General features: G+C 44.4%; 1 protein-coding gene across 1 annotated transcript; it reads left to right on the top strand.

Moving 5' to 3' along the window:
• The first annotated feature begins 19,821 nt into the window (after positions 1-19,821).
• Positions 19,822-82,302, top strand: LOC143961285 (mucin-17-like). Its single transcript, XM_077470536.1, has 12 exons — positions 19,822-20,052; positions 26,309-26,896; positions 32,347-32,451; positions 47,168-47,289; positions 50,127-50,185; positions 52,983-53,191; positions 58,181-58,240; positions 58,328-58,496; positions 62,525-62,689; positions 70,176-70,276; positions 71,370-71,434; positions 81,803-82,302. The coding sequence occupies exons 1-12, from the start codon at positions 19,998-20,000 to the stop codon at positions 81,836-81,838; spliced, it is 1,734 nt and encodes a 577-aa protein (XP_077326662.1). The 5' UTR covers positions 19,822-19,997; the 3' UTR covers positions 81,839-82,302.
• The last annotated feature ends 61,877 nt before the right edge of the window (positions 82,303-144,179 follow it).

Genomic DNA, 144,179 nt, shown 5'->3' on the forward strand with positions numbered 1-144,179 from the left:
TGTTCCTCTCTCTTTACCTTTCGCGCGTGGTTCAGTATAAAGTATTTTCACCCACCTAATAAATGAAGAGCCAAAGCCAAAACTCTCAAGTACTCTCCATAAATAATCCCATTCTAGGGTGTCGAAGGCCTTGGCTGTGTCCAAGGCTAACACAGCCCGTGAAGCCTCCTCATCTGTTGGAATCTGCATATTTAAGAAAACTCACCTAATATTAACGCTGGTCGACCTATTGGGGATAAACCCTGACTGATCCGAATGTATCAGATTTTGTATGTGTCTGTTTAGACGCGTTGCTAGAATTCTAGCTAAAATTTTCACGTCCGTACAGAGAAGAGAGATAGGGCGATAAGATGAAGGTTCTAACGGATCTTTCCACTCCTTATGAATTACAATGATGTTAGCTTCTGACATTGATGTGGGCAGACCCCCACTGGATAGTGCCCACTCGAAAGTTTTTAGTGATTCCGGGAGCAGAACCTCCCCATATTTTTTATAAATTTCTATGGGGAGCCCATCTGGACCTGAGGATTTCCGATTGGACATCCCAGCTACAGCACAATGGATTTCCTGCAGCAAGATTGGGGCTTCTAGCTCTCTTTTAGCCTCTGTTGATAAGGTCGGGGTTGATATTTCCTGAACAAAATCATCAATTTTCTCCCTCCCTTGCTCTCTATTGGATGTATAGAGAGATTTATAATAATTACCAAATACTTGGATTATCTCTCCTACATCCGTCGTAATCCCTCCTCCTGGGGCTCTGACCGCAGAAACAACTGGGGAGGAGGTGTTAGCTCTAATCAAAAAGGACAGCATACGACCGTCTTTCTCTCCTTCTCCAAATTGACATTGTTGCTGAAATATTCGTTTATTCTCTGCCTTCCTCATGATGGTCATTTTGTAAGCCCGTTGTCTTTCTAGCCACTCTTTCTGGGTATCAAAGGTTGGGTTCATCACATAGGACCTTTCTGCAAGCAGTATCTCTTTTCCAACATCAATCTCCCGCCTTTTAGAAATCCCCTTCACTCTTGCTACCTGTTGAATTAAAAGGCCCCTGAGGTAGGCTTTCAGGGAGTCCCAGACCACCCCCCACGATGCTGTACCAGTATTAATTTGGACAAATTCTTGCAGTTTTTCTACTATTTCTCCAGAGCTGCCCATCAGTTCTAGCCAAGTTGGATTTATTCCCCACTCGATGCGTTGGGCTTTACCCCCAGCGTTTACAACCAACGACAGTGGGGAGTGATCAGAGACCCCTCTTGGGCCATATTCTACACTCCCTATCAACGGAAATGCTTCACTATTAGCTAAGGCCATATCAATTCTAGATAACGTAAGGTGAGTACCTGAAAAACAATAATATTGGCGCTCTTGCGAATATCGGGTTCGCCATATATCAAATAGTCCCGTTTCAGATAAAAAGCAGGATAAGCGGCCCTCAGCTGCTCTGTTAGGACTATTCCCAGGTGAGAACCTATCTAAACCTCTGTCTAAAACTTCATTGAAGTCCCCCACCACAATAATGGGGATACCCACTTTGTTTAATGTAAATGCCACCAGTTCTTTTAATACCTCAAAATTAAATGGGGGGGGGTATATAGATATTTGCTAAAACATATAATTTATTCTCAATTGAGCAGAACAGAAAAACAAACCGGCCCTGTACATCAATGTGACTTTCTCTACAGGAGAAGATTAATGCTTTCCCAATCATTACGCTCACTCCCCTCGAGTAGGAGGTGTGAACCGAATGATATTGGGAAGGAAATTTATGACTACGCAATAGCGGAATAGTATCCTTGGTCAAATGCGTCTCCTGGAGAAAAAGGAGTCCGGGCCCTGACCCCTCTAACACGGACAGAACTATCTTTCTTTTGATTGGGTCCCTCAGGCCTCGGACATTCCAAGAAACTATACTAAAGGTTTTATCCTGCATAAGCATAAAAAACGATATTTCAAAAATAACAAAAAAAGAAAAAAATAAGTATCAGGGTCAGGCAAGTTAGTGAGAGTTCTATGGACCCTCCAAAAACCAGTCTGACCCTCCACCCATTTGTGTTCCTTCTTCTTCTTTAATGTGCAATCCAACCATTTCTCTAAGTATATTTCAAAACATATCCATATCAGTGTTAATCTTTGTAGTGCCTGAAATACTTGAGGTGCACATACCGTATATACTCGAGTATAAGCCGAGATTTTCAGCCTCTTTTTTGAGGCTGAAAGTGCCCCCCTCGGCTTATACTCGAGTCATCGCTGTCTGCCCGCTCGATCAGCGTGTCGAGCAGACAGACAGCGGCCATTCTATCATTCAAAAGCCGCGCCTCCGGCTCCGCCTTCGCCTGTGATAGGCGGAACACTGAATTTCCCAGCAGCCTGTGTTCCGCCTATCACGGACATCGTATCATCCTCGTACTACGGACGAGGATGATACGATGTCCGTGATAGGCGGAACACAGGCTGCTGGGAAATTCAGTGTTCCGCCTATCACAGGCGAAGGCGGAGGCTTTTGAATTTTACAATGGCCGCCGAGGCGCCGACGAAGAGGGCACGGGACGGAGGCAAGGCAAGGCACGGCACGGGACGGGACGGGACGGAGGCAAGGCAAGGCACGACACGGGGCGGAGGCAAGGCACGGCGGCAAGGAGGCACGGCACGGGACGGAGGCAAGGAGGCAAGGCACGGGACGGAGGCTCGGGACAAAGGCTCGGGACACAGGTAGGCTGGACACACACACACACACACACACACACACACACACACACACACACACACACACACACACACACACACACATGGATGGAGACACACACACACAGGGATGGATGGATGGAGACACACACACACAGGGATGGATGGATGGATGGATGGAGACACACACACACAGGGATGGATGGATGGAGACACACACACACAGGGATGGATGGATGGATGGATGGAGACACACACACACAGGGATGGATGGATGGATGGACACACACACACACAGGGATGGATGGACGGACACACAGGGATGGACGGACACACAGGGATGGACGGACACACAGGGATGGACGGACACACACACAGGGATGGACAGGCATGTCTCACCCTCGGCTTATACACGAGTCAATAAGTTTGCCAGTTTTTTTGGGGGTAAATTGGGGGCCTCGGCTTATATTCGGGTCGGCCTATACTCGAGTATATACGGTAATAAATATGGTGCATCCACCCTGTGCCCACCCCCCCACCCTCCCTTACCCTCCCACCTCTGCCCACTTGGGCTACCCATCAAGGGTTTTCTCGTGACCCTACCATACCTATCCCCTCTTACATCCCATCCTTGTAGTCTCAAGTTTATAAGTGCAAAGTGTATCCAAAATGGGAGCCTCATTTGCTCCTTAACAAACATTCCTCTAAATAACAAAACATACAAATCGAGGTGCACTCACCCTCCTCCACACTGGATTTCCTTTTATTCCTATCATTATTATAACATTATACCGTTATACCATTTTTTACCATTTTAAAGTGTTATTGAAAGAAAAAAGAAAAAAAGAGAAAGAGAAAAAAAAAGAAAAAAAAAATTCTCTATTTTCTTTCCCCATTTCTCCTATTACTTTACACAAAAAACAAAAACAAAATAACAATAGAACAATATAATCGCATATAATCGCAAGTCGCAAGTCACAAGACCATCTTGTTTTCCTCAAACCAATGGTCTGACTCAGCTGGAGTATTAAAAAAATACGTTTGACCCAGGGCTGATACTCGTAAACGTGCTGGATGCAATAATGCATATGTTACCTTGTACTTAATGAAAATACGTTTGATCGGTATAAATTCAGTCCTACGTTTTTGAAGCTCTGGGGAAAAATCAGGGTAAAAAGAGATCTTAGCCCCCATATAAATAATATCTCCCATCTCCCTGGCTTTCCGTAAACAAAGGCCACCTTGTCATTGTGATTCAGAAATTTCAAAAGAAGGGGTCTGGGATGGCCTCCTATTTGGCGCATAGTCAAAGGAACACGATGTGTCCTCTCAAGACAAAAAAAGGGAGAAAGAATTGCAGAGCCTAGTATATCCCTGAGCCACCTCTCCAAAAACACTATAGGGTTTGAACCCTCACTTTGCTCTGGGACGCCTAACACTCTAACATTATTTCTGTGATTTCTGTTTTCGATCGTGTTTTTCTGCCTGCATGTCCACTTTCCCCTTCAACCCCTTTATTTCACGTGACAGTGGAAACACATCATCCTCTAACGTGCTTACTCTTTCCTCTAAAGCTGAAGTCCTTTTCCGCAATCATAGACAGTTCTTGTCCTGTGGAATGCAGTTCCTCCTTTATACTCTTCAGCTGGATATCAAGACTATCAATTGAAACCTTACAAGTTTTTACCACATCAAAAATGTCTTTCAGTGAGGGCTCATCACTCACAAATATAGAGTCCACCATCGGGGGAACCGTTGGCACCTCTAAAGCTTGAGTGGACTTTGAAGGCACAGCTCCAATTTTTGCCCCCCTACCCCTTTAGAACTCACAGTTTTGTTGATTATGGGGGTAGATGGGTTAGAAGTGGTCTGTTCTTGGCTCCTTCTATCTGAAGAAATGCCTGTAGTCATCTTAGCTTGCGGCGGCCCCTGCTGGACCCCCCCTTTAACCGGCGACACTACAGTTGCATGGGCATATTTCTCCAGTTTCGCAGCCGCTGCTGCTGCAGTCTGGCTCTGGTTCCCCTTGTCTTTGTCTTTAACAGATCGTGCTGGTAGGGCCCCCTCCGGTGGTGGCAGATCCTCCGCCGCTCTCCTCCTAGACATCTTAACTTTAGATGGAGCTTACAATGCCTCACTCAAAACTAGTATATATTGTCCTGCGATTCTGTGCGATTTCATGCAGTTTTATGCAGTTTATATTACACTATATATCTTGAATTCTATATATGTGTTGTTAATTGTACCCTTGAGTACTGGCCATGATGCAGATCCAAAAATATTATTTCTTTTATGGAGAGAGATAAAAGGATAAAACGTACAGTCCAGGCAGGGGGGAAAAAGAGAGATCCCAGGAAGCTAAAAGAAAGTCACTCACCACCTTGTCTGAAATGCCTGCCCTTGCAGGACTAGGGCTGAAGTGATCCAAACACCGCACTCTGCCACCACAGACCCCAAGACTTAATGGATCCTTAGGAATAACATCAATAGCGGCGTCAGCAGCTGTAAGGGGGGAGAGCCGATATCACACCAAGATCACATAGAGATAATGCTGCGGGGGCGCTCGAGCAGCACAAATAACACCGCCGACCCCATGCTCTCTGCAGGCTATCAGATCCGCCCGTCCAAGCCTTCCCTCTCTCAACACAAACAGTTGAGCAGCCGAGCGGAGTAGATGCTATAACTTTAGCGCAAACCAATAAACATGCACTTATTGTGATTTTTATTACCGAAAATGTGAAGAGGAATACATATCGGCCTAAACTGAGAATAAAAATAGCTTTTTTTTAAAAGAAATGGGGATATTTATTATAGCAAAAAGTACAAAATATTGTGTTTTTTTCAAAATTGTCATTCTTTTTTTGTTTATAGTGCAAAAAATAAAAACTGCAGAGATGATCAAATACCACCAAAAGAAAGCTCTATTTATAGGAAAAAAAGGACTTCAATTTTGTTTGGGTACAATGTCGCACGACTGCGCAATTGTCAGTTAAAGGGACGTAGTGCCGAATCGCAAAAAATGGCCTGGTTATTCAGCAGCCAAATCTTCCGGGCCTGAATCGGTTAACAGTCTGAGGTCAGTTCAGTTGTAAGGCAAAGATGTAGTTGATAAACAATATAGGCGGCAGGCAAAAACATGGTCAATTAACAGGCCAGAGTCCATTCAGGTGTCAGGCAAAGGGCATGATCAGTTTAGGTGGCAGGCAAAAGCATCATCGATAAACAGGCCAGGATCTGTTCAGGTGGCAGGCAGAATCATGATCAGTTTGGGCAGCAAGCAGAGGCATGGTTAAATAACAGGCCAGGGTCAGTTCAGGAGAATGCAGAGGCATGAGAGTCCGCTCACTGCATCTAAACAAATGCTTTCTGGTGGGGGGCCTTCCTGGTACACAAGGGCAGTGGGGATTTCCTCCTGATATCTGAGAAAGGGTTTGGGTCTTTCAGTGGATTTACGATAGATAACATAAGAATCACCAATTGCCAAATTGAACTGATTAATGGAGACTTTCTTGTACTTGTGGCATGCTGCTATAATAGTTATCAACATATAGATGATAACACTTTTCAAAGAGTAAGAATACAAGGTACCAAATGTAATTTCCACTTGTTTCAATATAGTCTGAGCAGTCAAGTTGATGCAGCTGGGTGTCCTTTCTTTCGTACATGCGGAAAGCAAATGTGTACCCCGTGGCCCTGTCGCACAACAGTGTCATGCCATATCTGGCCCTTTTACTGGGGATGAACTGTTGGATGCCCAGTCTACCAGTGAAGTGGACAAGCGACTCATCCACACAGATGTTTTTGTCCAGGATTAACAACTGGGAAAATTTCTCAGAGAAAAAATTAGGTAGTGGCCACATTTTAGAAAGTTTGTCATATGTAGGGTCATTTCGGGGAGGGCACTGGGTGTTATCACTGAAAATGGAGGAACCGCATGATTATAAAATAATGTGTTCTTGGCATATAACGGATAACACATAAATGGGCATACGATGAATGGGATGGGTAGACCAGTAAGAGTGTAACTCATTTTCTTTGTAAGTCCCATAATAAATATGAGGCCCAAAAAGATTTTGAATTCCTCCACTGTTAACAGTTTCCATTCATAGGGATTGGCATAACTTGAATTTGGGTTGTTGGCTCTACATCGTCAAGCATAAAGGTTGCACTGGTCCACAATTACATGTAATTACATGTAATAAATCATTGTTGGAATATACATTAACCCCTTGGCGCCGGCCGTAAGCAAATATGCAGCCTCTAGGACCCTGGTGCTTAGCACTGAGGGGCAGCATATCTGCGTGAATTGCTGCCCAAACACCTGTGCCCAGAGAGTGCGTGGTGCACGCAGCCAGCACAGTTACCATTGCCTGACCAAAAGCTCCCAGTCGGTCCTTGCGATCAGGAGTTTTTAGGTCACGTTGACAGCTGATCACGGCAGCCACATGGTCTTAAGCCCTGCCCCAGCCTCCTGGCATCATAAACCTCTCAACCTCTCTCTTTGGCAAAGGATTGCTTCCATCCTGTAGCCACGTGAGCTTACAATCTAATGACTGATGCATCTTTCCAAAACTTGCTCCCTCTTCTGTTTGACGTCTGAAGGCGCTGAAGCTCCGCAGGCTGCAAGAAATGAAACTGGAACGAGTGACGGGAATATTATCACATTGTGAACCTGAACGAAAACGAAGTACCCCCAGCGGATGAGAAACGAACCCCCCAGAGATAAACATAGTGGCACAGGGGCTCACACTGTGGAGGCTATACCACTCCTGCAGGCGGAGGGTATTTGGTGAGGGCATTACCAATTTTTGTCACGTACACTGGGAAGATCTTTATTTAACCTCACATCTCCTGCACAAATCATCTGTATAATCTTTTGGGACTTTGTGGAAACTTTCAGTGTTTCCTTGCACCTGTATATCTGAGGACTTAATGATTGCCTATGGGATGTTTTCACAATCTGCACTTTTTCATATATTTGATTGTATTGTCACGAATTAATCTCTCGTAAGCACTTTTACGTAAGGATTCTATATTGGGTCTGTATACACACAGATACACACACATTTTTTTTTTTTATTCGTTCCTGGTCATTTTTCTTGTATTGGTATATAATTTTTCACGTACACAATTTTTACTAATATTTTACTACCTAACATGTCTCTATGAAAGATTTATTTATTTACACTTCACATATATTTATTTATTAATTTAATTAAATATTTCCACTAATAGAAGTATATTTTTCATATGATGTGACTATAGGTGAACCAACAGAAGTATATTTTTCTCTTTTCTCTACTCTGTATCAACTTTTTTCTATTTGGCATTTAATTCTTAAAGGTATAGCACCAGATCTGCTTTTTCTTTGTACAGAGTTTAGAGAATAGTCAATATACATTCTGAGGTCGTCAACAAGGTAATCCAATCTAATAGAGCAGGGCAGACAAACTAGTAGCTTGATCAGGTATTACACAAGCTATCGCAAGCATGAGACTGCAGGCTTGGCTGGCTTAAATCAGGTTTGGTGTCCACCCAGTGCTGTATTTTAGTAATTCTCAGCCCAACAACGGTCTGTGACCATCAGCTGTAACACGTAAAAACATTGGATACATTGGTGGCAGTTAGCTAGAAGATTCTCCAGTATTGGTTCACCAACTCCTGGAACTGTGTTGTTTATCCAGCCCACTTAGGACATCATGAATGCCATAAAACAGGAAAATACTTTCCCATGCTTCATCGCTTAATCATGAGTGGCGCTCCTGGCCACTAGAGGTGATCCAAACTGGATGCCAAATAATTTAAGGCAAATAGGCTGTTTTGTAAGGGGATTTTCCCCAGAGCTTGGTGACTGCCGTGAAACTCAGTTGACTTCCATCATTCAATCACGTGCAAGCAAAAATGTGTTTTGTTATTTTCCTTGTACGTGATTGGGTATTGTTTGTAAATTGAAAAATCACCAGATTCCCTGAAGGAGCAAATCCCCTCGCAAAGTATAACTTCTCTTGCAAAGTGAACAGCCTGATTGTCTTTAGTAATTAAACCCCCAAGTGTTCCTAGTAATGGTTTCCACTCATTGTTTGTCTTTCTCTAGACTTGGTGAATGATACGCAAAGGAAGGAGTAAACTTCTATATAGGGCAGGTGACTGTAGGAGTGTGAGCTCTTTACATGTAAAAGGAGCCTGCCAAAAAGCCGTGTGGGACAGAAAAGGGGTTTATTTCATAAATTAGCTTTCTAAAGAGGATGAAAGTATAGAAGGTCTTCTATAATTGTAATTTACTTAAATGTAGTCTGTGGACCTCAGAGCTTTGGGAAGCAATACTGATTTCTGTCATAGTACAGTCTGACACGCATTATATTCGTGCTGTAAACCAGGACCACGTCATGTTTTTAAGTATAGGTTTCCAAAGGTCTGAAGTCTGTGCGGGAACTGTGATAAAACTGTAAAGGAAAGGAAACAAACTCATGTTTTTTCTATTTCCTGACGTGAAAACAATAATAAAAGGTACTTTAAGGAAATGGAATAGATTAACTTATCTTATCTTTACCAACATAGTTTTATTCTTTGACGTAAGGACTTTTTTATATTTTTATATAATGCATTTTTATAGCACTGATCGCTGTATAAATGCCAGTGGTCCCAAAAATGTGTCAGAATCGTCCAATGTGTCCGCCATAATGTCGCAGTCCTGATAAAAAAAAATTGAGATCTCCACCATTACTAGTAAAGAAAATAATAATAAAAATGCTATAAATCTATCCCCTATATTGTAGATGCTATAACTTTAGCGCAAACCAATAAACATGCACTTATTGTGATTTTTATTACCGAAAATATGAAGAAGAATACATATCGGCCTAAACTGAGAAAAAAAATTGCTTTAAAAAAAAAAAGGGGGATATTTATTACAGCAAAAAGTACAAAATATTGTGTTTTTTTTCAAAATTGTCATTCTTTTTTTGTTTATAGTGCAAAAAATAAAAACTGCAGAGATGATCAAATACCAACAAAAGAAAGCTCTATTTATTTTTTCCATTAAATGTTTATTCATTTTTCAAATAATATGATAACAAGCTGAACTTAATGTATTAAGAAGGCACAGTACATATCGTTATCACAGACAATTACAGTGAGAACATTAATAAAAGTGAACAGTTGAACAGAGCCTTGAATCAAAGTTAGGACATGAGGTGAACTGGCGCCTACATCTCCGGCTCGAACTTAAAACAATTCACCCACTTCTACTTAAACACGCTGATGTGCAGAGGATACACAGAGCCCTGTCCATTTTTCTCTGGGCCAACAAGAAACCTCGCATTGCCCTTCAGAACCTATGCCTTCCGAAGCCTGACGGGGGTGCAGGCCTGCCCAATCTCCGCTTCTATAATCTCTCGTGCCTATTGAGACAGGGCCTTGACTGGATAGCGGGTAAATCAAGGTACTCCAATCATAACCTTGAGAAGGCGTTGGTACATCCATACACGCTTTCTGTGGTTCTCCATTCCAACATTCACGCTCTACCGACTCATCTTAAGTCCAACATCCTTATTCGGGACACGGTGGTGGCTTGGAGGGAGATTAGGAGGCTCTTAGGATTACCTGCTAACATTTCCATTCATCTACCCATCCAAGGCAACTCTATGTTTCCACCCTCTACCATTCATTCGGCCTTTGATCACTGGGGGAAACGGGGTCTACTCAAAGTGGCCTCCCTGTACGAGCCTGGGCGTGGAACACTCAAATCCTTCCAAACCCTGTCTCAGGAATTCTCACTCCCTTCTTACCATGTATTTCATCACTATCAACTATTGAGTTACCTGAAAACGATAGGAGGGTTACGCCCGGATTGCTTCCGCAAGTCGCAACTGGATGCTGTGCTTCAACAAGGTGATTACTCCATCTCTACACTCTACTCCCACCTAATCAGCTACCAGGCGGACAAGTACCACATTGCCCCTTTTAAGCAATGGGCCTCTATATTCAATGACATGAACCTACCGGAAAGAATCCTGCAAGGATACAGACTTGTTCACAAACTTGTTATCTCGGAGAAATGGCGGGAAACTCAATTTAAGATCACTCATAGAGCTTACTACCCCTTCCGCACCAACACTGAGGATCCCTCGCAAGCCAAATGTCCATGGTGCTCCATGGATCGCCCCACCCTACTGCACCGTTTCTGAGACTGCTCCTCCATATCGACATTTTGGGACTCAGTCCTGGACTATATCCTGCACATTAACAAAGCACCTGTACCTAAGGACCCGCTGACCTGCCTGTTTAGCTGTGACCCTCCACCCCTGTCGCTGGGGTCTCCTTGTCCGGCTACCCTTACCCATTGGTCTCACATATGCCTGTTGGCAGCTCGCAGGACTATTATGAATTGCTGGATTTCCACGACTCCACCGAGTCTCACGGGTGTTAAACAAACCCTCCTCTCGCTGTTCCACATAGAACGACTTGATGTTATCTCATCCCACTTCATCTCTACTCTCCGCTTCTTTGCCAGATGGAGAGATTTTATCGAGCAATCTTTTAGCTCGGAGGAGATCACATCCCTTGTTTACCCCTTTCGTTATACAAGCTGGTACCTACGCCACGATGTCGGCAACGCATTGGGGAAACTCAAGCTGATGTCCTCACTCACCTGCTCATCTCCTTCACAGGACTCTGCTCTCTTGTTGGACCAACTACCACCAGATATATTCGACCCTGTCTCGACTGCACCGGAGGACATACAACCCTCTACTCCTCCCTCTGCATCTCCATAACCCTCCTTGGACTCATGGTTATGCTTATACTAGGACTGCTCTTCTGTCCTACATGTGGGAGACTTGTGTTACTGTTTCTTTTTTGCTGTTGTTTCTACTCCTAGGTAGGGGTGCTGTGCCTGCCAAGAACCTTCTTTTTTGCTACCCTTCCTCAACATGATTATGAGAGGGTCCTCGCCTCCCTGGATACCGTTTCTCATCCCCCTTCCCCCCCCTCTACCCACCTTTCCCCCCCTCCCTTCTATCTCTTCTTTCTTTTCTTTTCTTTCTCCCCTTCTTCTCTTCTTCTTTTCTTTTTTTCCTCTTTATTAACGACTAAACCGCATGATGTCGTGACCTTTCGGGTCGTCAGGATGTAGTACTCCCCTTCTTTTATTTTCTTTTTTGTTCTCTCTAATATTTCTCTACCATGATACTGTCTTACTGTTCGACTGATATGTATTGTAAATCTTTTTCAATAAAAATATGTTTAAAAAAAAAACAATTAAATTCCCCCTATGTCCAAAAAAGATGGGTGTAGCTGTTCTTTTTTCAAGATTATCATTGCAGTAAGTATTAAGGGGTGCCTTCCCAGGGGCAAGCCTTGTGTCTCGGGAATACTCAGTCGCCTATAGATGTCAGTCTACCACCCAGAGACCCAATGTAAGGTCACGGGGGATGGGGGGTAATGCATCAGCTGGAAGTGGGATGTAGAGGGCAAGGAAGGGGCTCACTTTGCCAATAAGTATCCGTCAACCGTTCGTGGGGTTTGGGCATCTGCGTCAAAGGTAGCCCCCCTATGAGGGGGAATAGTGGGGTTGTGAGGAAAAGAGGAGGGGGGTGAAAGAGAGGACAGCGGAGAAGGGGAGAAGGGGGGTGGTAGGGGCAAAGATTCGGAAGGGGATCTTCTCTCCGGACTCCACGAACCGCCTATGTGCAAGTTAAAGAGGGGACGTGACAAACCGGTCTGGCTTATATAATCTGGAACTGAGCGGGCGGTTTAAGTCAAGGTAGGATCTCTCTCCAGATCAAACGGGGGTTTTCCCAGAAGGTAGAAGGCTAATCGAGTTGACCCCGGAGTTTAGGGAGCCGTAGTTTCGGAAAAGTGTCCATTTATCCCATATCTGTGCGAATTTGTGCGGGGAGTCTCTAGCAATATAAATCAGTTCCTCCATTTCTGCTATCTTCGCTACCCTATTTAGCCAGTCATTTGTGGAGGGGATGATGGGAGATCCCCAATGGATTGGAACACAGAGCTTGGCGGCATTGAGTAGGTGCATGCCCAGAGAGTTCATGTATGTGCGTGTTGGGACTGAAGTGTGGTGAAGGATCATGCGGGCTGGTGTGAAATCGATAGGGCTGTCTGTAATGATGCTGGATATTCTGTTTACCTGGATCCAGAAGGTCTGGATTCTGGGGCATGACCACCAAATGTGTAGGAGAGATCCATCATTGCCTAGGCATCTCCAGCACTTGTTAGGTATCTCTGGGTTAAACTTACTAACTAGGTCGGGTGATCGATACCATCTGGAAATAAGTTTGAAGTTATTCTCCTGGGTATTCACGTTCAAGGAGCCTTTATGCGTGATGAGAAATATTCTTTCCCACTCTTCCTCCGAGATTTCCATTTGCAGATCTCTCTCCCAAGCTAAGCACGCTTTCCAGTTTTTCGGGGATTTGGACTGGGAGAAGAGTGAGTGGGTCGTCGAGATTAGATGACGCTGAGGTGTGGCTTGTGAACAGAGAGTCTCGAAAGATGTCAACTGTCTAGAGAGTTCTGCATCCCTATGCTCCCCTTTGAGGAAATGGCGTATTTGAAAATATGACCATTTGGGAAAGGGGGGGGGGGGGGGGGGCTGAAAGCTCTATTTATAGGAAAAAAAGGACGTCAATTTTGTTTGGGTACAATGTCGCACGACTGAGCAATTGTCAGTTAAAGGGACGTAGTGCCGAATCGCAAAAAATGGCCCGGTTATTCAGCAGCCAAATCTTCCGGGGCTGAATCGGTTAACAGTGCGAGGTCAGTTCAGTTGTAAGGCAAAAATTCAGTTGATAAACAATATAGGCGGCAGGCAAAAACATGGTCAATTAACAGGCCAGGGTCAGTTCAGGAGAATGCAGAGGCGTGAGAGTCTGCGCACTGCATCTAAACGAATGCTTTCTGGTGGAGGGGCTTCCTGGTACACAGGGGCAGTGGGGATTTCCTCCTGATATCTGAGAAAGGGTTTGGATCTTTCAGTGGATTTATGATAGATAACATAAGAATCATCAATTGCCAAATTTAACTGATTAATGGAGACTTTCTTGTACTTGTGGCATGCTGCTATAATAGTTATCAACATATAGATGATAACACTTTTCAAAGAGTAGGAATACAAGGTACCAAATGTATTTTCCACCTGTTTCAATATAGTCTGAGCAGTCAAGTTGATGCAGCTGGGTGTCCTTTCTTTCGTACATGCGGAAAGCAAATGTGTACCCCGTGGCCCTGTCGCACAACAGTGTCATGCCATATCTGGCCCTTTTACTGGGGATGAACTGCTGGATGCCCAGCCTGCCAGTGAAGTTGACAAGTGACTCATCCACACAGATGTTTTTGTTCAGGATTACCAACTGGGAAAATTTCTCAGAGAAAAAATTAGGTAGTGGCCACATTTTAGAAAGTTTATCATATGTAGGGTCATTTCGGGGAGGGCACTGGGTGTTATCACTGAAAATGGAGGAACCGCATGATTATAAAATAATGTGTTCTTGGCATATAACGGATAACACATAAATAAGCATACGATGAATGGAATGAGTAGACCAGTAAGAGTGTAACTCATTTTCTTTGTAAGTCCCATAATAAATATGAGGCCCAAAAATATTTTTAATTCCTCCACTATTAACAGTTTCCATTCATAGGGATTGGCATAACTTGAATTTGGGTTGTTGGCTCTACATCGTCAAGCATAAAGGTTGCACTGGTCCACAATTACATGTACTGTAATTACATGTAATGAATCATTGTTGGAATATACATTAACCCCTTGGTGCCGGCCGTAAGCAAATATGCAGCCTCTAGGAACCTGGTGCTTAGCACTGAGGGGCAGCATATCTGCATGAATTGCAGCCCAAACACCTGTGCCGAGAGCGTGCGTGCTGCACGCAGCCAGCACAGTTACTGTTGCCTGACCAAAAGCTCCCAGTCGGTCCTTGCGATCAGGAGTTTTCAGGTCATGTTGACAGCTGATCACGGCAGCCACATGGTCTTAAGCCCTGCCCCAGCCTCCCGGCATCATAAACCTCTCAACCTCTCTCTTTGGCAAAGGATTGCTTCCATCCTGTAGACACATGAGCTTACAATCTAATGACTGATGCATGTATCCGAAACTTGCTCCCTCTTCTGATTGACGTCTGAAGGCGCTGAAGCTCCGCAGGCTGCAAGAAACGAAACTGGAATGAGTGACGGGAATATCATCACATTGTGAACCTGAACCAAAATGAAGTACCCCCAGCGGATGACAAACGAACCCCCCAGAGATCCACATAGTGGCACAGGGGCTCACACTGTGGAGGCTATACCACCCCTGCAGGGGAAGGGTATCTGGTGAGGGCATTACCAATTTTTGTCACGTACACTGGGAAGATCTTTATTTAACCTCACATCTCCTGCACAAATCATCTGTATAATCTTTTGGGACTTTGTGGAAACTTTCAGTGCTTCCTTGCACCTGTATATCTGAGGACTTAATGATTGCCTATGGGATGTTTTCACAATCTGCACTTTTTTATATATTTGATTGTATTGTCACAAATTAATCTCTCGTAAGCACTTTTGCGTAAGGATTCTATATTGGGTCTGTATACACACAGATACATTTTATTTTTTTATTCGTTCCTGGTCATTTTTCTTGTATTGGTATATAATTTTTCACGTACACAATTTTTACTAATATTTTACTAACTAACATGTCTCTATGAAAGATTTATTTATTTACACTTCACATATATTTATTTATTTAATTACATTTTTCACTAATAGAAGTATATTTTTGATATGATGTGACTATAGGTGAACCAACAGAAGTATATTTTTCTCTTTTCTCTACTCTGTATCAACTTTTTCTATTTGGCATTTAATTCTTAAAGGTATAGCGCCAGATCTGCTTTTTCTTTGTACAGAGTTCCGAGAATAGTCAATATACATTCTGAGGTTGTCAACAAGGTAATCCAATCTAATAGAGCAGGGCAGACAAACTAATAGCTTGATCAGGTATTACACAAGCTATCACAAGCATGAGACTGCAGGCTTGGCTGGCTTAAATCAGGTTTGGTGTCCACCCAGTGCTGTATTTTAGTAATTCTCAGCCCAACAACGGTCTGTGACCATCAGCTGTAACACGTAAAAACATTGGATACATTGGTGGCAGTTAGTTAGAAGATTCTCCAGTATTGGTTCACCAACCCCTGTCACTGTGTTGTTTATCCAGCCCACTTAGGACATCATGAATGCCATAAAACAGGAAAATACTTTCCCATGCTTCATCGCTTAATAGTGAGTGGCTCTCCTGGCCACTAGAGGTTATCCAAACTGGATGCCAAATAATTTAAAGCAAATAGGCTGTTTTGTAAGGGGATTTTCCCCAGAGCTTGGTGACTGCCGTGAAACTCAGTTGACTTCCATCATTCAATCACGTGCAAGAAAAAATGTGTTTTGTTATTTTCCTTGTACGTGATTGGGTATTGTTTGTAAATTGAAAAATCACCAGATTCCCTGAAGGAGCAAATCCCCTTGCAAAGTATAACTTCTCTTGCAAAGTGAACAGCCTGATTGTCTTTAGTAATTAAACCCCCAAGTGTTCCTAGTAATGGTTTCCACTCATTGTTTGTCTTTCTCTAGACTTGGTGAATGATACGCAAAGGAAGGAGTAAACTTCTATATAGGGCAGGTGACTGTAGGAGTGTGAGCTCTTTACATGTAAAAGGAGACGGCCAAAAATCTGTGTGGGACAGAAAAGGTGTTTATTTCATAAATTAGCTTTGTAAAGAGGATGAAAGTATAGAAGGTCTTCTATAATTATAATTTACTTAAATGTAGTCTGTGGACCTCAGAGCTTTGGGAAGCAATACTGATTTCTGTCATAGTACAGTCTGACACGCATTATATTCCTGCTGTAAACCAGGACCACGTCATGTTTTTAAGTATAGGTTTCCAAAGGTCTGAAGTCTGTGCAGGAACTGTGATAAAACTGTAAAGGGAAGGAAACAAACTCATGTTTTTTCTATTTCCTGACGTGAAAACAATAATAAAAGGTACTTTAAGGAAATGGAATTGATTAATTTATCTTATCTTTACCAACATAGTTTTATTCTTTGATGTAAAGACTTTTTTTATAGTAGATCTTAGCACTAATTTTGTGTAAGATAAAATATAGGAATTAGACAAAAAGAAAAATGAAAAAAAATAAAATTATATATATAAATATATATATATATATATATATATATATATATATATATATATATATATATATATATATATAACACTATATATATGTAGCACTTACCCAGCCACTGTAATGCATGCGCCCGGTGTCCTGAAAGGGGCCGGACGCAGGAATAGGGGGTGGCCGCGGCAGCTGTGGATAGATTCATGCTGTGCAGGAATCTATCCATTATGCATTTAGGGGGTGGTGTGGAGAGACCCCTAATGGACTGGCTGCCACTGTTTTCAATGACTCTCCTGTCCCCCATTGAAGCTAATGGAGCACACCAGGACTTGAAAGTGATGTTTTACAAGATGCTTCCAGGTAACTAGTAGAAATGAGAGATTATCAAATTAATGCTCACTTATCTCTCTTCCCTCTACCCAGTGACACCTGCCATGCCAGTCCTGAGTCTGTCAAAGGGTGCATGAAGCCTGGAAAACAATGGCAAGGGTATGCGCAGCTTGTCAGATTTACATGCACTCATGGTCAGAGCCTTCACACCAAACTCTTTAAAAAATGTATGGAGTTGGCTTTGTGCACAGTCACGCAGGAACAGCCACTGGCCACCACCGCTATCATAATATGTATAGTGGTAGCAGTAAAAATGTTAAAATAGTAACCAGTGATGCTGCCCTAATGGTCCTTGTTCAGATACATCCTGACATAGAATGACGACTATCTCTTTATTGTGTCCCTACGTTGTCATTTTGTCATATGCTTCCCTGGTGGAAACCACAAGTGGCTGCACCATTACATATTTTGCAGGCATGGTCCACCATTGGGATGCCATTCCAGAGATATGATGTGCAGCTGCTGCTGCAGCAAATGCATGTACACAGGAAGTTACATAGTTAGGTTGAAAAAAAACACAAGTCCATCTAGATCAACCAAGTGGTGACCCATCCAAACGGGGCGCAGGGGTGGTGCCCCCTAATCCATGTGCATGGCCCCTAATCTACATGCAGGGTGCTGGACTCATGGATTCCAATGTTTTTTTTTTTTTTTAGAAGCACTTGATTAGAGCCTGAAGCACTAATTGACTTTAAAAAAGGGTGAAACCAGGGCACATAGCACTGCACCCCAAGCCCACCCAGTAGTGTGACAATAGCATATTAATATTTGCTACTGTCTTCCTGATTCTCCTCCCAGACAATTAGAAAGAAATCCCGAGACCTGTCACCCAATTGTCCAAGAGGAGAAGCAATCCTATTGGCTGCTGAGGAGTAAGCCCTTGTACACACGGTCAGAGAATCTGTCGGAATGAGTCTTATCGGACCGTGTTGTCAGATAATCCGACTGTGTGTGGTATGCATCGGACTGATTCCGTCCGAATCTCCGTCCAACCCAATTTTCCAACATGTTGGAAATATTTCCCGGACGGACCTAATCCGATCATGTGTAGAGCATTTTGATCGGACCAAGTGCCACGCATGCTCAGATCAAATTCCTACATCAAAGCTATTGGCTACTAGCCTGAATGTAGTCCCATCGTAACGAAATTACGTCATCACGTTCTGAAAGATCGGATTTTTCGCCAACTTGGCCCAACCGTGTGTATGCAACAGTTTCGGACACAATCCGTCGGACTAAATCCGACGGGCAAAATCCGACGGATTTGGTTGGCAAAATCTCCGACCGTGTGTACGTGGGCTAAGAGGGTGGAGACACAGGGTGAAGCCACCGCCCAAGGGAAACGCTGCCTGCGACCAAGATGGGGTAAGTGTGGGGCTGGTGACCAACCAACCCACTGGGGGGATGCCTCTGACCCGACCAACCAATCCTGCGAGGGGGGGTTGGCGGTGGGTGGATTGTTTGCCCCCCCCAAAAATATACCACCAACCACCACTGTCAACCAATAGAAAAAAAATAAAAATAGAGAACCTCCATATACACAATCCCATACCTACATTTGATCCAGAGGAGAAAAAAAAACTGTGAAGGATAGTACAATATGCTCCAGTGGGGAAAAAATCCTTTCTGATTCCCCAGAATGCAACCAGACAGTGGTGGCTTGGTCGGTCGATCATCCAACCCGGCACTTACCCCATCAAAGTTGCGGGCGGACAGTGCTCCTATGGGCTAGGTGGGTGTCAGGCAGCAGGCAGTGGCCCATGTGTCCTCTCCTCCTCTTCTGCATCATGGCGGACTCTGCTATGCGTCTCCTCTCTCCTCCTCCTAGGTGTCCAATATGACTGCCTGTGCTTTCAGCCAATCGGATAATGAGTCTCAGACCTGATTCCTGATTGGCCGGGAGGAGGATCAGTGTGGCAATAGCAAATATTCATTCGCTATTGTCACACAACTGGGTGGGCTCGGAGTGCGGTGCTCTGTGCCCCAAGCCCACCCTTTTTTTAAGCCAATTAGAACCTCAGGCTCTAATCACGTGCTTAAACACCCAAATGCCCCATTGGAATATATGGTCCAGTGTCCTGTATGTAACCCATGCACCCCTGATGGACGGGCCGACACTGCAACCAGATCTTCCCTAAATCAACAATCTCCAGTTCTAGTATCTAAAAAATATTAATATCCAGTTTGTACTTTGCCTGAACAAGGCAGGGGCGATCAGGGGAGATGAGGGGAGATCAGAGGAGATCAGGGGAGATCAGCAGCACTGAGATACAAAAATGAAAAAAAAGCTAAAATGTATATATTATGAAGCCAAATAAAATGTAATACGTTAAAAAAAATCCAGAGAACAACTTTAATCCTGAGCATTTTCTTTCATGAGTGGATGAGGAGAGGCAAAATAACGACTTCTTCCTGGTAATAATTAACACTATGATTTCTTATATCAGCTTCTGATGCTGTCTAATGAACATTTCTGGATTCTACTCACCACGCCTATAGCCATAATAAGTTTTATTAGGATACATAGACGTAATCATTGACACAACAACTCTGTATAAAGCTCTAAACATACGCGTTATCCTACACAATGTCACAAGCTTAAGACAAAGATCACTGGGATATAGATCTGGATTACTATCTTAAATCTCTCATTTTGAGTTTGGGAGTTGCTGATGTTAGATAGGACCTTAAAGGATCAACTGATTGACAAGCAGCAAGCTAAAAGGAAGCATTGACGATGGAAGCCAAAACAATCATATCGATAATCCTTGGGGTAACACTACTGGTAGCCGGTACGTACGTCTCTACAATGTTGTCCCTGTATCATTTAGATATACTTTTACGCATAGACATTTTGGCTATTTTTTTTTTTTTTTTATATATTACTTACATTTGTTTTTCCATCCTGTATAGTCCTTTTTGAAAATAAAACATCAATTTAGTTTATCAGTAATGGAGCATTCACTATTTGTTTTTTTTAATCAGCCACTCCAGAACCTTCACTTTATTCTGCTGTAGCCAATGGCAGGTCAACTTGGTCTTGTGTTTTGGATCATTGTCATGTTGGAATGTTAAAGTACGTCCCATGAACAGCTTCCTGGCTGATGAATGCAAATGTTTCTCCAGTATTTTTTTGATAACATACTGCATTCATCTTGCTATCAATTTTGACCAAATTTCCTGTGCCTTTGTAGCTCACACATCCCCAAAACATCAGTGATCCACCTCTGTGTTTCACAGTAGGAATGGTGTACCTTTCTTCATAGACCTTGTTGACTCCTCTCCAAATGAAGCGTTTATGGTTGTGGCCAAAAATCTCAATTTTGGTCTCATTACTCCAAATTACTTTGTGCCAGAAGGTTTGAGGCTTGTCTTTGTGCTGTTTGGCATATTGTAAGCGGGATACTTCTTCAGGAAGGATGAACTGGAAATAGAGCAAGTACAAAGAAGGTCAACTAAGTTAATAAACTGTCGTTAGTTATGAGGAAAGGTTGCGAGCACTGAACTTATTCTCTCTGGAGAAGAGAAGCTTGAGAGGGGATATGATTTCAATTTATAAATACCGTACTGGTAATCCCACATTAGGGATACAACTTTTTCGCAGAAAGGAGTTTAAAAAGACACATGGCTACTCATTAAAATTAGAAGAAAAGAGGTTTAAACTTAAACTACCTAGAGGGTTCTTTACTGTATACATACATATATATATGTACAATATACATATATATATGTACAATATACACAGGGGGGAAAATAAGTATTGAACATGTAAAAAAATTTCTAGGTAAATATACTTCTAAAGGTGCTGTTGACATGAAATTTCCACCACACGTCGGTAACAACCAATGCATATATCATATAGAAATAAAACACATGAGGCAGACCATTTTGGACCAGTTGGTCTTTTTTCCTCCATCTAAAGTGTCCGCAGGGAAATGAATTCCAAGAACAACAATACTAACCACTTTGCTATATTTTACTTCTGTATTTACAGTGGTGCTTAAAAGTTTGCATACCCTGGCAGAAATTGTGAAATTTTGGCATTAATATAGAAAATATGACTGATCATGCTAAAAAAAACTGTATTTTGTTTATGGATAGCAATCCTGAAGCCATTTATTATCACATAGTTTTTTAGATCCTTTTTAAATCCTAATGGTAACAGAAATCACCCAAATAGCACTGTTAAAATGTTTACATACTCTTGGTACAGACACAGAAGGTGGCACACACAGGTTAAAATGGCAAGTAAAGGTTAATTTCATACATTTGTGGCTTTTTAAATCACAATTAGTGTCTGCGTATAGATAGTCAATGCGTTTGTTAGCTCTCAAATGAATGCACTAAGCAGACTAGACACAGAGCCATGAGAAGGAAGAAAAGAACAGTTAAAAGAACTGCATAACAAGGTAATGAAACTTTACAAAATGGAAAAGGATATAAAAAGATATTCAAAGCCTTGAATATGCCAGTCACTACTGTTCAATCACTTAATAAGAAGTGGAAAATTTGGGAATCTCTTGATACCAAGCCAAGGTCAGGTAGATCAAGAAAGATTTCAGCCACAACTGCCACAGGAACTTTTTGGGATACAAGAAAAACCCACAGGTAATCTCAGAAAAAATACAGGCTGCTCTGGAAAAAGAATGGTGTGGTTGCTTTTAACCACTAGAGGACTAGCCGTCACAGTTATACTGTGGCAGGTTGGCTCTTCTGGGTAAATTGTCGTGACTATACGTCAGCCACTTTAAGACCACTAGGGGACAGACACGTGTGTGCCCGTGGCACGATGACCGAGCTAATGCGCATGCCCAGTGGCCATGATGTCCACTGGGCACCCACGATCGCTTCTTAGAGAGACAAAGTGGAGATCTCTGGTCTGTCAGGGGTGAGGAGACTGATCTGTTGTTCGTACTAAGTATGAACAACGATCGGTCTACTACTTCAGGCAGTACCATCCCCCCGCAGTTAGAATCACTCCCTAGGACACACATTTAACCCCTATTTTGTAGACACTATAACTTTTATGCAAACAAATCAGTATACACTTATTGCTATTTTTTTTATAAAAATATGTAGAATATATATCAACCTAAACTGAGCAAGAAATTCGTTTTTTTAGGGGATATTTATTAAAGCAAAAATTAAAAGCTTTTTTGTTTATAGAGCAAAAAAATAAAAACCACAGAGGTGATCACCACCAAAAAAAAGCTCTATTTGTGCGAAAAAAATGATGTCAATTTTGTTTGGGTACAGCATCGCGGGACCGCGCAATTGTCAGTTAAAACGACGCAGTGTCATATTGCAATAAATGGCCTGGTCATTAAGGGGGCACATCCTTCTGGAAGTTAAGTGGTTCAGGAGCACAATATGATGATACTTGAACTTGATACTTGAACAAAAAAGAACTGCATGGTCAAGTTGCAAGAAAGAAGCCTTTACTGTACAAGTTCCACAAAAAAGCCTGGTTACAATATGCTCAACAACACCTTGACATGCCTCATTGGCTTTTTGTGGCATTGGAGCAGTAAAGACTTCCTTTTGGCAGCTCAACCATGCAGCTCTTTTTTGTTCAAGTATCGTTGAATTGTGCTCCTTAAAAACAACTACACCGCCCTTTTGGAGAGCAGCCTGTTTTTCTCCTACGGTTACCTGTGGGTTTTCCTTTGTATCCTGAGCAATTCTTCCACCAGTTGTGGCTGCAATCTTTCTTGGTCTACCTGACCTTGGCTTGGTATCAAAAGAGCCTCCAATTTTCCACTTCTTAATAAGTGATTAAAAAGTACTGACTGGCATATTCTAGGCTTCGGAATATCTTTTTATTTCCTTTTCCATCTTTGTAAAGTTTCATTACCTTGTTACACAGGTCTTTTGACTGTTCTTTTCTATCTCCTCATGGCTTAGCCTGGCTCAGCCTGCTTAGTGCATCCATGTGAGAGCTAATAAACGCATTGACTGTTTATATACAGACACTAATTGTGATTTAATTGCCATTTAAACCTGTGTGTGCCACCTTCTGTGTCTGTACCAAGGTCAAACATTCCAGGGTATGTAAACTTTTTATCAGGGTCATTTGGATGATTTATGTTACCATTATGATTTAAAAAGGATCCAAAAACGATGTGATAATAAATGGCTTCATAAGATTGCTATCCTTAAATAAAAGACAGTTTTTTGGCATGACCAGTCATATTTTCAATATAAATGCCAAAAATTCACCATTTCTGCCAGGGTATGCAAACTTTTTACTGTATGCATTTGAATGTGTTTTGATATCTATAATTTACATTATTATTATTGTAAATAGAGAATTGAGTGTAGCATGCAAGAACGAAAAAGGGTGCATTAAGCTGGCCATACACCAGTAGAATTGTGTTTGAAAATGTTAATTTCCTGAACACTTGTTCAATTTTCTAATGGTTAGTGGGGTCAGATCGACAAAGGTTTTCAACCGTTGTGAAAATAAAATAAAAAAAACAGGATGGGAATTTTATTTTCCTGAATGAATGAAACTGTAGATGTGAATGTGGTTTTCGTTCAGGAAAAATCTTACATATAATGAGACCTATTTAATACATCTGGGATGTCATTCGCAGCAGGTCTGGATAAAATTTAAAGGGCCTTTTGACTGGAATTAGTTGACATAGTGATGGCAAGAAAGAATGTTCAGACAAACAATGTCCCCCCTATTGAGTCAAAATATCTCTTAAAGTCCAACTCCAATCAAAAATAACATTTCAACAGCTTCAAATAGAGTTTGGAAGATCTACAATTTCTATGGGTTTTTTTCTGACTATGGCCCCTTTGGGGAGACATGTTGTCACTTCTGTTCCTTGTGAGACTCGTGCCAGAAATTAGGAATGCAGTTGTCACCAGGACATAAAAGTTTAAACTTTTCCTCGCTGCATTAAAAATTGTTTTCTTGTCTATGTCCCCTTTGGAGAGATTTATCCTAATTTCCTATCCAAACAGGTTTTGAGGGGAAAGCTCCCCAATAGGGACACAGATGGGATTGTTCTAATCAGGGCCGTTTTTAAGGCAGGGCAAAAGGGGCAGCTGCCCTGGGCCCTGTCATTGTTGTGGGACCCAAAGCAGCTGCCTCACACTTGCCAACTATCCTGGTTTAAATTCCCTCGTCCCTTGAAGTTTTAGTCATGTGCTGTGTCCCAATATCTCAGTGTGAAGTGCTGCTACTAATGCCCTATTGTTGTGTACAGATGACTCATCTGCAGACCCTGTGTTTACAATTATCAGCATTCATATGTAAATAGGGTCAGCATTCATATGTAAATAGTGCTAGCCGGTGGCATTGATATGTATACCATGCCTCCTGAGGTCCACAGTAATCTCTAGCAACCAATCAAACAAGTGGAAATCCTGTGCTGTAACCACTAGCAACTAATGAGTGAGCCTTAATGTGTAATGTAACCTCTAGCAACCAGTCAGTGGGTGGTAATGATACACTGTAACCTCTGGCAACCAATCGCAATAGCTGCCTGATCTGATTCAGTAAACTGATTTTGAGTCTAGCTGCTATTTATTGTATGTCTCAGAGCAGGTGGAGAGCAAAACTGCATGGGGCCCCAAGAAAAGTTTTGCCCAGGGTCCAATCAATATTAAAGACGGCCCTGGTTCTAATGAGGAAGGTTTTTTTTTTTTATGGTAAGCGTGGTAAACATGTGGAATGATGAATGAATCAATACATTCTCAAATTAGTTATACATAATAAAGGGGCATTCTATCTAGAACTAATAATTCAGCTTTGGGTAGATACTGGCTTGTTGAGGTCTTCTGGATAAAATTGCTACTTTTCCTAAAAGCCACAGAGTGTAGAAATGTAATTTTTTTTAACTTTTTATTTATATCATAACAAATGCGAAAGAAAATATGGGATACCAGAAAGGACCAATAAAGTCCAATTCTATCCAAAACTGATATATTATTTGGTTACATTACCCCTACCATATTTGTGTTTCCTCCACCTGGCACAAGTCTATAATAAAGGTGCCATTATTTCCCAGCTGTTTCACCTAGTCCTATATTCTAGATCATTAGAGAATAGTGTAATTTGCCTTATATAGCTCTACAAGGACCATATTATTAGGGCTGGTTTGGGTTTCCTACTTATTGTAAAAAGCAGTGAGGGATTTAGAGCATCACAACTGATGTGTTTAAAAAAGAAATGGGCAAGAACCAGAAAAAAATGTTCCACATTGGCATTGGATTGGCCAGGAGAACTCCACCCAATTAAATATCAAATCTGCAAAATACTTTGTTAGACATTTTTATGAGCTCATTCACTAAATTCTGGGGAAAATTCTGTTGCACATTGCAACTTTATTTGCGAACTGAACAGCCTTGAGTAAATCAATCCCAACGTGTCTCCCTTTAAGATTTCTTAAATAACAGTTTGAAGTGGTAGTAAATTCTTGTACCTACAGGTAAGCCTATAATCAGGCTTACCTGTAGGTACGATGAATATCTCCTAAACATGCAGTGTTTAGGAGATAATCCCAATGGATGCAGCTAGTGACGTCACCGATGCATGCGCTCTTAAGTATGCCGGACCTTCAGAGCTCCGTTCCGCAGCTGACGGCTCCCACACGCATGTGCAGGCGTGACGTCATCATGGCTCAGGCCGCTCATACAACTGGATGCTGGGAATTTGAAAGGAAGACTGGGTGAAGATGGAAGCCCTGTGAGCGGGGACAGCGTATGGCTGGGGGGGGCTTCATTCTAAGGTAAGTGTTTCATATAGTTCACAACATGGCACTGCCTTTGCAGGGGGATTTTGTTTTGTTTTGTCAGCTGCGGTTTACTACCATTTACTACCACTTTAAGGAGTATACTTATTGTATTTGAGTGTCATTATTGCAGCTGGGGAGGATTTTTTTCTCTCCATGTGTTGGAAAACAAACTGGTCAGTCCACGGCTTAATTTTGTCTACAATTTTACATCATGGCTAGAATTTTTGCAATACTTACTTATTTGTAGCTTTTTCATCCTAAATGTTTCTAAATGTTAATGTGTCTCTATTTCTTTAACCAGTGGCAAAATGGAAGTGGAATGTTCAGCCAGAGCATGGTTTAGAGCCCCGAGATCTTACTAAAGTTATAGAAAATGAGCAAAAACCAAAATATGTATCTAACCAAGAAGAGGAAAAAACGAAACAAGAGGAAAGTTTTCCTTTACCAAACAAACTGAAGCAGCCAAGAAATACAGAAAACATTTACATAAGAAGAAAAAAGTATTCTGGCATACATCCTCACTTAAACAAGCAATTCATTCATGCCAAACAAGAGGCAGAACTGTTACAGGAAAACTTTTCTCACTGGTATTCACATAATGTTGAAATCATAGCAGAATCAGAATCCGAATCTGGTTCAAGAATTACTGAAGGCTCTGGAGCCATGGAATCCACAACACAGAGGATTTCGCAAACATACACAACAGCAGAAGGCTCTGGAGAAGGCCCCGGAGACACAACACCATCAACTACTACAGATATATTCACAACTCCAGAAGGTTCTGGAGACATTGAGAAAACCCCACAAACAACACTCACCAGTATTGCAATAACCGCTGTCAATGATACTACAACATCTCCTATAGCCACTTCTCCAACATCCACAACACGTAAGCAATTTGTATTTATTTTTATATTACCAAACTGTTAGACATCAAGAAAAGAAAAAGAAGTAGATGCTCTCCTAGTCTTGTAGTCGGAGTGATAGCTTTATATATAGATAGTACAGATGATCAGTACAGGGTACAGGTTGCAATGAAATGTGTCCAGCTATATTTTCATGCCATCTCTGTGACAGTTAAGGATATGTAAAACTCCTTATGACAGGCCTGTGTGGTCCAATTTATTATATTGCAAATGGCGTGTCCTGTACGGGTAGTAAAAGAAAAAAATGTCTGGATGGAAGAAGGGTTACCTTCTTTTTCTGTTTTACTACTACACCAACATACACATTTTTTCCTTTATTTCTGGCATAATGGAGCCTTCTTAAAACATACATTTTCTATATGTCTTACTTTTATCACAAATATAAAAATAAGGTGTTTAAACCATTCCAAACACACATACCAACTGTGTATACAGAAGCAAGTCCACCTCCAGAGGATCTAGAAATATTAGGTAAGCCAGCAGTTCAGTGAAGACATCTTTTGGGGATTATGACAATTGACCCTCCCCAAATAGGATATTGTGCTAAACCTGTAGATAAATAAGAGAACCTGAACCTTTGCTAAGTGTAAGCCCTTGTACACACGGTCGGACATTCCGACAACCAAATCCGTCGGGTTTTGTCCGTCGGATTTTGACCGACGGATTTTGTCCGAAACTGTTGTATACACACGGTCGGACGAAGTTGTCGGAAAATCCGATCGTTCAGAACGTGATGACGTTATTTCGTTACGACGGGACTACGTTCAGGCTAGTAGCCAATAGCTTTGGTGTAGGAATTTGATCTGAGCATGCATGGCACTTTGTCCGATCGGAATTCTCTACACATAATCGGAGTATGTCCGATCGGAGCATTTTGTTGGAAAATTTTACCAACAAGTTGGAAAACTTGGTCCGTCGGATACTCCGACGGAAACAGTCCGATGGAGACCACACACAGTCGGAATATCCGACAAAACGGTCCGATCAGACACATTCCGTCGGAATCTCCGACCGTGTGTACAAGGGCTAAGAGTGATAATTAAGTTGGCAATGCCTCCACCCAGGGCAGGGCCTCGGTGAACAGAAGGGTTCCCTTCATGGGAAATTAAACAGTAATCTAGAAAGAAATATCCGATTTTATCTCCTCTACCTCCGGTATAACCTGACCGATGCCTCCTGAAACAGCCCTTTTTGGCTTTGGCCTAGATAAATGGCAAATTCCATGTCTTCATCACCCATGTTCTAATTGTAGCCAGGAGAGCCCTAGTGAGTGCCTGGAGATCGGATACTTTTCCATCTTCCATTAAATGCTGAGTTACAGCATAAAGTTACTTACTTTCCTAAGCTTATGTTAATTTCTAAAATGTTGAATTAATGCCTCCCTTTACCTGATCCAATCTCCAATGGGTGACCTCTAGCATTAAGTGCACAACGATCTGTATTTTTCTGTTTGATGATATTTCTATTAAAATCTTTCAAAAAAGATCAAGTTTTAAAAAAAAAAGAAAGGAAAAAGTAAAATATTAAACAGTATTCTAGTTAATTTGTTCCACCTTCCTTAGGCAACCCCTGACTGATTGTTAACTTTGATGCCCATTACAAGAACTGATCCTGTATTATACAGAGGGGGGGTTCTTTCTTCCATAATTATGTGAAGCTATATTAATGTATATTCCTGTTTTATGTAATTTTATCAGTAGTAATTAATAAAGATTTTGTATTTTATACTAATGTTGTGATCCTTGGGCGCCTATAAAGTCCATAGTTCCTTTCTTAATCAAAGTTCAGCTTAGTTACATTGCTGAGGGCAGTGAGGTTGCTCTCAGCATAGAAAAAACATTCCCCATGGATGCATATGATGGCACCTCCTCTGTTTTAAAGCGGTAGTAAACCGCCGAAAAACGAAAACAAAAAAAAAACCTTCAAGACAATAGCATAATGTGCTAGCATGCATCACATACTAGCACATTATGAAATACTTACCTTAGAATGAAGCTCCTGCAGCTCGCCCAGTCAGTGTTGAGGGGGCTGACATGTTCCTTCAGCGTTTATTCTGGGTTTGTGAGCTCCAGCGCTGTGAGTGGCCAGAGCCGCAATGAAGTCATTCCTGTGCATGATGTCAACGGCTGAATGAAGGGTGACTATCTCCTAAACCGTGCAGGTTTAGGAGGTATTCATTTTACCTACAGGTAAGCCTTATTATAGACTTACAGTACCTGTAGGTGAAAATGATCAAGCAGGCAATACAACCACTTTAAAGCCTACTCACCCAGCCTCTGCATATATCTGTACAGCCAGCATGAACAGGTTAAAGATCTTTAGAGGTCACAACAAATATTATAAAGTTGGGTTTCATTTGGCTGCATTAAAAATTAAACAGCATGTGGGAGGTGCAGTCTACTTTCTCCACTGAAGGTGGCACTCAGCTGCGGCAGCATTGCAGAGAGAGGGGGGGGGGGGGGTCAAGGGGAGCATGGTTCCTCTATGGTTTCCTGGGTCACTGGGGGAACTGTTTGATTGGATGCTGGCACCCCATCTGACTGTGGCGGCCATCTTGGGTCAGGCAGAGCCTATTTGAGGCCCCAGCTCTCAGGCTTGACATGCATTTCACGTGTGGGTAGTATAGAGACAGGTAACCCATCTGTCAGAAATGATTATTAGCAAAAGAGCAGGGGCACACCATCCTTCATGGAAGCCTCCCCGTTCTGGTACAGACTGGCCGGGCCACATCCGGGCCCTAGAAAAAGATGCTGTCAGTGCCCCTGAAACTTACTGTTATACTCTGTGTTGCAACATTCTGTGAGTGTACTCGGTCAGGTTGTTTTCCTTTCGGGTGGTTGTACTTTATTGACTTTAATTACAATACAGTTCTTTTACTGGAGCTGGATTTTGAGTGTTCACTGCTGCCGCACCACAGTGCACCTCCCCACAAGCGTGCCACATTCTGTGGGCATCGCCATGCAAGTTTACTGTGTCTTGCCACAACAGTCCTGCAAACCCCCCTGCGACAGCCTTGCAATCCATTAGATAAAGGCATGGTGGCGCTGGGTTTTATGTGGTTTTCAAGTGTTTGTTCACACATATGGATAGGGGCAGTAAAATAGAGTGGTTGATCTGTGGTATTATCACCTTCCAACTACCCGCGTGAACAAGGGCTTACAGCCACACCCTCTGTGGCCAAGATGCTGTGCTGTAAGGCTGCATTAAAAATGAAACAGCATGTGGGCAGGTGCAGTCTACTTTGTCCAGTTATCCGATTGGATGCTGGCACCCCTTTCTGACTGTGGAAGCCATCTTGGGTTAAACAAAGTCTATTTGAGGCCCCAGCTCTCAGGCTTGGGGTAAATCAACCGTGCACTTTGTAAATTGCAGTTGCACTCATGTGGAGGCAAAAATGCTGTTACTGTATTTTTATTTTCTTTGCATGTAATTGGGTATTCTTTTCAAAGTGAAGCTTTCCTCGTTTACTAAGTCCTGGAGCAATGGCACTTGTAGAGTGCACAGTCTATTTGCCTTTAGTAAATCAACCCCTACTGTATGTGTCCAATTAATGCACAAGACAACCAACTGTTGCTTTGTAAAATTAATTGTTGATGTGCGGCTAGGCTTAATGGGTTGCACCCAGGGCCGGCCCTACCATGGGTCCTGATGGGTCCTATGGACCCAGGCGGCACTTTGAGAGGGGTGGAAAATTGGCGCCCAATATTTTTCTTTGGAGAGGGGGCATGGTGATGGATGCCTGAAAGAGGAGCTCCACCCTGCTTCCTGGGATCCACATTGACTACCTCAGCCACCTGCCCATTCACACAGCCTCCTGAAACCTTCTGCAACACCAACAAAATGGTGGTGGCACCCTAAGCTCAGTGGCCTCTGCTGGACCTCTAGTATCAGCTCCTCCATCACACACATTGTCAAGGGCTGCTGCAGCTAAAAATAAAAAAATAAAGGCTTAGGATTTTACTCTCCTACCTTCCTCAGCCCAGTCAAATCTAAACCTCCACAGAGACTCTGCTCTGCTGATGTTGATTACATGTTAAATAAGGTATAGGAGGGGGAATGCTGCAATCTTATGGAAGGGGCAGTCTGTCATATCGATGGAGGACTGTGATGAGAGGCTCTGTGATGAGGGGGGTCTGTGATGGAGAGGAGTCTGTGATGGAGAGGGATCTATGATGAGGGGGGTCTGGGGCGGGGGGATCTGTGATGGGAGGAATCTGTGATGGGATAGTCTGTGATGAGGGGAGTCTGTGATTGGAGGGATCTGTAATATGGAGTTTGTGGTTTGGACATTGAACATAATGATATGTCATTTAATTGTGCATATAGAAAAAGTACTGTTGCAATCTGACTTCCTGATAAATTACATTTTAGCTTTAGTTATCATGATATAGACCAGTGATGGCGAACCTTGGCACCCCAGATGTTTTGGAACTACATTTCCCATGAAGCTCCAGTGCACTGTAGAGTGCCAGAGCATCATGGGAAATGTAGTTCCAAAACATCTGGGCTGCCAAGGTTCGCCATCACTGATATAGACTAATGGATGTGGGTGTGTGGGGATGCGGCTTTTTTTTGGAGGAGGGGCAGTATTTCATTCTTGGATCCAGGCAGAACAATGTCTTGGGTCAGCCCTGGTTGCGTCTCAGAAGGCCCAGATTACATTATTATGTACAACTCATGGGCTGTCCAGTGGCATGGAGGACTGGTTGGTCTCTATGACAATGGTTAAATTAGATCATATATATATATATATATATATATATATATATATATATATATATATATAGAGATAGAGATAGAGATAGATAGATAGATAGATAGATAGATAGATAGATAGATAGATAGATAGATAGATAGATAGATAGATAGATAGATAGATAGATAGATAGATAGATAGAGATATTAAAAATTGTATCAGTTGTGATGAATATTTAAAAATGCTAATGATCTCAAATGTGCAATACAATTATCTATAATAAGAAGTGCCATGTTACTACCTCATTTCATGTTTGTTATATATTATGTAATAAATACATTATACAAGCTTTTCTTAAATTACCTTTCTAGTTCACTCTACAGCAAGCTACGAGTTTCTAAATATTCTTTTGTTTTTTTCTAAAGTGAATTTACAATTCTTTTGGCTCTATTGTTCTGGCTTATATAGATATGGCCTGGGCACATGTTAACATTTTAGGCTTATTTATCCATATTTTTGCAAAAAAAAAGGTGAACAATTGAATGATATGCAATTCTTGTCAAAATTTTAAAACATAAAAATGTTCTAAGTCTGAATTAGCACTTAAACATTTTGTAACCTTCACAGTAAAAGTATAAGGTTATTCAAACATTCCACATCTGGATGATACTTTAATTAATCATGTCTATTTAACAATTTTTATTTTGTTTCCCCCAGCCTATTGTCAAAATGGAGGTTCTTATGATGGATTCAATTGTATTTGTGGAATAAACTTCATTGGAGGATTTTGTGAGATTCCCATTGGTGACAGAATCGTTATTGGTAAGTCCTTCCTGAATGGATAAACCATTGGCGTGTAAACTAGACATATGCAACATAGTACCCCAACTCATTCACCAAAAGAAGGGTCAACGTTAATAAAAACACAGCAACAGTTTTTGACAAGTCCTTTAATAGCCACTTGCCTACCCGGGCACTTATAACCCCTTCCTGCCCAGACCAATTTTCAGTTTTCAGCGCTGTCACACTTTGAATGACAATTACTCAGTCATGCAACACTGCACCCAAATATTTTGTCCTTTTTTTCACACAAATAGAGCTTTCTTCTGGTGGTATTTAACTCCATTGCTGACCAGCTGCAGTCATTATATGGTGGCAGGTTGGCTCCCTTGCCCGGCAGCCGCAATGTCCGCCTGAGCACCGGCGATCGCCCCTGACAGAGACAGAATGGAAGTCTGTCAATGTAAACAGACAGACCTCCATTCTGTCAGGGGTGAGGAGACAGATCTGCTGTTCCTGGTAAATAGAAACAGCGATCAGTCTCCTCCTCCAGTCAGTCCCATCCCCCCTACAGTTAGAACATACACATACGAGAAAACACATTTAACCCCTTGATCTCCTTCTAGTGTTAACCCCTTCCCTGCCAGTGACATTTACACAGTAGTCAGTGCATTTTTATAGCACTGATCGCTGCATAAATGTCAACGGTCTCAAAAAAGTGTCAAAAGCGCCACAATGTTGCAGTCCTGCTTAAAATCACACATCACATTAGTAGTAAAAAAAAAGAAAATAAAAAAAAAAGCCATAAATCTTTCTCCTATTTTGCCCAAACCAATCAATATACGCTTATTGCGATAAGAAGAATATATGTTGGCCTAAACTGACGAAGACTTTTTTTTGTTTTGTTTTTTTGGATATTTATTATAGTAAAAAGTAAAAAATACTGTGTTTTTTTTTTCAAAATTGACGCTTTTTTTGTTTATAGCACAAAAAATAAAAACCGCAGAGGTGATCAAATACCACCAAAAGAAAGCTCTATTTATAGGGGGAAAAATATATAAATTCTGCTTGGGTACAGCATCACACGACCAGGCAATTGTCAGTTAAAGTGATGCAGTGCTGTATCGCAAAAAAATGGCCTGTCATTAAGGGGACAAATCCTTTCCGGGGCTGAAGTGGTTAATCACCATTGTTTTTCTTTATTTTTTGCACTATAAATGAAAAAAGACTGAAAATTTAGAAAAAAAAAACACTTTTCTGAATTTGTGTGACAAAAATACATTGCTTTAGTAAAAAGAACCCAGATTCGTGTATATTTTTTGGTCTTTGTAAAAGTTATAGAGTCTACAAGCTAAGGTGCCAATCATTAAAAATTGATCACACCTGATGTACTGAAGGCCTATCTCATTTCTTGAGACACTTAGGCCTCTTTCACACTGATGTCCCGTTCAGGCCCGCCTGTCAGTTTTTCAGGCGGACCTGAACGGGTGCTCCATAGAGGTCTATGGAGCGTCGGATGTCAGCGGTGACTTGTCCGCTGACATCCGACCCGCTCCGATCCGAAAAAGTGTAACGGAGGAAAAAGCTATTTTTCCATCCGTCTGCGGATCGGATCGGATGACGACGGGCACTGCGGTCCGTCGTCATCCGATCTCCCATAGGGGAGAGCGGCGCTGTGACAGGTCCGTCCCTGCGCAGTGTGCAGAGACGGAGCTGTCATCTCCCTGCTCAGCGGGGATCGGCGGAGTGATCCCCGCTGAGCAAACGGATATCCACGGGGCGGATCAGAACTGATCCGCCCCGTGTGAAAGGACCCTTAGGGTCCTTTCACACGGACGATGTGTTCAGGTCCGCCTGTCAGTTTTTCAGGCGGACCTGAATGAATGCTACATAGAGCTCCATGGAGCGTCAAATGTCAGCGGTGACATGTCCGCTGACATCTGAGCCGCTCCGATCCGAAAAAGTGTGACGGAGGAAAAAGCAATTTTTTACGGCTGTTACTGATTAAAAATTTGTGTTTGATTAATCGATTTTTTTTAAATTGATTAATCGACTAATTTCGATTTATTTTAACGCACATACAGATCCAACTACTTTTAGCTGATCTCCTTACATTGCAACTCTGCATAAGTCAGTGGTAAATGTGGTATACACTATATACAATCACCCGACACTAGTTAGTTTCTACAATCCATAACTTAACTTCACAGTTCATACAAACGTTTTAAATTCAAACTGTAGCAGTGGCGTAATTAATTATTTTTTTCCACAGTAGCGTGACAATCCCTCCACCTACGGTCTAACTGATCACTCTCACCTTATGGCATGGACCCCTGTGCAAACAGGTGGTCATGCATGCGGATATCAAAAGGGTTAACACGGACTATAAACTTCTCTCACAATCTCAGGTCATGGGTAGAAAGAAAAGATCAAACTGCTCACTGCTTAAGTATAAGATTAAATTTTTGTGTTCAAACACAAACTACTCACATAAAGATTATAAAAACACAGCATGTAAAGCCGACATTCGTGTTAGTTATGTAGGGCGATGAAGCAGGTGGCTTCATGCGTAGCTCCTCCCCCGTGCGCATTACATTCAACGTCACCGGACTCCTCCCCCCTTCCCTTCGTTAGACAGAGGCACTTGGGGAAGGGGGGAGAAGTCCATGATGTGCCGACGGAACTCCCTGAAGACCCGGAAGCCGGCGGAGAGGTGAGTACCGATCAAAAGAATTTTTATTGATCAAAAAAAGAATCGATTAATCAAGGAATTAATCTTTAATTTCCACAGCCCTATAAAAAAAAGGTTTTATTTTTCTGCAACTGAGGTATGTTCATGGTATATTGGTACATAGGGGAGCTGAATTTTAGGAAAAAAAGCTTTTCTGTTCAAGTGGGCATCTGCCTCCACCACGTACTTAGGTATCCGTTTGACACAACATCTGAAAGATATCTTTTTTGGCCAGCTTTTCACAGTTACTGTCAAAAATACTCCAAGACTTATTGAAATGGAACAACCCCTCATTCTCTTTGTTTGGTTGAAATTGTCAGTGCTCTTGTACAAGCTACAAACCCTCAGATTAAGATCCCGAGAGTGTTTCTCAATAAGGTCACAAGGGAATTTAGTTTTTTTTGTTTTTTTTTAATGGGATTCCAAAGCACATAGGCCAAGTCAACTATTGCTGTCTCGTCCCAAACACTGTGGAGGCCTGGGTTTCCCTGTCCCTTTAAAGAAAACTATATAGCAGTCCACATGGCTGGAATCCTTGACTGATGTACTCAGAGATCTGCTAAGAGAAAGATTCAATTAGAGCAGACATTAGCTGGACTGGAGTTCCACTGTAAGGCTTACCATGGTGCCCTGGTATGCTACCCCTTTCTGTAACCTTCTACCCCTTAATCTGTACCACTCTTACCCTAATTCAATCAGACATAACCCTTTTGAAGATGAAAACCTCCCTGTCACTAATGATGCTAATTGTCGGCAATCCACATTTTCAACATGGACACAATGATTGGTCCATTAAACCCCTGCTTTCATCAGGGAAATTCCACCTACAACATTTTTGCTTTTGGGGAAACCCAAGTCGATTACTAACATTCAGATCATGGTAGAGCCTCCTCTATCTACGTCACCGGACTCCTCCCCCCTTCCCTTCATTAGCAGATGGAGGCACTTGGGGAAGGGGGGAGGAGTCCGGTGATGTCACCAGATCTCCGGCGGAACTCCCTGAAGACCCGGGAAGTCGGCGGACAGGTGAGTACCGGTCAAAAGAATTTTGATCGATCAAAAAAATGTATGATTAATCGAGGAATTAATCTTTAATTTTCACAGCCCTGCTATTTTTCCATCCGTCATCGCATCGGATCGGGTGACGACGGACACTGCGGTCCATCGTCACCCGATCTCCCATAGGGGAGAGCGGTGCTGGGACAGGTCCGTCCCTGCGCAGTGTGCAGAGACGGACTTGTCCTCTGCCTGCTCAGCGGAGATCACTCTGGCGATCCCCGCTGTGCAAGCGGATATCCACGGGGCGGATCAGCACTGATCCGCCCCGTGTGAAAGGAGCCTTAGCCAGAAAAGTACAAATACCTCCCAAATGATCCCTTTTTTGAAAGTAGACATTTCAAGGTATTTAGTAAGACACATGGTGAATTTTTTTAAATTGCCTTTTTTTCTCACAATTGTTTGCAAAATAAAGATTTTTTTTTTTCACAAAATTGTCATATTAACAGGTAGTGATGGACGAACTTCCGACGGGACGTTTCGCGAACGCGAAATGCGAACGGACCCAAACGTTCGCGAAACCGACCGTTCGCCGCGGGCCCCATTGACTTCAATGGGAGGCGAACTTTGCAAACCTTCATGTCGAATTTGCGGCCACGTGGTAATTATTAGGGGGTAAAACGTAGTCCCACCATCTGGACAATGACATAATACATGTATGAGGTGAATTTGGGATCGATAACTACAAGCATTTTTATTTTATTTGGGAAATTGTTCTAACAATTCAGGACTATGGAGCTAATGAAGGCAATGGAGGAGAGGGAAGGTCAGGGACCAGGGTAGGCAAAGAAGAGGGTGCAGGAGATGATCACCAGCAGCGTGACATACCGGAATGACACATGCACCGTGATAGAGGCATCTGACAGCAGCACCGTAATACAGAGCACTGACAGCAGCACCGTGACATACAGCGCTGACAGCAGCACCGTGACATACAGCGCTGACAGCAGCACCGTGACATACAGCGCTGACAGCAGCACCGTGACATACAGCGCTGACAGCAGCACCGTGACATACAGCGCTGACAGCAGCACCGTGACATACAGCGCTGACAGCAGCACCGTGACATACAGCGCTGACAGCAGCACCGTGACATACAGCGCTGACAGCAGCACCGTGACATACAGCGCTGACAGCAGCACCGTGACATACAGCGCTGACAGCAGCACCGTGACATACAGCGCTGACAGCAGCACCGTGACATACAGCACTGACAGCAGCACCGTAAGCAGCCCCAGGAGGAAGTCAGCACAGCACAGGGATGGTGTGATCCCCTCATAATAAGAACCCCCAGGAGGAAGTCAGCACAGCACAGGGATAGTGTGATCCCTTCATAATAAGAACCCCCAGGAGGAAGTCAGCACAGCACAGGGATATCATAAGCAGCCCCAGTAGAAATATGACACCGCTCAACCTCTTCAAAGAGGAGGGTAGGGGCATATAGTACGGTGTGCTTTTTTGGGTCAAGGAAGTGAGCCAAATGAATTAAGAAGGTCTGTGTGCTTGATTAAAAAAATAGTTTATAGACATATACATGGTCTACTGGTCACATGTGTTGAATTCCTCCGAGATCCATGCCTCATTCATTTTTAGAAATGTGAGGTAGTTAACACTGTGGTGAGCTAGGCGAGTACGCTTATCGGTCACAATCCCCCCTGCTGCGCTGAACGTCCTTTCGGACAGGACACTGGATGAGGGGCAAGCCAACAGTTCGATTGCAAATTGGGCAAGCTCTGGCCAGAGGTCAAGCCTGCCCACCCAGTAGTCTAGGGGTTCATCACTCCTCAGAGCGTCCACATCGGCCGTTAACCCAATGTAGTCGGACACCTGACGGTCTAGGCGTTCCCTGATGCTGGATCCGGATGACACCTGTCGATGGGTCGGCTGAAAGAATGACCTCATATCCGAAGTCACCAACACATCTTCAAACCGGCCTCTTCTTGCAGGCGCTGTTGGATTGGTACCCGCAAATCCTTCTCTGGGAGTGGGAATTGCTCCTCTGCCAGCGCACGCAAAAGCAGAATGCAGCATTTCTCGAAGCAAGGCCTGGAAGTGCTGCATTCTGACAGCCCTCTGCGACGGCGGTAACATTTCCGCCATTTTGTGTTTGTACCGGGGGTCTAAGTACGTTGCCACCCAGTACTGGTCCTTGACCCTCATGCTTTTTATACGGGGGTCCCTATTAAAACACTGGAGCATGAAGGCCCCCATTTGCACTAAAGTGGAAGCGGTGTGGTGGCCTGGCTCCTGCTCATCATCCAGGATAATGTCGTCCTCTTCATTCTCCTCTCCCCATCCTCGCACAACAGGGATCCCAGAAAGGTTTAAAGCATGCTCTTCTTGCTCCTGCTCATCCGCCCCGGCACCATCCTCCTCTGACTCCTCATCAGACTCCTGTTGTTGACTTGTCTCAGATAGAGTAGCCCCCCCTGGGAATTCATCCAGCATTGCGACTTCCTCATCTTCCCGCTCCTGCTCCTCCACAGCCTGATCAATGACACGACGCAATGCACGCTCCAGAAAGAAGGCATAAGGTACCATGTCACTGATGGCGCCATGGCTGCGACTGACCAGTTTGGTGATCTCCTCAAATGGCCGCAGAAGTCTGCATGTGTCGCGCATGAGCAGCCACTGGCGCGGTGAAAAAAAACCCAGCTCCCCAGAACCGTTTCTTTCGCAGAGTTCATACAGGTAGACGTTAACTGCACGTTTCTGCTGGAGCAGCCTATCAAGCATATAGAAGGTTGAGTTCCATCGCGTCGGGCAATCGCAAATAAGACGTCTGACCGGCAGATGGTGTCGCCGCTGAATGTCAGCAAGGCGAGCCATGGCCGTGTAAGATCTTCTGAAATGGGCCGAGATTTTCCTTGCCTGCCGCAAGATGTCCTGGACCCCAGGGTATTTGACAAGGAATCGCTGCACGACCAAGTTTAAGACGTGTGCCATGCACGGCACGTGCGTGATTTTGCCCTGTTTCAATGCGCTAAGCAGATTGGCACCGTTGTCACACACCACTTTACCAACTGTCAAATTGAGCGGTGTTAGCCACTCATCTGCCTGTGAACGCAAAGCTGAAAGGAGTGCCGGGCCAGTGTGGCTCTTTGCTTCCAGGCACAACAGACGCAGCACGGCATGGCAACGTCTCACCTGGCATGTGGAATAGGTTCTGGGGAGCTTGGGCGGTGCAGTGGAAGAGACGCTAGCAGCGGAAAAGGAGGAGGCAGCTGAGGAGGAGAGGGAGGAGGATGGAGTAGGAGGAGGAGAAGAAGAGTCAGGCCTGCATGCAATCCGTGGCGGTAAAACCAAATCTACACGGGTGCCACGGGTTACATGCTTGACGGCCGTCAGAAGGTTCACCCAGTGGGCAGTAAAACTGATATACCTTCCCTGCCCGTGTTTGCTAGACCACGTGTCTGTGGTCAGATGTATCTTGGCACCGACACTGTGTGCCAGAGATACATTCACTTGCCGCTGAACATGGCCATATAGCTCTGGGATGCCCTTCTCTGAGAAATACTTCCTTCCTGGGACCTTCCATTGTGGTGTTCCAATGGCCACAAATTTGCGAAAGGCCTCCGAGTCCACCAGTTTATATGGCAGTAGTTGGCGGGCTATGAGTTCTGACAAGCCAGCCGCCAACCGTTGGGCAAGAGGGTTATCCGGCATCATCATTTTTTTACGCTCAAACATTAGGCCCACGGAAGCCTGCCTTTTTGCAGAAAAATGTGAGCTTGGCGTGATGGAAGGTGGAGTGGAGGACAATTGTGAGGAGAGAGGAGAAGGAGAAGTAGAAGACGAGGCTGGACGGTGAGAGCCTGCAGTGTGGCTTTGTGTGTTCCGTTGCTCCCACTGGGCTCGGTGATGGCTGCTCATGTGCCTTCTTAAGGCGGTCGTCCCTAGGTGAGTATTGGGCTTACCGCGACTAACGCGTTGACTGCAAAGATTGCAGATGGCAACGCTATTGTCAGCAGCGGACACGTTAAAAAAAGCCCACACTGCGGAGCCATGTGCCGGTGTCCTGGGAGCGCCAGATGTGACCGTACATGGTCGATGACTCGCTCCTGATACATTTGCAGTCTGCTTTGTCCCTGCTGTGCAATGTAAGTCATTGCTGCTTCTCCTCCCTATCTGCTGGTCCATATCTCCCTCTGAACTCCCCTCCTCTTCCTCTCTTGTGGGCACCCACGTGACATCACTAGACACGTCATCATCAACGTCACCTTCCCCACCGCTATAAGTAGAGATCTCGGAGTAGGCAGCAACACCGGGGACCAACCTCCTCCTTGGGCTGATCTGGGTACTGGCGTCAGACTGCTGAGTAGCGCTTGTTGCTACCTCCTCTTCCTGATCCAATACCAAGAGTGGCTGCGCATCAGAAATGTCCTCTTGATATGGATCGGAAAATAATTCCAGTGACTCAAGCGGAAGGTATGTGGTGGTGGTGGTGGTGGTCGTGTTGTTGGTGGTAGTGTCTTTGGGGGTGCACATAGCAGAGAGTGAAGAAGAGGGTGCAGATCGAGAGGATGAGGAGGGTGCAGAAGAGTAAGGCTGAGCGAGCCACTCAACCAAGTCTGGTGCATCCTTTAAAGTAATTGAACGCACCTTCTGCAACTTCCCACTTTGGCTCAAGCCTGTTGCTCCTGCCCTACCCCTACCACCCCTGCGGAAGGGCCTGCCTCTTCCTCTGCATGTCATTTTTTAAATGACCCTGTGACAAAACTCTTAGTCCCTATACCGCTGAAGGACTGCTGCAGTATAGGTGAGCGGTCAGCAGTGGTGCACGTCAACCCTATCTATTGTGGACCGATAGCGGTCCTTACAGAACAGCAGACTGTACCGCACTCAAGCCTATGTACCGTAGCACCCTATACCAAGTTACCAGTCCTTATAAGAACTTTTGTGGAACAAGCAGGTTGTGTATTAGTGTTTAGCAGACTGTACGTCAGTCCCTATACCGCTGAAGGACTGCTGCAGTATAGGTGAGCGGTCAGCAGTGGTGCACGTCAACCCTATCTATTGTGGACCGATAGCGGTCCTTACAGAACAGCAGACTGTACCGCACTCAAGCCTATGTACCGTAGCACCCTATACCAAGTTACCAGTCCTTATAAGAACTTTTGTGGAACAAGCAGGTTGTGTGTTAGTGATTAGCAGACTGTACGTCAGTCCCTATACCGCTGAAGGACTGCTGCAGTATAGGTGAGCGGTCAGCAGTGGTGCACGTCAACCCTATCTATTGTGGACCGATAGCGGTCCTTACAGAACAGCAGACTGTACCGCACTCAAGCCTATGTACCGTAGCACCCTATACCAAGTTACCAGTCCTTATAAGAACTTTTGTGGAACAAGCAGGTTGTGTATTAGTGTTTAGCAGACTGTACGTCAGTCCCTATACCGCTGAAGGACTGCTGCAGTATAGGTGAGCGGTCAGCAGTGGTGCACGTCAACCCTATCTATTGTGGACCGATAGCGGTCCTTACAGAACAGCAGACTGTACCGCACTCAAGCCTATGTACCGTAGCACCCTATACCAAGTTACCAGTCCTTATAAGAACTTTTGTGGACCAAGCAGGTTGTGTATTAGTTTTTAGCAGACTGTACGTCAGTCCCTATACCGCTGAAGGACTGCTGCAGTATAGGTGAGCGGTCAGCAGTGGTGCACGTCAACCCTATCTATTGTGGACCGATAGCGGTCCTTACAGAACAGCAGACTGTACCGCACTCAAGCCTATGTACCGTAGCACCCTATACCAAGTTACCAGTCCTTATAAGAACTTTTGTGGAACAAGCAGGTTGTGTATTAGTGTTTAGCAGACTGTACGTCAGTCCCTATACCGCTGAAGGACTGCTGCAGTATAGGTGAGCGGTCAGCAGTGGTGCACGTCAACCCTATCTATTGTGGACCGATAGCGGTCCTTACAGAACAGCAGACTGTACCGCACTCAAGCCTATGTACCGTAGCACCCTATACCAAGTTACCAGTCCTTATAAGAACTTTTGTGGAACAAGCAGGTTGTGTGTTAGTGATTAGCAGACTGTACGTCAGTCCCTATACCGCTGAAGGACTGCTGCAGTATAGGTGAGCGGTCAGCAGTGGTGCACGTCAACCCTATCTATTGTGGACCGATAGCGGTCCTTACAGAACAGCAGACTGTACCGCACTCAAGCCTATGTACCGTAGCACCCTATACCAAGTTACCAGTCCTTATAAGAACTTTTGTGGAACAAGCAGGTTGTGTATTAGTGTTTAGCAGACTGTACGTCAGTCCCTATACCGCTGAAGGACTGCTGCAGTATAGGTGAGCGGTCAGCAGTGGTGCACGTCAACCCTATCTATTGTGGACCGATAGCGGTCCTTACAGAACAGCAGACTGTACCGCACTCAAGCCTATGTACCGTAGCACCCTATACCAAGTTACCAGTCCTTATAAGAACTTTTGTGGACCAAGCAGGTTGTGTATTAGTTTTTAGCAGACTGTACGTCAGTCCCTATACCGCTGAAGGACTGCTGCAGTATAGGGCAGCGGTCAGCAGTGGTGCACGTCAACCCTATCTATTGTGGACCGATAGCGGTCCTTACAGAACAGCAGACTGTACCGCACTCAAGCCTATGTACCGTAGCACCCTATACCAAGTTACCAGTCCTTATAAGAACTTTTGTGGAACAAGCAGGTTGTGTGTTAGTGATTAGCAGACTGTACGTCAGTCCCTATACCGCTGAAGGACTGCTGCAGTATAGGGCAGCGGTCAGCAGTGGTGCACGTCAACCCTATCTATTGTGGACCGATAGCGGTCCTTACAGAACAGCAGACTGTACCGCACTCAAGCCTATGTACCGTAGCACCCTATACCAAGTTACCAGTCCTTATAAGAACTTTTGTGGAACAAGTGAGTTGTGAATGTTTAGCAGACTGCAGCAGAAGGGCAGCAGTCAAGTATAATATCCTTTCTATATTTGGAAGAAAGAATATTATACATGTACAAGCCTATTACTGTACCACTGATACCAGTCCTGAAAAGAACCTTTGTGGAACTAATAATAACAGCAAGTCTTTAAAATTACCCTCACTGCCTGACAACACTGCTTCCTTCCTGTCCCTATACAAATTGGCAAAAAAAGAGAACGATTAGTGGTTACTGGAACAGCTCTTTTGTGGACCTTGATAGTAACAGCTAATGATGATGATGATGATGATGATGATGAAAGACTAATCTGGCTGTCCCTGTAGCATACACCGTCCTTTCCCTTTCTCTAAACTAACAAAAGACACTCAGGCTGCTGCAAGAATCAGCAGCACAGCAAACCTATCAACACCTAACACCTATACCAGTCCTGAAAAGAACTTTTGTGTACCAAATAGCTAGTGGTTTATCTCTCCCTACTCCACACAGGAACCTGTCCCTATCTTAACAGAAGAAAGAATGTAAAATGGCCACCGGATCGGGTGTATTTATAGGTTAGGGGGAATGTACAAGTGTCCATGTGCTGTCATGTCTCAATTGGCTGTCCTGTATCACATGATAAACGTGTCACCAAAGGTTAAAGTTCTTGTATACATTAAACACGTAAGTCCGCCGCGGCGAACGACGGAAAAAGGCGTTCGAACGTGCGGACCGCGAATGTCGGAAATTCGCCGCGAAACGACCGCCGGGCGAACCGTTCGGCCATCACTATTAACAGGTCATTTCTCTCACACAGCATATGCATACTTGCCACTACACCTCAAAACACATTTTGCTACTCCTCCTGTGTAAGGCAATACCACATGTGTGAAAAGAAGCAAATAAACCACGCTCTTATATCATAAATTACATATCATAAATCACCATAGTGAATAAACAAATAAATATTCATTTAAATTATAAAAATACCTAAAGTTTGGAAGTCCATGTATAGATCCCACATGTGAATAAACTAGGGGTGTGTATATATATCGCAGCATCAATGCATAGCGATTCAGATGTTCGCGATTCTGCATCAATGCTGTGAGTCGGCACATCGATCTCTGATTATGTCATCTGTCGCTGCATGCGGTGCTCTGCCTCTCCTGGAGAAACACAGAGACAGAGCCTGCATGGTGGATAAAGCCACCTCCCCTTCACTGAAGCAGAAAGTCAGATGATGCGTTGACAGCCAGTAGAGTGCAGGGGGAGGGGCTCGTGGAGACCCAACGTCAGGAGAGGCTTCACTGGAGGCACCGGAAGGGGAAAAAGAGACAGAGACACACCGAGCATGGAGTAGGGGGAATAAACTGACACTGAGAGCTGGTGAGTGCCAGTGTCACCCCCCACCCACCACCACCATGCCTCTGCCTGATCCCATCCATCCCACCACCATGCCTCTGCCTGATCCCATCCACCCCACCAACATGCCCTTGCCTGATCCATAGGTGTGCACAGGGGGTGTGCCTGGGCACACCCTAATCACTGCATGTGGTGTTGATTTCCCCTATTGTCTGTGCTTCCCCCCATGTTGCATTCCCAGAATGGAGACTGGGGGAAGGGGCTAGTAAAAATATAATTCATGGCCCCCTTCCTTTTCTAAATGAATACAGTGAACACACTCACTCACTGTGTTCATTCATAACTGAAGCATGGTAAACTGTGTTTACTAAGCTTCAGCGCGAGAATGAACAGGAAGCCTCTCAGCACAGGGCATTTCCTATTCATTCACTGTCCAGTGCAGCTGAGTCTGCAGAGAAAGTCATTATTATGTTAATAGTGTTTTTTTTTTCTTCCTACTATTACAGTTTGAATACTGACTCTTTAAAATATTTCTTTGTTTGTATTTTTTTTCTGTGGTAATAATAAAAAATAAAAAATAATATGTATTTTTCTCTTCCCTTGCTTTTTACTTTTATTGTGTGTGCATTGTGTATTTTATTTTTATTTGTTTGTTTGTTTGTTTTTTTCTATTGAAAGAATAAAAATAGCAAAAAAGTCAAATAAAATAATTAAATTGGTAGTGGACAATTCCCCCCCCCCCCCCCCCCCGAAATAATGTTATCCATTGTCCCTTTAGGCCTCATACACACGGACGTTATAAAAAATGGCCTGTCAAGCTAGTTACAACGTCTGGAAAAAATCAGCATTAAAAACTTGATTTTATTAGCGTTTTGCTCTGGCGTCAATGCGAGTTTAACGGCGTTTCTAAGTGTTAAAGCTAAGGCGCGTTTTTTTCAAAATAATATCCCATTACATTATAAACATTTTTACAGCTCAAAAATGCTGACGCTAAAAAACATTGGTATAGCGTTAATGAGTGTTAATGCACGTTAATGCGCGTTTTTGCGCGTTAGTGTCAAAACCGCTCTAACGCTGGAGCCTCTGAAGGCGCTGGTCCTTGAGTTTTTTTTGGAGCTTAAAAACAGCCATGCCTGTTACAGCTCAAAAACGCCATTGTGTGTATGAGCCCATTGAATAATACGTCCGTGTGTATGAGGCCTAATAAGTTATTTTTTCTTGCTGTGAAAAAAATCAAATAAACAACAAAATACACAAAAATATATTAGTAAAAGCACAAACCACTTGGAAAAGCATTGTGAGAGCATTTTCTAAAAGGTATATTTTTTTCTTTAGAGATTTTACCTAAAATGAAAACATGGTAGAACTAGCCCCCGTACACGCGGTTGGAAATTCCAACAACAAAATCCGATGCATTTTGTCCGAAACTGGTGTTGCATACACACGGTTGGACAAAGTTGATGGAAAATCGTCTGGAACGTGATGACATTCATTCGTTACGACGGGACTACCTTGAGTTTACTAGCCAATAGCTTTGGTCTTGTAATTTGATCTAAGCATTCGTGGCACTTTGTCTGATTGGAATTCTCTACAAGTGATCGGACAAAGTCAGAAAATTTGAGATCCTGCTCTCAAACTTTTTCAGTCTGAATTTTCTGACGGAAAAAGTCCGATAGAGCCCACACACGATCGGATTTTCCGACAATATAATCGGATCGGACCTTTTCCGTTGGAATTTCCGACCGTGTGTACAGGGCATTAGAGTTAAGTTTTGCCAATATTTTTGAAAAATTTGCAGTTTTGTTAAAATTTTATTTTGTATATGCTTGGTCATTCTTGTTTGTGCATGTTTACTTTAAAGAGGAAGTAAACCCTGATGGGTTTACTTCCTCTTTCATTCCCTGTAAAGGCAAAGCATAATGGACTACTATGCATCGCATAGTAGTTCATAATGTGTCACTTACCTGACACAGGAGCCAGCGAAGTCACCGCTGTCCCCTGTAGTTCCGAGCGTCCATCTTCTTGGTGGGTCTCCGTGGGTCTCGCTGCTCTGGCGCTGTGATTCGCCGGAGCAGCGATGACGTCACTCCCGCGCATGCGGACGGGAGCCGAGACTCGCGGCATTGCCGTCATCGACGGTGCCCCGCTCAGTGCGCCTGCGCGCCGCTGTCTATGGCGCATGCGGCGTAGATAGCGGTGCCTATCTTCGGGCAAATATCTCCTAAACCGTATAGGTTTGGGAGATATTTCTTGGACCTACAGGTAAGCCTTAATCTAGCCTTACCTGTAGGTCAAAGTGGTTTGTAAGGGTTTACAACCACTTTAAATGAAACCAGTATTGCATTTTTAGTTAGTATCTGTTCTGAGCTTTTTTTTTAAACCCTAACCTGGTTGTATTTGTTTACATTTCCTATATAGTTTACATAGTTGTTGTTCCATAAATTAAGCATTCTTAAGCTCTACTAAAGTGAAATCAGAGCCTGAAATTGTAATAATCAAATATGACCCTTGCAGTGTATATATCGTATTGTAAATTATACATAGACAGGACTTATACTGTCTATACCTATATATTTAAAGAGAAAAATGTAGATAATATTATAGATAAAAAATAGGTACCCTTTAGGAAAGGAAGGACGTAATATATTGTAGGTATACAGAATAATGTGTATGGGTATATTTGGACATTTATATACATTGTTAACCCAGTGTTCATTCTTTTTATAGGCAAAACAGTGCTAGCAACAATAATGGTGGAAATGAAAATCACTAACAGAGCTTATCACGAGAAGTTCCAGGATCCCTCATCTTTTGAATATAAAAAGTTTGAGGTTGAATTTACAAATGAGGTGAAATTTCATGTATATTTAATACCTTATTAGATTTATTTGTAAATGGCTATAAAACTCACAGAGCAATTACATATATTATGTTATATATACCTCTTTGGGCTGAGTAAGACAGTCAGAAAAATAGAATTAGTTGGTCCCCAAATGTTCTTATTGTTCATTAAATGTGCAATTGTTTGCTGGATGTTTCTACTTCTCTCTGATTGTTACTGTTGGTCACTGGACTTTTCCCATTGGTTCTAAACATTAGCATTGGTTGCAGTGTTTCATATTTGTCACTGTTTCTTGTTGGTCAAGGAAGGATCCCATTGGTCACTAAATCCCATTGGCCACTTTATTTTTCCCATTGGTCGCTGAATGTCTGTTATTGGTTATTGTTTATATCTTATTAGTCATTGACTGCTGGCATTGGTAACTAAAGGTTTCCCATTGGCAGTGGTGTCGCTAGGGGGTGGCTTTTGGAGCTATAGCCTCACATCTGGTGGCCATAGCCCCGGGTCTCTGCTGGGGTCCTCAAGGGGAGGGGAGGCTCTCTGGGGACCCTGATTTAAGGGGGAGGCTCTCTGGGGACCCTGATTTTATATATATATATATATATATATATATATATATATCTTTTGCAGACCTAGCAACGCCCCTGCCCATTGGTAATGAAATGTTCTTATTAGTTGTTGATAGGAATGACTGATTCTGCAAGGTTTGAATGGCACATCATTTCAGTAAGTGCTTACCATCATTAGGGCTAATAGGGCTAACAAATAAAGGAGAGTGCAAAATATGTGCATGGTAGCAAATCAGCTTATAACTCCAGCTTGTTCAATTAAAGCGTAACTCCACTTTTGTTGAGAAAAAAATTATGCTGCAGATTCCTACCTTTTGTTATTCTGAAAAAATCCTTCCATGTTTCTCTGTGTACTTGTACTAAGTGGGTCTAATGAGAGTGGTTTCATAATTAACTGTCAGGTGTGACGCTGCAGAGCACTAATGAGAAAAGTTGCTGGGCCTGCATCCCTTTAGACGTGTTCCTATTGAAAGTATCTCTCCAAAAATGACATTTGTGTTGCAGGGGATGCCTTTTTTACCAAAAATATGTAGAAGAATACGTATCGGCCTAAACTGAGGGGAAAAAAAGTTTTTTTATATATTTTTGGGGGATATTATATTTTTGTTTATAGCGCAAAAAATAAAACCCGCAGGGGTGATCAAATACCACCAAAAGAAAGCTCTATTTGTGTTAAAAAAGGACATCAAATTTGTTTGGGAGCTTTTTGCATGACTTTGCATGACCGCGCAATTGTCAGTTAAAGCGACGCAGTCTTAAGCCAGCAAAATGGTCCGGTCTGAAAGTGGTTAATGATTACTGGGTGACTGGAATTCATTTCTGTATATATGGGAGATGTGTTGCATTGAGTTGCAGTAAGGTGTTTATACTAAGACCCCTTTCACACTGAGGCTGGTGGAGGAGCGGTGTATACATCTCTCCTCCACTGCCCTTGTCCATTGAAATGAATGGGCACTGCTGCTGATGTGCCTGCAAAGCACTTCGGCAGCGGCACTACATGGGCGCTATTAACCCTTTCTTCAGCCGCTAGTGGGGGTTAAAAGTCCCCCCGTTAGCAGCTTAAAAGAGGCCCTAAGCGACGGTAAAGTGCCGCTTTACCGCTAACGTGGTCCACGGCTTGGTTTGTAAGGAAAATCTGCGGTATATTTTGATATATTGCATGCATAGTACTATTAGAATAGGATGAGCCATTTATAATCTTTTTAAAATTTGATGTTCAATTAAAGGGTAACTCCACTTTTTTGGGAGGAAAAAAATAGCAAATAACGAAAAAATAATAATATAGCATATACAATTGCATCACAAGTCATATTGTAATTGAATGTTATTAAAAATTACTGTTCCTATAATTTAATAATTAGTAATAGTTATTATTATTAGTTAGTTAGTTATTATTTTGGATTTTCTAATTTTCGGGTTTTCAAATTTTTGGATTTTTGTTCTTTTGAATTTTCGGATTTTTATTATTATTTTTCGGATTTTCTAATTTTTCTAATTTTCTAATTTATGAATTTACAAATTTACAAATTGTGTTGTTCTACATCAGTGGCAGTGCTGCCCCCTCCCTCCTGCCACCCCTCTATCACCAATAAATAGATTCATGCATTGCATAAATCTATCTATGGCCACCGCTACCACCCCCTATTCAGATGCCCGGCCCCTTTTCAGGCGCAGGGTGCCTGAATTCCAGCAGCGGGGGGGGGGGGGGGGGTGGTTTCTGAAGCACCTGATTAGAGCCATAGGCTCTAATAAGCGTCAAAAAAAGTGACCTGTGAGTGCCATGCTGGGCGTTCGCAGGTCACTCAGCTTTGTTAGAAAAGCAAATGAATATTCGCTTTCCTAACACTAAACCGCCTCTCCGCCAATCAGGTGCTCGGATCTATTACCCATCACCTGATTGGCTGAAACAACAGGCACCACTATTGGATGCCTATCAGGAGGAGAGGACAGGAGATGAAGACGGCAGGAGATGCAGGAAGGACCCTGCTCATGGCTGTCACCTGCTGACACACCAACTGTGCCCGGTAAGTGCCAGGCAGACAGCAAGCGTCATACTGGGGGCATTTAAGGGCACACTGGCAGCATTTGATAGCACAGGGGCAGTGTTTGATGGGTACAGCGTCAATGTTTGATGGCACAGTGGCTGCAATTGATGATTTTTTTTCAAAATATTTTGCGCCCCCCTCCCCAAAAAAAAAACATTTTGAGCACCAGCCTCCACTGTTGTACATAAACATGTTTTATTCTTTCTTCCCTTTTCTTCTTCCCTTTGTAGATGTACATCTATTTTTCAAACATCGAAGACTATGTCGGAGTGGAGATTAAACAGATAAGGTGAGAATAACCAGAATTTAGTTTTTGAGGCTCATAGAATGTGACATCAAATTATTCTCCTAGAAAAAGGTACAAGGATGATTTGGAGCACAAATAAATTGCTGGTTCTGCCCTGATTAGAATCTTATAGGCATTAGATAGTAGAGCTGCACGATTCTGGCTAAAATGATAATCACAATTTTTTTGCTTAGAAGATAGATCACGATTCTCTCACGATTCTCACGGCGTAACATCATCTTTCACATTAAAACAAAACAATTGGGCTAACTTTATTGTTTCATTTTTATTTATTTTTTTAATTCATTGAAGTGTATTTTTTCCCAAAAAATTGCATTTCAAAGACCGCTGGGCAAATACAGTGTGACATAAAATATTGCACCTATTGACATTTTATTCCCTAGGGTCTCTGCTAAATATATATATATATATAACGTTTGGGGATTCCAAGTAATTTTCTAGCAAAAAATATTGCTTTTAACTTAAACAAGTGTCAGAAAAAGATTTAGACCCTAAATGGTTAAACTTCCTGCATTTACACATTGTTTAAAAACTTGGCAGACTGCCTAGATTTTTTCCTTTACACACAGAAGTTTCCCTTTGATCTAAGGAGGAAGAGTTAGTTACAATGTTTCATTTTAAAAACGTGGCAGACTGCCCGGATGTTTTCTTTTGACAGCTGAGTGAGCAAATAAGTCTCTCCACTTGTTATATGAAAGAATCGGCAAACTCTGTAATAGAGATCATCAGGGGGGTTGAATCGAGATTTTTAACGATTAATTGTGCAGCTCTACTAGAGAGGGCAGCTTTTCCTCTTTTTCCATCTGCTATCACTACTTCCACATAATTTCTTTGCTCTTCATGCCTCCACTTTCACTTTATCTTCTTTCCTTTATTTTTCTGTTCTGTTTTTATGATTGGATCAGCAACTTCTTCATTTCTCACAGGTTTCCTTGCATGCATATGTCTTTGGAAAACCAAAATCCATTTTAAAATGTTTATTTACCATTCCCATACTCAAGATAAAGAAGATTGTAAAAGATGAATGCACTTCCTTACATCTAGGCTTTAAATCATGTGTGGGATGTAATGGTCCAAGGTAGACATGTGCACTGCCAAAAAATTTGCTTGTTTTTGTTTCATTCTGTTTTTTTCTTTTTTTCTTTTTTGTCTTCCAGGTCAGTCATTATGATCGAAAATTAATTTTTACAAATAATTTTGTTCTTTGGAAAAATTTTAATTCATTATGTTCCATTCGTAAATTTGAAAATTTGAAAAATTTGAAATTGAAAAATTTGAAAATTTGAAAATTTGAAAACCTGAAAATACGAAAAACTGAAATAATGACTAATTAACTAATAATAATTAACTATTAAATTATAGGTACCGGAATTTCCATTCAAATTCGGCTGTTAGTGAACGTAACAAATACGATTTTATCTGACGTTACAAATTATCCGAAATACCGAATGCCACATCTAAACGAATGGAATGTAACAAAATAATAATAATAAATAATAATAATGAAAACGTTTCATTATTATTTACTGTTATTAAAAAATTTGTTATGCTCCATTCGTTTAGATGCAGTATTCATAAATTTGACATTTTTTTAGTTTGAAAATACGTAAATTCAGAAATGTGAAAATTTGAAAACTACTTGCTGTTCCACCAATGATATTGCAGATGGAAACCAATAGAAGGGAACCATCTGCAATATTACTAATGGTGGAACAGCAAGTAGTTGGGAATACCACTTCAAGATTATCTATCGTGCAATGTTTTTATTATGCCCCGTACACACAATTGGAATTTTGATCGGAAAAAGCTCTGATGGTCTTTCCAGCGGAATTCCGCTCAAGCTTGGCTTGCATACACACGGTCACACAAAGGTTCTCTGAACTTTCGACCGTCAAGAACGCGATGACGTATGACACTATGACCAGCCAAAAAAATGAAGTTCAATGCTTCTGAGCATGCGTCAAATTGTTTCCGAGCATGCGTAGGAATTTGTACGATTGGAATTTCCGATCAGAACTTTTTCCAACCGACAAATTGAGAACCTGCTCTCAGTCTTTTGCTGGTCGAAATTCCACCAGCAAAAGTCTGATGGAGCATACACAAGGTTGCATTTTCCGACCAAAAACTCTCATCGGACTTTTGCTGGTAGAATTTCCAATCGTGTGTACGGGGCATTACTCTAGCACTGTATATGTTGAATACTTCTCTATTAATCCTATTAATTCTATTAATCCTCAAATATTGGTGTTTGTATAAATAAAGATTTTTATGGAAATCATCCCAAACTCAATACTTTTTTTTTTTTTTTTAATTGCCTTAAAAATCCCAACTCTGTGGTTCATTGTTTTCCTTTTTTTTTTTTTCTATTGCATTTATTTTATTGTATTTTTCTATTGTATTCTATTGAAATTGGAAAACGATTTGAATTGGAAAACTATTTTAAAACAATTCAAATTTGAAATCGATTCGAATCCAAAAATGATTCGAATCCGAAAACGATTTAAATTGATTTGAATTAAAAAACAATTTGAAACTATTCAAATTCGAAAATTATTCAAATCGATTTAAATTCGAAAACTATTCAAAATGATTTGAATTTGAAAAATGTGAATCGTATAAACTAAACGAATACCGAAAACAAAATAAATGGGTTAAACTAATTTAATTAAATACATGTATGTAAATAAATAATCAAAATTAAACTAAACATTTTTTTTCCATTCTGCACATGTCTAGTAAATATGGATTCTCTCAATTGCTCTATGTGTTTCTCTGGTAGACCTGGAAGTGGCTCAGCTAGGAAAGGAAGAGTCTTTGCAAGAAGTGCTGATGTATCGGCTAGGAGTGGCGATATGAATGTGAATTATGACGTCAACTTCAGGATACCATTAAGGAAAGACTTGAATATGACCACTGATGCATACAGTAAACCACTGCAAATACTAGAAGAACAATTAGACATACTCCAACAATGCACAAATGACAAGTGTAAGTATTTTTATCTTTATAGGTCCATTCTTTCCAGCAGTGACTCTTGTACTGGTGAGCCTGATTGATCTTTCTACTCTAAAGTAATTGTCTGCAAATATTGGAAGTTTGGGCTCTCCTGAGAGTCTCCAGGAGCTGGACATTGCACTCATGAAGTGATGATCAGCAGTGCAATGCTTATTAGAAAAAAAAATTAAATTCCAATTTTTTTACTTTAAACATTTATTTAATTTTTTAAAAAGGTGAACTCAGCCTTAGGGTTGCACCGTTTTTTATTTCTTTTTTTTTTTTTATAGGCGAGTACAAGTACAGATGCTTTTGGTCCACCAATACCGAGTACTGATATCTTTGCGGTGCAATTTAATTCGATTTTGGAAGTATTCTATTTGAAATTCGAATTTTAGAAGATGGTTATAGTCTTTCTATTTTTTTCTATTTGTTTTTTATTCTATTTTATTTGTTTCTATTCTATTCTGTTCTTCTATTTTGTTCTGTTTTACTCTATTTTATTATTTTATTTAATTTTCAGTCATATTCATTTCTATTCTATTCATTTCTATTCTATTCCTTTCTATTCTGTTTTATCCTCTTTGGAAATTGGAAAAAAAGTCGAAAACTTTTCCAATTCAAAAACTTTTTGAATGTTAAAAGAATTTGAAAATTATTCAAAATTGGTTCAAAAACTATTTGAATCGATTCAAATTCAAATTTCGTCCAAATTTTTTTCTACATTATTTCGGATTCATTTAAATTTGGTACTATTTTAATTCAGAAATTCGGATACATCCGAACTTCTGAAAATGGTAAATTCGTCCGAATTTGAATTTGGAATGAAACAAACTGCACGAGTCTAGTTCTTATTTATTACACTTTTTAATAAAACTTTGTGGGATAATGCACTAGGCCAGTGCGCCCTCTGTCTTTTATTTGTTTTTTCAATCGTCTGAGGACAACCCCAGTCCTAGAGGGCAGAAAGACTTCAAGAATATTATTCATTCATACAACGGAATTACACTTCCTATTCAGTTATTTCATTCATGCAAAGGAGATAATCACCTTTGAAATAATGTTCTGGTCTCAGGGAAGCCCTGATAATAACTGTTATATCTACAGTTCATGGTACATTAGCTTTATGTTCACTTGGAAAAAGAATACTCCCTACATTGGTAGTCAGTGTGAACATTCAATCCAATTATCTCAAAAAGGATCTTGGATATTTTCTCATAGTTGTCTAAAGCCACACAATCTGATTTTCAGACAGGAAATGACAGGCTGTTGGCAGAAAACCTGACTGTGTGTATGCCCCATCTGACAATTGTTGTTGGATCTTCCAAGGACTAACGTTGGATAGCAGGTTTTAAAATTTTCCGTGGACAAATGTCTGTTGTCACATTTTCCGATCGTGTGTACACAAGTCCGTCGGAGAAAAGTCCAAAGTACAAACACGCATGCTCGGAAGCAAGGATGGGCCGGAAGCGGTTGGTCTTGTAAACTATTGTTCGTAATGGAGAATTAACATTTGTGACGTGGAAAATTATGAAATCTGCAAATGCACCGCACAATTCTCTTCTTCTTTAATGCGAAAATAACTGCCTACTCCCAAACTGTCATTTGAAGTAAAACACATAGCCAAGTATTATTCTCCGCTATTTTTTTATTGTGCATTAAAAAAAGAAAACAAGTAAAATTAAGCATGCTATCGTTAAGCATGCTACACGTTATTTCCTCCGATTCTGCATCATGTCTGGTTGATGAATTGAAAAATACGAAATGAAAAATGCAAAACGAAAAGTGAAAAATGGAGACTGCGAAATGAAAAGCGCAAAGTGAAAAGTGTGAATCAACACTCACCAAACTTCTATTAACATAAAATCAGCAGAAGGAACCCAAAGGGTGGCACTAAAGAGCTAAAAAAAATGTAGTACGTTCGTATTTGTTGACTGACAATTCCCTGCCATTTGTATGCAAGACAAGTTTGGGCCAACTCCCTTCGGACAAAAGCCTACGGTTTTGTTGCCCAACAAACCGATCATGTGTTTGAGGCCTAAGATATTATTAAGGTATATAGTACTGTGCAAAAGTTTTAGGAAGGAGTGAAGAAATGCTGTAAAGTAAGAATGCTTTCAAGAATTTTTATTTTTATTGGTTATATTTATCAATTTAAAAAATGCAAAGTGAATGAACGGAAGAAAAATCGAAATGAAATCAATATATGGTGTGACTACCCTTTGGCTTCAAATCAGCATCAATTATTACACTTGTACACTTTGTACACTTGCACAAAGTCAGGGAATTTGTAGGATTAGAGTCAGATGTACAATTAGCCATTTATACCAAGTAGGTCCTAATGATCATCAATTTCATATGTAGGTTGAAACACAGTCATTAACTGAAACAGAAACAGCTGTGTGTAGGAGACTTCAAACTTGGTGAGGAACAGCCAAACTCTGCTATTAAGGTGAGGTTGCGGAAGACAGTTTGCCATGGGTCACCATGGCAAGAATGAACACAGCAACAAGACAGAAGGTAGTTATCCTGCATCACTAAGGTCTCTCCCAGGCAAAAATTTCAGAACATACTGGGGTTTCAAGATGTGCTGTTTCAAGTCGTTGTAAACACTGTTGCACCACTTGTACCTACAGGTAAGCCTATAATAAGGCGTACCTGTAAGTACTGTAAATATCTCCTAAACTTTCACAGTTTAGGAGATATTCACTATATACCCTGCTGCAGACATTATCGTATATGCGCACTGAAGGAACAGCCCGCTGGTGCTGTTTATTCAGGTCCCATGCCAATCACAGTGCCAGAGCCTGCGAACCTGGAAGTAACTCGGTTGAAAGATGTCGGCCTTGGGAGCTTTTTTCCCTTCAAAATCACATAAGAGGAACACCTTTCCATTTGTATATATATATATATATATATATATATATATATATATATATATATATATATCTTTTTTGGCCCCAGCAAATCCCTGAGCGCCGTTCAGGACTAAGGAAGAGCTTGGGTGTATTATTTGGATATACCGTATTTATCGGCATATAACACGCACTGGTGTATGACACACACCTTCACTTTAAGAGGGAAGTTTCAGGAAAAAACATTTCAGGAAAATGTTTTAAATAAAGAACTGTGAAGCAAAATAAGGGTCAGTGCCCACCAATGCAACCCAATCAGTGCCCATCTGCAGCCTCACCATTGCCATGAATGCAGCCTCACCATTGCCATGAATTTAGCCTCACCATTGCCATGAATGAAGTCTCACCATTGCCATGAATTCAGCCTCACCATCGCCATGAATGAAGCCTCACCATTGCCATGAATGCAGCCTTACCATTGCAATGAATGCAGCCTTACCAATGCAATGAATGCAGCCTTACCATTGCCATGAATGCAGCCTCACCCATGCCATGAATGAAGCCTCACCCATGCCATGAATGAAGCCTCACCATTGCATTGAATGCAGCCTTACAATTGCAATCAATGCAGCCTTACAATTGGAATCTGTGCAGCCTTACTATTGCAATCAGTACAGGCATACCCCACTTTTAAGTACGCAATGGGGTTTACTTACTAAAGTTAGAAAGTGTAAAATCAGTCTCACTTCTGCATAGAAACCAGTGAGCTTCCAAGTTTTTACTCAAGCTTATTTGAACAAGCCGAGGTTAGAAGCTCAATGGTTTCTATGCAGAAGTGAGCCTGATTTACACTTTCCAGCTTTAGTAAATAAACCCCATTGTGTACTTAAAAGTGGGGTATGCCTGTACAGCCTTACCATTACCATGAATGCAGCCTTACTGTTACAATCAATGCAGCCTTGCCATTGCCATAAATGTAGCCTTACTATTGGAATCAATGTGACCTCACATGTGCCATGAATGAAGCCTAACATGTGCCTGAATTCATCCTCACATGTCCCATGAATGCAGAGTCACATGTGCCATTAATGCAACCTTACATGTGCCATGAATGCAGACTTACATGTGCCATGAATGCAGCCTTACCATTGCCATCAGTGCAGCCTGATCGATGCCCATCTTCAGCCTCGCAGGGGACAGGGAGGGGGCGGGATGAGAGCCAACAGATTACATACAGGAGAATCTCAAGTTTACTCGGCGGCCTCTTTAATGCGAAGTCCCGCCTCCTATGTAAGACAGAACAATCATCCAATGGCAGTCCAGGACACAACTTCCTTTTACAGACGCCGCTGAGTAAGCAGGAGATTCTCCTGTATGTAGTCTAACAGTGCTCGTCCCGCCCCTTCCCTGTCCCCTCTGAGGCAGTGCTGATAAATAAGGAATATAAATCAACACAAATCAACAGGGGGGCGTATTAAACCACAATGTGGGCCCACTTGGACGTGTAAAGGGTGGTCACACCAAGTATTTATTTGATTTGGATTTCTCTTCTGTTCATTTACTTTCCATTTTGTTAATTGATAAAAATAAACTATTAACATTTCTATTTCTGAAAGCATTGTTAATTTACAGCATTTTTCACACCTGCCTAAAAATTTTGCACAGTAGGGTAAATAGGCTGTTCACTTTGCGAGGGAAGTAGCACTTTGCAAGGAAATTTGCCCCAGAGCTCCATGAATGTGTGACGTTTCACTTTCAATCCTGTGCAAAAAAAAATAAAAAAATTTTTGCATGCACATGATTGGATGGTGTAAGTCCTCACCTCATTCACTAAGCTCTAGGGCAAATTTCCTTCCAAAGTAAACAGTCTTTTTGCCTTCAGGAAATCAACCCTATTACCCCAGAAATATGATGTATTTTCTCAGAACTTAAGCTCAGATATCTTAGAATTACAGCTTGGCCACAGTGCTCTCATAGACTGGCCTGGTGATGTGTCAATGGAACCCACAATTGGCAATAAAAAGCAATATGCTGCATTTCATTATGTTAAATTATGTTGAATAACCATAAGATGATTGCTGCAGTTGTAAAGGCTTATTTACCAACTTCCCTTATTAAAACTTTACAGCTGGATTCTGTATTGATGGTAACAGTTTGAAAATCGAAGTGAAACTAAAAACTGTGGAGGGTAAGTATTTTTTTCATGTTGATTTCAAGTTTGCTGCTGCACAGTTTTCCATATGAGTAGTGGCCTGAATGTGCCTTGCCTTCACAGAGCTCTGCATGGAAAAACTTCCAGAGGGTTTCAAAGAATTTTATAGCCCATACTTCTTCACCGATGATGAACTGACTTGCATATCTGACTGCGATGATTCCTCTGAGAAGTACAATAGCTGTAACACAGGCACTTGTCAAATCCGGTACAAAACTGGCCGTGCATGCTTGTAAGTATTTACTATAAAGCAATTAAAGGTTTTATATGTTTCTCAACATTTTGTGATAAGAGTGGGGATCATATAAAGTACCAAAAGAAGTAGCACTGGCACAGCCATGGTCATAACTCCACATGTAAAATAGGAGTTATGGAGCCCTGAATTCCCTAGTAGGGATGAGCTTTGTGTTCGAGTCAAACCCATGTTCGTCTCGAACATCGGCTGTTCGTCCGTTCAGTGAATTCTGAACATAATGGGCCATTTGCGCCATAATGCCTGGGGGCCCCTGCCTTTCCTTTTTTTTAATTTGGGTACAGGGTTCCCCGTAATATCCATACAAGACCCAAAGGGGCTGGTAATGGGCGGGGGGGAGGTACCCATGCCATTTTTCTCAATGATTTTCATCCATATTGCCGGGACCAGACATTACATTAAAACTGCAAGCAGTTTTAAATGCCATTTTGTGCAGGGACTGTTCTAAACACAGGAAACACATGCCACTTCAAAAGCATACTATAGACACCCCCGGCACGATATTTAAAGTAATATTTCACCTTTTTTTTCACTTTAAACGTCATTAAAATCAATGCTCCCGAAAAAATTGCAGTTTTTAAAACTTTTTTTTGCATTGATACATGTCCCCTGGGGCAGGACCCGGGTCCCCAAACCCTTTTTAGGACAATAACTTGCATATTAGTCTTTAAAATTAGCACTTTTGATTTTGAACATTCGAGTCCCATAGACTTTAACAGGGTTCTAAAGTTCGCATGAATTTTCGGTCTGTTCGCAGGTTCTGGTACGAACCGAACCGAGGGGGGGGAGGTGTTCAGCTCATCCCTATTCCCTACTATGATTTTACTCACCTTTGGAGGGTGTATTGTGGTGCAGGAGGTTTCAAAAGGCAGCTCTCGGGTGTTCAAGCACCACCATAAAATAATATAGGAGGGCTTTTTGATTTTAGTAGAGTTGTAAGCAGAACTAGAACTGGGTGGTGGGCAGGAGGGGAAGCTACCTGGGGTGTAGTATCTAAATGTGTTAGGGGGCACCGAGTAACAGCAGCCTGTAGAGTACATTCAACCGAGTTCATAGCCTGCCCTCACCAATTTGTCCTTTACTGACTGATGCAGGGGTTGCCCGTGCATTTTGGGCACAAGGGTGCCACCCCTCCGACACCTTCGCCGCCCTCCCTATTCATGTTCCTGGCCCCTTTCAGGATGCTGGACACATGAAATACTATGGTGGGGATAGGTGGGGGTGTGTATTTTGAAGCACGTGATTAGAGCCAGAGGCTCTAATAGGCTTCAAAATAGGGTGGGCTTGGGAGTGCTCTGCGCCCCAATCTCACCCTGTTGTGTGGCATAGCGAATTAATTTTCACTATTTTCACACTAACGTTTCTCCCTGCCAATCAGCAGGCAGGTCAGTGAGACCTGTCTCCCGATTGGCCAAAGCTTTGGCAGAAGAGGAGACATGGTGGAGGAAGCCTGAGGAGCAGAGGGGACACAGGAGCTGCAGCCACCACTGCCTGCCACTACAGAAGAGGAGGAGGAAGCCCAGTCACTCCAGGAGAGAAGAGCCCCACCACACGAGCGGTTTGTGAAGTGACAGCCGAGCCGGGGGACGTGCCTGGCTGCATTTGATGGGCACAATTGGCTGCATATACTGGGCACAAGTGGCTGCATATGAAGTGGCTGCATATATTGGGAAAAAGTGGCTGCATTTTACGGGCACAAGTGGCTGCATATGATGGGCACAAGTGGCTGCATTTGATTGGCACAAGTGGCTGAATTTGATGGGCACAAGTAGCTGCATATAATGGGCACAAGTGGTTGCATTTGATAGGCACAGTGGCTATATATGATAGGAACAGTGCCTGCGTTTAATGGGAACAATGGCTGCAATTGATGGGAACAGTGGCTGCATTTGATGGGCACAGTGGCTGAATTTGATGTGTACAATGGCTACATTTGATGGGCTCAGTGGCTGCATTAGATGGCCACAGTGAGGCTGCAATTGATGGGGGGGGGCAATTTTTTTCAGTTTGTTTACGCTCCCCCAAATATTTTGAGCACCAGCTGCTGCTAGAATGACCATCTTTTTACTTACTGATCTGCCCTGTTGTCTGGGAGCTGCACCTCTTGACAGGAGGAGCCTGAAAGGAGGTCCATTGTCTGTCCCCCTTCTGTGTTCCTACTACGTGTAATAAGATGGCAGAAAGCCAAATTATTGTGTTCCCACAACTTATCAAACAATGTGTATATACAGTGCATCTGGAAAGTATTGCTTCACTGTTTCCACATTTTTTTATGTTACAGCCATATTCCAACATGAAATACATTCATTATTTTCCTCAAAATTCTACAAACAATACCCCATAATGACAACGTTAAAGAAGTTTGTTTGAAATCTTTGCAAATTTATTAAAAATAAAAAAATAAATAAATCTCATGTACATAAATATTCACAGCCTTTGCCATGACACTCAAAATTGAGCTCAGGTACATCCTGTTTCCACTGATCATCCTTGAGATGTTTCTGCAACTTGATTGGAGTCCACCTGTGGTAAATTCAGTAGATTGGACATGATTTGGAAAGGCACACACCTGTCTATATAAGGCCCCAGAGTTAACAGCGCATGTCAGAGCACAAACCCAGCCATGAAGTCCAAGGAATTGTCTGTAGAACTCCAAGACAGGATTGTATGGAGGCACAGATCTGAGGAAGGGTACAGAAAAATGCTGGACACACTCTGAGGATGCCTGCCTCTTTTTAAATCACCCCCTTAATGTGGTTCAACTTTTTTTTTACCAAAAAACTGACCAATCAAATGTATATTATTACAAACTAAGGGCATTGCCGCCCAGAGCGCCAGATACCCAATTTACCTCCAAAGTATTGAGCAAAGGCCATGAATACTCATGTACATGGGATTTTTTTTGTTTTTTTATTTTTAATAAAGATTTCAAAGATTTCAAACTAATTTCTTTCATGTTGTCATTATGGGGTATTGTTTGTAGAATTTTGAGGGAAGTAATGAATTTAATCCATTTTGGAATAACATAACATAACAAAATGTGGAAAAAGTGAAGCGCTGTGAATGCTTTCCGGATGCACTGTATATATTGGCTGCACCTCTCAAAACTCAATTTTTACTATATACTGTATACATGTATATACAATAAACATCAATCAAAGTAAATTTTCAGTGACATAATCCATTTCTTCTGTGTATAAAATCCAAATATAAAGTTCATCTGTGAAAATACAGTTCTTCCATTGCAATAAATAGCCTTTCTTTAAGGTGTGCACCTTGTGCCAATCTTCTTAAATCCATACCCCTTGTGAATCTTCTATACCAATAATGTGCTGTGGCTCCCACCACCTTTCACCACTGTGCTCACCTCCAATATAGACCTGTTCCCTGGTCCAAAACCCCCTTACCCTGCTGGGGTATATACAACCAGGCTTCACTGCTGGATAATCTCCTTCTTTCCTCCGCTTTCCTTAATGGGTATGCTTTTTATCTGGATAAATCTTGTATGGCCCTTTAAAGCTTCTGTCCTCCTTCACCTGACAGTGACCTCATTTAAAACACAAACATACTCCCTGAGGAAGTCACGTGACCATGACGATACACGTTGGGCGGAGATGGTTGATGCAGTACTGAGGACTGAGAGTAACACGGGAGGTGCAGCCCCGTTGTATGGTTTACAAGCGGATTTTCTCTTTTCGAAATGTAAGCGCAGATTATGTCATTAAATGTGGAAGTTTGAAATATTACATCTCACTGGGTACCGGCACTCTGAGGCTGCCCAACCTTTTTTTAATGTGCCTTACAACCTTTAGACAGGCAGAAATGGCACTGTAGTGCTGGTATCATAGATTCCAGCTGCACAAGATGATCAGGGGCTCCCACATCAGGGATAAGGGATGGACAGCTTGGCCTCTTCGCTCAGGGTACTAGATGACCTTGCCTCAGCACTGGTTGAAAGTATTCTTGTTCCTGTTGCAATAACAGTGGTCTATTTTGTCTTTGTACAGCTGTCCTGATACAGACATCTACCTATATATGTACTCCGACTGTAAAGGGCCCATACTCAAGTCTGGTGTGTACGGAGGAGTCGGAGTTGCCATCGCTGTCTTGTTCCTTGCCTTAATCACTGTGGCTTACTTCTTATTCAGACGTGGTAAAGACAAAAAACTACTGTGAGTACTATATTTTCTTCTACAGTATCTCAATAGCCATCTAAACTTTAAAGATATAGTAAGCTAGGGAAGGAATCACACACCGCTATAGGGGGAATGTGGGGGTGATAAGAGTGGCAGTTGGGGGTATAGTGAGCACTAAGATCAGTCAGAGTATTATGGGTGGTATGGTAGTCGGTGACTACTGCAGTTCTCACTATAGTTTTTATTATAGTTGTTGTTTATTAAAGGCGCCAATAGCGCAATATTAAAATAAATCTTATGTACTTAATTCTGTTCATGATCTTATCCTTCTGGCTGGAAGGGTATATATGTGGCCTTAATATGTGCCTAATTTTTTGAATCACGGAAGGACTGGAGTGGTTTTTTCTTATATTTAAACAGATAATTAATAGTTTTTGTATTTTTGGTTTTATTTTATTACCATTTTCTGAAGGAAAGTCCTCCCATTGCTTCCACATGTGAATCGCTGTCTGGTTTATCCAGACGGGGAATCACAACGTTTTTTCTTTCTTCTCCTCTCCAACAGTTGATAGGAGGAGACATTTTTCCTAGTCACTCCATTTGGGTGTCTATCCACCTGAGTGTTTTTTTTTTTTTTTTTTTTTCTTTCTTGTATTTATTTAGTTACTGTATTTAATATGGCGTACTCTATGCTAGATGAACATGCTTTTGTGATTTCCCATAACGTTAGGGGTCTAAATACACCGGAGAAGCGATTGGCGGTGCTTAGGGAACTCCACAAGCAGAAACCGATAGTGGTGTTTCTTCAGGAGACCCACTTTCGGTCCGGCAAGATTCCTAGATTGCATGATAGACATTATCCATATGTTTTCCATGCAACAAATCCCGAGGCCAAATCTAAGGGGGTGACAATTTTGCTACATAAAAATGCTGATTTCATTGTACATCAGCAGATGGCGGATATTGCCGGAAGGTATTTGTTTTTGAAGGGGATTTGGGCGGGAACCCCGGTTACCTTGGCTAATGTTTACTTCCCCAACACCGCACAGGTTACTTTTTGTCAACATGTGGTAGATGAATTGAAGGGCTTTGCATCTGGATGTGTGGTGCTGGGGGGAGATTTCAACTTAGCGCTAAATCCCCTTCAGGACACATCAGATGGCAGGTCCAGCATTCCGTATAAAAAGTTGCGTAAAATCAAGACACTTCTAGCTTCCCTTACTTTAGTAGATACTTGGCGCTTGGCAAACCCCTCAGGCAGGGACTATACATATTTTTCACCCTTGCATAATAAATTTACACGCATAGACTACATTTTTGTTACTCAAAGGGATATATCCCGTATAGAATCTGCTAAAATAGGTGTGCAGACCCTATCTGACCACGCCCCTATATCGTTGCAATTTCACAAAATAAACATACATCGCGGCCCCCACTCGTGGAGATTAAACCCCTCCCTGCTCACGGATAAGGACAACACTGACAAAATAGCAGATATAATTAAATTATATTTTACAGAAAATGTCTCTGAAGAATTGTCGCCGTTTACAATTTGGGCGGCCCATAAATGCGTGGTTCGGGGGGAGCTCATACGGCTGGGGGCCACGAGAAAAAGGGTTGCTGAGAGGGAGATTAATGATTTGATACAGACCATTAGAGACCTAGAGGGGAAGCATAAACAATCCTTAGCAACTGATACAGCAGTAACCTTATTAGAACTGAGGAAAAAACTACAAGCCCATTTGAACCTTAAAGCACAAAAGATCCTTTTCTTGAAGAAGGGGTTCTTCTATGAACACAATGATAAAACAGGCAAACTTTTAGCAAAGGCCCTTAAAGAAACATTACTATCGACGAATATTGCTGCAATTAAAACCAGTGACGGTCAGACAACACAGGATGCTGCGAAAATCGCGCAAAGATTTCAGGAATATTATTCCAATTTGTATAATCTACCGCAGTTACATAAACCTAGCGACCTAAGGGGGACGACAGCAGAGATTACTAATAAATTCCTGGACGACAGCGGACTCCCCAAACTTACTGAGGAGGAAGCGCTGTCACTGGAAGAACCGATAACTGAAGGTGAACTCACCGCAGCTATTAAGGAACTAAAAAAGGGGAAAAGCCCTGGACCGGACGGTTTAACAGCCCACTATTATAAAATCTTTATGGAATTGCTGATTCCATGCATGATTAATACATTTAACCACTTCCGAGACCCACAAACGTTACCAGAAGATTTCCTGAGAGCGCACGTTACAGTATTGCCTAAACCTAATAAAGACCCTCTAGATTGTGCTAGCTATAGGCCGATTTCTTTATTGAATGTGGACCTAAAAATTTATACGAAAATACTAGCGAACAGACTGCGCCCATTGTTGCACAAACTTATAGGTCCCGAGCAGGTAGGTTTTATGCCTGGTAGGGAGGCGAAAGATAATGTGATTAAAGCCCTTAATCTTATACACAGGGCCCAAACAGAACAATTTGAAGGCATGCTCTTATCTACAGATGCAGAGAAAGCCTTCGACCGTGTGTCGTGGGACTTCCTGTATGCGACTTGCTCTCATATAGGTTTGAGAGCACATATGCTATCATGGATTAAAACTATTTATTATAATCCTACGGCCCAAATTAAGGTGAATGGGACACTGTCAGACAAGGTGCAGATACGGAATGGGACTAGGCAAGGGTGTCCTCTTTCGCCCTTGCTGTTTATACTCACTTTGGAACCATTAATCCGCACAGTTAATTTATCACCCTCTATACATGGCTTCCACGTAGGCGATAAGGAATACAAGTGTGCTGCGTATGCGGATGATCTATTGTTTTTTATAACTCAGCCGCATGTTACTATGCCCAATCTGTGCACTATATTTAAGCATTACAGCTATATGGCGAATTTCAAAATTAATTATAAAAAATCTGAGGCCCTCAATCTTACGCTACAAGAGACCACACGGGAGGCTGTTTTATGTAACTGTAAATTTAAGTGGGAATCCCGATCCCTTAAATATTTAGGAGTTCATTTGACTGCTAGTCTAACTGAGATATATAGCCAAAATTTTTTGCCATTGTTACAAAACGTGAAAAAAGACCTGGAGAGATGGACACTTAAACATTTCTCCTGGTTTGGTAGGGCAGCGATCGTCAAAATGACAATCCTGCCCAGATTTTTGTATTTTTTCCAGACTTTACCAATATGGCTACCTGCAAAATTTTTTCAGTCATTGAATGCTATTCTTAGACACTTCTTATGGGCATCTAAAAAGCCACGCATAAGCCCTGCAATACTCACTAGAGATAAAGGCAGTGGGGGAATGGGATTCCCCAATTTCAAAAATTATTATAAGGCCACTCATCTTACCAGAATAATTGACTGGACCTGCCATGCGGATAATAAAGATTGGGTGAAACTTGAAAACGAGGTAGGTCCTATTCCAGTGACATATTCCCCTTGGATTCCGTGGGACTTGTGCCCTAAACAGCTTAAGCAACATCCCCTTATAGGGACCACTTTAAGATTATTACAAATAGTGGCTCAAACAACGGGTTTGACTACTTCACCTGGCCCATTAACACCGCTAGTAGATAATCCTGACTTTATACCAGGCATGCATAAACCTATCCGGCACTTTATATGTGGGAATTTGCCCTTATTAGCCACTCATTGTTTTGAGGGTAATAAGATTAAATCAATGTTGGACTTACAACATACTTTGGGTTCAACCGTTTTGGGGCAATGGACGTATAGACAAATACATGATTATATTTTGAGCCCGCGGAGGATCAAACATTTTTTACGACCATTAACGCCTTTTGAGGCGGTTTGCCTTCGTGCCAAGGCTTCTACGAAAAATATCTCTCTCACGTATGCCTGGTTACAATCCGCAGCACGTCTGGAACCTAATAAACATAAGCTTTTCTGGGAAGCAGCATTAAATGCATCATTTACAAACGACCAATGGCTACAGGCATGTGTATTTGCTCATAAATGTGCAATTAGCACTAGATTACAGGAAACTTCTTTTAAACTTCTGACGAATTGGTATAACACGCCAGTTAAATTGCATAAGTGGTTCCCCGATGTTCCAGACCTATGTTGGCGTTGTAATCAGGCTAAGGGCACTTTACAACATATATGGTGGGAGTGTGACCTAATCAGACCATTTTGGGGCCAAGTGATTAGTACTATACAACAAATAACGGATACACAGATCCCCCTTGACGCTAAATGTTGTCTGCTACATATTACTGACCTTTCTATGAGTAAATATAAAAAATCGCTGATTAGATTTCTTCTAACTGCCGCTAAGACAGTGATACCGAGATATTGGAGGAACATTATGACTCCCTCAATTAGGGAATGGCTGGGGGAGATAGGATATTTGCATAAAATGGAAGAAATTAGGGCTACAGCACATGAAAGCATGGGCAAGTATATAGTTATATGGCGACCTTGGGTAGTGTTTAGCAATTCTTCTGTAAACGCCTTTTTGATACAAACATGAGGTGGAGGGGGCGCTATGTGTTCGGGCTAGCAATGCCCGCTTGATTATTTACGGACAACTGGAGGTGTATTTAGAGTGGTATAAAGTTATAAGGCAGATACGCCGGGACAGGCTTTTACAACCCATTGATATATATGTTTAGATACCATTGACGCTTTGGGAATGGTAGGGTACCTACCCTTTTACTAATGGGCCTTTCCATAATTTTTTTTTTTTTTTTTTTTTTTTTTTTTTTTTTGGAGGGGCTTATTAGTCTAATAGGGATCTTCTATCAATCTGTTTATATGCAAACAAGAGGACTAAAAGTATGAGTTTGAGTCTGTAACGCTATTGTTATCCTATGGTACACACAGGCAATTGTATTTGCGCTTGTTATGTATTGCTATATTTGTATTGTAACTGGCTATTTCTTTAATAAAATCTAATTGACATAAACTTTAAAGCTCGCTGTATAATCTAACATCATTCATGGTAATTAGTGTATATAAAGGCGTTTTAGATATAGTAGATTAAACAACAACAGAAAATGGGATGAAATCTCTATAAAGTGATCGGAATTCCCATCTTAGAGACTTGTCATAGGAACAACTGCCCCAACTGGAAGATTTTTCCTTACCTCTAATGATAACTCTAACATATTGGATTTCCCAACCACCTTGTTTCTTTCCTTTCTTTTATACGGCGGCAGTTCTTACCACCCTCTCAAAAGTGACCTGCAGTGGCAGTATAGCAGGGGCTGGAAGGCATTCAGAAGATGATCTTACCATCTCCTGAATATCTGCTTTTTTTTTAATCCTAAGGTGGACTTTGCATTCAACAACCACAACTGTGAATTAAGTATTTGGCTGGAGGTTGTGGCACTCTCCCATTGACCTCAGTGGAACCACCTATCAAGTTCACTAGTCCAAGTTAAATTGGTAGGGCCGCAGCATGTGCATAGACCTGTCTAGCTGTAATGTTAGAATTTAGGTGGGTGACCAGCAGTGATGGCTGCTCCATTAGGGGAGCAGGGGCACCGCCAACCTAATCCATGCGCCTGGCCCCTAATCTATATGCTGGGTGCCGGATGCATGGATTTCAATGGGCTTTTTTCTTTTTTGGAATCACATGATTAGAGCCTAATTGGCTTTAAAAAAGGGTGGGCTTGGGGTGCAGAACACTGCACCCTGATCCCACCCAGTTGTGTGACAATAGAGAATTCAAATCTGCTATTTCTACTTCTTCTCCCGGCCAATCGGGTCGGTCACAATACCCATTTGGTCTTAGCCCACTTACACACGGTCGGAGATTTTGCCAACCAAATCCATCGGATTTTGCCCGTCGGATTTAGTCCAACGGATTGTGTCCGAAACTGTTGCATACACACGGTTGGGCCAAGTTGGCGAAAAATCCGATCTTTCAGAACGTGATGACGTAATTTCGTTACGATGGGACTACATTCAGGCTAGTAGCCAATAGCTTTGATGTAGGAATTTAATCTGAGCATGCATGGCACTTGGTCCGATGAAAATGCTCTACACATGATCGGATTAGGTCCGTCCGGCCCAGTTGGTCGGGAAATATTTCCAACATGTTGGAAAATTGGGTCGGACGGAGATTCAGACAGAATCAGTCCGATGCATACCACACACAGTCGGATTATCTGACGACACGGTCCGATAAGACTCATTCCGACAGATTCTCCGACCGTGTGTACAAGGGCTTAGAGGAGTGACCATAGTGACCATATTGGCCCCGAGGAGGAGACGCAGTGGGAAGCCTGGAGGGGTGAAGGGTTTCACTGACAGACCAACCCGAAAGAGGGGAGGGGGTGTTGTGGATGGTTTGTTTCCCCCCCCCCCCAAAAAAATGTAGCCCCAGCTGCCACTGATGGCCAGACTGGTAAATCTGACGCTTAGCCACCCATTCGTATGTCCCTTTCCTCTCCTTAAAAGAGCCATTATGACAATGGTGACCAGTACAAAAAAAAAAAGGAAAGAATGTCCTGAGCAGCAATAAAAAAATCCTAAACCTAAAAGATGCCTTTACATTTTTGCATTGTTACATTAGCTCAGCTTTGACCAATCTAACTATGTATATACCATTTCCAATTCCCTGTGGAAATCATTGAAGTAGGCACTGTTACTCCAGTGATTTATATTGGCTTCAAAGTACCATCCCAGACAGCTGCCCTGCTGCACTGTAAACACAGAAGGTTGTTTGCTTGGCATGGACACCATTCAGAGAACACTTTGCAATTTTCCATACAACGCAAATTATATTCTGATCGGATAATGTGAAGATTATGGCATCACTACTTCACTTCTAAACCTCGTCTGATCAAAAAAGCTATCACTTGGCACAGGACCCCAAAGCCAGTGATAACACTGTGGTAGAAGTTCCAACAGTGATGTCCATCTTCCAGGGGGATTGGCCAGGTATGGCATATACATACTCACATTAGTACCAGGGTAACTATGCAAAAATAGCCATACCTGGGATTCAGTTTTTAAGCAAAACTTTTGTTGAAGAAGAACATTCAATGGCTCAGTAGCCCCCTTATATATTATAACTGCCATTGAAAATGTAGCTACACAAAACTAACTAAAGGAAGGTGTTCGTGTAATAGAAAACAATAAATGCTTATCTTCCCCCTGTCATTACCACTAAATGCTGATCCCACCCTGAGAAATGCAGAGATCTGCAGGGAAATTACATTTCAGTGTCAATCTTTTGGTCCCCGGAGCTTCCACATCATTAGAGAGAGTGGTGTTGTGTAGGTCAGCAGGAGGAACTAGTCAAAGCTTCAGGGGACCACAGAATTCAGGAAAGTGATATATGAAAGAAATTACAGGGTTTTTTTAGTTTAAAAAGAAACATTAAATAAAAAATAAATAATAATTTTTATACCTCAAAAAAATGGGTTTTTTTTGGCATTTTTTTTAAAGTCACCATGACACTTGGACAGAGTTGTATGTAGTTTTCTGTTAAACAGTCTCCTCAACTTCTCAAATATTTTGTGTTACCAGAGAACCTTTTGCTAACGATCAACAAGAGAACTGGTCTGAAGAAAATGAAAGCGAGTGGCATGTAGATCGTGGGATCACCAACCTGTATGAAACAAATGGAGGTAGGTAGTTACAATCTGGTTCCCTTCTTTCTGCATTATTCTGCAGTAGGGCAGACTCCTAGCTCCCTTCTGTCTGTATCAACCTGCAGGAGGAGGACAGACTTATAGCTCCCTTCTGTCTATCACCCTGCAGGAGGAGGACAGACTCATAGCTCCCTTCTGTTTGTATCACCCTGCTGGAGAACGACAGACTCATAGCCCCCTTCTGTCTTCACATCATTTCCCAGTTCCTGGTGCCACCTTAGGCCCCTTTCACATGGGATGAATCAGTGATGATCCGCTTGCTCAGCGGGGACTGTCCGTGTTCATCCGATCCACTCTGCAGACAGATATAAAAATAGGATTTTCCTCCGTCTGCAGAATCGGACCATAGCGGAGATGGACGATATCGGGTGTCTGCAGATGTTCATCCGCGGACACCCGCTACACCATAGGGATGCATGTATGTTCGTATTTCATCAGCAAACGGATGGATGAAATACGGACATATGGTCCGCATTTGTGAAAGGGGCCTAATGCCACGTACACACGACTGAACTTTTTGACAGCAAAGGTCTGACGGAACGAGTCCATCGGACAATTGGATCGTGTGTGGGCTCCATCGGACCTTTGCTTGCCAAAAATCCGGCAGACTTTAGAAATAGAACATGTTTTAAATTTTCCCACCGGAACTCCGCCGGACCGAGAAATCCACTCATGTGTATGCTAGTCCGATGGACAAAAACCGACGCTAGGGCAGCAATTGGCTACTGGCTATGAACTTCCTTATTCTAGTCCGGTCGTACGTCATCACGTTGAAATCCGTTGGACATTATGATTGTGTGTGGCCAAGTCCGTTCATTCGGGAAAGTCCGTCGGAACTCCGCCAAAAGTCTGTCAGAAAGACCGTTAGACCTAGTCCCTCGAAAAATCCGGTCGTGTGTACGTGGCATAAGACGGAGTGTGAACTAAAGCCTTCCCTATGGATACACTGACAGCAATAACTATGATATCATCCCTACCCACTCTAAATCTAAAAAGAATGCATTTTCCTGGAATTACATTAATTTTTATTTATTTTTTATCAATTCTGCATCACTTTTTTTACTTCCAGACTCATCCATCTCTTCAAGGGAGAAGTTTAAACCAGTCCTGGATAAAATAGACACAACAATTGAGGTAATTGCCTGTTTTATAGCTGAGCATTGCCATTAGAAAACTTTCTTTCCAGATTGACAGACATGAACTGGTGATGTGCTGGTGACACTGTTGCTCATGACTAAGGATGAGCTTCGAGTTCAACTCATGTTCGACTCGAACATTGCCTGTTTGCCTGTTCGCCTGTTCAGCGAACAGTGAACAATTTGGGCTGTTCGCGGCAAATTCGAAAAGCTGGAACACCCTGTACAAGTCTATGGGAGAAATCTAAAGTTCTTATTTTAAAGGCTAATATGCAAGTTACTGTCCTAAAAAGTGTTTGGGGACCCGGGTCCTGCCCCAGGGGACATGGATCAATGCAAAAAAAAGTTTCAAAAACAGCAATTTTTTCAGGAGCAGTGATTTTAATAATGATTAAAGTGAAACAATAAAAGTGTAATATTCCTTTAAATTTCATACCTGGGGGGTGTCTATAGTATGCCTGTGTAGGGGCGCATGTTTCCTGTGCTTAGAACTGTCCCTGCACAAAGTGTCATTTTGCAAGGAAGAAAAGTCTTTTAAAATCACTTTCAATTGTCGGCTCCAGTAATACAGAGAACACTCAATGAGTGTTCTCTGTATTACGCAGACAATTCATTCATTAAAGTGGAGGGCCACCCTGAAAACCAAAAAATATTAAAAATTACAAAAAAATATAAAAAAAAAAAAAAAAATGAAAAATAATTTTTTTTTTTACTTACCAGAAATGCCTGTTGCTAGGCACTTTCTCCTAATCTTCCTCTTCCTCCTCCGCTGAGATCTTCTGTCTTCTCTCTTCGTCACGGCGTCTTCTGGGTAATGGGTCGCGCTGTGTTCTGGGAACTGTGTGTTCCAGAACACAGCGCGTCCCATTCAGAAAGAGCTGCGGGACTCGCGCATGCGCAGTAGCTGCGGGACTCGCGCATGCGCAGTAGGAAATGGGCAGTGAAGCCATAAAGCTCCACTGCTTGTTTCCCTTAGAGGGAATGGCGGCGCCGGGACCCGAGAGCCGAGGGACGGGTCGGCCTCGGGCGGCCGACATTGCGGGTTCCCTGGACAGGTGAGTGTGTTTATTAAGTCAGCAGCTGCAGTGTTTGCAGCTGCTGACTTTTTTTTTTTTTAAACGGACCTCCTCTTTAATAAAAAAATGTAAAAAAGCGTGGGGTTCCCCTAAATTCAATTACCAGGCCCTTCAGGTCTGGTATGGATATTAAGGGGAACCCTGCGTCAATTTTTTTTTAAAATTGGGCCTCATCCCCACAGCGCTGACGTTCCTTATATTAGGAGGGCGGGGCCAACCGTCACCTGACCCCGTCCCCTCTGATGCTGGTGAGGGAAGCCATGGGGTTCCCCAGTGACATATGGGTGACCCCGCCCCCCTCTGATGTAACTCAGGTTTCCGTTACATCAGAGGGGGGCGGGATCACCCATACGTCACTGGGGAACCCCTAGCTTCCCTCACCAGCGTCGGAGGGGGCGGGGTCAGGTGACAGGTGGCCCTGCCCTCCTAATATAAGAAACGTCAGCGCTGGGATCCCCGCAGTGTCTCCGCAGTGGAGACAGAAGACGGATGCATACATGGACAGCGCTGGACTGAAAATCACCCGTCGCTGGATCAGATCAGCCATCGCTGGACCCAGGAGAGATGATCATCCATTGCTGGATAGCAAGAGTGCATTAGCACCGCTGGAATTATTTTTTTTAATAAAGGAATTTTTCAAAAGTGTGTTTGTCTTATTTAACCATTTTTTACAATTTCTTTGTGAAATGGTAGGGGTACTTTTGTACCCCCTTACCATTTCAAACAGGGGGGGCCAGGATCTGGGGGTCCCCTTGTTAAAGGGGGCTTCCAGATTCTGATAAGCCCCCCACCCGCAGACCCCCACAACCACCGGCCAGGGTTGTGGGGATGAGGACTTTGTCCCCATCAACATGGGGACATGGTGCTTTCAGGGGTCGCAGACCCCCAAAGCATCCTCCCAATGTTGAGGGCATGTGGCCTGGTACGGTTCAGGAGGGGGGTCGCTCTCTCGTCCCCCCCTCTTTTCCTGCGGCCTGCCAGGTTGCGTGCTCGGGTAAAGGGTCTGGTATGGATATTTAGGGGGACCCCCACATCATTTTTTTTTATTTGATGCGGGGTTCCCCTTAATATCCATACCAGACCTGAAGGGCCTGGTAATTGAATTTAGGGGAACCCCACACTTTTTTTTTTTTTTTTTTTTTTTAATCAATGAATGAATTGTCGGCTAATACAGAGAACACTCATTGAGTGTTCTCTGTATTACGGGAGACGACAATTGAAAGTGATTTTAAAAGACTTTTTTTCCTTGCGAAATGACACTTTGTGCAGGGACAGTTCTAAGCACGGGAAACATGCGCCCCTTCACAGGCATACTATAGACACCCCCCAGGTATGAAATTTAAAGGAATATTACACTTTTATTGTTTCACTTTAATCATTATTAAAATCAGTGCTCCTGAAAAAACGGCCGTTTTTAAAACTTTTTTTTGCATTGATCCATGTCCCCTGGGGCAGGACCCAGGTCCCCAAACACTTTTTAGGACAGTAACTTTCATATTAGCTTTTAAAATGAGCACTTTAGATTGTGAACGTTCGAGTCCCATAGACTTTAATAGGGTTCTAAAGTTCACATGAAGTTTAGGTTTGTTCGCAGGTTCTGGTGCGAACCGAAGAGGGAGGTGTTCGTCTCATCCTTACTCATGATATGTAGACATAACTTCTTGCCTGCTGAGAAGCTTAGTCTTGTCTTAACCCCCACTTATTTAAACTACAACAAAACCTTGCCTCCCAAAAAGACACATAGGCCACTTTAACCACTTCAATACAGGGCACTTTCGCCCCCTCCTTCCCAGCCCAATTTTCAGCTTTCAGCTCTCTTGCACTTTCAATGACAATTGCGCGGTCATGCTACACTGTACCCAAATGAAATTTTTATCATTTTGTTTGCACAAATAGAGCTTTATTTTGGTAGTATTTATTCACGACTCCGTTTTTAATTTTTTGCGATATAAGCGAAAAAATAGCGGAAATTTTTTAAAAAAACTATATTTTCTTCTTTCTGTTTTAAAAGAAATCCAATAAAATCAAATTTTGTCATAAATTTAAGTCAAAATTTATTCTGCTACATGTTTTTGGTAAAAAAAAATTCCATTAAGTGTATAATAATTGGTTTGTGTGATCATGGACATATATACGCAAATGATCATGTACAGATGTGCACAGGTGATCACGAACATATGTGTGCAGATAATAATTGGGACATGTGATTTTAGTGGGACATACAGTGGTGTGAAAAAGTGTTTGCCCCCTTCCTCATTTCCTGTTCCTTTGCATGTTTGTCACACTTAAGTGTTTCGGAACATCAAACCAATTTAAACAATAGTCAAGGACAACACAAGTAAACACAAAATGCAATTTCTAAATTAAGGTGTTTATTATTAAAGGTGGAAAAAAATCCAAACCATCATGGCCCTGTGTGAAAAAGTGATTGCCCCCTAAACCTAATAACTGGTTGGGCCACCCTTAGCAGCAACAACTGCAACCAAGCGTTTGCGATAACGTGCAATGAGGCTTTTACAGCGTCCTAGAGGAATTTTGGCCCACTCATCTTTGCAGAATTGTCCTAATTCAGTTACATTAGAGGGTTTTCGAGCATGAACGGCCTTTTTAAGGTCATACCACAACATCTCAATAGGATTCAGGTCAGGACTTTGGCTAGGCCACTCCAAAGTCTTCATTTTGTTTTTCTCCAGCCATTCGGTGGTGGACTTGCTGGTGTGTTTAGGATCATTGTCCTGCTGCAGAACCCAAGTTCGTTTCAGCTTGAGTACACGAACAGATGGTCGGACATTCTCCTTCAGGATCTCTTGGTAGACAGCAGAATTCATAGTTCCTTTTATCACGGCAAGTCTTCCAGGTCCTGAAGCAGCAAAACAGCCCCAGACCATCACACTACCACCACCATATTTTACGGTTGGTATAATGTTCTTTTTATGAAATGCAGTGTTCCTTCTACGCCAGATATACTTGGACACACACCTTCCAAAGAGTTCCACTTTTGTCTCATTGGTCCACAGAATGTTGTCCCAAAAGTCTTGGGGATCATCAAGATGTGTTGTGGAGAAATTGAGACGAGCTTTGATGTTCTTTTTGCTCAGCAGTGGTTTTCTCCTTGGAACTCTGCCATGCAGGTCATTTTTGCCCAGTCTTTTCCTGATGGTGGAGGCATGAACGCTGACCTTAACTGAGGCAAGTGAGGCCTGCAGTTCCTTGGACGTTGTTGTGGGGTCTTTTGTGACCTCTTGGATGAGTCGTCGCTGCGCTCTTGGGGTAATTTTGGGCGGCCGGCCACTCCTGGGAAGGTTCACCACTGTTCCATGTCTTCGCCATTTGTGGATAATGTCTCTCACTGTGGTTCGCTGGATTCCCAAAGCTTTGGAAATGGCTTTATAACCCTTTCCAGACTGATAGATCTCAATTACTTTCTTTCTCAATTGTTCCTGAATTTCTTTGGGTCTCGGCATGATGTGTAGCTTTTAAGGATCTTCTGGTGGACCTTACTGTGTCAAGCAGCTCCTATTTAAGTGATGCCTTGATTGTGAACAGGTGTGGCAATAATCAGGCCTGGGTGTGGCTAGAGAAATTGAACTCAGGTGTGGACAACCACAGTTATAGTATGTTTTAACAAGGGGGGCAATCACTTTTTCACACAGGGCCATGATGGTTTGGATTTTTTTCCACCTTTAATAATAAACACCTTCATTTACAAATTGCATTTTGTGTTTACTTGTGTTGTCCTTGACTATTGTTTAAATTGGTTTGATGTTCCGAAACACTTAAGTGTGACAAACATGCAAAGGAACAGGAAATGAGGAAGGGGGCAAACACTTTTTCACACCACTGTATGTAGTGGACATGTGTTTTTATTATTTGGGGACATGTTTGTTTTGGGGACATGTGTGTTTTACATTAGACTGGTTATCAGTGAGTAAAAAGCTGTAAAAAACAGCTCATACTCACTGATCACCAGCCGGCTACAGTGATCTGCTCTCTTCTCCTCACCGACGACTTCCGTGTGAGGAGAGGAGAGCCGATTGCCTAGCAACCGGCTCTCTGTTTACATCACATGATGGCTGTGATTGGACACGGCCATCATGTGATCAGGAGGGCCAATCACAGAGCCCTCCTGCCGATCCGAGATGCACCGTGTCAGGGTGACACGAGCGCATCGGGATCGCGCAGCTGCGCAGGCATGCGCGCATGCAATCCCTCTCCTTCTGACGGACGTCCCTGAACGTCCAGTCCAAAGGAGAAGGCTCCCACCTGGCCATATATATATATTGGCCGGGTGGGAAATAGTTAAGTTGGAAGTAGGGCAAGGCCACAGCTTTATTGAACATCTTAGTATAACAACCGTTAAAGTACAAATACCGTGCCGGTCAGTTATTCTGTGAGCATCTATAATCAAACCGTATAGTCTAAGAGGCCTGTCCCCACCATCAGTGCGAGACAGGCATTAAACTGACCTCATAATTAACTTGAGGGCATAACCCATCAAGTAATACCAATTGCTGGCATGGTAAAACTGCCAAGGAAGCTGTGACAAACACAAAACGGTCAGGTGGGTGGGCAACTCTTGTGACATCAACTTTTCTTGAAAGTAGAGGGACATGCCTCTGTGTAGCCGTTTCTAGAGTTCCAGCTCCACCCAGTCACCTCGTGCCATTGCAGCCAATCCCAACAGTGTCACTCCGTCTCTCTGATTAGGTTGACACCCCGCTTGGTTACCAAGCATCCATCAGTCAAGGCTCCCTTTCCTTAGGGCGGGTCGGGTCAGGGGGCCTTTATTAATGTTTGTGGGAAGTGTTGTTTTTACTAGGGAGTAACAGATACCCGGATAACAAGGATAGCTTGCCAAAAATTTGTGCAGTGTTGAATTGTAAGTCTTGTGAACTTGCTGCACATTTTCACTGGCAAGTTGTACACTTGCAGAGCACTTGAAGCACAAGTTCTAGTTAACGCTTTTCCAATTTGTAGCAAAATTGTGTGACAAACCTCTAGCACATGCTCAACCTTTGGCCCTCCAGCTGTTGCAGAACTACAAGTCCCATCATGCCTCTGCCTGTGGGAGTCATGCTTGTAACTGTCAGCCTTGCAATGCTTCATGGGACTTGTAGTTTTACAACAGCTGGAGGGCCACATGTTAAACACCCATAATCTAGCAAAAGCAAAGTTGCAGTGGTAAGTCTACAACAAGAGCTCTGCAAGTGTACAGCATGAAAATTCAGCAGGAGTGACCCCTGTGGTGGGGTGACTATTGCACAACATAACTGAACCAGAACTTGCAGCACTCTCTGCCTCTCTTTCTCTCGGCCTCCGTCTCTCTCTCTGCCCCTGTCTCTCTCTCTCTCTCCCTCTCTCTGCCTCTCTCTCACTCTCTCTCTCTCTGCCTCTGTCTCTCTCTGCCTGTCTCTGCCTCTCTTTCTCTCTCTCTGCCCCTCTCTCTGCCTCTCTCTCTCTGTCTCTCTCTCTCTCTCTCTCTCTGCCTCTCTCTCTCTCTGCTTCTGTCTCTCTCTCTCTCTCTCTCTGCCTCTCTCTCTGTCTCTCTCTCTGCCTCTCTCTCTCTCTCTCTCTCTCTCTCTGCCTCTCTCTCTGTCTCTCTCTCTCTCTCTCTCTGCCTCTCTCTCTCTCTGCTTCTGTCTCTCTCTGTCTCTCTCTCTGCCTCTGCCTCTCTCTGCCTGTCTCTGTCTCTCTGTCTCTGTCTCTGTCTCTCTCTCTGCCTCTGTCTCTCTCTCTCTCTCTGCCTCTCTCTGCCTCTCTGCCTCTATCTCTCCCACTCTCTTCTCTCACTCTCTGCCTCTCTCCTCCCTCTCTTCTGTCTCTCTCTCTGCCTCTCCCCAGTCTGTGTTCATGTTCCTGCTCACCTGCTTGTCCTGCATGGGTCCGGAGGAGGGGGAGGAGAAGGAGAAGATGGCAGCAGCTTGTCATTACTGTTCTGGCCACCATGTACAGTGTCCAGCACACTGTGATTGGGCATATGGGGGTCACGTGCAGAGGCGGGACTTCAGCCCCACGCCGCACATGACCCCCATACCTCCAATCACAGGGCGCCGAACACTCTACATGGCGGCCGGAGCGTTGGGGACACAGGAAATTACATTTAGAAGGAGGCAGCCAGTAGTGACACTACTGGCATGAAATTGCGCCCCCCTAAATGTCGCGCCCAGGGCCACGCCCCCCCCCCCCGCACCCCCCACTCTACGCCACTGTTGCAGCAGTGTCATGCAATGTGAACTTGCTGCAATTGTTCAGCAAACTTGTGAAGCCTGTCAAGTCTAGCAATAACTTAGCAAGTCATCTTCAAACTTACAGCTCAATTGTTTACTATCTGAGTACCAACCTGGAGGACCCAGCCTAACTGATGCCTTCATCTGCCTACCTAAAACAACCATCTAGAGGTGTCTGCTCTCTGTTTTCAAATAGTTATTTATGTACAAAACCACAAGCCTTCTGATGGAAAAGCTGAAACACCGACTAGCATAGGCTCCTGTAATTGGGAGAGTGTGAGATACTAATCTGAGGTTCATGTTGTGGCACATACATTCAACGGCTCCTTTATTAGGTACACCTTGCTAGTACTGGGTTGGACCCCCTTTTGCTTTCAGAACTACCTTTATTGTTTGTGGTATAGATTCAACAAGGTGTTGGAAACATTCCTCAGAGATTTTGGTCCATAGTGACATGATAGCATCATGCAGTTGCTGCAGATTTGTCAGCTGCACATCCATGATGCAAATCTCCCATTCCACCACATCCGAAAGGTGCTCTATTGGATGAGATCTGGTGACTGTGGAGGCCATTGGAGTACAATGACCTCATTGTCATGTTCAGGAAACCAGTGGTGAGACGATTTGAGCTTTGTGGCATGGTGCATTATCCTGCTGGAAGAAGCCATCAGAAGATGGGAACATTGTAGTCATAAGGTGACGAACATGGTCAGCAACAATACTCAGGTAGGCCATGGCATTTAAATGATGCTCAATTGGTACTAAAGGGCCCAGGAAATTTCCCCCACGCCATTACACCACCACCAGCCTGAACCATTGATACAAGGCAGGATGGAACCATGCTTTCATGTTGTTTACTCCAAATTCTGACCCTACCTTCTGAATGTCACAGCTGAAATCAAGACTCATCAGACCAAGCAATGTTTTTTCTTCTATTATCCAATTGTGGTGAGCCTGTGCAAATTGTAGCCTCAGTTTCCTGTTCTTAGCTAACAGGAGTGGCACCTGGTGTGGTCTTTTGCTGCCGTAGCCCATCTGCTTCAAGATTCAATGTGTTGTGCACTCAGAGATGGTATTCTGCATACCTTGTTGTAACGAGTGGTTATTTAACCGCTTAAGGACGGCCTCCTGCACATATACGTCAGCAGACTGTCACGGCTGGGCACAATCACGTACCTGTACGTGGCTCTTTAAGTGCCCAGCCGTGGGTTGGGAGCGCTCCGCCGGCGGCGCGCTCCCAACCCGGTCCTGAGCTCTGTGACCGTGGCCACGGGACCAGCGGACCCGATCACTGCCGGTGTCCCGTGATCGGGTCACAGAGCTAAAGAACGAGGAGAGATATGTGTAAACAAACTCTCCCCGTGCTTCCTACTGAGCCTGTCACTGATCGCCTGTTCCCTGTTATAGGGAAAGACTACTGTGTGTATATATATATATATATATATATGTGTGTGTTTATATATACATATACAGTAGCTATTCTTCAATATATTAAAGTATCAAGGTAAAGGGAAAATTAAACACCATAACTTTTATAATATTACATAATTACAACCTCTACATATTTATAATCATATAATGTAATGTTAATATATCCTCCAATAAAGGCCAAGGGGCATAAAAGGCAAAAATAAACATGATAGGCCAAAAAAAAAGAGTAAATATATAAAATGGACCATATCAGACAATCAGGGCTGGATCCACATTGGAAGAACAAAACATCCAGCAAACCCTAGCACAAAAAGACAAATAAATCTAACCGATCAGAAATTAGATCAATAAATAAATGAATACATTTATGAATCAATTACATGTATGTTCACTGTGCAGAAGGGAGGGTCCCAGCTCAATAGGTCAAAACCCAAAAGGAAAACATAAACAATCATAACGGGTAAAATTAAGATTGTTTGGGATACGCGCATGCACCGCACACATCGATGCCTGTGTTTTGCGAATATCCCCTAAACCGTGTAGGTTTAGGAGATATTTCTTGCACCTACAGGTAAGCTTTAATCTAGGCTTATCTGTAGGTAAAAGTGGTCTGTAAGGGTTTACAACCACTTTAATGTATATTTCTTTGCCTAGTATGCCTTCTGTTATGTTGAGGGCTGATGTTGTTTCTTTCTTCAATACGTGTTCTGAACAGTTAATGATGTCAATTGTTGGAACATACACTAACTACAGGTATAGGTATATATCTGTCTACCTTACATGGACCTGCCCCTGTTTCTGTGGTCTGTCATATATGTTGTTCTTTTGTACTTAAACATGTTGAATTCTTATTAAAAAGAGATTAAACATAATTTTTGATCTCTTGGACTTATTTCTCTGTTTGCGCTAGGGTTAGCCTGACATGTTGATCTTCCCACGTGGAACGTGTGCCATCTGCATCCAGTCATAATTTTTCTCTTATGACTCCTTTAATGTATTTACTTGTCTTTTTTGGCTGTCATTTTTCTTCTTTCCATTTATTCCCCATGGGCTTTATTGGACGATATATTAACATTACATGATATGATTATAAATATATTTTCTATAAAAATGGAGAGGTTGAAATTATCTAATGTGTTTACCTTGATACTTTAATATAATCAAGTATATATATATATATATATATATATATATATATATATATATATATATATATATATATATATATATATATATATATATATATATATATATATATATATATTATTCTCTCTCTCTATATATATATATATATATATATATATATATATATATATATATATATATATATATATATATATATTATATTATTATATTTATTTATTTTACATTTATTCTACAACTCCACAACTCTTCAAAAAGGCTGAAGTCCTCTACCTCAGTGTTGCATTCCTCATCATAGTCCATATCAGAGTTCAGGCCTAAACCCTTCATGGAATGCACCAGTAGCCAATCATTAACCTTATCTGTGTCAATGTTAAAACCCACTTACTGAGCCTTGTTTCCTCTATTCCAGGCTCCCTTTCACTAGAGGTTCAAAGGGCTTTTATTGTTATTACCCACAATTAAGTCTCCTTCTTGTCTCCTCTTTAGATCAAGATACAGAGACCAGAGCTTGCCAGGTTGTGATCTGACCTCTTGGACAGTGCATAATTGGGGGTCACCATCATAGAAACATCACTTGGAAAAGCGTGGTTGGCCAGCTGTGATATGATCTTCAACAGTGGCCTTCATACCTGCAAATGGTCATTCTTCATCGACAGACTGAGCCCTTAACTTCACTGGGTTCATATAAAGTGATGAAGAAGCAGCCAACATTAACACAAGTTTCTATCCAAAGCTCCATTCTCAACTTATGAAATGAAATATGACTGTACATTCTCCTCTCAGTTCTTTACCATTGTCCTCATCTGGCATCATTCTATTCTTCAGTGACTTTATCCCCCATGTTATTATTATATATTTGTAAATTATTCTTACATTTAATTTAATTTTTTTATGTTAAAGACAGGTACATGTGGTGTTTGTTATAAGAGACTGTGAACTGGATGGAATATTCTGTGAACATTTTTGTAATGTACATTTTACACATAGATTAAAATGTTTGTGTAAAAAAAAAAAGGAAGTTAAGATTTATTATATATATATATATATATATATATATATATATATATATTTTTTTTTTTTTTTTTTTACTGTGTTGTTAAAATGTAACACCCATATCTTTTCTCCTTCATTGGCAATAACTTAAATAAGTTGAACAATACTCTTCAAAATTTCTAAATACTAGAAAGGCAATTTTCCAATCAGAGTACCATTTATATTTGCAAACCTGAACCATATAAATAGTAGTTCATTTTGATATATGGTTGGTTTTTACAGACAGTAAAAACCCTAAGATTTTATAGATCCATTAATAGTTTGGGGCATGGCATCAAATATTATTTAATTTTTATTACTTTGGCAAACATAAGTTATAGACATGTGCACTGCCAAAAAAATTAGTTTTTTTTGTTTTTTTCGGAAATTTGAAAATTCCAAAATTAAAAAAAATTGTATATTCAAATATTTGGAATTCATAAATTTGAAAATTTGAAAATTCGGAAACTCGGAATTAGAAAAATTTGAAAATTTGGAAAATTACAGAATTCGTAATTCAAAAATTCAGAAATTTGAAAATCCAAAAACAAGAAAGGAAAATTCGAAATAATAACTAACTAATTAACTAATAATAACTAACTATTAAATTATAAGTATTGGAAATTCTTTTCAAATTTGGCTGTTAGTGAATGTAACAAACACAAAATTGATGAATTATCCGAAATAACGAATGCTGCATCTAAACAAATGGAATGGAACAAAATAATAATGAATAAACATAATAATAATATGTTTTTATTATTATTATTGTTATTTATTATTATTATTTTGTTACGTTCCATTCCTTTAGATACTCCAATGACATGCTGGTAGGTTAATTGGATCCTGTCTAAATCGTCCCTAGTATGTATGAATGTAAGTTAGGGACCTTAGAGTGTAAGTTCCTTGAGGGTAGAGACTAATTTGAAAGTACAATGTATATATAAAGCGCTGCCTAAATTGAGGGTACTACATAAGTACCTGAAATAAATAAAATTAAAATAAAATATGGCATTCGTTATTACGGATAATTCATAACTTCGGATAAATTCATAATCGTTATGTTCACCAACAGCCAAATTTGAAAGGAAATTCCAATACCTATAATTGAATAGTTAGTAATAGTTAAGTTAGTATTAGTTAGGTATTATTTTGATTTTCGGGTTTTGAATCTTCGGATTTTCGATCCTATTTTTGGATTTCCCAATTATGGTTTTCTGAATTTTTGAATTTCTAAATATTCTGAAAAATTCAGAAACTTGGATATTTCCGAATTAACTAATTTGTCTAAATTCATTAAAAACGAATTTGGAACGAAGCAAATTGCATATGTCTAATACGTTATCAACACTCTTCCTGTTTGAACAAAAACTCTTAAAATTATTTTAAAAAAAAACACTATAATAGAGCTATCACTGAACAAGGAATAAAATCACAATATACAAAACAAACATAGTAATCAACCATCTATAAATAATAAATGTATCCACATACTGTATATCTCGAATGAGTTCATCAAAAACTATTTTTGCTGTATTAAGATGACTTCCACACAAAACAGATAAAAAACAAATGATCTTTGCCAAGCCCATACCCAATTAATTACACATATCAAATTAACCATTAGGGTTGATTTACTAAAACTGGAGAGTGCAAAATCTGGTGCAGATGTGCATGGTAGCTAATCAAATTCTAACGTCAGCTTGTTCAAGTAGCCACCCTGGCGGTATGATTACGTCAGATTTTTGCGTCTCAAAGCAATACATTGTGTTTCATGGAAATTTGGCATTTTAGAATTGTAGGCCTGTAATTCTTAGGAATAACATATTTAAATCTGTCCAAACAAGAGTCTAGTAGTCATCCCGGGTATGATAAAATGTGAAACACGAAATCATAAATTATAATATAATGAATAACTACCAGTATTAATAATTACAACAAATAATAATATAATAATAATAAAATGAATTTTCCCACGAATCACTATCGCTCAATTCTGCAAGTGATTCTAATTTACTATCGCTGTTTTCTAGCTGTTCTAAAACCACTTTTTGACGTAAAGGGAAATTTTTTGGTTGCCATGGACAATATCAAGTTTCCAGGCAAAAAGAACAGTATATATAATATAAAACTGCACACAAGTAGGGATGGGCAAACAGTTCAGCCCGAGCATAAGTTCGGGCAGAACTTTGGTTGTTCAGATGTTCTGCGAACACCGAACAATATGCGGCATTTGGGGCAAATTCAAAAGCCTCCAGAACACCGTTAAAGTCTATGGGACATTCACATGAAAAATCAAACCACTTTAAAGGTTTATATGCAAGTTATTGTCATAAAAAGTGTTTGTAGACCCAGTGGCGTAACTAGAACCTTCAGGGCCCCGATGCAAGAAACCATGAAGGGCCCCCCTGAACCCCAGCCAGGGCCCTTCCCTCTGAGTCCGGCGGTGGAACTCCAGGGCTTGGTCACAGGTATGACCTTTGTGAGCCCTGTAGTTCCACCACTGGTATCAGTAGTTTTTTTTTATTATTATTTTTTTAATTTTTAGGTGCCCCATTGGGGGACTGTCCCTAGGCAGGATGGGGTCCCCGCCCCCAGAAGAGATGAGGTCCTTTTCTCCAGGGCAGATGAAATTACTGCCCCAGGTGAGAAGGGGTCCCTGTCCCCACGTGAGAAGGGGTCCCTGTCCCCAGGGGGAGATGGAGGGGGTATGTAATGGTGTGTGGGGGGTGCGGTCCTCTCACTCACCATGACCAAGCTGCAGGCCGCGCACTCATCCATGGTGGCCTGGGCTCCATCCAGTGTGCTGGACGGGCGATCAGCATATCTCCCAGAAAGACCTTTCATCATCTGTGCATGACGGGGGAGGAGGGGGGCTGGCAGACAAGCCTGCAGTGTCCTCCGGGGAGCTCTCATAGGGCTGCACTGCAACTATGATGTGCTTAAAGTTTGTTTACCTGGGAGAATTATGCAGTGCAGTGTGGGCCGGACTCGGGGGGGGGGGGAGCGGGGCTTGGGGAGAATAGACATCGGACTGAGTGGCAATGCATGGAGCAGGAGAGGGGTACTCTGAGGAGCCGGCCGAGGACACAGGTAATGCGGGGAATGCACAACTAAAGAGCAGCCAGTGCGATAGTCGAGCATGGAGCTCTGCTAGTTACCCTCCACCTCCAGCCACCCATGTGCATGGTGCACTGGTACCCCTAGCTGCCTATGCTGCTGCCGGTCATATGTAGAGGGGGCTGCATGGGCCCCCTGCATCACAGGGCCCAGTTGCGGTCGCAACTGCTGCACCCCCTATAGTTACGCCCCTGTGTAGACCCGGGTCCTGCCCCAGGAGACATGTATTAATGCAAAAAAAAAAAAGTTTTAAAAAGGGCCGTTTGTTCAGGAGTAGTGATTTTAATAATCTGTAAAGAAGCAATACAAAAAATAGTCCTTAAAGAGGAAGTAAACCCTGATGAGTTTACTTCCTCTTTCATTCCCTGCAAAGGTAAAGCATAATGGACTACTATGCATCGCATAGTAGTCCATTATGTGTCACTTACCTGACACAAGAGCCAGCAAAGTCACCGCTGTCCCCTGTAGTCCGGCGCATCCATCTTCCTGGTGTGTCTCGCTGCTCCGCCGCTGTCATTTGGTGAAGCCGTGATGACGTCACTCCCGTGCAAGCGCACAGGAGCCGCCACTCGCGGCATATCGCTGTTGACCGCGCCACGCTCAGTACGCCTGCGCGCCCCTGCCTACGGCGCATGCGTCGTAGACAGTGGTGCCTGTCTTTCGGCAAATATCTCCTAAACCGTGTAGGTTTAGGAGATATTTCTTGAACCTACAGGTAAGCCTTAATCTAGGCTTATCTGTAGGTCAAAGTTGGTTGTAAGGGTTTACAACCACTTTAATAAAAGAGTCCACTTTTTATATCTAGCAGCACTTGTCACTTTCCTCTAAGTGAAACAATCATTCTTTCTGAGTTTCCAAAAAGTGGTGCTTATTAGTGATTAAAAAGTTCTTATTGTGGTTGATAGAGAGACAGCTTCCACCAAAATATTCACCACTCATGGTTCAGAAGTCCCCTTTTGGGGATACACTCACCAAAACGTCAGATATAATGAGCCTTCAGAGAAACATCAATCACATGTGGACTCCTCAGCCACTAGGTGTCTCTGTTATTGGATTGGGGCTCCAGTGTACCATATAAAAGGAACAGAACATAAAACCATAGAGTAATTCTGCTTTACACCTTTATTGATAAAATGGCCCCCCAATACATGTTAAGCATACCAGAAATTAAATGTTAGAACAGCATTTAAAATTAATTGCACTGTGCCTTTATCCCGATCCTGGTTGCTGGAAGAGTGTCAGTCGTTCGCTGTGTACATCAGCGAGTTACTTCCTGCTTCTCTAGCGTCTTGGAACGCAGGGAGGAGGCACGTGCGTCACTTCCGGTTGGTTACGCACTGACGCGTTTCGTCATGTCCGACTTCGTCTGAGGGCATAACAAAACGTGTAAGTCGTTCATAATGCAGTGAGGTTGTAGAATACAAATTCAGTAAATCAGTAAAATAAATAGTCATTATCCCCGGTAATTACTGTATAATAAAACTGCTATCCTCTGGCCATTTAACTAGATTCATAGAGAAGTAATATTATTACTCTGGCAGTCCAATACAGTTCTTTTCTAATTTTCTCTTGCTCCTTTTATAGCACAGTGCCTATTTACTCACCATGCTTAGATGATGCTTAGATGAAAGACTAGGCCCTACTAACTCATTTGTCTACCATTTCCTGGGTTTCTGGACACAACCAGAGAATCTAAGCTTCACTGCCTCTGTCTCTCAGTCAGAGATGCCGCGCCTGATAAGGCAGAGGTAATTGGGCAAGTGATATGCAGCCACGTGAGATGCCCTCCACTGTCAGAGCTGGTGTGCAAGCAGCTACGATAGAGCCTAATAGCACAAGGCTTCTCCGAAAGGCCTAGAAACTCTGAGAAGCCTCTGTGAGATTGCTACCATAGAGCCATGGGCCTTGGATCCCTCTATCTGTTCACCTATAATACCCTGAAATTCACTGTTAGTCAAGATAATGGCAAAATGCTGTGTTCTGTACTGTTGTACTGAAGTGGCGTGTATTAGCTAGACTCTTTGTTACAATACCTCCAGGATCTTCAGGACTTCTGCCAGAACTTCTGGAATCCCTACCAGTAGTTTCAATGGCAATTGCAGAATATCTGCCAGTACTTCTAGTTTCCAGGATCTCGCTAGCAATATAAGCAGATAGAGTAGGTTTCAGGAGCCTCTCTTTTTTTTTGTTTTGTGAATGCTGTATCTAAAACTGATTCACATTTTGTAAGGTACACAGAGGGTGATATATCAGGGCAAGTAGTTTATATGAAACAGTTATCCCATGTTGGAGTAGAGTTGGTGAGGAAAGCATCTGCTTAAAAACCAACATCGGGGCTAAGTAACAGCCATCCTTCCAGACACTAGATAGAAAGTGTTGAATTTGTAGTGCCCTTCAAAATGATAGAGGAGGCTCTACCATGATCTGAATGTTAATGATCGACTTGGGTTTCCCCAAAAGTAAAAATGTTGTAGGTGGAATTTCCCTGATGAAAGCAGGGGTTTAATGGACCGATCATTGTGTCCATGTTGAAAATGTGGATTGCCGAAAATTAGCATCATTAGTGACAGGGAGGTTTTCATCTTCAAAAGGGTTATGTCTGATTGAATGAGGGCAAGAGTGGTACAGATTAAGGGGTAGAAGGTTACAGAATGGGGTAGCATACCATGGCACCATGGTAAGCCTTACAGTGGAACTCCAGTCCAGCTAATGTCTGCTCTAATTGAATCTCTTAGCAGATCTCTGAGTACATCAGTCAAGGATTCCAGCCATGTGGACTGATATATCGTTTTTTTTTAAAGGGACAGGGAAACCCAGGCCTCCACAGTGTTTGGGATGAGACAGCAATAGTTGACTTGGCCTATGTGCTTTGGAATCCCATTAAAAAAAACAAAAAAAACTAAATTCCCTTGTGACCTTATTGAGAAACACTCTGGGGATCTTAATCTGAGTGTTTGTAGCTTGTACAAGAGCACTGACAATTTCAACCAAACCAAGAGAATGAGGGGTTGTTCAATTTCAATAAGTCTTGGAGTATTTTTGACAGTAACTGTGAAAAGCTGGCCAAAATAGATATCTTTCAGATGTTGTGTCAAACGAATACCTAAGTACGTGGTGAAGGCAGATGCCCACTTGAACATAAAAGCTTTTTTTTCTAAAATTCAGCTCCCCTATGTACCAATATACCATGAACATACCTCAGTTGCAGAAAAATAAAACCTTTTTTTCATAGGGCTGTGGAAATTAAAGATTAATTCCTTGATTAATCGATTCTTTTTTTGATCAATAAAAATTCTTTTGATCGGTACTCACCTCTCCGCCAGCTTCCGGGTCTTCAGGGAGTTCCGTCGGCACATCATGGACTTCTCCCCCCTTCCCCAAGTGCCTCTGTCTAACGAAGGGAAGGGGGGAGGAGTCCGGTGACGTTGAATGCAATGCGCATGGGAGAGGCGCTACGCATGACATCACCTGCTGTTGTCCTACGGAACTAACACGATTTTCGGCTTTACATGCTGTGTTTTTATCATCTTTATGTGAGTAGTTTTTGTTTGAACACAAAAATTAAATCTTATATATTATATATACTTAAGCAGTGAGCACTTTTCTTTTTCTTTTCTTTCTACCCATGACCTAGCATCTTTGCTGAGATCTAAGGAGACGTGAGAAAAGTTTATGGTCCGTGTTAACCCTTTCGATACCCGCTTGCATGACCACCTGTTTGCACCAGGGTCCATGCCATAAGGTGAGAATGATTAGTTAGACTGGAGGTGGAGGGATTGTCACGCTACTGTGGAAAAAAAAATTACTTACGTCAGTGCTACAGTTTGAATTTAAAACGTATTTGTATGAACTGTGAAGTTAAGTCATGGATTGTGGAAATGAACTAGTGTCGGGTGATTGTATATAGTGTATACCACATTTACCACTGACTAATGCAGAGTTGCAATGCAAGGAGATCAGATAAAAGTAGCTGGATCCATATGTGTGTTATAATTAATCGAAATTAGTCAATTAATCAATTTTAAAAAAAAATTATTAATCGAACACAAAAATTTTAATCAGTAACAGCCCCATTTTTTTATTTTTAGAACAAGGCCAGCCCTTGCTGTATTTCTTATAAAGCTTCAGAAACTTTCTGGTATACAGACTTGGAACAGAGAAACCAATAAGACACAGGAAGCAGTTTATCAGCTGACCTCATTAGCATACACCTTTCACCCATCAACTAGGTTTGCACAGCATCCCTGACATCCCTCCACTTGTGAATTTGCCTGGCTTGTCAATGTAAGCTGCCACAGGTGCAATGTTTGCTATGTCAGCATGTTAAACTCTCTGGGGCTACGGGTTGGACAGCCCTGATGTAATGCAAGGGTCTGTCTGATTGGATACAGAGTGATTGGATAGTGTTTCATCCTATTCCATAGTATTGGTAAATCTAAAGGAGATTGTAAAAGGGGGTGGACTGAGTGACCCAAAAAATCTGGCACCTCACCTCTTTACAGTAGTAAGTAATGGTAGCAAAGGGATTATCCCAGGGCCAAGAAAGAACAGGAAACTAACGGAAAAAAATATATTTTATTACATAGAAAAAGTATACACATGCAATTTATAAAAAAGCAGAGTAATTGTATAGAATAATTGTACTGGCCAAAGAATCTGTATACACAGAATTGCTACTGATGAATATCACATCCCTACATGTTTCCTCAGGGGATATATAAATTACCATTGTTCAAAGAGCTTTTGAGAAGGGTCAGATAAGGATATCTCCATAAGCACAGGAGCTTGTTTCAACAAAGTACACATGAGGATAGAGTTCACTGACACCCATAGTAGATCTGATCATCTAAGCAGGAAATAATCCAGCCTCGAATACAATTGGTGAGGGAGAAAAAAAAATAGTGTAGTTCCAGTCACTGTTGTGGAAAAAAACACCATATATCAATCAGGCATTCTGCATGGAGTCTGAAAGTTATTTATGTCGGCACAATAACCTGTAGGACAAATGGGAAGCATTCCAAGATGTCAATGAGTGGATCTAAGGCCATGTTTACATCACCTCTCAGTAACAGCATCCCTTTAGTGAAAATAGTTAGCTGATCTAGAAAAGATTCCATAAATGGGTCTGGCCGGTATTTGTGGCATATATGTTAACAAATGTAACTAATATACCTAGCAGGGTGTCTTTAAGAAACAAAAATCACCCCTGCATATCAGCTAACATATCTTGGTACAACCAGTTAGCCATTTTGGAGATGACAGTACATATAACCTTACATTTTGAGTCTGAAGAGGGGCAGTGACAGGCAAATGGTTATCTCGGGTTAGTAAGTTTCTTATTATTTTCTTTCCTGAAAGTGGGTTTCTTATAGATATGCAAAATGAACCCTCTCCTACCACAAATCACCCAATACTCTCAAGAGTTTTTGGGGTTGTTAAGCCTATTAACATTTTAGATGAGTAGCTTAGAGGGTAATCTGAGCTTCATGCATTCGAACGACTTTGTTGTGGTGGAAGCCATCAATAGAAGGCATGGGATGGACTCTCAGGGAGAGAGAAAGAGGACTAACAATTAAAAGCACAGGGTGGGTAGTTTAGATGGGAGAGTAGAGCCTAAGGGTTCTATGAATTATATTCCCCTTAGTAGGTAAAAATAGAGAGTAAAATATCCACAACAGATAAATTGAAAATTGGAAAACCGAATACGTGCTACAATGCTTAGCAGGTAGTTAAGACAAGATAAGGGAATGTTTTAACACCACTCTTGTACTAGACCCCTACTAATTGAAAGGGAAAAAGAGCAATCTACAGTATGCGGGAGGTATAGGACTAGGTCAGAAGCTGTAAGAGCCCAATCTGAGATTCCACAACCCGTCAAGCAAAAACATAGAAACAATTTTTGTATGGCAACATTACCAGGATCTTAAAGGGTCTTCCAGCGGGAAAAAACATTTTTTAAAAGTCAGCAGCTACAAACACTGTAGCTGCTGACTTTTAATAAGGACACTTACCTGTCAAGGGCTCCCGCGATGTCGGCTGATTTGTCCCTCATATCGTGTCCCGGCACTGCAATCCTCACTAAGGGAAACAGGCAGTAGAGTCTTGCCGGGCCTCCGCTCCTTCTTCCAGCTCTTTTACTGGCGGTGGCCTGGTCTTCTGTCGCCGCTTTCTGGCCTTCTGTTCTTCTGTTCTTCTCTTCTTGAGATGTTGACTCGTCGCTATCTCTGGCCATAATGACAGGGATGTGTTGCGCGTCGACTTATATAGGGACAATGGGCAGGGTCACCGGATGATGTCCCCGCCCATTATGATGTCACAGTCCCAGCATCCTCTGGAAGGAGTGGAGGCCCGGCAAGAAGAACTGAAGAGGGGGATAAGACCCTCAAAGTCGAAAGAAGACCCCCCGGGTGGCTGTGAAGAAGAAAGCCGGGCTCCTCCACTAGTAAAAGAGCTAGCAGAAGATAGCAGAAATTCCGGCGAGAAGACCCCCCAAAACGGAAGAAGACCCCCGGAGCTGTGCAATAAATTATTTTTACCTTTGTGTGTTGTGTTTTTTTTTTCACAGGTGAATGGGTAGGGGTACATTGTACCCCATACTCATTCACACAGGGTGGGGGGCCGGTATCCGGGGACCCCTTATTAAAGGGGGCTCCCTTATTCTGATAAGCCCCCCACCCGCAGACCCCGACAACCAACGGCCAGGGTTGTCGGGAAGAGGGCCTTGTCCTCATCAACATGGGGACAAGGTGCTTTGGGGTGGGGGCCACATGCCCCCCCTTCCCCAAAGCACCCCCCCATGTTGAGGGCACATGGCCTGGTACTGCTTGCTCGTCCCCACCCCCTTTCCTGACCTGCCAGGTTGCATGCTCGGATAAGGGTCTGATATGGACCTAGAAGGGGACCCCCACACAGTTTTTTTGGCGTAGGGCTTCCCCTTTAAGTCCATACCGGGTGACTGGGCCAGCGACGTGTCAATCTCGCCACGGATGGCGGCGACATTGACTTTCTTCACTAATCCCGGCTACCTGGAGCTGCGCTCAAAATGAATGGACTTTTCTCCGTGCACACACACGACCGTATTGTCCGCCGGACAAATTTTGAGTCAAAACTACTTTCTAAGTCTGCTGGACTTTTGGGTAAAAAAAGTCAGCCGGAGCCCACACACGGTCGGATTGTCCGGCGGACTTGAGTCCGCCGGACTTTTCCACCGAATAGTTTGATCATGTGTACGTGGCATAAAAGTACCTGGACTTTCCTCTTAACCCTCTAATCCTATACTAAGAGACTGTTCGCTAACTAAGTTTTTTGCAAATAAAAATCCCTTTAAGCGGGTCTGTCGTCTGTCTCTAAAATTTCTGGGCCATCTACCACGGGAACTCCTAGACGCAAATCGAGTTGAAGAAGGTAACAGTAAGCCCAATCAAACCAGCAGCTCCTTCGGGGGTTAGTGCTACATAAGTATATTTGTTTTCTGCTGTTAAAGTTCACCAACTATAGTGTCAAAAGGGTTCAATGCACATATCATACATTATAAACACTTTAAGCCTAAAGACTTATAAATAAGGTTATTCATGTTTATGCAAATAACTTTCTATCATGTGATTTGGTTGTGTGGCTTATAACCTTACACACAAAAGAACAGTTTCCTCCATGTGTATTAAACACAAGCATTTCTAGATCAGTAATGTGCAAGTCTATATTGTACTTACAGTATTGTAATGAAATTGCTCCTTGCGGGATTCTGGTGTATCGATCATGTATGTAGTGATACTGTGTATGATTAAGGCTTACCTGTAGGTCCAAGAAATATCTCCTAAACCTACACGGTTTAGGAGATATTTAGTAAAAGACAGTGACAGCTGTCTACGCCGCATGTGCCGTAGACAGCGGCACGCAGGTGCACTATCGCCGTTAGCAGCATGCCACTGCTAATGGCGATATGCCGTTAGTGGTGGCTCCCGTGCGCATGCGCGGGAGTGATGTCATGGTTGCTCCGGCGCTGTGAGTGGCCGGAGCAGCGATACCCGGAAGAAGATGGATGATCCAGACTACAGGGGACAGCGGTGACATCGCTGGCCCCTGTGTCAGGTAAGTGACACATAATGGGCTACTATGCGATGCATAGTAGCCCATTATGCTTTACCTTTGTAGGGAGACAAAGAGGAAGTACACCTATCAGGGTTTACTTCCTCTTTAATGAAATCAGTGAAAGCAACATGTTTCTGAGCATTCATTGCTCCTTTTTCAGGAGTACTTGTATACATTAGAAGCTTGGTAGCCTACCAGGATCTGCTATCAGAGAAAAACACTAAGATTTCACTGCCTCTCTTGTGAACTTGAAACTTTGAAAAAAATAATTTCGATACAATGCTGATAGATACAGAGATGAATAAGGGTTGATAGTTAGTGATGGAGGAACTTCCGACGGGACGTTTCGCGAACGCGACCGATAGTTCGCGAAACGGAACGTTCGCGGCGGGCCCCATTGACTTCAATGGGAGGCGAACTTCGCAAACCTATAGGTCAAATTTGCAGCCACAAAATAATTATTAGCTGTGCAAACATAGTCCCACCACATGGCCAATGACATAACACATGTATGAGGTGAATCTGGGATCGACAACTACAAGCATTCTTTTTTTTTATATGGGAAATTGTTCTGACAATTCAGGACTGTGGAGCGCATGAAGGCAATGGAGGAGAGGGAAGGTCAGGGACCAGGGTAGGCAAAGAAGAGGGTGCAGGAGATGATCACCAGCAGCGTGACATACAGCAATGACACCTGCACCGTGATAGAGTCATCTGACAGCAGCACCGTGATACAGAGCACTGACATCAGCAGCGTGACATACAGCAATGACACCTGCACTGTGATAGAGTCATCTGACAACAGCACCGTGATACAGAGCACTGACATCAGCAGCGTGATATAAATCACTCACACCAGCACCGTGATATACAGCACTGACAGCAGCACCGTGATAGAGATCACTGACATCAGAAGCGTGACATACAGCACACAGACATCAGCACCGTGATATACAGCACTGACAGCAGCACCGTGATAGAGAGCACTGACATCAGCAGCGTGACATTAAGCACTCACACCAGCACCGTGATATACAGCACTGACAGCAGCACCGTAAGCAGCCCCAGGAGGAATTCAGCACAGCACAGGGATGGTGTGATCCCCTCATAATAAGAACCCCCAGGAGAAAGTCAGCACAGCACAGGGATGGTGTGATCCCCTCATAATAAGCAGGCCCAGGAGAAAATCAGCACAGCACAGGGATGGTGTGATCCCCTCATAATAAGCAGGCCCAGGAGTAAATCAGCACAGGACAGGGATGGTGTGATCCCCTCATAATAAGAACCCCCAGGAGGAAGTCAGCACAGCACAGGGATGGTGTGATCCCCTCATAATAAGAACCCCCAGGAGGAAGTCAGCACAGCACAGGGATGGTGTGATCCCCTCATAATAAGAACCCCCAGGAGAAAGTCAGCACAGCACAGGGATGGTGTGATCCCCTCATAATAAGCAGGCCCAGGAGAAAATCAGCACAGCACAGGGATGGTGTGATCCCCTCATAATAAGCAGGCCCAGGAGTAAATCAGCACAGGACAGGGATGGTGTGATCCCCTCATAATAAGAACCCCCAGGAGGAAGTCAGCACAGCACAGGGATGGTGTGATCCCCTCATAATAAGCAGGCCCAGGAGAAAATCAGCACAGCACAGGGATGGTGTGATCCCCTCATAATAAGAACCCCCAGGAGGAAGTCAGCACAGCACAGGGATGGTGTGATCCCCTCATAATAAGAACCCCCAGGAGGAAGTCAGCACAGCACAGGGATGGTGTGATCCCCTCATAATAAGCAGGCCCAGGAGAAAATCAGCACAGGACAGGGATGGTGTGATCCCCTCATAATAAGAACCCCCAGGAGTAAATCAGCACAGGACAGGGATGGTGTGATCCCTTCATAATAAGAACCCCCAGGAGGAAGTCAGCACAGCACAGGGATGGTGTGATCCTCTCATAAAAAGCAGGCCCAGGAGAAAATCAGCACAGCACAGGGATGGTGTGATCCCCTCATAATAAGAACCCCCAGATGGAAGTCAGCACAGCACAGGGATGGTGTGATCCCTTCATAATAAGCAGGCCCAGGAGAAAATCAGCACAGCACAGGGATGGTGTGATCCCCTCATAATAAGAACCCCCAGGAGGAAGTCAGCACAGCACAGGGATGGTGTGATCCCCTCATAATAAGAACCCCCAGGAGTAAATCAGCACAGGACAGGGATGGTGTGATCCCCTCATCATAAGAACCCCCAGGAGGAAGTCAGCACAGCACAGGGATGGTGTGATCCCCTCATAATAATCAGGCCCAGGAGTAAATCAGCACAGCACAGGGATGGTGTGATCACCTCATAATAAGAACCCCCAGGAGTAAATCAGCACAGGACAGGGGTGGTGTGATCCCCTCATAATAAGAACCCCCAGGAGGAAGTCAGCACAGCACAGGGATGGTGTGATCCCCTCATAATAAGCAGGCCCAGGAGAAAATCAGCACAGCACAGGGATGGTGTGATCCCCTCATAATAAGAACCCCCAGGAGGAAGTCAGCACAGCACAGGGATGGTGTGATCCCCTCATAATAAGCAGGCCCAGGAGAAAATCAGCACAGCACAGGGATGGTGTGATCCCCTCATAATAAGAACCCCCAGGAGTAAATCAGCACAGGACAGGGATGGTGTGATCCCCTCATAATAAGAACCCCCAGGAGTAAATCAGCACAGGAAAGGGATGGTGTGATCCCCTCATAATAAGAACCCCCAGGAGGAAGTCAGCACAGCACAGGGATGGTGTGATCCCCTCATAATAAGCAGGCCCAGGAGAAAATCAGCACAGCACAGGGATGGTGTGATCCCCTCATAATAAGAACCCCCAGGAGTAAATCAGCACAGCACAGGGATGGTGTGATCCCCTCATAATAAGAACCCCCAGGAGTAAATCAGCACAGGACAGGGATGGTGTGATCCCCTCATAATAAGAACCCCCAGGAGTAAATCAGCACAGGACAGGGATGGTGTGATCCCCTCATAATAAGAACCCCCAGGAGGAAGTCAGCACAGCACAGGGATGGTGTGATCCCCTCATAATAAGAACCCCCAGGAGGAAGTCAGCACAGCACAGGGATGGTGTGATCTCCTCATATTAAGAACCCCCTGGAGTAAATCAGCACAGGACAGGGATGGTGTGATCCCCTCATAATAAGAACCCCCAGGAGGAAGTCAGCACAGCACAGGGATGGTGTGATCCCCTCATAATAACCAGGCCCAGGAGAAAATCAGCACAGCACAGGGATGGTGTGATCCCCTCATAAAAAGAACCCCCAGGAGTAAATCAGCACAGGACAGGGATGGTGTCATCCCCTCATAATAAGAACCCCCAGGAGGAAGTCAGCACAGCACAGGGATGGTGTGATCCCCTCATAATAAGAACCCCCAGGAGTAAATCAGCACAGGACAGGGATGGTGTGATCCCCTCATAATAAGAACCCCCAGGAGGAAGTCAGCACAGCACAGGGATGGTGTGATCCCCTCATAATAAGAACCCCCAGGAGGAATTCAGCACAGCACAGGGATGGTGTGATCCCCTCATAATAAGAACCCCCAGGAGGAAGTCAGCACAGCACAGGGATGGTGTGATCCCTTCATAATAAGCAGGCCCAGGAGAAAATCAGCACAGCACAGGGATGGTGTGATCCCCTCATAATAAGAACCCCCAGGAGGAAGTCAGCACAGCACAGGGATGGTGTGATCCCCGCATAATAAGAACCCCCAGGAGTAAATCAGCACAGGACAGGGATGGTGTGATCCCCTCATAATAAGAACCCCCAGGAGGAAGTCAGCACAGCACAGGGATGGTGTGATCCCCTCATAATAAGCAGGCCCAGGAGTAAATCAGCACAGCACAGGGATGGTGTGATCGCCTCATAATAAGAACCCCCAGGAGTAAATCAGCACAGGACAGGGATGGTGTGATCCCCTCATAATAAGAACCCCCAGGAGGAAGTCAGCACAGCACAGGGATGGTGTGATCCCCTCATAATAAGCAGGCCCAGGAGAAAATCAGCACAGCACAGGGATGGTGTGATCCCCTCATAATAAGAACCCCCAGGAGTAAATCAGCACAGGACAGGGATGGTGTGATCCCCTCATAATAAGAACCCCCAGGAGGAAGTCAGCACAGCACAGGGATGGTGTGATCCCCTCATAATAAGCAGGCCCAGGAGAAAATCAGCACAGCACAGGGATGGTGTGATCCCCTCATAATAAGAACCCCCAGGAGTAAATCAGCACAGCACAGGGATGGTGTGATCCCCTCATAATAAGAACCCCCAGGAGTAAATCAGCACATGACAGGGATGGTGTGATCCCCTCATAATAAGAACCCCCAGGAGTAAAATCAGCACAGGACAGGGATGGTGTGATCCCCTCATAATAAGAACCCCCAGGAGGAAGTCAGCACAGCACAGGGATGGTGTGATCCCCTCATAATAAGAACCCCCAGGAGGAAGTCAGCACAGCACATGGATGGTGTGATCCCCTCATAATAAGAACCCCAGGAGTAAATCAGCACAGGACAGGGATGGTGTGATCCCCTCATAATAAGAACCCCCAGGAGGAAGTCAGCACAGCACAGGGATGGTGTGATCCCCTCATAATAAGAACCCCCAGGAGTAAATCAGCACAGGACAGGGATGGTGTGATCCCCTCATAATAAGAACCCCCAGGAGTAAATCAGCACAGCACAGGGATGGTGTGATCCCCTCATAATAAGCAGGCCCAGGAGAAAATCAGCACAGCACAGGGATGGTGTGATCCCCTCATAATAAGAACCCCCAGGAGTAAATCAGCACAGGACAGGGATGGTGTGATCCCCTCATAATAAGAACCCCCAGGAGGAAGTCAGCACAGCACAGGGATGGTGTGATCCCCTCATAATAAGCAGGCCCAGGAGAAAATCAGCACAGCACAGGGATGGTGTGATCCCCTCATAATAAGAACCCCCAGGAGTAAATCAGCACAGCATAGGGATGGTGTGATCCCCTCATAATAAGAACCCCCAGGAGTAAATCAGCACAGGACAGGGATGGTGTGATCCCCATCATACTAAGAACCCCCAGGAGTAAATCAGCACAGCACAGGGATGGTGTGATCCCCTCATAATAAGAACCCCCAGGAGGAAGTCAGCACAGCACAGGGATGGTGTGATCCCCTCATAATAAGAACCCCCTGGAGTAAATCAGCACAGGACAGGGATGGTGTGATCCCCTCATAATAAGAACCCCCAGGAGGAAGTCAGCACAGCACAGGGATGGTGTGATCCCCTCATAATAAGCAGGCCCAGGAGAAAATCAGCACAGCACAGGGATGGTGTGATCCCCTCATAAAAAGAACCCCCAGGAGTAAATCAGCACAGGACAGGGATGGTGTGATCCCCTCATAAAAAGAACCCCCAGGAGTAAATCAGCACAGGACAGGGATGGTGTGATCCCCTCATAATAAGAACCCCCAGGAGTAAATCAGCACAGGACAGGGATGGTGTGATCCCCTCATAATAAGAACCCCCAGGAGGAAGTCAGCACAGCACAGGGATGGTGTGATCCCCTCATAATAAGAACCCCCAGGAGTAAATCAGTAGTGATGGACGAACGTTTCGCCCGGCGGTCGTTTCGCGGCGAATTTCCGACATTCGCGGTCCGCACGTTCGAACGCCTTTTTCCGTCGTTCGCCGCGGCGGACTTACGTGTTTAATGTATACAAGAACTTTAACCTTTGGTGACACGTTTATCATGTGATACAGGACAGCCAATTGAGACATGACAGCACATGGACACTTGGACATTCCCCCTAACCTATAAATACACCCGATCCGGTGGCCATTTTACATTCTTTCTTCTGTTACGATAGGGACAGGTTCCTGTGTGGAGTAGGGAGAGATAAACCACTACCTATTTGGTACACAAAAGTTCTTTTCAGGACTGGTATAGGTGTTAGGTGTTGATAGGTTTGCTGTGCTGCTGATTCTTGCAGCAGCCTGAGTGTCTTTTGTTAGTTTAGAGAAAGGGAAAGGACGGTGTATGCTACAGGGACAGCCAGATTAGTCTTTCATCATCATCATCATCATCATCATCATTAGCTGTTACTATCAAGGTCCACAAAAGAGCTGTTCCAGTAACCACTAATCGTTCTCTTTTTTTGCCAATTTGTATAGGGACAGGAAGGAAGCAGTGTTGTCAGGCAGTGAGGGTAATTTTAAAGACTTGCTGTTATTATTAGTTCCACAAAGGTTCTTTTCAGGACTGGTATCAGTGGTACAGTAATAGGCTTGTACATGTATAATATTCTTTCTTCCAAATATAGAAAGGATATTATACTTGACTGCTGCCCTTCTGCTGCAGTCTGCTAAACATTCACAACTCACTTGTTCCACAAAAGTTCTTATAAGGACTGGTAACTTGGTATAGGGTGCTACGGTACATAGGCTTGAGTGCGGTACAGTCTGCTGTTCTGTAAGGACCGCTATCGGTCCACAATAGATAGGGTTGACGTGCACCACTGCTGACCGCTGCCCTATACTGCAGCAGTCCTTCAGCGGTATAGGGACTGACGTACAGTCTGCTAATCACTAACACACAACCTGCTTGTTCCACAAAAGTTCTTATAAGGACTGGTAACTTGGTATAGGGTGCTACGGTACATAGGCTTGAGTGCGGTACAGTCTGCTGTTCTGTAAGGACCGCTATCGGTCCACAATAGATAGGGTTGACGTGCACCACTGCTGACCGCTGCCCTATACTGCAGCAGTCCTTCAGCGGTATAGGGACTGACGTACAGTCTGCTAAACACTAATACACAACCTGCTTGGTCCACAAAAGTTCTTATAAGGACTGGTAACTTGGTATAGGGTGCTACGGTACATAGGCTTGAGTGCGGTACAGTCTGCTGTTCTGTAAGGACCGCTATCGGTCCACAATAGATAGGGTTGACGTGCACCACTGCTGACCGCTGCCCTATACTGCAGCAGTCCTTCAGCGGTATAGGGACTGACGTACAGTCTGCTAAACACTAATACACAACCTGCTTGGTCCACAAAAGTTCTTATAAGGACTGGTAACTTGGTATAGGGTGCTACGGTACATAGGCTTGAGTGCGGTACAGTCTGCTGTTCTGTAAGGACCGCTATAGGTCCACAATAGATAGGGTTGACGTGCACCACTGCTGACCGCTGCCCTATACTGCAGCAGTCCTTCAGCGGTATAGGGACTGACGTACAGTCTGCTAAACACTAATACACAACCTGCTTGGTCCACAAAAGTTCTTATAAGGACTGGTAACTTGGTATAGGGTGCTACGGTACATAGGCTTGAGTGCGGTACAGTCTGCTGTTCTGTAAGGACCGCTATCGGTCCACAATAGATAGGGTTGACGTGCACCACTGCTGACTGCTGCCCTATACTGCAGCAGTCCTTCATCGGTATAGGGACTAAGAGTTTTGTCACAGGGTCATTTAAAAAATGACAGGCAGAGGAAGAGGCAGGCCCTTCCGCAGGGGTGGTAGGGGTAGGGCAGGAGCAACAGGCTTGAGCCAAAGTGGGAAGTTGCAGAAGGTGCGTTCAATTACTTTAAAGGATGCACCAGACTTGGTTGAGTGGCTCGCTCAGCCTTACTCTTCTGCACCCTCCTCATCCTCTCGATCTGCACCCTCTTCTTCACTCTCTGCTATGTGCACCCCCAAAGACACTACCACCAACAACACGACCACCACCACCACCACCACATACCTTCCGCTTGAGTCACTGGAATTATTTTCCGATCCATATCAAGAGGACATTTCTGATGCGCAGCCACTCTTGGTATTGGATCAGGAAGAGGAGGTAGCAACAAGCGCTACTCAGCAGTCTGACGACAGTACCCAGATCAGCCCAAGGAGGAGGTTGGTCCCCGGTGTTGCTGCCTACTCCGAGATCTCTACTTATAGCGGTGGGGAAGGTGACGTTGATGATGACGTGTCTAGTGATGTCACGTGGGTGCCCACAAGAGAGGAAGAGGAGGGGAGTTCAGAGGGAGATATGGACCAGCAGATAGGGAGGAGAAGCAGCAATGACTTACATTGCACAGCAGGGACAAAGCAGACTGCAAATGTATCAGGAGCGAGTCATCGACCATGTACGGTCACATCTGGCGCTCCCAGGACACCGGCACATGGCTCCGCAGTGTGGGCTTTTTTTAACGTGTCCGCTGCTGACAATAGCGTTGCCATCTGCAATCTTTGCAGTCAACGCGTTAGTCGCGGTAAGCCCAATACTCACCTAGGGACGACCGCCTTAAGAAGGCACATGAGCAGCCATCACCGAGCCCAGTGGGAGCAACGGAACACACAAAGCCACACTGCAGGCTCTCACCGTCCAGCCTCGTCTTCTACTTCTCCTTCTCCTCTCTCCTCACAATTGTCCTCCACTCCACCTTCCATCACGCCAAGCTCACATTTTTCTGCAAAAAGGCAGGCTTCCGTGGGCCTAATGTTTGAGCGTAAAAAAATGATGACGCCGGATAACCCTCTTGCCCAATGGTTGGCGGCTGGCTTGTCAGAACTCATAGCCCGCCAACTACTGCCATATAAACTGGTGGACTCGGAGGCCTTTCGCAAATTTGTGGCCATTGGAACACCACAATGGAAGGTCCCAGGAAGGAAGTATTTCTCAGAGAAGGGCATCCCAGAGCTATATGGCCATGTTCAGCGGCAAGTGAATGTATCTCTGGCACACAGTGTCGGTGCCAAGATACATCTGACCACAGACACGTGGTCTAGCAAACACGGGCAGGGAAGGTATATCAGTTTTACTGCCCACTGGGTGAACCTTCTGACGGCCGTCAAGCATGTAACCCGTGGCACCCGTGTAGATTTGGTTTTACCGCCACGGATTGCATGCAGGCCTGACTCTTCTTCTCCTCCTCCTACTCCATCCTCCTCCCTCTCCTCCTCAGCTGCCTCCTCCTTTTCCGCTGCTAGCGTCTCTTCCGCTGCACCGCCCAAGCTCCCCAGAACCTATTCCACATGCCAGGTGAGACGTTGCCATGCCGTGCTGCGTCTGTTGTGCCTGGAAGCAAAGAGCCACACTGGCCCGGCACTCCTTTCAGCTTTGCGTTCACAGGCAGATGAGTGGCTAACACCGCTCAATTTGACAGTTGGTAAAGTGGTGTGTGACAACGGTGCCAATCTGCTTAGCGCATTGAAACAGGGCAAAATCACGCACGTGCCGTGCATGGCACACGTCTTAAACTTGGTCGTGCAGCGATTCCTTGTCAAATACCCTGGGGTCCAGGACATCTTGCGGCAGGCAAGGAAAATCTCGGCCCATTTCAGAAGATCTTACACGGCCATGGCTCGCCTTGCTGACATTCAGCGGCGACACCATCTGCCGGTCAGACGTCTTATTTGCGATTGCCCGACGCGATGGAACTCAACCTTCTATATGCTTGATAGGCTGCTCCAGCAGAAACGTGCAGTTAACGTCTACCTGTATGAACTCTGCGAAAGAAACGGTTCTGGGGAGCTGGGTTTTTTTTCACCGCGCCAGTGGCTGCTCATGCGCGACACATGCAGACTTCTGCGGCCATTTGAGGAGATCACCAAACTGGTCAGTCGCAGCCATGGCGCCATCAGTGACATGGTACCTTATGCCTTCTTTCTGGAGCGTGCATTGCGTCGTGTCATTGATCAGGCTGTGGAGGAGCAGGAGCGGGAAGATGAGGAAGTCGCAATGCTGGATGAATTCCCAGGGGGGGCTACTCTATCTGAGACAAGTCAACAACAGGAGTCTGATGAGGAGTCAGAGGAGGATGGTGCCGGGGCGGATGAGCAGGAGCAAGAAGAGCATGCTTTAAACCTTTCTGGGATCCCTGTTGTGCGAGGATGGGGAGAGGAGAATGAAGAGGACGACATTATCCTGGATGATGAGCAGGAGCCAGGCCACCACACCGCTTCCACTTTAGTGCAAATGGGGGCCTTCATGCTCCAGTGTTTTAATAGGGACCCCCGTATAAAAAGCATGAGGGTCAAGGACCAGTACTGGGTGGCAACGTACTTAGACCCCCGGTACAAACACAAAATGGCGGAAATGTTACCGCCGTCGCAGAGGGCTGTCAGAATGCAGCACTTCCAGGCCTTGCTTCGAGAAATGCTGCATTCTGCTTTTGCGTGCGCTGGCAGAGGAGCAATTCCCACTCCCAGAGAAGGATTTGCGGGTACCAATCCAACAGCGCCTGCAAGAAGAGGCCGGTTTGAAGATGTGTTGGTGACTTCGGATATGAGGTCATTCTTTCAGCCGACCCATCGACAGGTGTCATCCGGATCCAGCATCAGGGAACGCCTAGACCGTCAGGTGTCCGACTACATTGGGTTAACGGCCGATGTGGACGCTCTGAGGAGTGATGAACCCCTAGACTACTGGGTGGGCAGGCTTGACCTCTGGCCAGAGCTTGCCCAATTTGCAATCGAACTGTTGGCTTGCCCCTCATCCAGTGTCCTGTCCGAAAGGACGTTCAGCGCAGCAGGGGGGATTGTGACCGATAAGCGTACTCGCCTAGCTCACGACAGTGTTAACTACCTCACATTTCTAAAAATGAATGAGGCATGGATCTCGGAGGAATTCAACACATGTGACCAGTAGACCATGTATATGTCTATAAACTATTTTTTTAATCAAGCACACAGACCTTCTTAATTCATTTGGCTCACTTCCTTGACCCAAAAAAGCACACCGTACTATATGCCCCTACCCTCCTCTTTGAAGAGGTTGAGCGGTGTCATATTTCTACTGGGGCTGCTTATGATATCCCTGTGCTGTGCTGACTTCCTCCTGGGGGTTCTTATTATGAAGGGATCACACTATCCCTGTGCTGTGCTGACTTCCTCCTGGGGGTTCTTATTATGAGGGGATCACACCATCCCTGTGCTGTGCTGACTTCCTCCTGGGGCTGCTTACGGTGCTGCTGTCAGTGCTGTATGTCACGGTGCTGCTGTCAGCGCTGTATGTCACGGTGCTGCTGTCAGCGCTGTATGTCACGGTGCTGCTGTCAGCGCTGTATGTCACGGTGCTGCTGTCAGCGCTGTATGTCACGGTGCTGCTGTCAGCGCTGTATGTCACGGTGCTGCTGTCAGCGCTGTATGTCACGGTGCTGCTGTCAGTGCTCTGTATTACGGTGCTGCTGTCAGATGCCTCTATCACGGTGCATGTGTCATTCCGGTATGTCACGCTGCTGGTGATCATCTCCTGCACCCTCTTCTTTGCCTACCCTGGTCCCTGACCTTCCCTCTCCTCCATTGCCTTCATTAGCTCCATAGTCCTGAATTGTTAGAACAATTTCCCAAATAAAATAAAAATGCTTGTAGTTATCGATCCCAAATTCACCTCATACATGTATTATGTCATTGTCCAGATGGTGGGACTACGTTTTACCCCCTAATAATTACCACGTGGCCGCAAATTCGACATGAAGGTTTGCAAAGTTCGCCTCCCATTGAAGTCAATGGGGCCCGCGGCGAACGTTCGGTTTCGCGAACGTTTGGGTCCGTTCGCATTTCGCTTTCGCGAAACGTCCCGTCGGAAGTTCGTCCATCACTATAAATCAGCACAGGACAGGGATGGTGTGATCCCCTCATAATAAGAACCCCCAGGAGGAAGTCAGCACAGCACAGGGATGGTGTGATCCCCTCATAATAAGAACCCCCAGGAGGAAGTCAGCACAGCACAGGGATGGTGTGATCCCCTCATAATAAGCAGGCTCAGGAGAAAAGCAGCACAGCACAGGGATGGTGTGATCCCCTCATAATAAGAACCCCCAGGAGTAAATCAGCACAGGACAGGGATGGTGTGATACCCTCATAATAAGAACCCCCAGGAGGAAGTCAGCACAGCACAGGGATGGTGTGATCCCCTCATAATAAGCAGGCCCAGGAGAAAATCAGCACAGCACAGGGATGGTGTGATCCCCTCATAATAAGAACCCCCAGGAGTAGATCAGCACAGCACAGGGATGGTGTGATCCCCTCATAAAAAGAACCCCCAGGAGTAAATCAGCACAGGACAGGGATGGTGTGATCCCCTCATAATAAGAACCCCCAGGAGTAAATCAGCACAGGACAGGGATGGTGTGATCCCCTCATAATAAGAACCCCCAGGAGGAAGTCAGCACAGCACAGGGATGGTGTGATCCCCTCATAATAAGAACCCCCAGGAGGAAGTCAGCACAGCACAGGGATGGTGTGATCCCCTCATAATAAGAACCCCCAGGAGTAAATCAGCACAGGACAGGGATGGTGTGATCCCCTCATAATAAGAACCCCCAGGAGGAAGTCAGCACAGCACAGGGATGGTGTGATCCCCTCATAATAAGCAGGCCCAGGAGAAAATCAGCACAGCACAGGGATGGTGTGATCCCCTCATAAAAAGAACCCCCAGGAGTAAATCAGCACAGGACAGGGATGGTGTGATCCCCTCATAAAAAGAACCCCCAGGAGTAAATCAGCACAGGACAGGGATGGTGTGATCCCCTCATAATAAGAACCCCCAGGAGTAAATCAGCACAGGACAGGGATGGTGTGATCCCCTCATAATAAGAACCCCCAGGAGGAAGTCAGCACAGCACAGGGATGGTGTGATCCCCTCATAATAAGAACCCCCAGGAGTAAATCAGCACAGGACAGGGATGGTGTGATCCCCTCATAATAAGAACCCCCAGGAGGAAGTCAGCACAGCACAGGGATGGTGTGATCCCCTCATAATAAGAACCCCCAGGAGGAAGTCAGCACAGCACAGGGATGGTGTGATCCCCTCATAATAAGCAGGCTCAGGAGAAAATCAGCACAGCACAGGGATGGTGTGATCCCCTCATAATAAGAACCCCCAGGAGTAGATCAGCACAGCACAGGGATGGTGTGATCCCCTCATAAAAAGAACCCCCAGGAGTAAATCAGCACAGGACAGGGATGGTGTGATCCCCTCATAATAAGAACCCCCAGGAGGAAGTCAGCACAGCACAGGGATGGTGTGATCCCCTCATAATAAGAACCCCCAGGAGTAAATCAGCACAGGACAGGAATGGTGTGATCCCCTCATAATAAGAACCCCCAGGAGGAAGTCAGCACAGCACAGGGATGGTGTGATCCCCTCATAATAAGCAGGCCCAGGAGAAAATCAGCACAGCACAGGGATGGTGTGATCTCCTCATAATAAGAACCCCCAGGAGGAAGTCAGCACAGCACAGGGATGGTGTGATCCCCTCATAATAAGAACTCCCAGGAGGAAGTCAGCACAGCACAGGGATGGTGTGATCCCCTCATAATAAGCAGGCCCAGGAGAAAATCAGCACAGCACAGGGATGGTGTGATCCCCTCATAATAAGAACCCCCAGGAGGAAGTCAGCACAGCACAGGGATGGCGTGATCCCCTCATAATAAGAATCCCCCAGGAGTAAATCAGCACAGGACAGGGATGGTGTGATCCCCTCATAATAAGAACCCCCAGGAGGAAGTCAGCACAGCACAGGGATGGTGTGATCCCCTCATAATAAGCAGGCCCAGGAGAAAATCAGCACAGCACAGGGATGGTGTGATCCCCTCATAATAAGAACCCCCAGGAGTAAATCAGCACAGCACAGGGATGGTGTAATCCCCTCATAATAAGAACCCCCAGGAGTAAATCAGCACAGGACAGGGATGGTGTGATCCCCTCATAATAAGAACCCCCAGGAGGAAGTCAGCACAGCACAGGGATGGTGTGATCCCCTCATAATAAGAACCCCCAGGAGGAAGTCAGCACAGCACAGGGATGGTGTGATCCCCTCATAATAAGAACCCCCAGGAGTAAATCAGCACAGGACAGGGATGGTGTGATCCCCTCATAATAAGAACCCCCAGGAGGAAGTCAGCACAGCACAGGGATGGTGTGATCCCCTCATAATAAGAACCCCCAGGAGGAAGTCAGCACAGCACAGGGATGGTGTGATCCCCTCATAATAAGCAGGCCCAGGAGTAAATCAGCAAAGCACAGGGATGGTGTGATCCCCTCATAATAAGAACCCCCAGGAGTAAATCAGCACAGGACAGGGATGGTGTGATCCCCTCATAATAAGAACCCCCAGGAGAAAGTCAGCACAGCACAGGGATGGTGTGATCCCCTCATAATAAGCAGGCCCACGAGAAAATCAGCACAGCACAGGGATGGTGTGATCCCCTCATAATGAGAACCCCCAGGAGGAAGTCAGCACAGCACAGGGATGGTGTGATCCCCTCATAAAAAGAACCCCCAGGAGGAAGTCAGCACAGCACAGGGATGGTGTGATCCCCTCATAATAAGCAGGCCCAGGAGTAAATCAGCACAGCACAGGGATGGTGTGATCCCCTCATAATAAGAACCCCCAGGAGTAAATCAGCACAGGACAGGGATGGTGTGATCCCCTCATAATAAGAACCCCCAGGAGAAAGTCAGTACAGCACAGGGATGGTGTGATCCCCTCATAAAAAGAACCCCCAGGAGTAAATCAGCACAGGACAGGGATGGTGTGATCCCCTCATAATAAGAACCCCCAGGAGGAAGTCAGCACAGCACAGGGATGGTGTGATCCCCTCATAATAAGCAGGCCCAGGAGTAAATCAGCACAGCACAGGGATGGTGTGATCCCCTCATAATAAGAACCCCCAGGAGGAAGTCAGCACAGCACAGGGATGGTGTGATCCCCTCATAATAAGCAGGCCCAGGAGAAAATCAGCACAGCACAGGGATGGTGTGATCCCCTCATAATAAGAACCCCCAGGAGTAAATCAGCACAGCACAGGGATGGTGTGATCCCCTCATAATAAGAACCCCCAGGAGTAAATCAGCACAGGACATGGATGGTGTGATCCCCTCATAATAAGAACCCCCAGGAGGAAGTCAGCACAGCACAGGGATGGTGTGATCCCCTCATAATAAGCAGGCCCAGGAGAAAATCAGCACAGCACAGGGATGGTGTGATCCCCTCATAATAAGAACCCCCAGGAGTAAATCAGCACAGGACAGGGATGGTGTGATCCCCTCATAAAAAGAACCCCCAGGAGTAAATCAGCACAGGACAGGGATGGTGTGATCCCCTCATAATAAGTTTCCCCAGGAGTAAATCAGCACAGGACAGGGATGGTGTGATCCCCTCATAATAAGAACCCCCAGGAGGAAGTCAGCACAGCACAGGGATGGTGTGATCCCCTCATAATAAGAACCCCCAGGAGTAAATCAGCACAGGACAGGGATGGTGTGATCCCCTCATAATAAGAACCCCCAGGAGGAAGTCAGCACAGCACAGGGATGGTGTGATCCCCTCATAATAAGAACCCCCAGGAGGAAGTCAGCACAGCACAGGGATGGTGTGATCCCCTCATAATAAGCAGGCTCAGGAGAAAATCAGCACAGCACAGGGATGGTGTGATCCCCTCATAATAAGAACCCCCAGGAGTAAATCAGCACAGGACAGGGATGGTGTGATCCCCTCATAATAAGAACCCCCAGGAGGAAGTCAGCACAGCACAGGGATGGTGTGATCCCCTCATAATAAGCAGGCCCAGGAGAAAATCAGCACAGCACAGGGATGGTGTGATCCCCTCATAATAAGAACCCCCAGGAGTAGATCAGCACAGCACAGGGATGGTGTGATCCCCTCATAAAAAGAACCCCCAGGAGTAAATCAGCACAGGACAGGGATGGTGTGATCCCCTCATAATAAGAACCCCCAGGAGGAAGTCAGCACAGCACAGGGATGGTGTGATCCCCTCATAATAAGAACCCCCAGGAGTAAATCAGCACAGGACAGGGATGGTGTGATCCCCTCATAATAAGAACCCCCAGGAGGAAGTCAGCACAGCACAGGGATGGTGTGATCCCCTCATAATAAGCAGGCCCAGGAGAAAATCAGCACAGCACAGGGATGGTGTGATCTCCTCATAATAAGAACCCCCAGGAGGAAGTCAGCACAGCACAGGGATGGTGTGATCCCCTCATAATAAGAACTCCCAGGAGGAAGTCAGCACAGCACAGAGATGGTGTGATCCCCTCATAATAAGCAGGCCCAGGAGAAAATCAGCACAGCACAGGGATGGTGTGATCCCCTCATAATAAGAACCCCCAGGAGGAAGTCAGCACAGCACAGGGATGGCGTGATCCCCTCATAATAAGAACCCCCAGGAGTAAATCAGCACAGGACAGGGATGGTGTGATCCCCTCATAATAAGAACCCCCAGGAGGAAGTCAGCACAGCACAGGGATGGTGTGATCCCCTCATAATAAGCAGGCCCAGGAGAAAATCAGCACAGCACAGGGATGGTGTGATCCCCTCATAATAAGAACCCCCAGGAGTAAATCAGCACAGCACAGGGATGGTGTAATCCCCTCATAATAAGAACCCCCAGGAGTAAATCAGCACAGGACAGGGATGGTGTGATCCCCTCATAATAAGAACCCCCAGGAGGAAGTCAGCACAGCACAGGGATGGTGTGATCCCCTCATAATAAGCAGGCCCAGGAGTAAATCAGCACAGCACAGGGATGGTGTGATCCCCTCATAATAAGAACCCCCAGGAGTAAATCAGCACAGGACAGGGATGGTGTGATCCCCTCATAATAAGAACCCCCAGGAGAAAGTCAGCACAGCACAGGGATGGTGTGATCCCCTCATAATAAGCAGGCCCACGAGAAAATCAGCACAGCACAGGGATGGTGTGATCCCCTCATAATAAGAACCCCCAGGAGGAAGTCAGCACAGCACAGGGATGGTGTGATCCCCTCATAAAAAGAACCCCCAGGAGGAAGTCAGCACAGCACAGGGATGGTGTGATCCCCTCATAATAAGCAGGCCCAGGAGTAAATCAGCACAGCACAGGGATGGTGTGATCCCCTCATAATAAGAACCCCCAGGAGTAAATCAGCACAGGACAGGGATGGTGTGATCCCCTCATAATAAGAACCCCCAGGAGAAAGTCAGCACAGCACAGGGATGGTGTGATCCCCTCATAAAAAGAACCCCCAGGAGTAAATCAGCACAGGACAGGGATGGTGTGATCCCCTCATAATAAGAACCCCCAGGAGGAAGTCAGCACAGCACAGGGATGGTGTGATCCCCTCATAATAAGCAGGCCCAGGAGTAAATCAGCACAGCACAGGGATGGTGTGATCCCCTCATAATAAGAACCCCCAGGAGGAAGTCAGCACAGCACAGGGATGGTGTGATCCCCTCATAATAAGCAGGCCCAGGAGAAAATCAGCACAGCACAGGGATGGTGTGATCCCCTCATAATAAGAACCCCCAGGAGTAAATCAGCACAGCACAGGGATGGTGTGATCCCCTCATAATAAGAACCCCCAGGAGTAAATCAGCACAGGACAGGGATGGTGTGATCCCCTCTTAATAAGAACCCCCAGGAGTAAATCAGCACAGGACAGGGATGGTGTGATCCCCTCATAATAAGAACCCCCAGGAGGAAGTCAGCACAGCACAGGGATGGTGTGATCCCCTCATAATAAGAACCCCCAGGAGGAAGTCAGCACAGCACAGGGATGGTGTGATCCCCTCATAATAAGAACCCCCAGGAGTAAATCAGCACAGGACAGGGATGGTGTGATCCCCTCATAATAAGAACCCCCAGGAGGAAGTCAGCACAGCACAGGGATGGTGTGATCCCCTCATAATAAGAACCCCCAGGAGGAAGTCAGCACAGCACAGGGATGGTGTGATCCCCTCATAATAAGAACCCCCAGGAGTAAATCAGCACAGGACAGGGATGGTGTGATCCCCTCATAATAAGAACCCCCAGGAGGAAGTCAGCACAGCACAGGGATGGTGTGATCCCCTCATAATAAGCAGGCCCAGGAGAAAATCAGCACAGCACAGGGATGGTGTGATCCTCTCATAAAAAGAACCCCCAGGGGTAAATCAGCACAGGACAGGGATGGTGTGATCCCCTCATAATAAGAACCCCCAGGAGGAAGTCAGCACAGCACAGGGATGGTGTGATCCCCTCATAATAAGCAGGCCCAGGAGTAAATCAGCACAGCACAGGGATGGTGTGATCCCCTCATAATAAGAACCCCCAGGAGTAAATCAGCACAGGACAGGGATGGTGTGATCCCCTCATAATAAAAAACCCCAGGAGAAAGTCAGCACAGCACAGGGATGGTGTGATCCCCTCATAATAAGCAGGCCCACGAGAAAATCAGCACAGCACAGGGATGGTGTGATCCCCTCATTATAAGAACCCCCAGGAGGAAGTCAGCACAGCACAGGGATGGTGTGATCCCCTCATAATAAGAACCCCCAGGAGGAAGTCAGCACAGCACAGGGATGGTGTGATCCCCTCATAATAAGCAGGCCCAGGAGTAAATCAGCACAGCACAGGGATGGTGTGATCCCCTCATAATAAGAACCCCCAGGAGTAAATCAGCACAGGACAGGGATGGTGTGATCCCCTCATAATAAGAACCCCCAGGAGAAAGTCAGCACAGCACAGGGATGGTGTGATCCCCTCATAATAAGCAGGCCCAGGAGAAAATCAGCACAGCACAGGGATGGTGTGATCCCCTCATAATAAGAACCCCCAGGAGGAAGTCAGCACAGCACAGGGATGGTGTAATACCCTCATAATAAGAACCCCCAGGAGGAAGTCAGCACAGCATAGGGATGGTGTGATCCCCTCATAATAAGCAGGCCCAGGAGAAAATCAGCACAGCACAGGGATGGTGTGATCCCCTCATAATAAGAACCCCCAGAGGGAAGTCAGCTCAGCACCGGGATGGCGTGATCCCCTCATAATAAGAACCCCCAGGAGTAAATCAGCACAGGACAGGGATGGTGTGATCACCTCATAATAAGAACCCCCAGGAGGAAGTCAGCACAGCACAGGGATGGTGTGATCCCCTCATAAGCAGCCCCAGTAGAAATATGACACCGCTCAACCTCTTCAAAGAGGAGGGTAGGGGCATATAGTACGGTGTGCTTTTTTGGGACAAGGAAGTGAGCCAAATGAAGAAAGAAGGTCTGTGTGCTTGATTAAAAAAATTGTTTATAGACATATACATGGTCTACTGGTCACATGTGTTGAATTCCTCCGAGATCCATGCCTCATTCATTTTTAGAAATGTGAGGTAGTTAACACTGTCGTGAGCTAGGCGAGTACGCTTATCGGTCACGATCCCCCCTGCTGCGCTGAACGTCCTTTCGGAAAGGACACTGGATGAGGGGCAAGCCAAGAGTTCGATTGCAAATTGGGCAAGCTCTGGCCAGAGGTCAAGCCTGCCCACCCAGTAGTCCAGGGGTTCATCACTCCTCAGAGCATCCACATCGGCCGTTAACCCGATGTAGTCGGACACCTGATGGTCTAGGCGTTCCCTGATGCTGGATCCGGATGACACCTGTCGATGGGTCGGCTGAAAGAATGACCTCATATCCGAAGTCACCAACACATCTTCAAACCGGCCTCTTCTTGCAGGCGCTGCTGGATTGGTACCCGCAACTCCTTCTCTGGGAGTGGGAATTGCTCCTCTGCCAGCACACGCAAAAGCAGAATGCAGCATTTCTCGAAGCAAGGCCTGGAAGTGCTGCATTCTGACAGCCCTCTGCGACGGCGGTAACATTTCCGCCATTTTGTGTTTGTACCGGGGGTCTAAGTACGTTGCCACCCAGTACTGGTCCTTGACCCTTATGCTTTTTATACGGGGGTCCCTATTAAAACACTGGAGCATGAAGGCCCCCATTTGCACTAAAGTGGAAGCGGTGTGGTGGCCTGGCTCCTGCTCATCATCCAGGATAATGTCGTCCTCTTCATTCTCCTCTCCCCATCCAAGCACAACAGGGATCCCAGAAAGGTTTAAAGCATGCTCTTCTTGCTCCTCCTCATCCGCCCCGACACCATCCTCCTCTGACTCCTCTTCAGACTCCTGTTGTTGACTTGTCTCAGATAGAGTAGCCCCCCCTGGGAATTCATCCAGCATTGCAACTTCCTCATCTTCCCGCTCCTGCTCCTCCACAGCTTGATCAATGACACGACGCAATGCACGCTCCATAAAGAAGGCATAAGGTACCATGTCACTGATGGCGCCATGGCAGCGACTGACCAGTTTGGTGATCTCCTCAAATGGCCGCAGAAGTCTGCATGCGTCGCGCATGAGCAGCCACTGGCGCGGTGAAAAAAACCCCAGCTCCCCAGAACCGTTTCTGCCGCAGAGTTCATACAGGTAGACGTTAACTGCACGTTTCTGCTGGAGCAGCCTATCAAGCATATAGAAGGTTGAGTTCCATCGCGTCGGGCAATCGCAAATAAGACGCCTGACCGGCAGATTGTGTCGCCGCTGAATGTCAGCAAGGCGAGCCATGGCCGTGTAAGATCTTCTGAAATGGGCCGAGATTTTCCTTGCCTGTAAGATGTCCTGGACCCCAGGGTATTTGACAACGAATCGCTGCACGACCAAGTTTAAGACGTGTGCCATGCATGGCATGTGTGTGATTTTGCCCTGTTTCAATGCGCTAAGCAGATTGGCACCGTTGTCACACACCACTTTACCAACTGTCAAATTGAGCGGTGTTAGCCACTGATCTGCCTGTGAACGCAAAGCTGAAAGGAGTGCCGGGCCAGTGTGGCTCTTGGCTTCCAGGCACAACAGACGCAGCACGGCATGGCAACGTCTCACCTGGCATGTGGAATAGGTTCTGGGGAGCTTGGGCGGTGCAGCGGAAGAGACGCTAGCAGCGGAAAAGGAGGGGGAAGCTGAGGAGGAGAGGGAGGAGGATGGAGTAGGAGGAGGAGGAGAAGAAGAGTCAGGCCTGCATGCAATCCGTGGCGGTAAAACCAAATCTACACGGGTGCCACGGGTTACATGCTTGACGGCCGTCAGAAGGTTCACCCAGTGGGCAGTAAAAGTGATATACCTTCCCTGCCTGTGTTTGCTAGACCAAGTGTCTGTGGTCAGATGTATCTTGGCACCGACACTGTGTGCCAGAGATACATTCACTTGCCGCTGAACATGGCCATATAGCTCTGGGATGCCCTTCTCTGAGAAATACTTCCTTCCTGGGACCTTCCATTGTGGTGTTCCAATGGCCACAAATTTGCGAAAGGCCTCCGAGTCCACCAGTTTATATGGCAGTAGTTGGCGGGCTATGAGTTCTGACAAGCCAGCCGTCAACCGTTGGGCAAGAGGGTTATCCGGCGTCATCATTTTTTTACGCTCGAACATTAGGCCCACGGAAGCCTGCCTTTTTGCAGAAAAATGTGAGCTTGGCGTGATGGAAGGTGGAGTGGAGGACAATTGTGAGGAGAGAGGAGAAGGAGAAGTAGAAGACGAGGCTGGACGGTGAGAGCCTGCAGTGTGGCTTTGTGTGTTCCGTTGCTCCCACTGGGCTCGGTGATGGCTGCCCATGTGCCTTCTTAAGGCGGTCGTCCCTAGGTGAGTGTTGGGCTTCCCGAGACTAATGCGTTGACTGCAAAGATTGCAGATGGCAACGCTATTGTCAGCAGCGGACACGTTAAAAAAAGCCCACACTGCGGAGCCATGTGCCGGTGTCCTGGGAGCACCAGATGTGACCGTACATGGTCGATGACTCGCTCCTGATACATTTGCAGTCTGCTTTGTCCCTCCTGTGCAATGTAAGTTATTCCTGCTTCTCCTCCCTATCTGCTGGTCCATATCTCCCTCTGAACTCCCCTCCTCTTCCTCTCTTGTTGGCACCCACGTGACATCACTAGACACGTCATCATCAACGTCACCTTCCCCACCGCTATAAGTAGAGATCTCGGAGTAGGCAGCAACACCGGGGACCAACCTCCTCCTTGGGCTGATCTGGGTACTGTCGTTAGACTGCTGAGTAGCGGTTGTTGCTACCTCCTCTTCCTGATCCAATACCAAGAGTGGCTGCGCATCAGAAATGTCCTCTTGATATGGATCGGAAAATAATTCCTGTGACTCAAGCGGAAGGTATGTGGTGGTGGTGGTGGTGGTGTTGTTGGTGGTAGTGTCTTTGGGGGTGCACATAGCAGAGAGTGAAGAAGAGGGTGCAGATCGAGAGGATGAGGAGGGTGTAGAAGAGTAAGGCTGAGTGAGCCACTCAACCAAGTCTGGTGCGTCCTTTAAAGTAATTGAACGCACCTTCTGCAACTTCCCACTTTGGCTCAAGGCTGGTGCTCCTGCCCTACCCCTACCACCCCTGCGGAAGGGCCTGCCTCTTCCTCTGCCTGTCATTTTTTAAATCACCCTGTGACAAAACTATTTGTCCCTATACCGATGAAGGACTGCTGCAGTATAGGGCAGCGGTCAGCAGTGGTGCACCTCAACCCTATGTATTGTGGACCGATACCGGTCCTTACAGAACAGCAGACTGTACCTCACTCAACCCTATGTACTGTAGCACCCTACACCAAGTTACCAGTCCTTATAAGGACCTTTGTGGACCAAGTAGGTTGTGTGTGACTGATTAGCAGACTGTACGTCAGTCCCTATACTGCTGAAGGACTGCTGCAGTATAGGGCAGCGGTCAGCAGTGGGGCACCTCAACCCTATGTATTGTGGACCGATACCGGTCCTTACAGAAAAGCAGACTGTACCTCACTCAACCCTATGTACTGTAGCACCCTACACCAAGTTACCAGTCCTTATAAGGACCTTTGTGGACCAAGTAGGTTGTGTGTGACTGATTAGCAGACTGTACGTCAGTCCCTATACTGCTGAAGGACTGCTGCAGTATAGGGCAGCGGTCAGCAGTGGTGCACCTCAACCCTATGTATTGTGGACCGATACCAGTCCTTATAGAACAGCAGACTGTACTCCACTCAACCCTATGTACTGTAGCACCCTACACCAAGTTACCAGTCCTGATAAGGACCTTTGTGGACCAAGTAGGTTGTGTGTGACTGATTAGCAGACTGTACGTCAGTCCCTATACTGCTGAAGGACTGCTGCAGTATAGGGCAGCGGTCAGCAGTAGTGCACCTCAACCCTATGTATTGTGGACCGATACCAGTCCTTACAGAACGGCAGACTGTACCTCACTCAACCCTATGTACTGTAGCACCCTACACAGACCAAGTTACCAGTCCTGATAAAGAGCTTTGTGGAACAAGTGAGTTGTGAATGATTAGCAGAAGGGCAGCAGTCAAGTATAATATTCTTTCTATATTTGCAAGAAAGAATATTATACGTGTACAAGCCTATTACCATACCACTGATACCAGTCCTGAAAAGAACCTTTGTGGAACTAATAGTAACAGCTACTGTTTAAACTGACCCTCACTGCCTGACACACTGCTTCCTTCCTGTCCCTATACAAACTGGCAAAACAGAGGAGACTGGAACAATAACTGGTTACTCGAATAGCACTTTTGTGGACCTGATAGTAACAGCTAATGATGATGATGATGACTAATCTGGCTGTCCCTAAAATAGCAGCACACAGCGCTCTGTCCCTTTATCTAAACTGACAAAAGACACTCAGGCTGCTGCAACAATCAGTAGCACAGCAAACCTATATACACCTAACACCTATACCAGTCCTGAAAAGAACTTTTGTGTACCAAATATCTAGCGTTTTATCTCTCCCTACTCCACACAGCAACCTTTCCCTATAGTGACAGAAGAAAGAATGTAAAATGGCCGCCGGATCGGGTGTATTTATAAGTTAGGGGGAATGTCCAAGTGTCCATGTGCTGTCATGTCTCAATTGGCTGTCCTGTACCCCATGATGGATGTGTCATCAGGTCAAAGTTCCTTTACACAGTAAAAACACGGAAGTCCGCCGGGCGAACGGCGCCAATAGTCCGCCGAAATGGCGGACCGCGAACAGCCGAAATTTGCCACGAAACGACCACCGGGCGAACTGTTCGGCCATCCCTATTGATAGTAGATATCTTATTACACTGATCCCCATAGGGTGCTAGTAAAAAATAATAACATACGCATACACCGTAAAAAAAAACATAAGGTTTTGAAGTTGCATGTATTTATTTCATACGGAAGACTGGTTAAAAAATAAGAATTTTTAGCATCGATCCAGACAACTTCCTGGAAGGAACAATTATTAACCTGCTGTCACAGAAGGCACTGTAGGTCACAGAGAATGATGTTTTATGACATCTTCTATTGTGATCTTACTACTTCTGGGCTCTTTTTTAAATTGTTTAAAATATGGAGTCATTAGTATTAGTACTGTTTTACGACCACATTTGGGAGTATTCCAAAATTGAAACAATACACTATGGGGAAGAATTACTAAAACTGAAGAGTGCAAAATCGTGTGCAGCTCTGCATAGATACCAATCAGCTGCCAGGTTTTATTGTCAAAGCTTAATTGAACAAGCTAATGTGAGAAGCCGATTGATTTCTATGCGCAGCTGTAAAGATTTTGAGTGCTACGGTTTTAGTAAATATCCTCTAATGTGTCCAATTCAGGCATGAGATGTTCGTAAAACAGTTACTTTGTGAAATTCATTTTTGATGTGCTGCCAGGCTTGATGGGTTGAGTCTCAAAAAGCCCACACTACATTAACCTCCTCGCGCCCGCCCTATAGCCGAATTACGGCCGTAGAGCAGGCGCGTTCGTTTGGGCGGTCGTCCCTGGACGGCCTGATGTTTACTTCCGCAATGCGCGCCGCCGCGGGCGCGCATCGCGGAAGTTCTGTGTTCGCCGTGTCCCCCGGGGACAGGCAAACACAGATCGCTGTAAACGGCCAATCACAGCGGCCGTTTACAGCGTGATCGGCGTGTCCAATGGGAGATGATCTCATATGTAAACATATGAGATCATCTCGCAGCGCCGCTCTCCTTCCTCGCACAGACAGTGCGAGAGGGGAGAGATGAACGGCTGCAGCGGCAGCCGTTCTGATTCCGGAAAAAAAAAAAATTAAAAAAATTAAATAAAAAGTGCCATCCGCCCCCAGCAGTGCCATCCGCCCCCAGCAGTGCCATCCGCCCCCAGCAGTGCTATCTGCCCCAGTGCCATCCACCCCAGTGCTACCTGCCCCCAGTGCCATCCACCCCAGTGCTACCTGCCCCCAGTGCCATCCACCCCAGTGCTACCTGCCCCTAGTGCCATCCACCCCAGTGCTACCTGCCCCTAGTGCCATCCACCCCAGTGCTACCTGCCCCCAGTGCCATCCACCCCAGTGCTACCTGCCCCCAGTGCCATCCACCCCAGTGCTACCTGCCCCCAGTGCCATCCACCCCAGTGCCACCTGCCGTCAGTGCCACCTGCCCCCAGTGCCACCTGCCCCCAGTGCCACCTGCCGTCAGTGCCACCTGCCGTCAGTGCCACCTGCCGTCAGTGCCACGTGTCATCAGTGCCACATAGTGCCATCTGTCATCAGTGCCACGTATCAGTGCCATTTGTCATCAGTGCCACCTGTCAGTGTCACGTGCCATCTGTTGTCAGTGTCACGTGTCATCAATGCCACTTATCAGTGCCATCTGTCATCAGTGTCACGCGTCATCGGTGGCATGTATTAGTGCCATCTGTCATCGGTGGCACATATTAGTGCCACGTATTAGTGCCATCTGTCATCGGTGCCACGTTTCAGTGCCACGTGTCATCAGTGCCACGTATTAGTGCCACGTGTCATCAGTGCCACGTATAAGTGCCACGCGTCATCAGTGCCACATATTAGTGCCATCTGTCATCAGTGCCACATATTAGTGCCATCTGTCATCAGTGCCACCTGTCATCATTGCCACGTATCAGTGCCATCTGTCATCAGTGTCACGTGTCATTGTCCTGGTGCTTCAAAAGTGTAATAAATAGTCAACAAGTTAGATGTGTAACTTATGTTCCTAGAACACATGATGGCGCTACCTGCATGTTGGGCCTCTCTATGTGGCCAGGCTGGGAAAAAGTCCCACACATGTGGTATTGTAATACTCAGGAGGAGTAGCAGAATTTTTTGGGGGGTGTCATTTGTGGTATACACATGCCACGTGAGAGAAATAACCTATTACAATGACAATTTTGTGGAGAAAAAAAAAAAAATGAAAAATCTTAATTTTGCAAAGAATTGTGGGAAAAAAATGACAACATCAAAAAGCTCACTATACCTCTTACTAAATACCTTGGAATGTCTACTTTCCAAAAAGGGGTCATTTGGGGGGTATTTGTACTTTCCTGACTTGTTCGGGTCACAAGAAGCGAGATAGGCCACCAGTACATCAGATGTGATCAATTTTGTGCGATTCGCACCACAGCTTGTAGACTCTCTAACTTTCACAAAGACCAAATAATATCCACTAATTTGGGTTATTTTTACCAAAGACATGTAGCAGTATAAATTGTGACCAAAATTTATGAAGAAAAATTAATAATTTGCATAATTCTGTCACAGAAACAAAGAAATATGCGTTTTTTTTTCAAAATTTTCGGTCTTTTTTCATTTATAGCGCAAAAAATAAAAACCCCAGAGGTGATCAAATACCACCAAAAGAAAGCTCTATTTGTGGGAAAAAAAGGACAAAAAATTCATTTGGGTACAGTGTTGCATGACTGAGTAATTGTCATTCAAAGTGTGAGAGCACCGAAAGCTGAAAATTGGTCTGGGCAGGAAGGTGTTTAAGTGCCCTGTAAGCAAGTGGTTAATACCTGAGGAATTTTAACAAAGTAGTGCAGTGCAAGGGCTAATATTGGGCTTTAATTTTTTAATGAATATATCAATTTAGACAAGAGTAAATAATGACAAAATTGGTTTCAGAGAATTATTTAAATTGACCTCCATATCAGTGAAATAGTAAAAAAAAGATCCAAAGATTGATTGACCAGCTTACTAAATGAACAGTGGCATGGGGGACTGGTTGATCTCAAGAGACAATGCATAAATTATCTATATATATATATATATATATATATATATATATATATAGTTAGTTTTAGTGGCGCTTTACCACTGTTATATCGGCGCTTTTAGGCGGGGGTCTAAAGTGCCCCGCTAGTGGCCAAGGAAAGGGTTAAATGTGCCTTTACAGGTGCTTTGGCAGCACCGCCCATTAATTTCAATGGGCAGAAGTGGTGTATACACCATTCCTGAACTGCCCCCAACGATGCTGCTTGTAAGATTTTTTTTCCTATCCTGCAAGCGCACCATCCCAGTGTGAAAACATTCGAACTTTCACACTGGGGTGGCTTGAGAGGCACTTTTCAGGCACTCTACAGGCACTATATTTAGAGCTAAAATGCCTGAAAAGCACCTTCAGTATGAAAGGGGTCTAAAAGTTAGCAAATTCTATTACATCTGTTTTCCTGGCTTACATAGATATGGACCAGGCACTTGTTAAAATTGTGGGCTTATTTACCCATACCTATGAAAAATTATGACTAATTTAATTATATGCAATTCTAGGCACAACTTTGTCACAGACAGAAAATCACCAGGGCAGGAACTGAGGACACTATCCCCAAAAAAGGACACAGGCAGAAAAAAAAAATATTCTAAATCTGAATTAGCGCTTTAACAGTTTGTAACCTCCACAGAAAAAAAGTATAAGACCATTTATACATTTCAAATCTGAATTATACTTTGCTGAGTTAACAATTTCTGATTTGTTTCCCCCCAGCCATTTGTCAAAATGGACGTTCTTACGATGGGATATAATGTATTTGATAAGAAGATGTCATTGGAAAATTTTGTGAGACTTCGCTTGTTGACAGAATTCCTAATGGTAAGTTCTTGCTGAATGGGTTAACTATTGGCGTAAAAACAAAAAAAACATATAGTTATACTATGCCCAAACTTCTTCTCAGTGTTTTAAGTATTAATTTTATATGTGATTATTACAAATATTTCTGTCCTCGATACTATGTAGTCATTTTCGATTGTGACATAGGTTTTCATCTACAGTATCTCACAAAAGTGAGTACACCCCTCACATATTTGTAAATATTTTATTATATCTTTTCATGTGACAACACTGAAGAAATTACACTTTGCTACAATGTAAAGTAGTGAGTGTACAGCTTGTATAACAGTGTCAATTTGCTTCCCCCTCAAAATACCTCAACACACAGCCATTAATGCCTAAACCGCTGGCAACAGAAGGGAGTACACCCCTAAGTGAAAATGTCCAAATTGGGCCCAAAGTTTCAATATTTTGTGTGGCCACCATTATTTTCCAGCACTACCTTAACCCTCTTGGGCATGAAGTTCACGAGAGCTTCACGGGTTGCCACTGGAGTCCTCTTTCACTCCGTGACGACATCACAGAGCTGGTGGATGTTAGAGACCTTGCGCTCCTCCACCTTCCTTTTGAGGATGCAACACAGATGCTAAATAGGGTTTAGGTCTGGAGACATGCTTGGTAAGTCCATCACCTTTACCCTCAGCTTCTTTAGCAAGGCAGTGGTCATCTTGGAGGTGTGTTTAGGGTCGTTATCATGTTGCATTACTGCCCTGAGGCCCAGTCTCTAAAGAGAGGGGCTCATACTCTGCTTCAGTATGTCACAGTACATGTTGGCATTCATGGTTCCCTCAATGAACTGTAGCTCCCCAGTGCCGATAGCACTCATGCAGTCCCAGACCATGACACTCTCACCACCATGCTTGAGTGTAGGCAAGACACACTTGTCTTTGTACTCCTCTCCTGGTAGCCACCACACACGCTTGACACCATCTGAGCCAAATAAGTTTATCTTGATCTCATCAGACCACAGGACATGGCTCTAGTAATCCATGCCCTTAGTCTGCTTGTCTTCAGCAAACTGTTTGCGAGCTTTCTTGGGCATCATCTTTAGAAGAGGCTTCCTTCTGGGCTGACAGCCATGCAGACCATTTTGATGCAGTGTGCGGCGTATGGTCTGAGCACTGACCCCCCACCCCTTCAACCTCTGCAGTAATGCTGGCAACACTCATACATCTATTTCCCAAAGACAACCTCTGGATATGATGCTGAGCACGTGCACTCAACTTCTTTGGTCAACCATGGCAAGGCCTGTTTTGAGTGGAACCTGTCCTATTAAACCACTGTATGATCTTGGCCACTGTGCTGCAGCTCAGTTTTATGGTCTTTGCATTCTTCTTATAGCCTGGGCCATCTTTATGTAGAGAAAGATTTTTTTTTCAGATCCTCAGAGAGTTCTTTGCCATGAGGTGCCATGTTGAACTTCCAGTATGACCAGTATGAGAGAGTGAGAGCGATAATACCAAATTGAACACACCTGCTCTCCATTCACACCTGAGACCTTGTAACACTAATGAGTCACATGAGACCGGGGAGGGAAAATGGCTAATAGGGCCCAATTTGGACACTTAGGGGTGCACTCATTTTTGTTGCCAGTGGTTTAGACAATAATGGCTGTGTGTTGCGTTATTTTGAGGGGACAGCAAATGTACACTGTTATACAAGCTGTATACCCACTACTTTACATTGTAGCAAAGTGTAATTTCTTCAGTGTTGTCACATGAAAAGATAGAATAAAATATTTACAAAAATGTTAGGGGTGTAATCACTTTTGTGAGTTACTTTATATGATTGTGATACAGTAAATATGTATTTTGTATGGGCCTTAGTCATTTATTTGATTATTTGCACTATAATTAAGAATTTCTTTATTTTTTAATGACACAGTCCTATTACAATAATTTTATATTTATTTTATGTTGTTAGGGTATTCATATTGGGTTAAACTGTCTTTTCAGCAGCAAGGCATTCCTGTATAAAAATGATAGTGGGCTTTTGTTTAAGTGGATATTATTTGGGGGGGGGGGGGGGGGGGACGGTGTTTCATTGATTTTGGGACAATATTGATTTTTATAACATGTTGATAGGGCTTCTTTTTTTTTTTTGCAAGGCTTCCCTTTAACTGTTTCCCTACTGGCCACAGTATACATACGTCATGGTAAAGAAGTAGGCTACAACCATGATCCCAGTATAATTTTTGTTTTTAAGCCGGTGATTCCTTTTCATATAAAAGTAATCCAAGCAACTAGGCAGCCGCAGGATTACTTTTACAGGTGGTGAAAGGTGGTCGCACCCCCTCCTGCCTCTATCAGACTTTCCTGAGCGATCAGGAACTTCAGTAAGGATGCAGCTGGCGGCATCCAGGTCCAGACTCCTATTGAAAGCAACTGAAGTTGTTCCTCCCACTGTGACATCAGAACCTGGAAGCAATGACTATTTTGTCAGTTTCAGGTCTTTGTTTACTGGTTGCATAGCAGTCAGTGAAGCAGCCAATCAGACCGATCTATGTCTGACAGGCTGTATTGCAGGACACAGGCATGGTCGTATGGCCAATAGGCCCTTTATCTCTCCATAAAGAGTACTTGTTACTGCTAATGCTGCCACAAGGGATGTTTACATTCCTTTGACAGCAATAAAAGTGATCTTTTTTTTTTTTTAAAGAAACAGATTATCAATAGGAATAAATTAATTATGAATTAATAAATAAATGAATGAATAAATAATTAATTAAATAAATAATAAAAAATAAAAATGTAAAGCCCCCCTTCTACTCCATGCCTACATGCAGTGGCCAATGCATACTTCGGTCCTGCACACATTTGTGAACAGTGATCACAGCACACATGTGAGGTATGCAAGGGCTTTCAAAGAGTCACCTATGAATAATTTAGAGTACTGTAGTTCCTATTTATACACCAACATAAAACTATTACTAAGTTTCCTGTAAATCAATAACTAAAATGAATTGTAAATATAGACCCGTACTACACTTCCTTTTGGGGTTTCTTGTTTTCTTTTAGTTGTTGGGGCATTTATTTTAAGCCAAACAGTTTTTTAAGTAGTGAGGCTTTTGTTTCATTGGGTATTATTTTTAGGGTTTTCATTTATTTGAGTAATAAATTGTTTTATATTGCTAATATTATTATGCTTTTTTTGTTTTTTTTGGGCAAGTTACTACAACACCATTATCCTGTAGTTTTTAAGATCAAAGACACAACTATGTTGGTGTTCCTTGTTAATTTTACATTGTATTTTTTTTTTTTAAATGTAACTGCCTGCTCACAAACATGTCATTTGAAGTAAAACGCATAGCCAAGTATTATTCTCCACATTTTTTTTTTATAGCGCATTAAAAAAGAAAACAAATAAAATTAGACATGCTATCTGCCAAACTTATCCAAAAAGTGCATTCTATGCATCCAAAAATATAGAAAATATACCAAATCAAATTATTGTTATTCAACCAAAAAATTTTATAAAAGCCTCATGCATGTGTCCTGCTTCATAATATAGGGGGTCAACAATGCCAAGAATTGGTGAAAGCAGGGGTCCATCATCCAGAGATAATTCCGAAAATCAACCGGATTATTCTCCTGGAGCTCCCGCAACAAAGGCATATGACATAATTGATCACGATTAATAAAGCAATCAATTTTTGGTCCAAGAACTCCTCCTCCTCCTGTTCCTGGACTGGACTTGGGTCAAAGCAATAACTCCAAGGCCAATAATAAATAACACATTATCTCCTCCGATTCTGCAACATATCCGGATGGCAACAGGCCATTCAGAAACAAACTGAAAAGCACAAAATGAAAAGCGCAAAATGAAAAGTGCGAATAAACACTCACCAAACTTCTACTAACACAAAATTAGCAGAAGGAGCCCAAAGGGTGGCGCTAAAGAGGTGAAAAACCCACGTGGTTTTTCCACGTTTGCATTTGTTGGCTGACAATTATTTGCCGTTTGTATGCAAGACAAAATCAAGGCACGTGCCTTTCAGACAAAAGTCTGAGGTTTTGTCTGCGGAAAATCCGATCGTGTGTATGAGGCTTAACAATAAGGATAACCGATGACCATAAAAAGATGGGCAGATCACAAGTTAACGATCACTGGTATAGATAGTGTACCTATGTAAATATTAAAACTTCTATTAAAACTAGTGCGATATGTGACACTGTTTTTGATAAACTAACACATTAATATCTGGTTAGATGTATATTAGTAGCAATTCTCAATGAATCCTCAAGGTCTTCAGCAGATATTTTGGTTCTAATTTTACCCTTCGCGTGCTTCATCCTTGAAAATAGTTGCTCGCAAATGTAGGTGCTGCCGAATACTGATGACATGAATAAGGCGTGATTGTGAAGAGTGAAATATTTTTCTTTGGGAAAATAAAACGTATAAAATTCCAGTAAAGAGACAATGTCAATGTTTCTTTGGCCGCATGTGTACACTAAAGCCCCGTACACACTATCAGATTGTGTGCTGAGTTTTTCCTTCCGATTTACCAAAACCATATAATATGAGGTCAAACCTTAGGAGTTTCAATGTGTATGCAATCAGGCAGGCCCTTCTACTACATGGTTTTGGTAAATCTGAAGGAAAAACTCAGCAGACAATCTGATAGTGTGTACGGGGCTTAAGTGTAAAAACACAATTTTACAAAAAATTCCCTCAAAAATCTACATTTTTAAGTAAGTTTACAATTTTGTGTTGGGCCACGTTCATAGCCATTTTGGGCCACAGGTTGGACACCCCTGGTGTTAGGGAATATTATTATGTCACAAAATATAGAGGAGCCTGGAGAATCTTCACCTGAAGAGAAGACAATTTCATTGAATAATATTTTCCATAAACACCAAATGTGCCTTAGTCTAGGACTACAAGCTCAGGTTCATACTGAGCTGCGGGAATGAAACTGTGCAAATTCAGCTGAACTCGCATAATTTCACTTCTGTATGTCTGTGCCGATTTCGGCGGAGATTTCACAGACATCTGTGTGGGTTTCTGCAGAGATGTCACTGGAAATCGCACCTCAAAATTGCAAAAAGTAGTAAAGAAATGACTTTTTGAAATCGGCGTGGTGCCGCAAATGCGGCATCGCACCGATTAGGACGGTGCCATTACCAGCGATTTTACATGCAATTTCACAAATGGAAAATCACTTGTCAAATCACACCCATGTGAACCATTGCTTATAGAGATTTAATCTCTTTCTTCAGAGAAATGTAACTTTTTGTTGGCAGTATCGTCATTTGTAGGACACTGAAATCAATTTGCAGAAAATGTGATCATAGGCAACAAGTAGCTAAATCACTTAGTAGAAAAGAGATTAATTCATGTTGTCCAAAACTTCCATACGTCTTTTCGCTCTTGTGTTTAAACAATTGCTATGCTTCAAGCAAATGATAAATGTCTTTCAGCTAAACTCATGTGGATCTTGTGGTACACACAATCGGAATTCTCGTTGGAAAAAGCTCTGATGGTTTTCCCGACGGAATTCCGATGGAATTTGGCTCAAGCTGTCTTGCCTACACACGGTCACATCAAATTCCGATCGTTTATAACGCGGTGATGTACAACACGTATGACGGGACTAGAAAAAGGAAGTTCAATAGCCAGTAGCCAATAGCTTCTGTCTCGTAGTTGAATCTGAGCATGCGTGATTTTTGGCATGTCGGAATTACATACACACGATCGGAATTACCGATAGAAAGTTTTTCCGTCTGGAAAATTGAGAACATGCTATCAATTTTTGGCTGGCGGAAATTCGGACAGCTAAATTCCGATGGAGCTTACATACCGTCGCATTTTCCGATGAAAAGCTCTCATCAGTCTTTTTCTGGCCGGAATTCTGAACATATGTACGTGGCATTAGAGTTGAAGTTCTCTAAAAGAAGTTAGTGAGCTCCCCCCACTGGTAATTCATTGTATATCCAGCCCTCAAAATGTTGATTTTAATTATGTAGACTTTAGCTATGTCTCTATAGGAAGAGTGAAAAATAAGGAAGTTTAACAAGGATATCAGCATAAACTAATATTTATCTGATCTTCCTTTTTCTTTTGCAAAGCTTATGATGTAATTTCATTTAGTTTGCTCTAGCTATTAAGGATGAGCCAATTGTACCTAAGTTAAGGTGACCAGATTTTTTAAATTAAATCCAGGGACATGTACTAGTATCACTGGAATGTGCACACAAAATATTGAAAGTGACAAACAATGATCCCAGCGCCCTATGCAGTAAGTCAAAACTCACCCTAACAAGCTGCTATCATACAAAAGGACAAATCACAAAAATATATAGTATACCGTATCCGTACCCTAATTACCCCGCATATACTATATTGACAGCGCTAAAACAAAAAAGGGAAAATAATCAAAAAATAAAATATAATAAATATATAGAGGATAAAATATAATAAATATATGGAGGATAATAATTCAGTGTCTAAAAAAAGTCACTAGCAAGTGTCCATAATATCTCCAAACATATATGACTCAATATTCAATTGAGCTATCACACTTTGGAAAAAAGTTCAGAAAAGAAGATCCATCTCCGAAGAAGAAAACACCAGTGTGCGAAGGGTCTGACGGCCGGTGACACCCCTTATGGTAATTCACTCACCAGAACCCAAAGGGTTAACAGGCACTTCACTACGGCTGTAGAAGTAGTCCCACTAGTGTCCCTCCGGAAAATCGTCTTATCAGAACACCATAGGTTCCTCTCTCTCGGGCTCCCTGCTCTCTCACCGATAAGAGTTCACTTAATTCTCATTCACAGCCCCAGATCCACATATAGAAAACAATAAAATATAGATTCCATAGTGCAACACAGCTTTATTCATTAAAAACACTCATGCGCTTAAAATCATACGTACACAATGTGCACAGCAAAATGTCACATTTAAAATGTCACTTGCAGTGATAACGAGGTGGTCTCACCGCAGTCCTGAGCGCGTTTGGTCGAATACTGCCTCAGCTTCCACGGCGGGTCCCGGGTAACCACTCCGAATAGCCTGCTCTGGTGACGTATAGCTGCCTGGTCACGCCCATACGCGTTTCGTCATCACGTCTTCGTCCGTGGGCGTCAATCCAGGGACATATTTATTTTTTATTGGCAAATGGTAAACTATTTTATAAGCATTATTCTCTCAAATTATATATGCAGTCAGTGGCGGTGCATCCATAAGGGCGCACGGGTGCCATCCCCTCTCTCCAGCCACCTCTCAATCACCAATCAATAGATTCATGCTTTGCATGTATCTATCAACGTCCACCGCTGCCACCCATATTCAGGCGACTGGCCTCTTTTCAGGTGCTGGGCACCTGAATTACAGCAGTGGAGTATTTTTTTGAAGCACCTTATTACTCGTCACCTGATTGGCTGACACGACAGGCGCTGTGATTGGACGCCTATATTTTTGACCACAGATCTCTCAATAAAGATACCTTGTCATGCTTATATCTATTACAAGGCATGTTTACATTTTTCGTAATAGGAAGAAAAGTCTTTTAAAGGGTAGGTATAAAAATAACAAATAAAAAGTAAAATAAATAATATATTTTTTTTTCAACAAGGGGGCCCCCAGATCCCAACCCCCCCCCCCCCCATGTGAATGGGTATCAGGTACATTGTGCCCCTACACATTCACCAAGACAAAATGTCAAAAAACTTAAAATGACAGGAGACCGTTTTTGCCAATTTCTTTAAAAAAAAAAAAGTGTCCTGCGATGCCCATTCATCTTTAATCACAGCGCAGACAACCCGAGAAATTTTTTTGAAAAACTCCATTTCCGTGGGAGGTGTCCCTGCAACTTCTGTCTTTTCACAATGACAGTTCTTACATAGCTGAGGGTGGGGCTACCCGGTGACGTAAATGGGTGACCTTGCCCCCTCTGACGTCACGTGACATCATGGGCGAACGGGTAATCATCGGGCTCTTGTTGATCGATCAACTTGGGTACATTCAGCCTGCCCATACGTGGTACAAGCCTCAGCTGATTCCTGGTGAACCGGACAAGATTTGAACCATCTATGTCTAGCCTTACACTAATCACCAAGGAAGGTGTGTCTGCTCTGCACTCATAAGGACCTTGGTTGTAAAAGCAATGATGGGTGCCCAGCAGATGGCAGGGCATTGTAGAACAAATAAGGTATGCTGCTAGTACTTTGACAGAGTATTGAAGGGTGTACTTCATCTGGGGGATTTGCTGATTGCATGGATTTTAACAAACTTTGTTACAGATTCCTACCTTCTTCTGCTGTGAAAAAATAGCTATTTGCTTCACTATGTCCCTTTCAGACTGATTCTGAATGGGAGGGCCTGTGATCATTATAATCACCTGGTGCTCTCTCAGTGCTCTGATGAGAAAAGCTGCAATGTTGGCATCCCTTTAGAAGTATTTAATCCTTAGGTATTTTATTCGTTTGAAATTTCTATTACAGGGGTTGCCAAAGGTTACCAGAAAATTGCAGTGGCTATAGATTTAAAAACAAAGGTAATTTTTAATAACATTTAATTACAACATGGCTTGTCTAGAAAATGTACATGCTTTAAAGTTATTTTCTTTTTTTTTTATTTGATATAGTTTTCCATGAAAGTGGAGTTATCCTTTAGATTATATCTTGGAGCTAAGCACATTTTTCCAGTACATATACATTATGCTTTTTTCCCCTTTTAAAACATCTGCAAGTATGAACACCTGGTGATTCACCATAAATACGGTGTTCTTTTCTGCCTCGATGCCTGAAGAACCTGTTGACTCATTGCTTGTTGTGAAAGGTCTTTTGGCAACTGTAGTTCTCTGGGCATAACTACTTCAATAGGAACTGAACTACCTACCAGCAGCAGGGAGTCATACAGGGAGTAATAAAAGATTTTTATCACTGTAGGAACAAGATAAAAAGAATACAATAAATATAGTGCTGAGCCATGACCTAATGGGAGAAAGTAAGGTTTGGCGGTACATCTGGGCATAGTTTGGACATGCAGACAGATGCGAGAAGAGTTAGCATTGCCACATGAAATAATTCTATTTACCACTAGATGGCCACAAAAACCTATTGTGTTCTATAGGATCCGGTAAACCTTTTGCCAGCAAGGAGAAGGTAATAATGAGCTACTAAAATATTCGACAATGTTTTCATTAAGCCTGTTAGTGTCCAGAATAATGTAACTTTACACAGAATCCCTTATAGAACTAGTCATATTTAATAAATATCCTAACAATTGTGTTCATCCCTTTTTAGTATAGTGGGTTAATGATTGTGTCCATCCCTTTGTAGTATAGTGGGGAACAGGGCTGGACTGGGACAAAAACTTGGCCCTGGACTTCATCATGACTGGCCCACTTTAATTTTCAGTGTTTCCACCAGCAGCTCCCGTCACATCAGATCAGAGTCCCAATCAGAAGACCCCTTCACATCAGAGTCCCTACCAGCAGCCCTCTTCACATCAGAGACCCCATCAGAAGCTCCCTTCACAACAGAGTCCCCACCAGAAGCCATCAGCAGCCCCTTGACATCAGAGTCCCCATCAGAAGCCCCCTTCACATCAGTCCCCACCAGCAACCCCCTTCACATCAGACAGTCCCCACTAGCAGCCCCCTTCACATCAGAGTCCCCACCAGCAGCCTCCTTCACGTCAGAGTCCCATCAGCAGCCCCCTTCACATCAGAGTCCCCACTAGCAGCCCCATCACATCAGAGTCCCCATCAACAGCCACCTTCACTTCAGAGTTCCCATCAGCAGCCCCTTCACATCAGAGTCCCCACAAGCAGTCCCCTTCACATCATAGTCCCCACCAGCAGCCCCCTTCACATCAGAGTCCCCACCAGCAGCCCCCTTCACATCAGAGTCCCCACCAGCAGCCCCTTTCACATTAGACAGTCCCCACCAGCAGCCCCCTTCACATCAGACAGTCCCCACCAGAAGCACCCATTCACATCAGAGTCCCCTACAGAAGCTCCCTTCACATCAGTCCCCATCAGAAGCCCCCTTCACATCTAAGTCCACACCAGAAGCCCCCTTCACATCAGAGTCCCCTCCAGAAGCCCCCTTCACATCAGAGTCCCACCAGCAGCCCTCTTCACATGAGAGTCCCCATCAGAAGCTCCCTTCACATAAGAGTACCCACCAGCAGCCCCCTTCAAATAAGAGTACCCACCAGCAGCCCCCTTCACATCACAGTCCCCATCAGCAGCCCCCTTCACATCAGAATCCCCACCAGCAGCCCCCTTCACATCACAGTCCCCATCAGCAGCCCCCTTCACATCAGAATCCCCACCAGCAGCCCCCTTCACATCAGAGTCCCCAACAGAAGCTCCCTTCACATCAGAGTTCCCATCAGCAGATCCCCTCACATCAAACAGTCCCCACTAGAAGCCCTCTTCACAACAGAGTTCCCACCAGCAGCCCCCTTCAAGTCAGAGTCCCCATCAGCAGCCCCATTCACATCAGAGTCCCCACCAGCAGCCCTTTCACATCAGAGTCCCCATCAACAGCAACCTTCACATCAGAGTTCCCATCAGCAGCCCCTTGACATCAGAGTCCCCACCAGCAGTCCCCTTCACATCAGAGTCCCCATCATCAGCCCCCTTCACATCAGAGTCCCCACCAGCAGCCCCCTTCACATCACAATCCCCATCAGCAGCCTCTTCACATCAGAGTCCCCACCAGCAGCCCCCTTCACATCAGAGTCCCCTACAGAAGCTCCCTTCACATCAGAGTCCCCACCAGCAGCCCCCTTCACATTAGACAGTCCCCACCAGTAGCCCCCTTCACATCAGAGTCCCCACCAGCAGCCCCCCTCACATTAGACAGTCCCCACCAGTAGCCCCCTTCACATCAGAGTCACCATCAGCAGCCTCCTTCACATCAGACAGTCCCCACTAGAAGCCCCGCTTCACATCAGAATCCCCACCAGCAGCCCCCTTAACATCAGAGTCCCCACCAGCAGCCCCCTTCACATCAGAGTCCCCATCAGCAGCCCCGTTCACATCAGAGTACCCATCAGAAGCCACCTTCACATCAGAGTCCACTACAGAAGCCCCCTTCACATCAGTCCCCATCAGAAGCCCCCTTCACATCTCAGTCCCCACCAGAAGCCCCCTTCACATCAGAGTCTCACCAGCAGCCCTCTTCACATGAGAGTCCCCATCAGAAGCTCCATTCACATCAGAGTCCCCTTCAGAAGCCTCCTTCAAATCAGAGTACCCACCAGCAGCCCCCTTCACATCAGAGTCCTCGTCATCAGCCCCCTTCCCATCAGAGTTTCCATTAGAAGCCCCGTCACATCAGTTCCCATCAGCAGCCCCCTTCAAATCAGAGTCCCCATCAGCAGCTCCCCTCACATCAGACAGTCCCCACTCGAAGCCCCCTTCACATCAGAATCCCCACCAGCAGCCCCCTTCACATCAGAGTCCCCACCAGCAGCCCCCTTCACATCAGAGTCCCCACCAGCAGCCCCCTTCACATCAGAGTCCCCACCAGCAGCCACCTTCACATCAGAGTCCCCATCAGCAGCCCTTTCACATCAGAGTCCCCACCAGCAGTCACCTTCACGTCAGAGTCCCCACCAGCAGCCCCCTTCACATCAGAGTCCCCACCAGCAGCCCCTTCATATCAGACAGTCCCCACTAGAAACCACCTTCACATCAGAGTCCCCACCAGCAGCCCCCTTAACATCAGAGTCCCCACCAGCAGCCCCCTTCACATCAGAGTCCCCACCAGCAGCCCCTTCATATCAGACAGTCCCCACTAGAAACCACCTTCACATCAGTGTCCCCACCAGCAGCCCCCTTAACATCAGAGTCCCCATCATTAGCCCCCTACATATCAGTCCCCACCAAAAGCCCCCTTCACATCACACAGTCACCACCAGAAGCTCCCCTCACATCAGACAGTCCCCACTCGAAGCCCCCTTCACATCAGAATCCCCACCAGCAGCCCCCTTCACATCAGAGTCCCCACCAGCAGCCCCCTTCACATCAGAGTCCCCACCACCAGCCCCCTTCACATCAGAGTCCCCACCAGCAGCCACCTTCACATCAGAGTCCCCATCAGCAGCCCTTTCACATCAGAGTCCCCACCAGCAGTCACCTTCACGTCAGAGTCCCCACCAGCAGCCCCCTTCACATCAGAGTCCCCACCAGCAGCCCCTTCATATCAGACAGTCCCCACTAGAAACCACCTTCACATCAGAGTCCCCACCAGCAGCCCCCTTAACATCAGAGTCCCCACCAGCAGCCCCCTTCACATCAGAGTCCCCACCAGCAGCCCCTTCATATCAGACAGTCCCCACTAGAAACCACCTTCACATCAGTGTCCCCACCAGCAGCCCCCTTAACATCAGAGTCCCCATCATTAGCCCCCTACATATCAGTCCCCACCAAAAGCCCCCTTCACATCACACAGTCACCACCAGAAGCTCCCATTCACATCAGAGTCCCAACTAGCAGTCCCCTTCACATTAGAGTCCCCACCAGCAGCCCCCTTCACATCAGAGTCCCTTACAGAAGCTCCCTTCACATCAGAGTCCCCACTAGCAGTCCCCTTCAAATCACAGTCCCCACCAGCAGCCCCTTCACATTAGACAGTCCCCACCAGTAGCCCCCTTCACATTAGTGTCCCCACCAGCAGCCTCCTTCACATTAGACAGTCCCCACCAGCAGCCTCCTTCACATTAGACAGTCCCCACCAGCAGCCCCCTTCACATTAGAGTCCCCTACAGAAGCCCCCTTCACATCTCAGTCCCCATCAGAAGCTCCCTTCACATCAGAGTCCCCTCCAGAAGCCTCCTTCAAATCAGAGTACCCACCAGCAGCCCCTTCATATCAGAGTCCTCATCATCAGCCCCCTTCAGATCAGAGTTTCTATTAGAAGCCCCCTTCACATCAGTCCCCATCAGCATCCCCCTTCACATCAGAGTCCTCATCAGCAGCTCCCCTCACATCAGACAGTCCCCACTAGAAGCCCCCTTCACATCAGAGTCCCCACCAGCAGCCCCCTTCACATCAGAGTCCCCATCAGCAGCCACCTTCACATCAGAGTCCCCATCAGCAGCCCCTGCATATCTGAGTCCCCACCAGCAGTCACCTTAACACCAGAGTCCCCACCAGCAGCCCCCTTCACATCAGAGTCCCCACCAGCAGCCCCCTTCACATCAGAGTCCCCACCAGCAGCCCCCTTCACATCAGAAAGTCTCTACTAGAAGCCCCCTTCACATCAGAGTCACCACCAGCAGCCCCCTTAACATCAGAGTCCCCACCAGCAGCCCCCTTCACATCACAGTCCCCATCAGCAGCCCCGTTCACATCAGAATCCCCATCAGCAGCCTCTTCACATCAGAGTCCCCACCAGCAGCCCCCTTCACATTAGACAGTCCCCACCAGTAGCCCCTTCACATCAGAGTCCCCACCAGCAGCCTCCTTCACATTAGACAGTCCCCACCAGTAGCCCCTTTCACATCAGACAGTCCCCACTGGAAGCCCCCCTTCACATCAGAATCCCCACCAGCAGCCCCCTTAACACCAGAGTCCCCACCAGCAGCCCCCTTCACATCAGAGTCCCCATCAGCAGCCCCGTTCACATCAGAGTACCCATCAGAAGCCACCTTCACATCAGAGTCCACTACAGAAGCCCCCTTCACATGAGTCCCCATCAGAAGCCCCCTTTACATCTCAGTCCCCACCAGAAGCCCCCTTCACATCAGAGTCTCACCAGCAGCCCTCTTCACATGAGAGTCCCCATCAGAAGCTCCATTCACATCAGAGTCCCCTTCAGAAGCCTCCTTCAAATCAGAGTACCCACCAGCAGCCCCCTTCACATCAAAATCCTCGTCATCAGCCCCCTTCCCATCAGAGTTTCCATTAGAAGCCCCCGTAACATCAGTTCCCATCAGCAGCCCCCTTCAAATCAGAGTCCCCATCAGCAGCTCCCCTCACATCAGATAGTCCCGACTCGAAGCCCCCTTCACATCAGAATCCCCACCAGCAGCCCCCTTCACATAAGAGTCCCCACCAGCAGCCCCTTCACATCAGAGTCCCCACCAGCAGCCACCTTCACATCAGAGTCCCCAGCAGCAGCCCCCTTCACATCAGAGTCCCCACCAGCAGCCCCCTTCATATCAGACAGTCCCCACTAGAAGCCACCTTCACATCAGAGTCCCCACCAGCAGCCCCCTTAACATCAGAGTCCCCACCAGCAGCCCCCTTCACATCAGAGTCCCCATCAGCAGCCCCCTTCACATTAGAGTCCCCATCATTAGCCCCCTTCATATCAGTCCCCACCAAAAGCCCCCTTCACACCACACAGTCACCACCAGAAGCACCCATTCACATCAGAGTCCCAACTAGCAGTACCCTTCACATTAGAGTCCCCACCAGCAGCCCCCTTCACATCAGAGTCCCCTACAGAAGCTCCCTTCCCATCAGAGTCCCCACTAGCAGCCCCCTTCACATCAGAGTCCCCACCAGCAGCCCCTTCACATTAGACAGTCCCCACCAGTAGCCCCCTTCACATCAGAGTCCCCACCAGCAGCCTCCTTCACATTAGACAGTCCCCACCAGCAGCCTCCTTCACATCAGACAGTCCCCACTAGAAGCCCCCTTCACATCAGAATCCCCACCAGCAGCCCCCTTCACATCAGAGTCCCCACCAGCAGCCCCCTTCACATCAGAGTCCCCTACAGAAGCCCTCTTCACATCAGTCCCCATCAAAAGCCCCCTTCACATCTCAGTCCCCTCCAGAAGCCCCCTTCACATCGGAGTCCCACCAGCAGCCCTCTTCACATGAGAGTCCCCATCAGAAGCTCCCTTCACATCAGAGTCCCCTCCAGAAGCCTCCTTCAAATCAGAGTACCCACCAGCAGCCCCCTTCACATCAGAGTCCTCGTCATCAAACCCCTTCACATCAGAGTTTCCATTAGAAGCCCCCTTCACATCAGTCCCCATCAGCAGCCACCTTCACATCAGAGTCCCCACCAGCAGTCACCTTCACATCAGAGTCCCCACCAGCAGCCCCCTTCACATCAGAGTCCCCTACAGAAGCCCCCTTACAACAGTCCCCATCATCAGCCCCCTTGATACCATTCCCCATCAGAAGCCCCCTTCACATCAGAGTTCCCTACAGAAGCCCCCTTCACATCAGTCCTCATCAGAAGCCCCCTTCACATCAGAGTCCCCATCAGCAGCCCCCTTCACATCAGAGTCCCTTACAGAGGCCCCCTTTACAACAGTCACCATCAGAAGCCCCCTTCACATCAGAGTTCCCTATAGAGCCCCCTTCCCATCAATCCCCATCGGAAACCCCCTTCACATCAGAATCCCCTACAGAAGCCCCCTTCACATCAGTCCCCATCAGCAGCCCCTTCACATCAGAGTCCCCACTAGCAGCTCCTTAACATCAGACAGTCCCCACCAGCAGCACCCTTCACATCAGAGTCCCCATCAGCAGCCCCTTAACATCAGAGTCCCCTACAGAAGCACCCTTCACATCAGTCCCCATAAGAAGCCCCCTTCACATCAGAGTCCCTTACAGAGGCCCCTTCACAACAGTCCCCGTCAGAAGCCCCCTTCACATCAGAATCCCTTACAGAAGCCCCCTTCCCATCAATCCCCATCAGAAGCCCCCTTCACATCAGAATCCCCTACAGAAGCCCCCTTCACGTCAGTCCCCATCAGCAGCCCCCTTCACATCAGAGTCACCATCAGCAGCCCCTTCACATCAGACAGTCCCAACCAGCAGCCCCCTTCAGATCAGAGTCCCCACCAGCAGCCCCCTTCACATCAGAGTCCCCTACAGAAGCCCCCTTCACATCAGAGTCTCCTACAGAAGCCCCCTTCACATCAGAGTCTCATACAGAAGCCCCCTTCACATCAGTCCTCATCAGAAACCCCCTTCACATCAGAATCCCCTACAGAAGCCCCCTTCACATCAGTCCTCATCAGAAACCCCCTTCACATCAGAATCCCCTACAGAAGCCCCATTCACATCAGTCCCCATCAGAAGCCCCCTTCACATCAGAGTCCCCATCAGCAGCCCCCTTCACATCAGAGTCCTTTAGGCCGCGTACACACGCGGGGACTGTTCGCCCAACTTTGTCCGTCAAACAGTTTCAGCAAACAGTCCGCTCAAAATTAGCATGGACGGACATGGCCACACACGACGAACGAACAGTTTGCTGAAACCGTGCGCGATGACGTGAACGGCACGTACGACGGGACGAAAAATACGACGTCCTATACACTGCATTATAACTTTCGGCGTGTAAATCCTTTCTGAGCATGCGCGGAACTTAGTTTGACGAACAAGGCTACACACGAGGGGACTGTTCGCTGAAACAAAGTTTCAGCGGACAGTTTTTCGGAATTTCCAAAAAACCTTGTTCAGCGGACTGTTCGCTGAAACTGTCCGCTGAAAGCCCACACACGGGCGGACTGTCCGCCGAAACACTGTTCAGCGGACAAAGTTGGCCGAACAGACCCCGCGTGTGTACGCGGCCTTACAGAAGCCCCCTTCAGCACAGTCCCCATCAGAAGCCCCCTTCACATCAGAGTCCCCTACAAAAGCCCCCTTCCCATCAATCCCCATCAGAAGCCCCCTTCACATCAGTCCCCATCAGCAGCCCCCTCCACATCAGAGTCACCATCAGCAGCCCCTTCACATCAGACAGTCCCCACCAGCAGCCCCCTTCACATCAGAGTCCCCTACAGAAGCCCCCTTCACATCAGAGTCCCCTACAGAAGCCCCATTCACATCAGTCCCCATCAGAAGCCCCCTTCACATCAGAGTCCCCATCAGCAGCCCCTTTACATCAGAGTCCCAACCAGCAGCCCCCTTCACATCAGAGTCCCCTACAGAAGCCTTTTCACATCAGTCCTTATCAGAAACCCCCTTCACATTAGAGTCCCCTACAGAATCTCCCTTGACACCAGTCCCCATCAGAAGCCCCCTTCACATCAGTGTCCCTTACAGAAGCCCCCTTTACATCAGTCCCCACCAGCAGCCTCCTTCACATCAGAATCCCCACCAGCAGCCCCCTTCACATCAGTCCACACCAGCAGACCTCTACACATCAGAGTCCCCATCAGCAGTCCCCTACACATCAGCGTCCCCACCAGATGCCCCCTTGACACCAGTCTCCATCAGAAGCCCCCTTCACATCAGAGTTCCCTACAGAAGTCCCCTTCACATCAGTCCTCATCAGAAGCCCCCTTCACATCAGAGTCCCCATCAGCAGCCCCCTTCACATCAGAGTCCCCACCAGCAGCCCCCTTCACATCAGAGTCCCTTACAGAGGCCCCCTTCACATCAGTCCCCATCAGAAGCCCCCTTCACATCAGAGTCCCTTACAGAGGCCCCCTTCACATCAGTCCCCGTCAGAAGCCCCCTTCACATCAGAATCCCCTACAGAAGCCCCTTCACATCAGTCCCCATCAGCAGCCCCCTTCACATCAGAGTCCCCACCAGCAGCCCCTTCACATCAGAGTCCCCACCAGCAGCCCCTTCACATCAGAGTCCCCTACAGAAGCCCCCTTCACATCAGTCCTCATTAGAAACCCCCTTCAAATCAGAGTCCCCTACAGAAGCCCCCTTCACATCAGAGTCCCCATCAGCAGCCCCGTTCAAATCAGAGTCCCCACCAGCAGCCCCTTCACATCAGAGTCCCCTACATAAGTCCCCTTCACATCAGAGTCCCGTACAGAAGCCCCCTTCACATCAGTCCTCATCAGATACCCCCTTCACATCAGTCCCCATCAGCAGTCCCTTCACAGAGTGCTCACCAGCAGCCCCCTTCACATCAGAGTGTCCTCCCTCTCCTACCCCTCCCTCCTGTACTCACAGTTTTGAAGGCAGATTTTCGTTCCTCTCTCCAGTCATGTGATAACAAGTGATAAGGCGAGAGAGGAAGGAAAGTCTGCCTCTGTCTATCTCCCCCTGCAGGCTGGAGGGAGCATAACGCCTAATGCTCTCTCCAGCAAGTGAAGGAGCTGCTCCTCCTGACAGGAGTAAAATCTGGATCACTCACTGTCAGAGAGGAGTGGCTCCAGGACTGCACCAGACCAGCCCACAGAGCCATTGGCCCACCGGGAATCTCGCGGTAGTCCCGATGGCCAGTCCATTCTTGGTGGGGTAATAATTGTGTCCATCCCTTTGTAGTATAGTGGGATAATAATTGTGTCCATCCCTTTGTAGTATAGTGCTGTAATGATTGTGTCCATCCCTTTGTAGTATAGTGGGGTAATAATTGTGTCCATCCCTTTGTAGTATAGTGCTGTAATAATTGTGTCCATCCCTTTGTAATATAGTGGGATAATAATTGTGTCCATCCCTATGTAGTATAGTGGGGTAGTAATTGTGTCTATTCCTTTGTAGTATAGTGGGGTAATAATTGTGTCATCCCTTTGTAGTATAGTGGGGTAATGATTGTAAACAAGAGGATTGTTTACAATTTGAAACATGCCGGTGGGAATCTGTCACCTAGAGACTTTAGTGATACTGCCACTAAATGACAGGCATCAGCCGGAGTTTTGGGTGGGCTGGGGTAACCAGTCTTTTTTTTGCCTGTTATGCTGAACAGAAAACAGGCTGGATTCAAGTTCTCATATTTAACCCGAACTCAGAGCTTATCCTTATTAGTCTGCAAGGATGGGAAAATGGTTCAGGCCAAGCATCAGCTTCAAGCTGAACATTTGCCGGTTTGGCCGTCTGCCAAACACCCGAATTTGCAGGGTGTTTGCCTGATGAACCCCCTGCAATGCAATAAGTGTTGCACAGTGCATTTTGCATCCTGGTAGGGCAATGCTTTGCTCAATCAGGGCGCAGTGTACACTGTTTGTTAAGGAATGGGGCAGAGAAGCCGGGTCGTTAACAATTGATTAGTAATCAGCTGTCAATGGATTTCCCCGCTGACAGCTGTACAATAAAAAAAGTGCAGATAAGAAAGAAAAAAACGCCAAAATTAAAAAAAAAACGGCATGGGGTCCCCCCAAAATCCGTACCAGACCCTGATCTGGGCATGCAGCCTGGCAGGTCAAGAAAGGGGGGGATGGGGACAAGCTCCCCCACCCCAAAGCACCTTGTCCCCATGTTGATGGGGACAAGGGTCTCTTCCAGACAACCCTGGGCTGTGGTTGTTGGGGTCTGCAGGTGGGGTGCTTATCGGAATCTGGAAGCCCCATTGTTAAGCCCCCCTTGAAGCCCCCAGATCCCACCCCTCCCCCAAGTGAATGAGTTTCGGGTACATAGTACCCCTACCCGTTCACCAAAAAAGTGGCAAAAAGTAATAAACACAATAGACAGATTTTTACAAAATAGTGTCCCTCAATGTAAATCCATCATCAATCACGTCGCCCACTGGATCTGAAAATTTTAAAACATTAAAAACGCTCTGCCTTCTGGGATAGCCTCTCACCAAATGCCTCATCTTTGCTTTGACATTGCTTATATAGGTAAGGGGCAGGGTCACCTAGCTATGTTAGTCGGTGGCCCCACCCCCATGTGATGTCACATGCCAATCATGCACCAGTCTGTGATGTCAGAAGGGGCGGTTCTAGATGTCTATAGAAATATATAAGAAATGTCAAAGCAGAGAGGAGGCATTCACTGGAAGACCTCCCAAGAGGTGGAAGCGTTTTACATTTGTTCTATTTTTCAGGTCCGGTGGGAGGCGTAATTGACGATGGATTAACATTGAGTAACACTATTTATTTGAATTTTTTTTAATAAAGGATTTGTCATAAGCTGTCTCTTGTATTTATTACTTTTTGACACTTTTTTGTGAATGGGTAGGGGTACTACGTACCCAATACTCATTCAAATGGAGGAGCAGGATCTGGGGGCCCCCTTGTTAAAGACCTCGCATACCCCAACAACCACAGTCCAAGGTTGCTAGGAAGAGGCCCTTGTCCTTATCAACATGGGGATAAGGTGCTTTGAGGGCATGTGGCCTGGTATGGTTCAGGATGAAGGGGGCACTCACAAGGGTTTGGCATGGGGTTCCCCTCCAAATCCATACCAAGCCTGAAGGGTCTAGTATGGACTTGGGGGGGGGGGACCCCACGCCATTATTTCTTAATTTTTTTTTTCAATAGCTGGGTGCAGTCTATTGTAACCGCAAGTCATTTTAAATGGGATTTGACTTTTTTTTTTTTCTTTAGAAATATAATTTTTGCTGCAGCATGTGTTTTGCATGCTGCAGATGCGCCACTTTGCAGGTGCATTAAGGGGACCCCCCAGGCACCTTTTTGTTTTGCTTTTATTAATATTGTACATGTCCCCCAGGACAGTACCCAGACCCCCATACCTTTTTTATGGCCAATATAAGCCTTCAAAATAGGGACTTTTGATTTTTCCTGTTAAGCTCCCATAGACTCCCATAGACTTCAAATGTTCTAATCCGTTCGGATTAGAACATTTCCCCTGTTTTTTGCTGCAAACAGGGGGGTGTTCTGCCATCCTTAGTAGTCTGATAGAATAATTGTAATGCCAGTCCCTGGGGCTTCAGTGGGATAGTTATCATCCCTGTTAGTCTAGTGAAAAGACAATAGCAACCATCCCTGGTAGACCTATAATATAAGTATTGGGCTGATTCCTGCTAACATTGAGGAAAAATTACAGTGCCGTTCCCTGACAACCCAATGCAATAACTAAGTTGACAGTCGCTGATAGTGCAGGGAGGTCATAGTATAAATGCCCTTTAGATCTGTGAAATAATTAGTCATCAGTCTTGGTAACTGCATATGTATATTGCCTTCCTCTTGTTTAAATAGATTTATAGAGAAGTAATATGATTGCTCTGGCCGTCCAATACAGTTATTTGACTTGCAGCAGCTCGTTCTGCTGCTCTTATAAATTTCTCTTGCGTATGTTGCAGTGCCTATTTACTTACCATGTCTAGATGCAAAAGCAGGGCCATTTAACTTTTTTTTCTCCACAACTTTCTGGGTTTCTGGATATGCCCAGAGAAGATACATTTCTCTGCTTCTCTCTCACAGTCAGAGAGGCCACACCAGTTAAGGCAGAGGTAGCTGGATACGTGATCTGCAGCCTGTTTAGATGGCCTCCACTGCCAGAGCCGGTGTGCAGGGCCAGAGCCTTATAACACGCAGCTTCTCCGTAAATGCTACTAGATTTGTGCACAACGGAAAATTTTGTTTAGTTTCGGTTCGTTGTCATTCGTAAAATACATAATTTTGTTCTGTTACATTCGTTATGTTACGTTAATACGTTTTTGGACAATTCGTTATTATTCGTAGAGTGTCTAATTCATTCGTTCGTATTCGTTGGAATTCGCTATATATGTATGTATAGACATTCGTGATAATGATTTGTAGTTTGGAAAGTTGTTTGTTTATTGAATCTTTTAACACACACAATGACAACGTCTCTTCTCCTCGGCTCAAATACTATACAACACCCTTCTAACTCAGTTCTCAGGAATGCACTTTGCCAGTAATCCATCCTCCGCCACAAAATTAATTAGCTGATTGGACTATAACATTTACTTTGAGCTGACCTTTTGTTTCATTAGATCTTTAAAGAATTACCGAATCATGTCGAATACATTCGAATTCATTCGTTATATTTCTTTCGTATTCGTTATTGTTCGTTATTTTTTTATTCGGACATTCGAATGCATCCGAATGTCCGAAAGATGCAAAATTCGGCCGAATTCCAATTCGTTACGAAACGAATTGCACAAGCCTAAATGCTACCATAGTTCTGCAGATCCGGTGTGGTGATGCTTTATCCTTGGACCCTTAAAGATGTTCACCTGTAATACTAGAGCTACTCTACACTTTACTGTGATGGACACCATTACTGAAGATTATTGTAAGTAGCTACTTTTTGTACTGTTTTACCATTACCGTTTCTCATCTAGACTCTCTGTTGTTATAGACAGACTTATAAAGACCCCACTTTACAGTATCTCCAGGACCATCAGGAGTTCCAGAATCCCTGCCAGTGCTTCCAATAGTGCTTGTAGAACCCTTGCCAGAACTCTCTGAAGTGATGCTGGGTATGTCCTTTGACCCTAAACATTAGCCCTGGAAGTGACTAATGTGTCTTCTCACCAGCTACCTCTTTCCTAACTCAGATTGATCTGACTACTCTCTCGGTTGCCTCCTGCCTCTTGTCAATCTCCTTGTGTATACTTTCCACACCATAGTCTTCCTGTTCTCATTTATTCACCCCTGGATGGGGTGATCCTCAGGGCCACAACCTTGTACTAGTCCTTTGCAAAGAGCTCCAGGGGCCATTAGTGCTTCCAGTTCATCTCACCATCACTCTGGTGAAGACCAGCTGGTGTTTAGACTGTGCACTTCAGGTGAGCCCACGTCACCTGCCAGGGTGTGTTGCCTTAACACTATGCATTTTGCAGCCATATGTTAGCCTGATTGAGTCACAGAGTATGTGTTTGTGCAGAGTTTTATATGTTTGTTTAAGTTTCATATGTTTCTGCATTGTATGCATATTTTTGTGCCATACATTTTTTAGATTATTGCTTCTAACTTTGCATCGCTTTAGTAAACTTCAGGTTACAGGTACTATCTGACCGTTCAGTTGATTATCTATGTTGCAACACTTTCACTGTGTGGTCTATTACTGTCTCGTGAGTTGGAATTACTATCTATTACGACACTTGGAATCAGTGACCGAAGAGATGCATCATTTCTCTTTTGCTAATGACTGCAATTGCAGAATTGCCACTGTTACAAAACACTAAACAAGATAAGACTCCATAAATATATATCTATAAAGATATCTAATCCAGACACTTAATTTCTCCCCTGCAATCATTAATGTGAGCTAAATTCAGCCTTATGTCTGAAAATGAAAAAAACACACTTTTTCTGCCTTTATTTTCCAGCATCCAGTTCTGTCACATGACTTCGAATCTACTTCCTTCTGAGACTAAA

This window comes from Lithobates pipiens, unplaced genomic scaffold (assembly GCF_037356315.1).
Source record: "Lithobates pipiens isolate NorthernLeopardFrog02 unplaced genomic scaffold, aLitPip1_a1.2 Scaffold_8, whole genome shotgun sequence".
In the NCBI taxonomy this organism is placed as follows: Eukaryota; Metazoa; Chordata; class Amphibia; order Anura; family Ranidae; genus Lithobates; species Lithobates pipiens.

Excerpts from the sequence above, each read along its gene's own strand:
- LOC143961285 (XM_077470536.1), top strand. The coding sequence starts at position 19,998 with ATGGAAGCCAAAACAATCATATCGATAATCCTTGGGGTAACACTACTG. Across the intron at positions 58,241-58,327 it reads GAAACTAAAAACTGTGGAGG|AGCTCTGCATGGAAAAACTT; the intron begins GTAAGTATTTTT and ends TTGCCTTCACAG. Across the intron at positions 70,277-71,369 it reads CCTGTATGAAACAAATGGAG|ACTCATCCATCTCTTCAAGG; the intron begins GTAGGTAGTTAC and ends TTTTACTTCCAG.